The sequence below is a fragment of the Dermacentor albipictus genome, unplaced genomic scaffold (genome assembly GCF_038994185.2).
Source record: "Dermacentor albipictus isolate Rhodes 1998 colony unplaced genomic scaffold, USDA_Dalb.pri_finalv2 scaffold_13, whole genome shotgun sequence".
Classification (NCBI taxonomy): domain Eukaryota; kingdom Metazoa; phylum Arthropoda; class Arachnida; order Ixodida; family Ixodidae; genus Dermacentor; species Dermacentor albipictus.
The window spans coordinates 9875732-10019910 of NW_027225567.1; the positions used below are offsets into that span (position 1 = coordinate 9875732).

The 144179-nt window shown below is 47.4% G+C and overlaps 1 protein-coding gene and 2 long non-coding RNA genes across 7 annotated transcripts; 1 reads left to right on the forward strand and 2 right to left on the reverse strand.

Annotated features, from left to right (window-relative positions):
• Window positions 1-24530: 24530 nt before the first annotated feature.
• LOC135915700 (uncharacterized) lies at window positions 24531-27855 on the reverse strand. 3 transcript variants are annotated; one of them, XR_010568725.1, is made up of 3 exons: window positions 27524-27855; window positions 26315-26462; window positions 24531-26212 (listed from the first exon to the last, which is right to left on the reverse strand). It is a non-coding gene; the product is annotated as an uncharacterized lncRNA (long non-coding RNA). The 3 variants fall into 3 exon arrangements; XR_011509500.1 differs by having other exon boundaries at window positions 24531-25485; window positions 25997-26462; XR_011509499.1 differs by having other exon boundaries at window positions 24531-26462.
• Window positions 27856-31014: 3159 nt separating this feature from the next.
• LOC135915699 (uncharacterized) lies at window positions 31015-36887 on the forward strand. The gene is made up of 3 exons (XR_010568724.2): window positions 31015-31098; window positions 33244-33318; window positions 33383-36887. It is a non-coding gene; the product is annotated as an uncharacterized lncRNA (long non-coding RNA).
• A 146-nt stretch (window positions 36888-37033) lies between these two features.
• On the reverse strand, window positions 37034-93514 carry LOC135915698 (5-phosphohydroxy-L-lysine phospho-lyase). 3 transcript variants are annotated; one of them, XM_065448836.2, is made up of 12 exons: window positions 93255-93514; window positions 90268-90704; window positions 89010-89131; window positions 81494-81653; window positions 77524-77598; window positions 76050-76143; window positions 69886-70097; window positions 58161-58261; window positions 54645-54769; window positions 49305-49459; window positions 40122-40211; window positions 37034-39120 (listed from the first exon to the last, which is right to left on the reverse strand). In XM_065448836.2, the coding sequence occupies exons 2-12, from the start codon at window positions 90540-90542 to the stop codon at window positions 38844-38846; spliced, it is 1686 nt and encodes a 561-aa protein (XP_065304908.1). In that variant the 5' UTR covers window positions 90543-90704; window positions 93255-93514; the 3' UTR covers window positions 37034-38843. The 3 variants fall into 3 exon arrangements, with proteins under 3 accessions (XP_065304908.1, XP_065304909.1, XP_065304911.1); XM_065448837.2 differs by lacking the exon at window positions 90268-90704 and having other exon boundaries at window positions 93255-93513; XM_065448839.1 differs by lacking the exon at window positions 93255-93514 and having other exon boundaries at window positions 90183-90321.
• Between the last annotated feature and the right edge of the window lie 50665 nt (window positions 93515-144179).

Here is a 144179-nt window from a genome sequence, read left to right on the forward strand (position 1 = left end):
CTGATTGGCCCTTCGACTTCTTTCTGGCTGCAGCCATGTGGTGCAACAGGCATACTTGACTAAACAAATTCGGCCGAGCAGCCTACGTCAGTTCGCCAAACAGATTCGTCATGTATATTCCTCAAGCAACAAGCACCAGTAAATTTCTCAAGAGAGTTTGAACCTGTATCACGGAAAAGGAAATATATATTGGTACATTCTTATTTGTATTCTGTAAATAGCTGTAAGGCTTCACTGACTTTACTTCAAATTTCCGCCGCTTAAAATAAACACGTGAAGAACCGCCTAATGTTGACAAGCAGTTAAAGAAGCAAGTGGTGCTTGTAGAATCTAAACACCAGTATTAGTCAAGTCCCCGTGTTACTGCCGAGCGTTTCTGTGAAGAAATGCAGAAATTCGATATTATACCATGAACTACTGGTCGTGAGCAAACCTGTTTTAGCGGAATAAAATCAACCTAACTGTTATAGAAATCATATATAGCCAGCGTTTGTGACATTCTTGTTGCACCGCGGCAGGTATGGTATCATAACTGGATTCCTGTGTGCTATGCTTTGCGATTGTCCATCCGCGCATGAGAAACCCGCAATGGGCTGGTTTGCGCTCCTTCGGCTGGCACTGTAGCGTTGCCTTCGAGAGCTGCATTGTTGTCTAAGAAATTAGCTCTTTGAATAAATGTTCGCAAAGGAAGACGTCGTAAAATATATTTGAGACGACCACCATAAGTATACAAGCAGAGAGAACGAGGGCGAACAAACGAAAACACCGCAGAAAGCGCCCGGACAACGCCCGAACTGTAGCAGACGACAGGCGCGAGTCCGTGCCCTGACGTTACGCGAGCGTAGGGTGCCTCGATGCGCGCGCGCCCAGCGGAGCGCGCGCGCGCATCGAGGCACCCTACGCGAGTTCGTTCTCGGCCCCGAGAATTAGGAGTGGCGCCCTCTCGCGAGTGACGTCACGGCCAGGACGCCGCTCGCTCCGGCTCGCTCGGCTGCCGCACGCGCTCGTTCCCTTCGTGTATGCTTGGGGTATGGGTGGCTCGAGCTGTACGTATTGAAGAATACGTCGGCTTCTTTCAGCTGCCATACCTTAACCACAGTTTCTTCTTCAAAAGCGTGTGAGTCGAGAAACTTTGCGGCTTGGATATCGCAAGCTAAGTAGCGTTAAAGGGGTCTACTAGGTTTTGCAATGCACATATGCGCCGTGTCTATCGGTAAATTTTGACTAAAAAAAGAATATCTGCAAATTCAACGCGCGAAGTTGTGTATGATGCTTCGCTAAACATTTAACATTCCTTTAGTATTTAGCTATGAGAGGCATTGGATTTTACGTGGAAGAAAAATTTGGTAATTGGCGTCAACATGTTATCTGATTTTAGAAAGACACTGCCCAGCGAAGCTCTCATCATGATTCCTATTACTCTGGTGTGTTGTTCTATTCAAATACGGCCATTCATTAATGCGTAAAAAAATTGTTAGGCGCGCATTTCTTATGAAAAAGTTTGCTGCTACATTCATCCCCCTCTGAAACAGGCCTCCAAAAAACGAATTGCTCATGGCTGCTAACACAACGGCGCGTCATGTAGAGTATTTACATAGTTAATTCACAAACACCATAGTAGCGATCACCTGAGAGAAAAGTTTCGTTGTTAAGATCGAGAGCCACTCAATTGAAAGTGATGAAATGTTTCATAGTGGCCCTCAGTAGCCTTTATCGACAATATGGCACACCCCTGATCACGTAACGGTAGCAATCGACTGTCCGTATGGCGAGGCACGCTATGTTCGCGAAACCGATCAGTTCACTACAACTTCGAATTAAAACCATAAAGCATGTTTTTTACAGCGCCAACTTGAATGGCTAAAGTATTCTCGAGCTACTACACCGCAGCTTAGATTTCCTGTATACAAAAGGAAAATTCAAGCGCCTTCTGTCTCACCATGTCTCGATCCAGCGTTATTCAGTTATACAAACGGATAACTATTCGCTTCGCCGGTACATAAAAGGGAACCTTGCAGGCAAATTAAGTTTGCTCCAATCCAATCGCAAACATTCATAAAGAAAGCACCACAAGCCTCGCATATACTTTCACTTGATTTCTGACCCTCCACCGGGGGAATTTCGATATATTCAATATGTCCCGTACTACTAATCATTGACGCTTCGACTTCTTTCTGGCTGCAGCTATGCGGTCCAGCAGGCATACTTCACTAAAAAAATTGGGCCGATTAGCCTGTGTCCGTTCGCCAAACAGATTCGTCATGTATATTCCTCAAGCACCAAGCACCAGTAAATTTCTCAAGTGAGTTTGATTTGATTTATTAATTTCCATTTACACACACACATGTACAGAGGAGTAGTAAGTGGAGGTGGATGAGGGAAAAAAGTCGCACAGACGCGGCTTGAGGTAACCTCACCCCCTTAGATACAATATGGCTGCATGGTGTAACACATCAAGCGCCATATAAATTACATTTATATAGTGGCCATAAAACATTGCAGTTATACAATATATGAAAGAACAGTGAAATATTTCCACAATAACAATGCAGAACACACTGCGGCATTGAAATAAATAAATGATATACACTTGGTAATATAGACAAAAAAAGAGGAAGATAACTTACATTATCAATCATCAACAAACGCGCCCTAAAGAGGTGTGTTGAACGTGTAACACGGAAAAGGAAATATATATTGGTACATTCCTATTTGTACTCTGTAAATAGCTGTAAGCCTTCATTAACTTTACTTCAAATTTCCGCCGCTTAAAAAAAAATAAACACGTGAAGAACCGCCTAATGTTGACAGGCAGTTAAAGAAGGAAGTGAGGCGTGTAGAATCAAAGCTCCAGTATTAGTTAAGTCCCCGTGCTACTGACGAGCGTTTCTGTGAGGAAATGCAAAAATTCGATATTATACCATGAACTACTCGTCGTGAGCAAACCTATTTTAGCGGAATAAAATCAACGTAACTGCTGTAGAAGTCATATATAGCCAGCTTTGTGACATACTTGTTGCACCGCGGCAGGTATGGTATCATAACTGGATTCCTATAGGCTATGCTTTTGCGATTGTCTATCCGCGCATGAAAAACCCGCAATGGGCTGGTCTGCGTCGCTTCGGCTGGCACTGTAGCGTTGCCTTCGAGAGCTGCATTGTTGTCTAAGAAATTAGCTCTTTGAATAAATGTTCGCAAAGGAAGACGTCGTAAAAATATATTTGAGACGACCACCATAAGTATACAAGCAGAGAGAACGAGGGCGAACAAACGAAAACACCGCAGAAAGCGCCCGGACAACGCCCGAACTGTAGCAGACGACAGGCGCGAGTCCGTGCCCTGACGTCACGCGAGCGGCGCTCGCAGCGCCGCTCGCGTTCGTTCTCGGGGCTAATATTCACTACACGCTGCTATTCGCATCTCCGATGGCACCGCTCTCTCATGCTGACTACCCGTTGCGGGTCACACCTCCGCCGCACAACTATGCTACCGCTGTCGCACGGCCACCCCCACCATCATATTCCAAGCACCATCAACGCACCGGGTGCCCCCTGCTGCCGTCCCACGGCAGTCACCCCAGTTTTTTCGTCGAGCCGACACGTAGCGCACGCCAAACAGGCCTATTTGCTTCGCCTGTGGCATTGCTGGGCACATTGCGCGCTTTTGTAGTCGTAACATGTGCTTGCACAGTGACACATTCGACCAGTTTCCCTACGTGCCGCAACATCCAACCGAGATACGCTGTCAAGATGCCGCTGACTCGCCGCTGACTCATCGATCGCAACCGAGTCGCTGTTTTCCTTCTCCACGTCGACGGTCGCTGTCACCTATGCGTCGTCGGCCAGCTACTGCTGAGGGAAACCGACTAGCGCAGTTCCGCGGAGGCAAGAACTGCAAGCTCATCGAACTTCTAAGCTCATCGAAGCTCATCGAACTTTCTAAGGCCTCAATTTTCCCCACAGAATTTCATGGACGTCCATGTCGAGGGAGCATCCGCCCAAGCGCTTATTGATACCGGCGCCACCGTTTCCGTCATCCATAAAAATCTTTTTCGCAAGCTGAAAAAAGCCACGACCTCCCCATCTGGCATGGCACTCTGCATGGCTAGCGCGCAACGCATTCATCCTACAGCTGTATGCACCGCCCGTGTAGTCATCCAAGACGTTTTATACATAATCGAGCTGTTGTGTTGCCCTGCTGATCTCATTATCTCATCCCCGGGTGGGACTTCCTGTCACGTCATAGCAACGTTACTAGACTAGCTAGTCTAGTAACGTTGGCTGTGCCTCTTGGCGCAGCCCTGGGTTTGTCCAAAGGGCGTTTGCAGGATAAATTCTGCATCTTGTAGATTCGGAATCCGGGCTAGGTGTACGGGTACAACAGCCTCAGCGCAAAAAAAAGAAATAAATTGGGTGAATTTATTGCTTCTTGCCTCTGACCTGCACATGCCCCCGCGGCATTTTTGTTGGTGGAGTCTGCACAGGCGGGCATGCGTGGCGAGGTGTAGGAGTCATTCGAGAGAAATAGTATCATTTACATGGAGAAGTGGATGTTTTCATTGCCTGTCACTTTCCCTGAAATGTTGCCTTGGCAACTTGTGTGACACACCGACAGTTAAGGTGGCTGTCCGAGGTGTGCTGGCTGCATAAAGGTAAGAAAAAGAAAGAAATTGGATGAATGTCAATACAAATGCTATTGCTTCTTGCCTCTTACTTGCATGGGCCTCAATGGCATCTTGGCTTTCAGAGTCTGCATAAGGGAGCTGCTGTGGCTAGGCGTAGGCATTGTCTAAGTGAGAAGAAATTGGGAATTCAAATGGGGAATTATGGGAATAAATGCAGTCCTTATGTCTGCTTCTTCCACTGCTGCAGCCTAAAGGTTTTCAGATATAGGTGTCCAGAATGCACCAGCACTTTACCGATATTACTTTTTACCTGCAGGTGTTGCTGCGAGGTCCTCGGTATGGCTGTGTGCAGCATTGTTAACACTTGGTGGAGGCGTTTGAAGTGGTGTCCAAAAATATGAAGAATCATCCTTGTCTGCGTGGATGCTTCCAATTTAATTCAGTGGTAACTGACACTATTGTGCAAAACCCCCACATCTATGCGGCGAGTGCCATAACTCTAAATTGAATTTTTCTTTCATTGTTTCACAAGGTGCCCGATATGTACAGTCAACGACAAAAGATTGCGGGATGCGCGAGCGCGTGGCAAAGCGACCCTCCTCTCCTTCTAGCGGCGAACCCCTGGTGTCGATACCAACGCCTGCACGCATGCGCGTCCCTCCGAGACTGCAACCGTGCATGTTGCCGCGCTTCCAAGGGGCGTTTTGCGCTGGAGTTTGAGGTATAGTAGCGGCGCCTGGTGGCGGCGCGGGAAACGACATCTGGGTCGTACCAGCTTGGGTCGTATTGAGCCCTGGCTGTGGCGAAGCACGTTTCTAGGCCGACTTTTGCGTCGATTCGCACTTTTTTCTGCCCTGTTGCGAGTGCGAAAAGGCTCGTCACTTCTCACAGACCATGCCGACCACGCTGCGAGCTCGCCGCAGCTATAGTTTAACGAAAACGGGCTCTCCGTGTGCCGTGGGACGTAATGCTGGGAAGAGATCGGAATCGGTGACGCCGATCCCGAGAGACCTAGCCCAGCCTCGAGAAGGCATCACCGTCATTACTTCTGCGTCGTGGGCTGCCATGAACAAGAAGGCCTGAATCCTAACATCAGATTCTACCGTTTTCCTTCAAGGCCTCACGAAGTGGAGCGTCGGGCGCGCTGCATAGCTGCAGTTCGTCGCACTGAGTAAGCGGAACTTCGCGCCATATGCTGACTGCTTCGCCTGTCTTGAAGCTTGCTTGATTATCTGCGTTCTAAATTTCGGTCTTTTGCACCTACAGTCCCGACAGCACACCGACATAGCAGCAGGCATGGCTGATAATTCACGATTCGAGACCCGGCCACAGCGACAATGAACAATTCGACCGATGCGAAGTGGTTAAGTGACCAGGTGTGTGCAAATGACCACAAATGGCAGGGCTGATTCGGTGACAATTCACTACCCCACTACGAGCAGCACAGGTTAGAGAGTTATATGTGCTCATACTTGACCTCAAGTCAGCATGTTGAGGCAGCGCAGCAAGGTAGTATTGATTACAGCAGATCGATGTTCGAGCGCTGTCATTAAAAGCTACGTCAAGCGAGCAGCGCACGAGCTCGCGCTGCAGTGCGATTCGCACGTACGTGCGAGCTCATATACATTGCATCAGTTATTACCAGTTACTAAAAGGGACAGATGGCCGCTACGACAACGCAGGCATAACTGCTTGTTTAGAGGCATGCAGTCAACCAAGATTGCAGGAGGCCCGCCGTTTCGCGGCATGTCGGAAGACCGCTGCCTTCGCGGCGCGTACGATCGTGTGCTCGAGCAGTTCCGTACACATGATGTCTGCTTATCGCTGCTGTGGATTCATTTATAGCAAGCATTTCCTCGCGTTTGTGCGCCTGAATCTAGCAGCGTGCAAACCTAACCTGAAGTTCCACTTCGTACGCGACTCGCTTCACTTGCGATTGACACCGCGCTAAAACTTCGCCGCTTAATTCTTGAACGGCATATATGTATTCGGCAGGGGCGTAGCCAGGGGGGGGGGGGGCTTATGGGGCTTCAGCCCCCCCCCCCGAAATTTTTTCGTGCTGTCATGTGCCGCCGACCAAAACAACTCCCGGCGCCAGAAATCATGCTCGATTTTGTCTAGAATGTCCTTAATTCACGCTCGAAAAGACATTTTAGCGCGAACGTTGCTAAATCGGGCTGGATTTCGGGGCAACGCCCATGCATCGGGAGTCACATATCGTAATGCAAGGAGCCCCACCGGGCACAAAATTTCAAGGGCGTTTTGAAGGCGAGCGGGCTCGTCTCGGCATCTCGCGGAGGCCGCGGAATCTACGGAGCGCTTGGATTTCAATTCTGAAACGTTGTGGGTCTAAAGTTCTCATAACATTCTGATGCGAAAGGTCCATTGACAATTTCAAAGTCGTGCTTTAATTTCAATTCCGGAACTTTTTGGGTTTAATGCTGTTGTAAACATTTGACGCCAAATGTGCATCGACTTTTCTAAAGTCGTACATCGGGCCATACAACGAGACAAGCCAAATCAACATACTATCAGACAAGTTGACAAAGCACGCAGCGAGGTCCGATGAGACAAAGCGTTGTGGTGGTTCATTTGTTCCGTTAGGTCACAGAAAAGAATATAAACATTTTTTTTCACCTGCGCCAAAGCATCCATGTCAAGACACTAAAGCCACCATTGTAACTAAGTTCTTATTCATTTTTCTACCTAGGCTTTTATTCGCGAGGATATATTCAGCCTCTTTCTCATTTCTTTTTCTTTCTTTTTTTTTCTCGCAACCCGCGGGCTGCCGATCCAGCCGGAGCGAATGCGTTTTTCTCGTGCTGCATCGATAACCACGGGCCGCACTTGGATGCGCGTTTGTTTTTCTCTGGCCGACTGCATTTTCGCCTGGCAGAGTTTTGGGCGCTTTCTGGCTAGCAGACGAGAAAAAGAAACAATGCATAGTCGCTCGCCGCCAGCACTGCGGGGACTCGATGGATTGCAACGCGTTCGCTTGAGCGCAACCTCTCCGGAAAATTTTGTCTCGCCGGTGTAGGATACCGAGCAGTACGCGTATGGTTTTCTGTGGACCAAGCGTCACACGTTTTCTTCGATATTCCTTCGGTAGCCACACTAGGCGCCCAAAGTAGGCATTCGATTGTAGCCAACATGCTTTCCTTTGCGTTATTCTATTTCGCCGCCCCCCGCCCACAAAAAAAAAAGAAGACATTGTTGTGGCGCAGCGAATTTTCGCATGGTGAAAGTTCGATTTTGTTACTTCTTTTACGGAAAGTAATGGGCGACGGGACGCTTCAGTTGCCGGATACTATTTTATTATTGCGATAGCAGCTCTATGAAGAATCCAGGCGCATTTCTGTCGTTGCCCTCATGTTCCGTATAAATAACTGCCGAGGGCGATAACAGAGAGTTTTAGCCCAGCGGGTTTACGGCCAGCGGAGCGGAGCGGTCTCCAGCGTTGCACCAGCGGAGCGGCTCGCGAAAAAAGAATTTTAGCCCAGCGGATCACCCGCTCGAGCGGGGTAAAGAGCGGGGTAAAGCCCCTTAAACTTCGTAAAGTAGTGCCACGCTTTGAAGAATGCCGCCTCCTCCTCCAGCGCTCTGGCCGAAGCCGACACCGCGTCGCTATTGGCCTAATGGCATCACGTGGCCCCTTACGCCGGCTTTGTTTGTTTACAGTCGCGCTTCAGTGCCATCTTTGCTCGAAAGGCGGCGCTTCTTGGCGGCATTCCTTCCGTTCCTATTCTGTGTTGTTTTGATCTTGTGAACGCCTTGAAGGATGTTTTGTGGCAACTGCGACGTCGCTTCACGTCATTTTCTGTTACCATGACCTGCTGCGCGTTTGGATGCCAATATAGTTTTAGCAAAGGCAAGAATATGTTCGCGATACCGTCCGGTAAGCGCAACGGGTTAAGAAGAAAGACATGGCTTCACCGAATCGGGAGGGAGAACTTCCGACCAACTTCCTCCGCGCGACTATGTGATGTAAGTTGTGACTCTCTCAGAGTATTGTATGTGCCAGGCTTGCGTATTGTGCTGCGGGCAATAACGTAGTAGATATTGCACAGTTCACTGTGCATGTTGTCATTTGTACGCACGCTTTAACATGATTTTTACGCAACGTCTGCATTGCTTATATGCGCACTACGTGGTCGTGTTAGTCATATTTGGTGCGCTTAATCGTTTTGAACGCCAACCGGCCTGAGTTCGCGGGCACGCGAGGTTGCGTGCGATAACGTGATTACGAAATTTTTAAGATTCAGCGCAGTCCTCTTGATAAAATTTCAGTCTCGATCATGAAAGCGCCTCAGGAGAGCAACTCTCTGCCTTTTGTGGTTACTTACTATCCTTCTTTAGATAGACTAGCTCTGTTTGCCACATTTGTTCGTGTTCCTCGTTGGCGGTCGCCCGGTGAATTTGCGATACAGAGGCACCGATGAAAAGCATGCGTGCTCTCCCGAAACCGTGTTACGCGGTGCGTTCGTCGTCGAGCGACCGCATCATAGGTAATTGAGTCGTATGTGCTAATTCGCGTGAGCTTTAAAGTGTGCGAAGCTTAAGATGCGGCGGTGGAGCACTCGCAAAGAAAACGTGCGGTCGCCCGCCCGTTCCCTGGCTGGTTTAGTCGTCGTTCGTGCTTAGTCGTTTGCTCGCTCGTTAGTTCGCGCGCTCATATAGTCGTTCGCTTGCTCGTCTATGCTACTATTAGTTTCTACAGTCACTATGCCTTATTGAGACGCGCTTGCTGTAGGACTCTTAGGCTGGTGCGTTTATTTACGCAATGAGACAATAAATGGTGCACACGCACTTGTGACTGCAAAGGCAAATCTGTAATGCATCTATGTGAAAATAAACTGTTAACTTGCAACTCGAATGCCGTTTCATATCATTTTAACCTATGGATATAACCATTTCACTTGCCGCAATTTCGGCCGCGTCATGGCGGGGGATTCTTTGCGCGATCATGACTTCACTAATAAAGTCATATCTCACAAATGTTACTTCGAAGGGAGTGCAACCGTCCTCAGTGCATGCACCTCAGTGCAACTCGGTTCGCTACAAGTACGTCACTTAGTAAACGGACGAACCAACGCACGATAAGTGTTATTCGTGATAAGTCATTAACCTCAAAAAATTACTGAAGGCCACAGTAGTCTTGTTTGAGATTGGGTCAAGCATTGTTATCGCGCTCCCGCTTCGCGCACGAATGCTAAAAACTCATTTTATTTTCTTGTGTACGCACAGTCCCGACTCGATGATCGGCCGCGGTATTTCTGTCGGCGTTGAGACACGAGAAACATAATAGCACCAGCGCCCACCTCTGAGGCTTTGCGCGCGCTTAGATTGGCAAGCACGCACGTTGGCGGCACTGTAGCTTGTAATACACTTTCGAGCCTCCAGAGCAGTGATCTCCGTCAGCCTTTGTACGTCATAGCTGATACGCGCCGCGAATTCACATGGTAAGGGCGGCGCGGATTCTTTAGGCTGAGGGCTTGCTGGAAGCCAAGAGGTTGTCATTCGATGGTAAACGTGTTATTTACAACCATTCGCAACAATATCTTGCGACACGCCCTTGACAAATGTTGCGTACCTAACTGTAGGGCGCGCGATACATTCGCATTCGTCAACGCACAGCGTTAACACTCCGTCAGATACTTTTTTAAGAAATAGTTATCAAAAAATGAAACAAAAGCTGCCGTTACCGAATTTGTATAAGCATCCGACTAAAGATTCTATGCTGTACACGAAGTTACGCGGAGCTGGAAAGCCAACGTGAACGCCTAAAGAGCACTGCCTTGCTATGCGTGCATTCACTCTGCGAAAGGTCGTCTGGTGCGCTCGAGCAAGTAGGCGGTGCCATGGTCGAGGAGGGAGCGTGAAAGAGAGGAGAAACGAGGAGGAGTGAAGGCGGAGGAGGAGAGTGGCACTACTTTACGAAGTTTCAGGGGCTTTAGAGCACGAGACGGTCTTTAGAGCGGGGCGCTCTGCTGCCCCACCTAGTGGTTCGAATAGGAGTTACTGAGAAATGAAATTGAATTACGCTTGCTTTTATTATGCAAGAAATGTTGAATAAAGATATATTACATGTTCTCAGTGCATTATTTGTTAATAATGTACTGAGTACTAATGTACGGGTCAGTGCGGCAGTCGCCGTCTTCGATGCAGAACTGCCGGCGTTCATGTTCGCGGCTGCCGTCTTGCATTTCCCATACACGCCCGCGCGCCCTTACGCACGCTCGCGCGCTGCGTATACCCTCCGCTGGGGAGTGCTTTCCAGCGGGCGTAAACTACAGTGAACTAGAAGCAATTCAGTGCAACGAGCGGAGGGGGCTGCGCCTTGCGGCGTGTGTCACCCGCGGTGGCACCCGAAGCGGTGGCGCTGCCGTCGACCACTCTTGAAGGCGACAGGTCTGGGCACGCAATACCATTGCATTTCAGCGGTGTGTTTTGGTGGTGGCTTTTTGCTCTGTGCGGTTGTGCGTCGCAAGCGTTCTCTTGTGAATGCGGCCACTTGCATCAATGAGTGCAAAGCAACGTCTCAACCATTGCTACGCCCCAGGGTGTAGCACAGGATACGCCCGAACTAACAGTGCGAAGAAGCTATCGTTATTCAAGGCGCCTGCAGACCCGGAACGGAGGTGCACGTGGGAGAGAAACCTACATAGAGCCGACAAGCCGCTAACCACAGACTGCGCGGTATGTGAGCTGCATTTTGAGCAGCGCTTCATTGTTCGGGACTATGTGCACCGTATAAATGGGGAGGAAGTTCGCATCCCACGCGGTACGCCTACGCTTACTCCGGACGCAGTCCCCACAATTTTGCCAAATCTGCCAGCTTACCTGAGCAAGCAGCCTACTCCCAAGAGGAACGAAAGAAAAAGGAAAGGCGATGACGAAGTCCCACCACGAAAAAAGGCACGAGGGCAGCTTGCAGAGACGACAGAGGTTGACGAACCTACGGGTGCGACGGTTGACATTAACGAAGTCTGTGTGGCCGCGACTGTCGCTGCGGTGACGAAAATAAAAGTGCCTGGGAAGCGCTGGACGCTACATGAACTTCACGACGCAGACGGAGTATGTTTTACTTCATGTTCCCTCGACTCGCTCTCAGGTGAGGTGAATGTGGAAAAGGCCGTGTTCTTCACTGCAAACAGTGCCGGTGCTATGAACTCGAAGACGTTCGTGCTGGGTAAGCAGGTGGCTGGCGCGTCAGTGGCAACTGTTCAAGATGCTATAACCACTCTGCTGGAAGCGCATGATATGCACCTCTGCAAAGGCGCAGCGTCACGGAATGAAAGCTGCCTAACTACCAGCTTAACAATGAGATTGCAAGGCCAAATTAGGCGCGAGGCAAGAGCAGCTTATAGTACTAACTGCCTAGGCAAGACAACAAAAGAAGGAACAGCTTGCGTCGTTTGCAAGTATCTCAGAAAAGCCCTTGTTAGGCGGCAGTGGCGCCTCGAAAGGAGTCAAGGTCAGAACCAAAGTTGCAATAATGCTAGCTCGCGGTGGCACGGCAGTGTTTTGAAGAAGCTGCAGGCATGTACCCGTAAAAACAAGCGGCTTTTATCGAAGGTAGACAAGCTCGCCTTGGACCTCAAGAAAATCAAAAGCGAATGTGCTGCAACAGCTGAAGATGTACTTGCTGAAAAGTTAAGCTTTTTGTCACCAAAACAGCAGCTCGCTGTCAGGCAGTGCTTCGAGGCATCAAGAAGGAAGAGTCCGCGGGGCATGAAGTACGACAAAGAATGGATCCTCGAATGCATCTTGCTCAAAATGAGAAGCCCAAAGCTGTATCAATATATGCGGAGGCAGAACATTTTGGTGTTCCCAAGTGAAACAACCCTGCGTAAATACACTGCTCAGTACAGAAGCGGCTACGGGTTCAATGAGAAAATGCTGAGTGTGTTGGAAAAGAAGGTTGCCCACCTGGATGTGTTCCACCGACATGGTGGAATAGTCGTGGATGAAATGAAGCTAGCTGAACATTTGTCAGTGACCACAGGAGCGAAGATTGAAGGTTTTGTGGACCTGGGCCCGTACACACCCGAAAAAGAAAAAACATTGCCATGCAATCATGGCCTCGTAGTGATGTTTGTGCCAATGGTTGGCAGCTGGACTCAGGTTATTGGTGTTTTCGGAAGCAACGAGAATGTGAAAGGGGACCTGTTGGCCAAAATTGTGCTTGAGTCCACAATTTTAGCAGAAAGGGCTGGCCTGTTTGTGGACTTCGTAACTTGCGATGCAGCGGCCTGGAACAGGAAAATGTGGCGCATCTTTAACATTCGAGCATCTTTGAAGGAAGTTGTCTGCAAGAAGCCCCATCCTGTTGAGAGCAGTCGGTTCTTACATTTTCTCTCTGATTTTCCTCACCTAGTAAAAAACGTGCGAAACAGGCTTCTCACCACGACTTTTGACACCCCTGATGGTGCAGTTTCAATGCAGTTTCCAAGAGAAGCTCTCAAACTGGATAGCAATGCTGTCACTATGAAAGCAATGCCTGGAATAACCAGCGTCCACGTATTCCCCAACAATTTCGAAAAAAATGCGGGCAAGTTATGCATTCCAGTTGTTTGGGCATGGTCCTTTGAGGGCATTCTTTCTTTACCGTACTCAGTTGGAAAGGAGCTGTGGTAAAATTGAAGCGACAAAGAAGTTCTTCATGAGAATGAAGTCACTGATTGCTGTGATGACTGCAAGGTACACAGCCGAAGCTCTCCGACTCCATTCTGCAGGTGAAGAAACCATTAAGGAAATGCTATGTTTCCTGGACGTCTGGGAGCGCCATGCTGATAAGAAGAAATTTCTGAGCGAGTCCACTGCAGAAGGCTTAAGAGTTACTCTAACAAGTACTCTTGAGCTTCTTCGCTATTTGCATCACCAAGTTGGCTTTAGCTACTTGTTGACATCCCGGCTGAGCCAGGATAAAGTGGAAAACTTTTTTGGAATCGTTAGACTCTCATCTGGCTGCAACTCACACCCAACGCCACAGCAGTTTCTGCTAACTGTTAACTGTCTCTCTTTTTATAACTTGGCGCACAGTGTTGCAGGCGGGAATGCAGAGGGAGATGTCATCAGTTCTCTTCTTGATGTTGGGGACCGGGAAGAAACTTCAAAGCAACAGCTGATTGACCAGATGAAGCTTTGCACAGAAAAACAAGCAGTACCTTCAAGTTCACATGGCAGTGAAGCAGTGGAACACGAGTACAATGTCCAGAGGAGCGACTCAAGGCTTATATATTACATTTCCGGATACGTGGCCAAAAAGTGTGTGCTGCCCACCAAATGCTGTGCGTGTAATGACAGCCTCTTACTTCCAACAGAAGAAGGGCGCCGCTTGCATGCTGCAGAATTTGTGCGCCATAATGATGAAGGAGGTTTACTCTACCCCTCGGTGGAACTGTTCCGCTTTATAACAAGGCTTGAAGACATTTTCACTAATTGCTTTAGTGCACAAAAAGTTCATCGGGAAAGCGTAATGGACATCCTGCATATGATTCATTGCGCCGCTCCCTTGAAGGTGGGATGCAGAGATCATGCAGAAAGCCTGACTCCTCGCATAGTCAGCTTTTATGTCACCACACGGCTCCATTTTTTTATCAAAGGCTTGAATAAAGCACATATGCTGTCAAAAAGAAAGGCAGCACAGCACCTGAAGCTAAGCAGACTGACTTAGCCCAATTTCTAAGCTGCTTGTTAAGTACATAAAGCTCTCGGGATGATTCTTGCGCTATTACAGAGCGCCTGGAATAAAATCGTATGGGACAGAGAAATCAGTTTCGAAGTCGTTCTCCCTTTTTTTCTGCGCGTCAGATTTCGTCTTGTGCAGCACATACTTTAAAAATGAAGTGCTTTCTCGTGTAGCCTTAACTTGACGGATATCTGTGCATGTGCACCCTAGCAGACACTGTAAGGTGTCTTTTGCGATCGCGAACATCATGCGAATATTTGGTCCCGCAAATGACAATTGCTTCGCAAAATTTGGTACTCGCAAATTATTCCGGTAGTGCCATCTAGTCCGAGTTGACGACTAAGCGTGAAAAAAGAAATTGCAGCGCATCGACTGTCCTTCGTCTGCTACTGGCTTTGCTCAGTAAGACACGCCCAAAATCTTACGGCCACCTCAAACACCTCTACGCACATAAAGTACCCAAAAAATAATTGAAAACCCAAGCTGAATTGCGTTAAAACAGCGGCTGTGCATAACCAAACACGCTTTCTATTTTTGTGTGCCACGTACGCTTCAGAGGGGAACAGGACGAGCTTTCAAGAGCGGTCGATTGCAGCGCCGCCGCTGCAGGTGCCACCGCGCGCGTCAGCGGAGAGGCGCGGTCGTGCCACTGGAAAGTATTCTAGTACACTGTACGTAAACGCTGCTCCGTAAAACCGCTGGCCGCCTCAGCGTGGTGCGCATGCGCAGTCGCGTCTCCGCTCGCCCGCTCCGCTCCGCTGGCCGTAAACCCGCTGGGCTAAAACTCTCTAACATCATGACCGCGCGCCGCATGCTCTATGTGCGAGTGAAAACGTGCGGTGGGGAAGGGGAGGGGGTGAGCCGACGATGGTGGCCGAGTCTAGTGTGCGCAAGGGAGAAAAGCGGGGAGGAAGCGCGCCGCCTTCCGTCGCACGCGATACATTTTGGGAGTGGAGGGAGGAAGGGGGTGCTGTGATCTTTGAATCTGTGGTTGCGGAACCTGTTTATTTGCCTTGTTTGACGCATTATATATAGTGACTTTTTCTTAAAGGGACCCTGAAACGATTTTGGCGATTTTCTACAAACGTACCGAGTCGTTAGAGTAGGTTCTTCTGATCATTAATTGATGCATCTAAGTGCTCTGCGTAAAGCGTGTAATTTATTATAAGGTTTTAAAAATACCCATCGCTGCCGATCGCAGCGCACTGCTCGGCGGAATTTTAAGCCGCCCCTACCCATATGATGCAAATAACCCATATTACGTCACATGGGCGAGCTATCTGATTGGCTGAGCAGGGCGCGTGGTCGATAATTTTTCCAACTTTATGGTGAACAAATGATGCTCGTAATAGTTGGAATGTTAGTTACTTTGTTTTTGTAAAAAGAAAATAACCTAAAGAGAATACACAAGAATAGTTTTTTAGTACACTTCAGCACTTCCGGCACACAGCAAGTGTCGTCTGCTTGTGTTACAACGTACTCCATTTTGACGAGAGCTCCGCGGTCAGAGTCGGTCTCAGTCTTTTCGCGAGCACTATGATTCGACTTTGTTGCCTTGTGGACTGCAAACCTAGCGACCTGCAAACCGCGAGTCCAGTATTAGGGCAAACGCAAGCGCAAGGGGACAGGGTCTGGCCGCTTGACTGTGCCGGGATGAGCCACGAGATGAGCAGAAGGGCAAATGTGAACGGTCTGCACGGTGCAGCCACCTGGTGGCACAGAGCTCAACCATACACAGTAGCAGCAACGAAGTGTATTCTTTGCTGCTGGTGTGTATTTTTTGCAGGAGTGTAATCATCAACACGTTGATTTATAAATGTTTAAAATGCTTTACACTTGGTTAGAGCAATATTAGCGCTTTGTTTGACTGGTTAAGCGCTGCGCCAGCAAGTGTCTGGACCGTGCAGACCGATCAGGCTGCTCACGTACGTCTACGCTAAAGTTCCTTCATCAGCTTGAGTTTATGCCTCCAGTCATTTGCCGAAATGACCAGCTTGCCTGTTTTTAGCGGAGTACCGGACACGTTCGGCGCTACGACAGAATGCTCGCAACGCACGCTGCTTCGATAGCTCTCGGTCGACGGCCAAGCGGCTAGCGGAGAGGTCTCGCGCGGGAGGGGGCGTGCTCCTAAACAACCGGAAGTGAGCGATGTGACGTCGCATCGTGACGCTGAACCAGTGAAGGCGGAGCTTAGCGCCGCTCGCTCGGCGAGCGAGTTGAGGAGGAAAAGCATAGCTAGGGAGGAGGGTAACTTCTAATCGCTTGCAGCTCCATTAACCCATTAGGGACCGGTTTCTTTATTTTCTTGCTATCTTGAAATAAATGTCATATCTTAACTTACATTCATACTAATAATTCACATGCAAGAAATTATTACTCTTGCCTAATTAGTTTTTGAAATATAGCCCGTGACCATATGGTCACACTGGGCCCTTGCGTTACAGCAAAATACGCGAAGTTAAAAACATTTATTTCAAGCCATGAAACATCACAAAAAAACATAGATAGCGAATAGTCGAGCACTTATTTAGTGTGATATGATATAAATAATTGAATACACATGCGGACGTCATATTTGTGCACCGCGCGGTTGCAATTATCTCATGCACACCTCCACCTTTTGCCATTAGGTATTGGTGCACCAAAGTGGGCCACTTGGTCATACCGAGTACCAGTCAGGACATCACCAGTCTTTGGTATTCTGCGTTGACCAGGTCCTCTAGGCTTATTGTTTCATCGCATCAGGTAGCTTTGTGCGATTTGCCTGCGGAATTCCACCTGCGTGACGTTGAACCCTGTGCTACGAATTAGCGCCTAACCGTTGCTGATAGATACATCGCGAAGTGAAATGAAAATCGGCCACCACCACTTTTTGCCATGGATTGTAATCGTATAGGCACCTGCATTTGCATCCATCTGGTCCGTACCTCCTATAAATCTTGTACTTAGCAACAGTGTTCGGGTGGGCCACCTTGATTCCCTTCTACTCAACATACGAGTACTTGCCCTATCGAGTACGGCATTGTCAAAAAGGTCGAACAACTCAGCAAGTGAAAAGACCCTGTAAGCAGCAAAGTTTGGGTCGGGAAATATGCCAAGGCTTGTCTGGAGATCACCCTTCGTCCACTTAGAAGCAGTGGATAATTTTGCCGGAATTGCCGCATCAACTACAGAAGAAGAAACCTCTGATATTCTGTCACCTTGCTCGCCGGGGTCGTCATCGTCCGAGTCGCATCTACCAATGCGGCGTCCGTCAGAGAAAACAGTTTCAGCGCCGGCTAATAGCTACCACCTGCTTAGAATGTCAATGAGCCCACCTGAGCCTTCATCAACCGAGTTTTCATCCGAATAGGTGCTAGCCTCTGGCGGCTCGATATAAACCACTGACACATCGTCGTGTTCCTCAATGACTCCTTCGCTATTTCTTCCAACGTCAACCTATTCAGACAATAAAATAAGAAATAACCACTTTGGGAACGCGCCAGCAGCCGTGCACGAGATGAGAATGCAGTTAAAAAACATAAAAAGTTAGGTAGCCTAAAGGCCTAGCGTGACCATATGGCAACGCGCAAGATAACACGCGCGTTCATGGATAAATCAAACATTATTCTTTCACATATGCTCATCGAAGGTCACATATTCAAAGAGCAATACGGAGGTAAGGATTTCTGACTATTTATTAAACAAGTAGTAAAAAAAAAACACACTTACCCCTTGGAGCGATGCATGGCAACGCTACTCGCAGAGCAACACTTATTCCTGCATTTGCGAGGGGCTCCCACAAAAAGACTGACAGCTGCTGCCACTTGGTATTCATAAAGGGAACTCTAATCTGTCAAACAGCACGTTAAAGGCGATTTTGGTGCCGTTTTGTTAATCTTAATTAATTGAAATCCACTGTGCAGACTAACGTGACCATATGGTCACGCTGGTCCTTAATGGGTTAATACGTAACGCTTCACTTAAATTGTGGTGCGAATGTTCTACTTAAGCTGTACCCTACGCGCCTACAAAATTTGTCCGAGCCGTTTCAGGGGCCCTTTAAGTACGTAGATTTATTGGTGACTTATGCGTATATTTAAATATCTTGTTGCGAGGTTTTGTGCATATGGGCAGTGAACATTGTTTCCAGTGAAATTTTTTTGCCCTGTATCAAGCTGTATCTTCACATTTGTATGTTCCATTGTATCTTCGCATTTCTAATGTCCGAAGGCGAGTCAAATGAAAGTGAGACAACCCGCCCTGCGCAATAATGGTTCGGTTCATTATTTTCGAGGCATGTGCGTAGCACATACGCATCTCATTTACAAGTGACATGCAGAGGTGAGGTTAAATGTTCTTTAATGCGCTCATACACGGGGTTGAACATGGTTGCGTGACATAATGGACACTTCAAAAGTTGAACAGTTTGGTGTCGTGAGGTTTTTGACAAATGAAGATGTTTTCCAAAAAGAAATTATTCGCCGTATGGCTGCCGTATGCGTTGAACATTGCGTGTCATTGGCCACTGTGAAGCGTTGTAGCAAACTGTTCAAAGAAGCACATGAAAGTTACAAAGACGATCCGTGGCCGGGCCAAAGCCACCGTGCAATCACCCCCAACACAATTGAAAAGGCCGTGGTTGCTCAGTGGCTGTGGTGTTCGGCTGCTGAGCACGAGGTCGGGCGAATAGAATCCCGGTCACGGCGGCTGCATTTCGATGGAGGCGAAATGCGAAAACACCCGTGTACTTAGATTTAAGTGCACGTCAAAGAACCCCAGATGAGGGTGGCGACTTTTTGTCTGCAGTTGTGACCGGGGATGACTCATGGTGCCGCTACTACTAGCCTGAAACACTATACGGCAAAGGTTACAGTGGAAACATTTGAATTCACCACTCCCAAGGAAAACAAAGGCCGTCATTTATGCCAGAAAAGCGTTGACTTCTTTTTAGATCATTAGGGGCCACTATTGATCGAATTTTCTAAACCTGGAGAGTCTCTAAATCGTTTCAGATATTGTGAAAGATTGGATCGGTTGCTGTCGCAATTAAAGGGGTGGAGACATCAAAATTTTCCTTCATGCGTTTGTTGATTCAAACGTTGCGTCATGCTTCAGGGAGCACGATACACACAGCGGGATTCATATATATCCGATAAATAATTTAATAATAGCATTATTATACCGAGCGATTTCGGTTTCGGTTTCTGGGCTCCGGGGGATGCTATGACGTCACAGAGGACGAAACGCAACATCGCTTGGTCACGTGGGCCACAATAATAGTGACGTAAAACTATGCTGCGTCGTCTGCTCGCGCGTACGCGTGCTCTGCCAGCAGAGGTCAACTGGCGATTAGAAGTGCATGTCGCGATTATTATAAATATTGCGAAGAGCGACAACAACGGTAAGAAAATATTGCGGCTTGTGAGAGTCGGTGATTCATTCCGAAGCGCCGTAAGCTTTAGCTTCGAAGTGAACCGGAAAAGGCCTAGCCACGATATCGGCGGCGCCGAACGATCAGAGGCGGTGAAGCTGCCGTCGGTGCGCAGAGTGACCACTCCTCGGACGCTGATTGGCCGCTTCGCCGTACGGCTGCCGCACAAATGGGTCCCGGGCCCGTCTCTCTACGGCTAGGAAATCTCGCCGTTCGCGAGCAAAACCGCCGTCGCACGGGGGCCCGCGAACGGCAAACGGCGTGCGGCGAGTTTCCGTGCCGGTAACGTGCACGGGCCTTAACACTGAGAAAGGCCAAGCGAAGGAGAGACCGCTCCGAGCTGCCGAACTATGCGACTATGCGAGGAGAGAAGCGGACAACACGAACGCCGCATATCCTGGTCCCTTTCGGAGTCGGCCGGCTACTGTTTTACACTCAAACGTGCAAAGGCCCGTCGGCACGGCAACTCGCCGCACGCAGTTTGCCATTCGCGGGCCGCCGTGCGGCGTTCGTGTTGTCCACTTCTCTCCTCCTGTGTCCGTGTCTGCACGCCTTACCCCTTCTTGGCATTAAGAAAGGATTTCTATATACCTGTAGCTCGGTCATAGTGGAGGCTATGCTCGGTCGCTCTGTTCAGCAGGCTCCGTAATCGGCATTTCATTACTACTCATCATACGTCACGTTTTTGTGCTGGTGTGCTATGACGTCAATATTTTCGTTCCTCCTCTGTGACGTAGTAGCTGCCGCGCTAGCGATGGGTCTCGACTATGAGAAGGAGTTTTTAATGACTTTTTGGAGCTGAATTAAAATTATTTTGAAATGTTTGCAGCGTCCAATACCTCGTTCTGGGTGTCCTTGCATACGGAAGCAGCCTACAACATGCTTTTTATAGCCTGAAAATATGGTGTCCCAACCCCTTTAAGAGCAAACGACGTGGAAAATTGAGCATTGGGGACATCTTGCTTCACGAAATTGCCCGGTCCCGCGTCGCTGATGTGGTTAATACAAAACTGGTAAAGTTCAAGTGGGAAACGCTGCAACATCCCTCATGCAGCCCAGACATGTTGCCTTGCGTCTTCCGCATTTGGTAAAATTTGAAGAAACTGCTGAAGGGAAACAGATTCGTGTCGGAAGATGACGTGTAGTCATTTACCGATTTTCGAGGCAGCAACCCAAGGAGTTTTATGAGACGGGAATTACGCGACTCGTTAGTAGGACAAGTGTCTAAATGCTCATGGTGACTACTTTTAAATAAAGTATCCCGTTTGTCATATATTCGCATTGGCTCACTTTCATTTGACTCGCCCTCGTATATGTTGCAGAACTCTTGCTTTTTATATGTGCTCTCTGTTGCGACTATAATTTCGGAGCAATTACTCGCACTGCACAACCGGTGACAGCTGCTCCTGCGCAATACATTCTAACAAAGGAAAGCGTCATTGAGATTTTACCCTGGTCGTTGCATAGGTACAAAAATGTAAACAAGGTTGTTGAATGACATGTATATATATATATATATATATATATATATATATATATATACACACATATATATATATATATATATATATATATATATATATATATATATATATATACACACATATATATATATATATATATATATATATATATATATATATATATATATATATATATATATCCCTCGACTAATCTTATAAGGAGCAGGCCGAGCTGCAAAGTGAGCCCCCCCCCCGAACGAAATTTCTGGCTACGCCACTGGCCATTCTGGCTACGCCATTCGGCACTGCATAATTTCTTGCCTTTACGCAGCGTGCCACCCCTGAAGAAATCTTCGGCACCGGATATTCGCTGCAGGCCGTGATACAACACAACCGAAAGTGGCGGGTCCATATTGTAAACGTGCTTTCCGAAGCAGACGACCGAGCTTGGTACGACCCATTTTAGGACAGAGGGCGCTTTTTAGCACCTTTTTCCCATAACAGTCAAGGGGAAGAGAAATGCAGCCATAATAACGCACAGAGCGCTATGGGGATACAATAGGTACGAGGTCCTCCGAGGTATATGGAAAGGGGTAATGGTTCCAGGACTTACTTTTGGAAATGCGGTTGTTTGCTTAAAATCAGGGGTACAATCAGGACTCGACGGGAACCAAAGGTCAGTGGGTCGCCTCGCATTGGGCGCTCACGGGAAGACTACAAATGAAGCTGTGCAAGGGGATATGGGCTGGACTAGTTTTGAAGTGAGGGAAGCTCGCAGTAAAATTGAGTATGAAGAACGGCTGAGGAATATGGAGGAAAGTAAATGGGCTGGGAGAGTGTTCAGGTATCTGTACAGGCAAAACATTGATTCACAGTGGAGGAAAAGAACTAGGAAGCTTACCAGCAAGTATGCGGCCTGTGGGGTGGGCAACACAGCAACAAAGAAGGTCAAGCGGAAAGTCAGAGAGGCTGAATTAATCTCATGGGTGGCGGCAATGGAAAAGAAACCTGCCATGAGTAACTACTTAAGGGGAAAAAACGAAATTAGGAAAGAAACCATTTATGATAACTCAAAGGGAAGCTCATTACTCTTCGAAGCGAGATCGGGATGCCTTAGAACACGCACCTATAAAGCGAGATATAAGAAGGAAGAAGAAGCATGTGCTTGCTGCGGTAAAGCTAGGGAAACGATGGAGCATATTTTATTAGAATGTGAAGACGTCTATCCAGCGGTCGATTTAGGGACCACTGGCCTCCTTGAAGCCCTTGGGTTCAGCGGGAGCAGTGGTAAAGCAAACAGGTCCACGATAGACATCAGTAAGAGGCGATTGGAGGATTGGTGGAATAAAAGTAGGGAAACGACAAAGGACGGAGACGTACAAAAGCACAGTTCGCAATAGGGTATCAGAAAATTTGGACGTGGTAGTTCATAGTGTTTTTTTTTTCATTGGTTAACCTAGGTAGGATATTAGGCAACATAGTAGCAAGAGCTTGGTGGCGCAAGCCACCGCCCCGTTCCAAAGGGGACGCTCATAACATCCATCCATCCATCCATTCGCAGCGCCCCCTGGGCAATGCAAGAGCCCCTTAGCGCGCCCGGCAATATACGAATGTAGCCGCGAGGTAGCCCTCTTGCGATGTGCGCCGTGGCGGCTTCGACGGGCAGAACTTCGTTTATACAACGGAAATCAACTGTCCATTTTCGTCTTGCCGGTCTCCTTCTATTGGCAACTCAAATCAACATTAGGGGGCGCTGCGGAGCCTGACCCGGTCTGGCTACACTGTGCAGTATGGCGGCTTTACGGAGGTCCCCGCGTACGCTTTCCTTGGTGAAAACATTAAGTTTGTTGCACTGCGATGTTAATTCGCGCTGTTTTGTGGGGGGAGAACGGGTAGTGGACGTCGAGCACCTCATTTTAGTCGGCACCAGTGGTACAAAGAGTAATTAAGTAGAAGTGGTCGCGCGTGTGTGCAAACCTACGGCGTGACAGCGGACCCGCACGAGATTGTGGTGAGAATCGCCGACGCATTCCGGGACCCATCGATCGTGGAGGCAAAGTGTTCGTGCACTGCTGGATTGTCGCAAAAGTGCAAGCACATCTCGGCTGTTTCTCCTGGCACCTTATCCTGGAACATTTGGTGTAGTTGTCAGTCCCTTTAACGTTTCGTCTCTACATTGCGTTTCAATGCTGTTCATAGTGCAAAGATCGTAGTAAAGTGGAATGTTCATGTGCGTGCACCGTTGTAAGCAGAAGAGATCCTATTATGTGCCGAACTGCAACTTAGCTTCACCTTGTGCTGTGGCGCTTGGGGTTACCTATCACAATACATATCCTGCTTTTTTCTTTTTCTTTTTTTTTTGCCGACATGACTGTTCGTTTCCTATGGCTCATACGCTATTGTTTCACAATTTGTGCTCGAGCAACTGCGTGATATCAGTGGCGACTCAGGCAGAACTCATGAAACCAACTTTTGTTGTCTTTGTTAGTGCCCTTCTTAAAGGGGCCCTGAAACTGGCATGCCGCATGATATAGATACCACGACCACCACAAGCTCTGTTCGCAGGACGATCAGACAGCCGTGTGTATTTATTGGTCTCAGTAAGTGATGTAGCTCCAGGCGTCCATCTCGCGTTTAGAGAGTGCCACACATGCCTGAACCACAAGTAGCAATGTGTAAAAAAAAAAACTTGACCAGGACCTTGCTACCTTGCCATGCACCGTGTAGCTTCCAGCACACTAGCTGAGGCGAAAGGAGAAAGCAATGCATCAGTGCAATAACTACTAATTCCGCTTACAGTTCAATGATTCGAAAAATTTTTGCAGCAGGCGGTGTCCTTTTGTAGTGAGGTAACTATGATCAGTTGGAAGTGTTTCAGTGCCCCTTTAAGTGTTTGTTAAGTGCTTTAAGTGCATGTTAAACTTTTATGTCACTTACTTTCCATTTATTGATATGTTGATAGTAAGGACAGCTCTATATGCTCTCTGGAGGTCAATAATTATCATTCACTGATGTTAAGTCTGCACAAGTGTCTCCCCATGTTGTATTACCAGTGGTTTAGTTATGCTTCCCAGGACAGCCATTTGCACTGTATTCAACAAACTGGGAAGAAGCATAAATTATGGTACATATACCAGCTGGGGTCATTTGAATCAAACCATTCTTTCAGAGTACTCAACTCTGGTGGCCAAACTTGTTAAATACTCATCGTATGCAGGTTTGACACTGTTCCATGTTACTTCTCATGTTCTGTTTGGCCAGATATACCCTCATATGCTAAAAAGTGCAACAAAAATGGGCTTGAGTAAAACGTATGAGGCAAGTACAGTGAACAAAATATTGAGTGCATGTGGTTTATTTTGTGAAAAAATACAAGTAAGGAAAGGGACAACAAACCGCCATTGAAGAATAACCACAACTCTATGCACACAGATCATAAGTGAACTGCAAATATCTCGGAATACCATAAGATGAAAACTTGCATCAGAATGCGTAGTGTAAATCAGCACTTCAATGAAGAATACAAGTTGCAAAAGAATGTGCATTGCTAATTTACAAAAAGTGTGTTGAAGTTGAAGTCTGCAGGTTTGGCCAATGCAAACAAGTGCAGCATGTAGATCACATGGCAACGACCGTGTCTGAAAAGTATGAAGTGGCTGAGTGGCATAAAAAATGCTGGATTTCCAAACAGAAGACTGCACTTACTCTCAAGGCCGCCACGCTTTGATGGAGCCAAGGTCACACGCACAAATGCCTCTATGCAATACAGGCTACTTGCAATATCGCCAGCCATGGCACGACTTCAGGTGAATCACCTAATGCCGAATATGCAAACGCGCCACTGGAATTCATCTTTTGGTGGCACAGCCACAGTTACTTTTAAAATTTCACACATCAACTGAGCAGTCTCTGCAATTATGTTGCTACATGTAGTTAGAGAACAGTTAAAAAGGTGACTCAAGAATGCAGTGGAAATATGCTTCAATTTCACCAATGTCAATGCAATTGTTTTTACACATAACTGGTGCCGTCCTGAAAGTGGATGAATTTTTGTGTAGCACGTCACACGAACATTCAGAACATCGAATGATGGCAGGCCTGTGAATGTGTTTACGTCGCTACTATTTATCGTGTTCACAAACTTCTGTGGAAAAGTACCCGATGTCACTTGGGCAGCCTTGCTTTCTGTAAGCCTTGTCCGTGAAGCCATTTCTAGTAGGAAATTTGCCACGTCTTTTTCTTCTCTTGAGTACTCTGCCATTAATGTCTGGAGGCCAGGTTGGCAAGCACATTCCTGTCACAAAACAAAAGCAAGAGTTGTAATGTCTGACATATCTGACGCGAAATGCAGCTTCTTTTTGTCATTCCAATAATGCACGTCAGTGTATTAAATTCAATGTTGGAAGTAGGAAAGCCAAGCTTTTTGCATCAGTTAATTTGCACCCATCACACACCACAATCCTTTCACGAATTAATCCAGAAAACATGCTGCCGGCTAGGTAAAGACAGCTACCACATCACAAATATATAGAAAAAATAAATTGCCATATTTGCTATGTCCTTGTCCCTTATGGTGTTTGCAAGGCTTTGGTCAATGCTGTTAGGGGATGGGAAATCGTCCTGCAATGTCAGATAGAGTTCAGTTCAAGAAACCAGTGGTTAAGCAATGTGTGCACAAGTTGCAATTAATGTGCACCCATCACACACCACGTGCTACAATGCTTTTACGATGTAAATCCAGAAAGCATGCCACCGTCTAGGTAAAGACAGCTACCACAACACATACATATACAAAAAGAAATTACCATATTTCCTTTGTCACTTATTTGGTCCATGCTGTTGCGGTCAGGGGATGGGAGATCGTCCTGCAATGTCAGAGTTTAATCCCAAGGAATTAGTGGTGAAGCAATGTGTGCACAAGTTGCAGGCAGCCAATTTACCATGGTGGTCGTGCTGACAGGTGCATGGGGCAACACCTTTGCTTCTAATGGGGAGGCAACAGTTTCTTTGCTTGATTCATTCTGTAATGCATTAAAAGGTGTTGACATCTATTGCATGCTTGTAGACATGGTGTATGTACCATAAGCATATAAGTGCTGCACCATGTAGTCAAATTAACTTACTCTGGCTGACCGATACACACGTCGGCGAAGTCTTGCCAGTGAAAGCTCTTTCATATGAGCATCCTTGTTCTCATCATAACATGACGTCCTTGGCAGGTTTTCAGTTGGTATTGCATTTTTTTCAGCTGCTGTCTTTGACATGCTACATCTGAAAAAATAAATGAATTGTTTATGCTTTGTTGTGCCTCAATATGGGCTGCAGCCAGAATTTTTTTTCTTTTTACCTCAGAAACAAAGCTACAATATTTATAAAAAAGCATTTGCAAGGAAATGAAGCACGGTTTGAGTGTGCAAGGCTATGCAACGATGTACACCGAATGTAGCATCTGCAAAACGTAGTTGAAAGCTGCTCATAACACAAAGTACACAGGTGCAAACACCACCACATGACCGGAGTAGTTATGCCACTGAGTTGGGGATGATTTAATAACACAGATAAAGCTAGCTTAGGTACTAATACTGCACATACATATGCGACACGTCAGTAGACGGCGGACGCCGTAAATTTTCCTCGAAACTAGCAAACGCGTGTAAAATTGACATGTGGCTGCCGCGTAAGTGGCAAACTTCTGCAATGAACGCGATAGGCTCGCCGTCGGTGCGAAATACCAGTGTCATATGGCCACTCTTGAGCACGTCGGAGATTCTCAAGTGCAAGTGGCAAATTCGTAATCAGTCGCGCTGGGAAGTGCCCGCGTGCAGTGCGCCTGTGCTGCAAGTTCATCCGCACCACGCATGATATTTATTCCGCTTTAGCATGCCACATACGTGGCACGTTTACACTCAACACTTCCCGAACTTGCTAGTACATCATTCGTAAACATTTGAATCTCCGACGCCCGTATAAGTTGCGCGAGACGTGCTGGGCATCAAAAGCCTCCCGAGTTACAGCCGGGTGTAGCCAACGAGCGCAGAGGTGACGTTGCTCGCAGAAACCGCTGTGAAGCGTCGAACATGAGCTCTAATTACAGCCAATGTGGTTAACGAGTGTAGAAGAGACGTTCCTCGGAGAAACCGCTGTGACAGGTCTCGAACCTGTGCTCGAATTTCGCGTTGCGGCTAACATATGCAGCAAATAATGCATATCCCAATCGCCAGTGCCCGCAATGCGAAACGTGTTTACATAAGGTGACACAGTGACATGTATAATGGCCACGCACAATGGTCATGCATTAGGGTCGAGTTCACAAGTTCACAATAGTGTCTCACCTGGTAAGGAGAAATTATCCCGTGCAAAATGCCGTGAGCAAACAGTCACTGTAAGCGTCACAGCCTTGCCGATGCGGAGGTTAGCGATCCACCTGGTTCTGCGGCTTCAGCCTTTCCACTCGGAGGGAAGTGCGTGAACGGAAATATCGCGGTCCTTCCATCTCGCTGGCACGCACCGAGGAACACAGCAGAACTGCTTGGCCGTTCGCTTTTTCTTTGCTAGCAGCTTCATTCTTCCGTCCGCGACAGCAGCCTCCACGGCACACACGGCGACTGGACCTCTGTATTTCGTTTCTCCCTACTGCCGCTAGGTGTCGCATGAATTGCTGGAGTTGCGAATAGACGACCGCACGCCAAGTTTCATCCTAGACGCCAGCGCTCGTTTCTCCCCTGGCGGAGCGATTTCATCTCCAACGGGTGTAGGTTTCCGCCGTCGCCTCCCTTCGCGGTCGCGCCCGCGTTCAGCTCGCGCTGAGCGCGACACGTCTCTTGTTTGCGACGGCGCCTCTTCGGATGACCGGAAATTATTATTGTGTTGTTAACTGTCACGACAGCAATGTAAACATGAAAAGGTTGATGCCACCAGTGAAATTCTGCCGATTCACAAGAAAATGGTACGAAAGAAGCAGACGACAGACATGCGCCGCGCGAAGTAAACAACTGGCAAACGAAGCGAGCTCGTTCATTGATCACTCCTGAGTGTATGACGGTTTCTATATGTAACCCACGTGAAATTATTAATTACTCGGTACATAATCCTTTTCTTCATATAAAAACTTTAAGTTAAACGAGCGCTTGTCCTGTCTTCTTTCTCGTGTTTCGTTTGTGTGTGCGCTGTCTAAGAATGGAAACCACGTCTGTTGTATGCGCTAGCAGTGGCCGAAGTTCACGCGTGCCGAGAAATTGAATATGTGCATGATGCATTGAACATGACCGGAGTTCATTCCCGCTTCACCACCGCACCGATTGATCGGGTTACTGGACGATACACACCCGCGTCTTGGTCGCACCGGCATTGCTGAAGCAGGAATGATTAATAATACTTTCAACTTCCGTCTCTTGAGTACTGTTAAAAAATGACCAAGCTGTCTACATTGCTGCCTCTATTCCGTAATGTAGGGGACGTACTAGTTAAAGTTGTGTGCGCATGTCGTACTTGTGCTATGCAGCGATATATCTTGTTTATTTCCGCACAGTGTCGATAGAAGTCCGTTGTCGCCATCAGAGACAACACGGATTTGTAGCAAACATAATGTGAGAAACTGCAAAAATGAATTTAGCTCGTAGGTGCCGTATGTATGTGCCGCATCGTATGTGCTGACGATTTTTCCGGCGGCACATACGATATCGTTTCGTATTACCTGCTCAGCGTCCCTTACATGGTTAAGCAGACGCTGCCCTTTCGCCGCATTGCAGCCATAAAAATAATCGTCAAGCGTACCGAGCTTCTTAAAGGCAAATATAGCGTGTGCAGTTTGTTTCACACTAAGGGGAAAACTCGGAACGTATTGCGTCGCGATGCGGCAAGCAATGGAGTCGTGCGGCGGCAGCAGCTCGAGCAGGCGCACACGCTTGAGGGGCAGTGTCGTGATCTGCGTCGTCTGATACGGCGGCGCGCGCTGGCCGCATTTTCGGGAAGCGTGGTACTGTCAGGGGCAGTGCACCGATTTCATCGGTACTGCGGGAACTGAGCTGATATTCTTTACTAAACGTTGTGCGTCGCCAAACTCTGATCCTTCATTGGTGATAATGGAGTTCCACAAACCTCTTTTGACAGCATGGTTCATTTGTTCTTTCGAAAGGCCGGAGTACTGAGCGTGTGCACGTATATTTCTTCACTGTGTGTGCTACCGTAATGAGCAGCGACAAAACGCACCAAGATGTGCGCGCAACGTGCTCAGTCTTTGTTTGACTCGAAAGGAAAACAAAGCACTCAACAATGGGAGTCGAACATGGTGAAACAAACGGACACGATTAAATGAACGTTTTTGGTTCAGACAATGAGCTCGAAGTGATTTTTCTCGACAATCATTCGCTACACCAGACAGACCCTGCCCGCCGGTGGGGAATTGGACACGTCACGCTCGGAACTTCAGTTAGTATCTCGTCATGTCCCCAGCGGCAGCGATGACAGTGCTCATGCTGGAAGGCAGTGAAGTGTAGAATGACTTGATCAGGGATGTGTTCATTCGCTGCACGTCTCAGTCGCTGACGATGGTGGATCGAAGCCTATCCTCGAGCGACTGATAGAGGGGATGTTGCGCCAGCGATACTTTCAACGAGCCCCAGACATTTTAAATGATGTTGGCGCCCGGGGATTGAGGCGGCCGCTCCAAGAGAGTGACTGCGCGCTCTTCTAGCAGTTCTTGCACAGCACGAGCAGTGTGGATCGGCGTCCTATCACGTTAGAATATATAGTCGTCTTCCAGAAACGGGCCGTCAAGAATGTATATCAGTACGCCGTCTATGACTTCCATGCAGCGATGAACTTACATTCGAGGCGTATCAGTGGGCGTCGCGCAACGCTTAGCAAAGAATACCGGCTCATTTCACGCAGTAACGATGTGATCGGCGCCCTGCACCTGGCAGTAGAACGTTTCTCGACAATGCGGCCAGCGCGCGCCGCCGTAGCAGACGACGCCGTTCAAGATCCCGCCCCTCGAGCATCTGCGCGAGCTGCTGCCGCCGCCTGACTCAAGCGCTCACCGCATCGCGATGCAATGCGCTGGGAGTTTTCCCCTAAATGTGAAACAGACTGTACACCGCCCTTCGAAGGAAATGTCCACGCGCACACACCGCGCGCGGTACGAAACGTGCCCAAACACGCGCAGTGCAGGAGGCAATCAAGGCGGCGCGAACGAGAGATGGGAGAGGGTTACCACCTGCTAATAGAATTTTGCTTCGCATGCGGCGCTCTCAACGCCGGCGCAGCAGCGCCGCTCTCGGTGCCGTTCTTGTCTATAGAGCGCGTCTTGCCACGCTCTTCTGCGGTAGAACGCACCGTTCGTAAAAAGAAAGAAGCTACGAAGATTGGCCACGAAAAGGTGCAGCCCAGAAAAAAAAGAAAATGACTTGTTGCGTTCGCCACCGGGCCGGCCCTATGCGTCAGCGCTCGTGACTCGACAAAAAGCGGCCGCAGTGGCGCCCCCAACCATAGAGTTAGTAGAACAACTCTAGAGGAAAAGCTGGGCCGGAAAAGTGGGAACCTCTAGGGCGCCGCCCTGTTGCTACTGGTCAATGTGGCCAGCGCAATTACTATTGAAAGAGCTGAGAACAAGTGCAGGTCACCTTATGCTTTGTCATCTAAAAACGCATACCTGATGGCTTTATGGAGGTGGTACATTAATATTAAGTTTACAGAAAGCAATCACTAAGTCCGTGACCTATGTAAATCACGATGTACGCATTCATGCAATAAAGGATGACGCGAATTTCGGTTTCGAATATGTTTTTTGGATGCGTAGTAGTTTCGTTTAGGTTCGACATGCGATCGCGCGTCGACATCGGATGCTATGGCACACTCGTGCCTTATGTGCCACCGAAGCCCCGAAGTAGTCTGGCATATACCTTCACATGTAAGTAAACGAATGTATCCCCTTGTTGAGAATATCACGCGAGTAGGCAGCTCTTGTGGTGCATCACAATCGTTTGAGAAGCGTCACAGTAGAGCATTTTTCTGCATGCGGAGCGGTGTTTTTATTTGCAGGTTTCCCTTCAGTAGGAAATTGCTGGACAGGCGGTCCAGCGCACTGGAATTGTACTGGCGAAGCCACAAGCAACTCAAAGAATCTGTTTATTTTTTGCACTTTGAACAATCATGCTTGTACAAAGGCCACAGCAGAAAAACAGCCTGATGCCGAGTATTTCTGTGCCACGAAGTATTCAAGAGGCGAGTGCCTAATGCGGATGAAATCGAGTGCATCGAGACTTAGAATGACAGAAAGCTGAGCTAGTTGGTAAGGATTTATTATGCAAAACAGAGGTGAGGCGTGCAGACAGGACACAAGAGTAGAGAAGTGGACGGCGCTCGTGTTGCTTGCTTGCAAATACTCTACTCTTGTGTCCTGTCTGCACGCCTCACGTCCGTTTTGCATAACGAGTGCATCTACCCACATAATAATAGCGTAGGCGTTTTAGTAACTGTGCAATATTTTCAACACTTCCTTGCATGCCATTTCATGTGGAATATATTTTCTGATCACAAATTTGTGCAGCGAATCTATTTGCATGATCGACTCCGGGCCTGTGGGACCGTTCACTTGCACTTGATGCTGTCTTTTACATGTATCCATAAACTGCAGATATGCATATCAGATCCCTGCGAGCATTTTCAAAATTCAATTATTTTCGACAACAGGCACATATGCAATACTGACATAATCCCGAATACCACTAAGCAGCTGGGACACATTTTTGTTGACCATACTCGCAGGTAAAATAAGTACATCATGTGGACAGCTCCAGCTCATTTTCCTTAAGTCAGTGTGTACAAGGGTTATGCAAAAATACTTTTTTCTCGCGCACCGATTATTTTGCAGTATAAGCAAGAGAACCCACCACGTTAGTGTAACGTATCTTGTGCATCACACTAATATGTGCTTTCATTTACCAAGTGAGATGAGTTACTCTTATGGCTCATTCAGTCATATCACACTGCAAGCTGCATTCATCAATCTTCAATTGGATTTTGCAAATGTTTAATGAAACATGTTTCCCTTTTATGCAGATATGCAATGGCAACCTCTTCCATGTGTTCCAAAAGTAAAATTTAAGCTCTAAATTAAAGAAGATATTTCTAGTCAGAAACAAGCAAAAATGGTGACTGCAGAGTATCAGAAGCCCAAGGTACAGAAATTATGAGAAGTGCCGAATGATTTTAAGGAAAGAGTCGTATTTGAAAATGCAAGACTCTTTAGTGGAGGTCAAGCAAGTCAATATAGGTAGAATACTCTGCAAAATTATGCGAGTGAGGGGAAGTCAAACAATGGGTCAGGAAATGCATTGTTTTTCTGCAAAACAAAAGCTGATTGCCATTACATACCTAAGTCACTTTAGCATCATGATAAATTCAGAAATAAACCAAAAAACAAGACACGCAAAAATAAAAAAAAACATTTAATGATATTCCAGCAGAACTTTTTGTTGGGCTAGTTGGTGCATATTACTGAAGTACTATAGCGCCAAACAGACGACACAAGAAGAAGAGACACGGACATAAGCGCTCGTCCGTGTCTCTTCTTCTTGTGTCGTCTGTTTGGTGCTATAGTACTTCAGCCATTTAATGATGCTCTTTCCACACGGATAAATAAAAACAAACACATCACATTTAATGTGGACATATCAGATGCCTTGTGAAACACTAAAGGAACAATTCAGTTTCGAGCTATGGCACTTGCCGCATAGATGTGGGGGGGCCTTGCACCAATAGTGATAGTTACCACTGCATTTAGAAATTGAAAGCATTCGTGCAGACAAGGATGATTCTTTATGTTTTCGGCTACCACTTCAAATGCCTCCACCAAGTGTTACAATGCTGCACGCAGCCATACTAAGGATCTCGCAGCAACACCTGCAGGTAAAAAGCAGAAGCAGTCAAAGTGCTGGTGTGTTCTGGACACTATGTTTGGAAACTTTTAGGCAAGAAGAGTGCAAGAAGCAGACATAACAACTGCATTTATTTCCATAATTCCCCATTTAAATGGCCATTTCTTTTTGCTTAGACAATGCCTACGCCTAGCCACAGCAGCTCCCTCATACAGACTCCGCAAGCCAAGAGGCCGTGGAGGCAAATGCAGGTAAGAGGCAATAAGCAATAGCACTGGTATCGACATTCATCTAATTTCTTTTTATTTCGTTTAGGCAGCCAGCACACCTCGAACAGCCACCTTGACTGCGGGTGTGTCACCCTAGTCGCCAAGGAGACATTTGAGGGAAAGTGACAGGCAATGTGAACAGCCACTTTTCCATGTAAACAATACTCTTTCTCTTGGATGACTCCTACGCCTCGCCACGCCAGCACACTTGTGCACAAAGATGCCGCAGAGACACGTGCAGGTCAGAGGCAAGAAGCAGTGGCACTGGTGTCGACATTTACCCAATTTCTTTTTCTTACACTGAGGCAGTCAGCACACCTCGAACAGCCAGCTTAACTGCGGGTGTGTTAGTAGATTCCCGTTGTACATATGCTCATAATAAACTTCAGTAAACTTGAACTTCATAATAAACTTGAAGGCAAATGGGACATTGACGCATTGTATGTTTGAACATTTATTGTACACATACAATATATGTTATACTTTGCAGTGCTACAGAACGTATTTTGAAGCTTCCCCCGATATTTTGCACCTTTAATTACGTATGTGTTGTGTGGCCCTCAATGGAGTTCATGTTGTAGCAGCTGCTTTGTCTGTGTATCGCACATTGGCTTAAGCTCGTGATATCCACATACTTCTCTCACATATACAAAATAAAGTTCTATGTAGTCCTCAGTGTTACAACAAAAAATGAAAGTAAACAATCCGATCGTGGAATTGTGTTTATTACAGTGGTTCCTACGACAGTTACTGACAAGTTGACAACTTGAACTGGTCAATCGGTCTGTAGCCTCCTCTATTTTTCAAAAATAAAGGAGGCTATGATCTGTCATGGCAAGGAATTGTATGTATACATAAAAAAGGGGGTATGTGTGTGTGTTTGGAGTGGGGGTATAGGATTAGGGCGGTACGAAAAAATGTACCAACACCGTGCTCTAGACCCATTCCGTTAAGGTACCGTAACAAAGCGTATTATGCATAAAGTTCATACAACCAACTCTGATATTACAGACGCCAGGCGACGCGAGCTACATTTGTCATGATGCATTCGCGACTGCACCGGATGCCCTCCACATTATTCTCGTTAATCGTGCTCACTGCGCCGAGGCAAAAGAAAGATCATGGGCGCAGGTGCCTTTAAAGTATCTCGACCTTGCGAGGCACGGCTGCGCGTGCCAGGGGAGCTGTCCGTGCGAACACTCCCTGGCACACACCTGCCTCGGCGGCCCCAACCTACGTACCGTTCTGCTTCGAGCTTTGATCCCCCCCACTGTCCCTCGGGTGCCCTGGAGTTCCTGCGCCGCCTGCTCTACTATCATCTCAGGTGCTCTCCTGAGACTTCCGTTTGTCGGTTACATGTGCCCTACAGCTGGATCATTACTTATAATAATAAAAAAAAAACGATCTATCGTCACGACGATAGATCGCGAAAGCGGCTTTTGCAACATACCGCGCCCGTGCGAAGAGAATTACGGAACGCCAACGAGGAATCTGACCACAGCTTCGAGCTCGTAACCTCGTCGAGTGACACTCCTGCAACAGGCGTGACCGCTGAAAACCGCATACCGCCGGAAACTTGAACAGGATCATCCCTCGGTTGCATAACTGCCAGCTGTACGGCCAACATGGACCACACCCACACCATCCCGCAACATAGAATAAAGAACCGACTTATAAAGCCCAAACACTCGGCTGCACGCACACATCACAACACTACAAGCGAGACGCCATGCTGCTGCGCTGCTACTGTTGCCGGATTAAAACTGACTACTGTCACCAAGTCTAGCAAGCGTCTCAGGAGCTGGCAACCTCGGCGCGTAGCAACATGGCGGCGCTCTTGAGGTTCCCGATTTTAATGCATGGGCCCTATGGGTAGCTTGTCCTCTAGAGTCAGTATAGTAACTCTATGCCCCCAACTACACGCTTTTGAACACGTTTCACCCTGTTTCGCCCGTCGAAGCCGCCACAGCGCATATCGCAAGAGGGCTACCTTGCGGCTACATTCGGATATGGCCGGCGCGCAAGGAGGAAGCGCGGAATCATGCACGCTTGCAGTCTCGGAGGGACGCGCATGCGTGCAGGCGTCGGTATCGACACCATGGGTTCGCGGGTTCGCCGCTAGAAGGGGAGACGAGAGGGTAGCTTTGCCACGCGCTCGCGCATCCTGCAATCCTTTTGCTGTTGACTGTACACATTAGATGTGATCCATTTTTTTTATGGACCCCAGTGTGGAGAAAGCATCATTAAATTGCTTTTTTTTTTTTCGCGTGGCTTGTTTCCGGATTGATCAAGCAGCAGTATCATGATGCTAAGGAGACTCATGTAATGACAATCATCAGCGTTCCTTTTGCAGAAAAACCACATTTCCTGACCCATATTGTTTGCTATCCTATTACTCGCATAATTTCGCAGAGTAGTCTACGTGCACTGACTTGCTTGACCTCCACTAAAGAATCTTGCATTTTCAAATGCCATTCTTTCCTTGAAATCATTTGACACTTCCGAATTTCTGTACCGTGGGCTTCCGATACTATGCATTCACCATTCCTGCTTGTTTCCGACTAGAAATGTCTTCTTTAATTTAGAGCTTAAACTTTACCTTTGGAACACACATCTGGGCTTAAGCAAGCCATTGCATACCTGCATAGCAGGGAAACATGTTTCATGAAACGTTTGCAAAATCCAATAGAAGATTGACAAATGCCGCTTGCAGTGCGATTTGAATGAATGAGCCATAAAACAAACTCATCTCGCTTGGCAAAATAAAGCATATATTATTGTGATGTACAACATATGTTATACTAATGTAGGGGGTTCTCTTGCTTAAACAGCAAAATAATAGGTGCGCGAGAATAAATTTATTTTTTCATACCCCTTGTACACACTTTAAGGAAAATGAGCTGGAGCTGTCCACATGATTAGGAAAGACTATTGTACAAATGAGAACTAAAATCGTCAGACCACTGCCAAACTGTGAAGTTACATCATGCATGCAATGCAAATGAAGGCGGATGTGAAGTACTTTCTACTTTTTAGTGAAGGGGCTCATGCGGAAACAAAAACAGTCTTTTCCTATAACCACATCTTGTTTTCTTGTCATTCTATTTCGTTTTCTCGCAATCTAAAACTCTCCAAGAGAAATAAGGTTGATACTAATTCTCACAATATCAGTTTACCTCCCAACCAAATGAGATGTGAAAATGCCCATGTACTTAGATTTAGGTGCACGTTAAGAACCCCTGGTGGTCCAACTTTGCAGAGTCCCTCACTACAGTGTGCCTCATAATCAGATCATGGTTTTGGCACATAAAGTCCCATAATTTAAATACAATTAAACGAGACGCAATCCAAATTAGTGATGTCATGCAAAGGTCTGAACTGTTTTAAACGACCACATGCACCACATGGTGGCTCGTAGATTGTTTGCATCGACCTTGCACTGCAACGTTGAAGCTGCACTACGTTACGTTTTGCCTGGAAACATTGCAGTTATTTTCAGCTCATCTGCAACAGTGCCGTGGAACCTAACCTGTGAATGCAGCTCCATTGAGACAATTGCATTTTGAAATTTCTGTTAATGTCACCATGTTTGCCATTGGCTCTTGCAACATATAAACACACACAAGAAAAAAAAGAAAGAAATGGCCAAATAATTCCCAATGACACAATGTTCACATTGATGCATGTCATACAGCACTTGACAGAATTATAGGTTCTGTTTATTGCAGGAAGTCATTCTAACAGTATATATATATATGTATAAGGAATGGCATCAAGCCTGCCATTTAGTTTGCATACATTAAAACACATGCAGAAGACACTGTATAGTGGAGCAAAAAGAAACTATGGAAGACTGGAATTATCAGCAAGAAGACAATATACAGAAAGAACCCACCCTCCTTGCCTCACCCCATAGAGTGGGCCGAGAGCAGGCAGGCAGACCCCCACAGTGAGTGATGAGAAAGCTACAAGCATTGCCATCTGCCCTGCTCAAAATATATGGCAGTGACATATTATGAGGGGTGTGCGAATAAAAATTTGAGACTATCTAACAGTACCAGAAGCAAATTGAACAGTTTTCAAATAGCTTTCAAATAATTCATAGCTATTATCGCAATTAATAGAAAATGATGTTCCTATCCCAGTATTTTAGGTGCAGTTGACGTTCGGAAATATTCTAAAAGTATTCGAAAAATATCTGCATTTATGAATAGAGACTATTCAATTTGAAGATTGAATTGAATTGGTCCCTATTCGATTAATTCTTCGAAAGTTTGGAATATTCACACACCCCTACATGTTACAGAGTCGAAAGAAGTCTCGTGAAACCAACACAATGCCACTCGACAGCAGCCATGAGCTGGTGACATCAGGTGATGAGGACTGTGGAGAATGAAGCTTATCAGTTGCTGCCTCCAGCCTAGGACACTCGCATGTGGTAGGAGACAAAAGCTGAGCACAACATATGAACAGATCACAACACTGCAACATGCAATACTTAGGCTCCAATGAATAAGCACAGCTGAAAGAAAGGACAGGTGATGCCCCTCTTCAAGACAAGATTGATACATATGTGAAATGACAACTGGATACCAGTCAATAAAAATTGAACTCCAGAGGATGATGCACATTAAGCACTCTGAAGGAAAACAAATAAATTAGCAAGGCATTGCACCCGGTACACCAAAGAATAAAACAAAGCCTTGAGGCTAGTACGTCAAAGGTGACAGCTAAAATATGACTACTCAAGATCGAGCATCATATTTGCACAACCACTTCCAAATAGAGCATTTACTTGCACATAAACTAGAAAACTTGTTACTTTGGCAATATCAGTGTCCTTGTGACCCACCGAAAAAAAAAGGGGGGGGGGGGGTTCCTTTTTTTTCTTGCACAGTTAAACTATGGCAAGTGGAAGACAACAGGGGCACTTCAATGCAGACTGTTTCACTAGCTTGAAATATTAGCAAAAATGTTGACCAAGTGGCAATTCTTGTAAGCAACACCCCCTTAACTTCTATCTATGACGTACATGATTGCCACCCAGAGGGTGGCAGAGAAAGCTACATATTTGTACTGGCAAAAGCAAGGACATTGCCATGTTACTAACCATGTCAAAATACAAACAGCAATGCCTATATATGCATTCACAGTCTCTGCAATGGCAGTCTAGGGCAAAGAAATAAACTAAGGAAACTTGAGCAAAGTACACAGCAATGATGACAATTTTTTTTAGGAAGATACCACAGATAAATGAACTGCCAAGATATCAACAAAAATAGCATCTGGTTTAAGTAAACCCTGCTCTCATTTCTCAAGAAGCAATCTTTTTCTTGTGTGCTAGCTTAGAAACAAGGGTGCAAATCATAGCATCAAAATAATCAAATTTGCAAATACACACGTAGAACAGATTACAGACAAGGACACTCGATTGAAAAGCGGCTGTGCAGAAAAAAAAAAAGGAAGCTACTCGTTTCTCTGCTGTAAAGGTATTCCCAAGGCAGACCCTAAGAGGAGGACGACACATCTTCCTCGGAGCTCTCCTCAAGCGAGTCGATTGACGAGGCTGTAGAGAGCGACTCCGCACTGCTGGCAAGCGACCGTGCCACATTGGCAAAGTTGTAGCGCAAGTCCACACACTCATCTTCAATCTTCGTAAGCAGAATGTCAAGCTTCGATACAACAGTGTCCACATTGTCACGGTTGAACACCATGGGTGGCTTGAACTTGAGCACATTGCCGTACTTGCCTTCTGTGCTCAGCAGCACACCATCTTGCTTGAGCCTGCAACAAGCCAGGGAGATGAGAGGGGTGTGAAAAACATCTACGCCACAGGTGGAAGAATGATCTGCTTGTGTCACTCTTCACATTATGGGGCCAATACAGGAAGAAAAAAAAAACACGAGGCTTCTTACTTCTGAAGCTAACAATTGTTCGAAAATTGGCGACAGGGAATAGCACCAGTAGCATTTCTAACAATATAATAAGCACAAATTAATAGCTGGACACAAGAAAGTTAAGCTAAAATGTGTCTTGCCCAAATCATCAACGAAGATATGCTTTTACCAAATAATGGATACTATAATGGAGTTATTCTTGTGGCAGATGAGACCTCATTAAAATAAATTTGAATGTATTTGCGATTGGAACTGGTTGATTATAAGTGACTAAACTAACGTTAGGGGAAAATAAAAACAAAAACAAGCCAGAATTATACAAATGCACACTGCAGAGGACAAACGAAATCAGAGGGCATTTACAGAGGCAACATACAAGTTTCTCTTCCATTACACCAAAATTCTGCTTCATCGAACTTGTGCAATGCTGTTGTAGCAGCAGGGACACCTAGCAATTTACATTTCTTATAGTTCCCTGTTGCTGGCTTTTTTACCAGCTAGATTATAGCCCACCAATCAACTGATGATGCAAGGTGCAGTGGTGTAGGATGCACTAAATGTGCAACCACCCTAGTCTAATGCCTCTTTTTTTTTGTCTGTGCATGAGCCAGCATTAAAAAGTAGTAAATAATGAACTGAAGTGGTCCCCCAAATGACCTGCGAGAATGTCAAGGAGTTTGCAGCTGCCAAGGGCCACTGGATAAGCAAACAATTTCTAGCAGACGAAATTACTTGAACTTCATTCAAGAACAGGAAACTAAGATGCTGAAACTGGGGAGAGTCATTGATGTTTAAATGCCGAAGAAACCATATTCAACCAAGCACGCTTGCAGATAAAGAGAAAGAAAGGTGGAGAGGGGTGAGTAAGGCAATCTGGTGAATACACACCTGAGAGAGAGCACACTGGCTTGTTCTCCAGCAGGCTCCCTTGTCTCTCGATCAAGGACTAGTTCCACACCCACAAAAAGTCCACGACCCCTGCAGAGCAACATGGTACCCACCACTGTTGAACAATATCTGCATACTGACGTTCAGGTAAGCAGACGCAACGGACAGAGCATACAGGTGGTTCTTGCAGACTTAGTAATTAGCAGATCTTAGTAATTTGCTGTTCAACTGGCAATTTCATTAGGATGACTATGTCAGGACCTACAGCTCAGTTTTTATACAAAGGCCTGAAAAAAATGCATTATCAATATTTGCCTAATGCTGCAGGTGCTTTTTTTCCCTCCAACATTATTGTACTGTACTTCATAGTGATCTTCCATTTGTTTGGGAAGGTTTGATTTCCAATTTTCCTCCAGAAAAAAGGGCCTTCCTGTCTTTGTGACAGGCCAGTTCTCTGGGTTTTCGTTAACTCATTAAGGCCAATATGCATGATAGAGACAGGTAAAAGCATGGACATCGTATCACGTGACTCTACATCACTGCTTCCCACGTAGCACGCTTCAACCGTGGTAGGTGCCGATTACAAAAAGCAGCTGCTTTTTCACTCCATGATTCAATGCAACTTGCTTCTGGCCAAGGGTTCTGGAACAAGGAGGTCCTTGGCAAGTTCGCACGACACATGCCGCTCTGCCAGCCGTGCAAACAGGTGGTCCTTGCAACTATCCCACGACATTATTGCACCTGCTGTGAAAAGTAAACCTAGTCCTGCGACCACTGAGGCTACAAGAAGCGACCAATGTGCATTCACAGAGGGTGTCTGAAACAAGAAGCCACAACAAAATAATGACGGGAACCACAAGACACGTGAAGGTTGAATGCCAGTGGCAGTTAAACTATCCCTTTGAGCATTCAATGTAACTGGTAAATCTCAACAAGCGAGATCAGTTCTGTATTTGCAGAGGCACCAAACTTAAAATTTAACAATTATCTTTATGCGCAACGATAATTTTTCCCCTGCGATTGGGGAAATGCATGTAGGTTGCCGGCCACAAAGCAAAGTTGTGGAGCGAGAACTCCAGAGTTGTAGGCAGAAAACTCTGAACTGAATTGCAGTGTCGAGCAGTCAATGCTGCCGGCAACATATCTGCGCTTCATTGCGATGACACGATTAGTACTCGCATTCAGCCTGTATGACATGCAAATGCAAAACACCTCCACATTACTGACTATCACGAAACTTAAGTAGATGTTTCACTGAAGGACAATAAATAAATGTCTAGACAAAATCTTCGTGTTACTGGCACTGTAAAGAAACAACAAAATAGACTTTTCTCTGCAAATGCCTTGTGGCTCTTCCTTGTCTGAAGAACCGAGAATGGTGGCAGTGGCATTATATATGCAGTGACAAGTTTTTTTTTATGGCAACACAAATTGCAGCAAACAATAAACTTTGACTGGCAAAGCTTTGCTATTACACTAATACAAAAGGAATGCTTTTGTTCTCTAGATGTCTGATCGATGGCAATGATCAAAGCGCTGCTCCAACAGCTGGTGGAGAGCAGCTGTGGAATATGTGAGAAATTAATGTTTACCAGGACATGCTTAATTTAAGAAGCATTTTTTTCTAAGTTAGGTTAAGGAACCATTTTATTTTACGTTAGGTTAACGAATGAAAATGAGTCAGTTGCAGTCGCTGACAGATTTCTTGCACAACAAAAATAGAGACTTGCCGAATTACTCTAACATCACATAGGGGCTAGTGGCAACGCTACAACAATTTATAACGGAGACTGAAATACCGGACACCTTACAGCGTGCTGCTCAATATTTTGGACTACACCAGCATAGCGGTGTGAGAACTTGGGAGCAAGTATGGGCAGAAAGAGCAAACACTCAATTTTTTTTGCCAATGCCTCCTGGAAACCAAAAGGACTTTTCTGGCCTAGTCCATTGCCTATTAAATTGAGTACAGTTAAACCTCGATATAACGAAGTAGCTAAAATCGGGAATTTGCTTCATTATGTCTAAATTTCATATTGAAATTCAGCCTTTTATGCAAGCAAATAAAGTCGCCAATCAACTTTTCTTACACGAAAAGGGGCCGTAGAATTTTCCGAATTATCGGGCAATTGAAGAAAGCAAATTTGAATTAGAAAGCAATTCATTTTGATGGATTTGAGAGTCGGCAACGAACGATACGGTTTGATGCCACGTCGACGATCCCGGGGGCACGACACCGTTGAACGCAGGATGCTCATCGCTTTCCCAACCTTCCAGATGCTGTCGTACTGGTCTTGTGCTGATACATACCCTACCCCAGAACCCTTTTTGCAAACCGGATTGCCTTCCCTGAAACCGCCACAATCCTGGGCTACCGGTCCGCCTCTCGTGGCCGAAGCCATGAAGAAAAGTCCAGTTTTAGCGGCAGAAGCTTCGTTCACCTGGCAACACCCTACGAAAGCTACGTCGTCAGTCACAAGGTCAAGCCAGGCTGTATACACGTAGTGCGTGCCGATGGACGCGCCACTGGTGGCGGCCTTGCGCAGAACACACAGGAGAGGAGCCAGCCGCGCGCCGTAGTTTGTTGTGTCGCTGACAGTGCTTCTCTGTCTTATTCACGTTTTCAGAGCAAAATAGGCAACACCCTTCGCATGTGTGGGGTGGCCAAAGCTTCAAGGAATCTCGAAAAAGAATTGTTGCAGGGTGGGGGGCTCAAATACCGCCGAAAACAAAGCCGGCGATACGGTTCTAATCATTCCCCGCAAAGCCTCATCAGCGGGAGCAATGGTAGCAATGGATGGTCGCTTCGGCGGGAAATTTCCTGTTCTCATCCTTTCCTTTATCGCTTCGGTGTTTTTTTTCCACTCGATCGTAGTTAGACGCGTAAGCGACGAAGTTCATCTGCAGAGCAGTATGCGGTTTAAAGGCATTTTGCTAAAGTTCGAAATGCCGTTTGCCGCTTCTTTACCACGTTGCGCTAGCTAGGCAGCACACTGCATGAGTGCATTGTGTTGTATGTTAAAGCTACTGAAGTTTGCAAGAACTGAAATTGTTGGTTTTATGTGGCCGGGTAAATCCTCGCACCAGCTGTCGCACACTTCATGTTTTTACATCTATTTTATGCGTGGTTTCACACATGTTTAACTGTTGCTAGTTGCTCCATGCATAACTCTTGTTGATTCTTTTGAGCTGCGAGGTTTTCACCCTGCCTCGTTTGTAAAGAGTATAAATCACGCTGTGTCTAATCAGAATGACACCAAGCAAGTGCTTCTTTAACAGCGTTATTCTTTTCGCCTGAGGGCATCTTAGATATTGTGGTTTTTGGGGAAATGTGTTAAGGAAATGGGTAGTTCAGGGCAAGAATTGCTAATAGTTGCTGCATATGGTATTTTTGTTCCATTTTTCGCTGAAAAGTTTGCATCACGTTTGGGAAGTCATCACACCTCGATGCTGTCTGAGCAGACTTAACACGCTGAGTGACTTGTTTGTTTCACAACGTAGCTGCTTCTTGCATGTGAATTTTGTGCTCAACTGAATTCTTTCTTATTATGTTTACGCCGCAGAGGACTAAACCCGGCCTTGCCGCCAGCACTCATCTATTTTGACTGGCGCTGCTCTGCGTTTAAATATATCACGTGGCACCTCTCTCTAGTAACATTTTTTTTAAAAAGTACCCAAAAGGTATTCAGACTTCAGCTTTGTACGTTTCCAAGCCCTTGGGGAAATTAAAATTGCAAGAACTGCAGCGGGAACGGTAGTTCATCGGCGGTACAGCACTAACACGCACTTTAATTAACCCGTGCGTTTGGCGACTTCGTTGGCTAAGTGTACGCGTTTCCATCAATAAATTCGCAATTATTCTTCTTCAGCCGACTTTGACTACACTTATTTGGTGATGTCGCATGTATTCATCAGCAGAAAAATCACAACGGCATATGCAGACATCTCACCGTGGGATTTGTTTTATAAGTCTGCGCTAAAGAGGGGTGCTTATTATTGAGGTACAGAAGCAGCATTACGGCAAGGGTAGAATTAAAAAAAAAAAAAAAAACACTATCGCGACATCGCACAAGTCAACAAAATTTGACGGCTAGTTCACATGAGCTCCACTTCATGTAAATGGTGTTCATGACGTTTGTCTGCGGGACGCACCTGGCAAGTATGTGGCCCATATGTTGCCCCAAACACCGGTAACATCGTGTTCATACCCGCTCCCACAATGGTCAGCGTCTTCCCTATAGCTGTCACCACAGAAGAAGCAGTCTGGCGCCCGAACAAAGGAGAAATCGCAGCCGCGAATTTCAGCCACCCTTGCTGCAAAGGGTTGTCATCTGCTACTGCTCCCAGGCATACTGTTAGTAGCGCCCGCTAGGTGGCTATCAGTGGCGCCTCTATAGGCAGTGCACGAGGCGTATTTAATCGGCGCTGCAAAGCTGGTCAGCTGGGGCACGACACCGTTGAACACAGGATGCTCATCGCTTTCCCAACTTTCCAGGTTAGTTACTTACAAAATGCTAAGGAATTTCGTAGCGAAAATTGTCTCTTCGCAGTGTTGTGCCCATGCAATTTGAAATGGTGTAGAGTTGTGCATCTGTTCTATGAAGCTGTGGCTTTTGCACTTCTGTCCAATCTAATCCTCTTGCTCTCTGGAGACGTTGAACTTAACCCAGGCCCAGACTGAGACACCGTTTCTTCCCTTTCACAGACGATCAAAGAACTAAAGAAATAATTTCGGAAATACGTACCAATACAGGTGAGCTCAGAGAAGCCAACATTCTCAAAGACAACACAATAGCTGTGCTGACAAAACATATTACTGTGCCCGAAAACGACCACCAGGACGAAGCAATTGTGACTCGACAAAATGGTGCCATCAAAGAGATAGCGCTGCTAAAAGCTGAGAGCACTGACACAAACAACAGAATGCACCATAATAACTTGCTTTTCCTTGGACTGGAAGATAACGAAAAAAAAAAAACATGGAAAGAGTCCGAGGAAAAAATCGTCAATTTCTGCGCTTGCAAGCTGGAAATGCATCTAGAACCGAGCACTATTGAACGTGCTCATCGCATAGGCAAATACCGTCCCGAAAGAAAACGCCCAACAATTATCAAGTTGGCTCATTTCAATTAAAAGGAAAACATTCTGGCCTGTGGGTGGAAACTAAAGGCAACAAACTTCGCTATACGTGAAGATTTCGCTCCTGCTACTTGACCAATCCTTTGAAGCAGAGAACATGAAAAAAGCAACCGTTCGGAACTCGCATCGCACATTCTAAATTATTAAATTTCATATGACCACAAAAATGTGCGTTCAAACTACACGTAGACAAGTTGCTTGTCAACAATAAGCACTATCCCTACGACCCTACTTCTGACAGCGTGATTGAGGCTGCGAGGCCATTCATAAAGGTGCATGGAAACATCACATCGCAAATCGCAAGACACGAAAACGTGCAATGACGGACAACGAAGCCTATCACTTCAACTTTATCCTGCAATCGCGCCTCATCTTTACCTCTCCTTAACACAGCTTTCACTAACATGTGCAGTTTGCTACCCAAACGAGAACAACTTTGCAGCTTCACTCAGAACATCGATGCCAACATCATAGTATTAACTGAAACGTGGCTAAACGGAGACGTAAGGCATAGCAAAAATTTCCCTCCAAATTGCGGCTATGCTCTCTATCGCCATGATCGGAGCAGCTAAAGCGGAGGGGGCATTTTATTAGCTATCAGAAACACCTTCTCATCTTCCCTGATCAGTCGGGATCATAATCTTGAGCTATTGTGGACCTGTGCTTACAACGGTCCTGGAAAGACAATTTTTGGCGTGTGCAATCGGCCGCCGGACAGCCATCCATCATTCTGCGATTTACTCCGTAAAGCACTAACCGACATCACTGGCAAATTCTCTAACACACCTATTCCCCTCTTTGGCGACTTCAATTACCCTAACATTAACTGGCCTCTGCTTTCTGTAACCAACAGGTCACTGTTATCCGAAGCTAAACAATTTAGTAGAGTAGTTTGCTGGGCTAGTTGATGCATGGTGAACGTATAATGGTTTCCAGCAAGTACAGATGCGAGCACAAGTAAGTAGAAAGTCCAGCGTTGTCCTGTCGGTTTCTACTTACTTGTGCTCGCGTCCGTACTTGCTGGAAACCATTATACGCTCACTAAACAATTTATTGATCTTATTCTCGAGTTCAACCTGCATCAGGTGATATCATGCCCTACAAGTGGGGATAACACCTTGGACCTTATGCTCACATCTTGCCCTGATAGCTTAAAGAGCGTTACCACACTACCCGGTCTTAGCAATAATAACCTCATCCATATCTGCATGACAATAGCGCTTAAGAAAAAGTCACCCACAACAAAAAAAATCAAAGATTATAAAAAGGGCAGACTTTGACGCCATAAATAACGAACTGCAAAATTTTTAAAATGATTTTCAGCAGTCTTACTTATCAAGAACTGTCGATAGCAACTGGGAACTTCATAAGAATGTGGTGCTCAACTTGGAAGCTGGATACATACCAACAGTTCTCGTGAAATCCGACTAACAATGAAAGGTTTAAGAAATGGCTCAAAGCGCTCCTTACTAAAAAGAAATGACTTTACAGAAAAGCCAAACTTAGAAATAACTCAAAAACATGGGGAAAATACGAACTGTGCTCTAACCAATATATTCAGGAGCTGATGATAGCCAAAGATAGCTTCTTTAATCATGACCTTCTGACAATTCTATGATCAAACCCCAATAAATTCTGGCGCTTACTTTCAGTAAAGACACATACTAGACAGATTGAACTAACAGATCTGGATGGTAATCTAACTGAGAAATGTGCATCAGCTCTTAAAAACTACTTCACCTCAGTTTTTCTCCAACACTAATGACACTTCCATTGAACCAATACCACCACTTTCAGTAAAATTAATGCCAGACATCAAGATCAACCCTGATGCCATATGTAGCCTCATTCATTCACTAAAACTAACCACCTCAGCTGGGTGTGATGGAATTAACGCCAAAATACTTAACACCAGTAACGTTTCAAGCGAGGTACTACACCTAATATTTACACAATCCTTAAAGACTGAAAGCTTGCCCGACGACTGGAAAAAGGCCCATGTCATACCATTCTTTAAGACTGGCGACCACTCCCATGCTACAAATTATCGCCAAATTTCTCTGACCAGCATTCCTTCTAAACTTCTAGAACATATAATCTCATCCAACCTAATGGCTCACCTGGAATCTATCAGCTTCTTTTACCCTGACCAACATGGCTTCAGAAAACTATTTTCATGTGAGACCCAACTGGCCAAGTTCACCCATGACATTCTGCAATTCATGAACCTTCATTTGCAGATTGATGCCATTTTCTTGGATTACTCGAAAGCATTTGACCACGTTTCCCATAATCACCTACTTCAAAAACTCGCATCTATCGGAATCCCAAATAGCTTGCTTACCTGGCTTGAACACTTCTTAAAAGGGTGCACACAGTTTACCTCTGCAAATAACCATGACTCATCACTTAGCAGCGCAACATTGGGTGTGCCACAAGGCGCTGGTTTATCATCTCTACTTTTCCTCACCTACATCAATGACTTACTTGCTAACAATAAGAATAAATTACATCTTTTCATGGATGACTGTGTCCTATATTCCCCTATCAAAGGCTCGAACGACATGGCCGCACTACAACAGGATCTCGATTCCATCGCAGTATGGTGCAAGAAATGGTTCATGCCACTTAACATTGCTAAATCCAAAGCTCTGTCATTCACCCGCAACCACAGCTTAACCAGTCACACCTACACACTAAATTCAGCTCCTATCAATCATGCCCAGTCTTACAAATATCTCGGCATTCACATGACATCGACACTATCATGGGCAACTCGTATTGACACCATCTGTTCCAATGCTTCACGTACCCTTGGATATTTAAAACGTAACCTGAAAGCTGCATCGCCAGAAATAAAAAAAAGTTAGCATATCTAACATTCGTACGTCCACAGTTAGAATATGCGTCATCTATCTGACACCCTTCCCAATCATATCTTACCTATGACATAGAAGCAATACAAAATCGCGCTGCTCGGTTTATAACTTCTAATTACTCTCGTGAAACCAGCATAACCGCACTAAAACAAACACTTGAACTACCATCACTTGCTTCCCGCCGGATCATCTCTCGTCTCTGCTTGCTTCACACCTTTTATTACCATCCACACTCCAGGCATTCCCTATTAAATCCACCCTTACGTACATCCTCTCGCTTAAGCCAAGCCACAGACGTCCCATAGCAAACATTAACACCCGATCATCTGCCATGAACACTTCATTCTTCCCCGACGCGATAGCCCATTGGAACCATCTCCCATAAGATATTGTGTCATGCACCGACTGTAAAACGTTCTGCGAAATGTTAAATAACCACATTGCTTAATTACCAATCCCACCTACCTTTACTCTAACATGATGTTCCCCTTTTTTCACAATTGTTCCTGGCTTGTTTTAGTTTACTGTTTCTTTATGGTTCTATACATTTGTTCTAACATTGTCACAAGGATTAAAGCCCTCACTTATATAATGTCTCCGGGCCTTTAAGGTGAAAATAAATGAAATAAATTAAATAAATCATCAGGTAGGCGGCACAAATCAAGCACAACCAGCCGTGCTTTCCCGTGCAGTCCGCCCCCGCAACTGATAGCATTGCCCGCACTGAGACGACGCTACCATGAAAAGCGCCGGCAACGGGGTTCGAATGCTTCTGCCTCTCACTCCAACGGATCACTAAAACTCAAGATTACGCAAACTTCACTAGTAAACACGCAGCAAGACAGCTTACATAATGCCATGCCATCTCGGCATGCCCAGTCTTTGTACATGTGGCAGATTACTTCTAATGCAGGGTGCATGGCTGCGTATGTGCTCAGCCACGCTTCCAGCCATGCGCAGCCATGGCAGAGACGTGTGCGCCAACTGCGATTTCGATCCTATGATTTCCTGCTGAGCAGCCCAACACCATAGCCACTGAGCAACCACGGCAGGTGCAATGTGCAATGACATACGTTCAGCCAGTAATAGCAACTAGAGTGTCAGCAAAGTGAGAGATGCACATTATGGAGAGACTGAACTTTGGTCACTCGACATGGCCACTTACCGGACATCACCGATGAGGGGATGCCTCTGTTGAAGCTCTCGCAGCGAGGCCAGGAGGTAGGCACCCACTTCCTTGGCGTGTTGCTGCAGCTTCTCATTTTCAATGACGTCCAACACTGCAGAAGCCACTGCCACGGACACTGGATTACCACCATACTAGAGATGGGAAAAAAAAAGAATATGCACCATGTAGCCGAAACCATGTAGCGAAGCATGTAGCTGAAACTTTCTCAAGAGTCACCATGATCATTGCATGTTCACAGCTGCCATCTTTGCGAAATACCATATGGTGGCTCCTCGTTCTGAACACCGTTCATAGGCACACAATGGTCTTTTTTCGTAGCTTCGAGTGCCTCATCACAAAACTAGCTTTAGATTTACATAGTAGGCTCGAAAATATGAAGTAGTAGCATGCCGACACCCTGGCTACACATTTACACAGATGGCAGATGAACTTTGATGGAAAAAAAAAAAAAAAACGGAAGGGGGGGAGGGAAAATAATGCTTATAGATGACGATGGTACTTATCACCATTGTCATCAATCCCCATCCCAGCTATAGCTCCCTTGAATCTTACAGACTATGCTTTTGTGGAAAGCATGCACCAGAGAAGATTAAAGGAGCTGGAAGCACGTCACAGCTGGCAGCTTATGTTTATATTTGCAAATGACGTGGCCAACGTGGTGCAGCCGCGCATTCAACACGTCGAGCAACTTGTCAGCCACAGAGGTCGAGCAAGCGAGGTAAGCTGTGCCATCTTTTATTGTCTTTGTTGTCTCAGTGCCCCGTCGTGTGTGTTGTGCGACGTTTCTGTCACAGCAGCGCCCAGACCTACATCTAAGGCAGTGCTTTCAGCCAGTGAGCATTGCATATGCAGCGTCTCGGAAAGTCCAGGACTGTCAAGGACGGATAATCGAAGAGGCCCACTGTGCGCGGGCCACCATGTCTTTGTTGCATGGCATACCGGGGACTAGTGGACCTGAGGAGAATGATGGCGTTCCAGTTCAGGTTCAGACCTCGGACTTGTTAACAACACAAGAATGTACGGCCTGAGATGCCATTTATGCCTTGTGCAGGCACACTTGCGTCATCAGCGAGATTATTTGCCATGAACATAATCGAATGCACTCTGAGCATAGTGTGCATGCGGCACGTAATCTCACTGGTAAGGCCAATGAGCCAGTGGAAGGCGCGGTTGGTATTGTTGGGAATTAAGGTGTCGCAGCAGAGTGCCAGAACAAGATGACCAGCATAGTAGGCTTCCAGGACAGCAATGCATGCTCTGCTTGCACCTCAAGCATGCACCACCCAACATTTTTGTCATCTTTCCCAGTTGGCACCAAGGCGCTGACCTTAGCGTCCCCTTGTGGCAGCGTCGGCGGGCGCTACAGTGTCCCATGCGCTGTTGTTAGCAGATATGAGGTCTGTATATGAAGCATGGACTTTGTAGACTTCATAAGTGTCAACAGCAGTGCCATGGTCTGTAATGCCATCACAGATGATAAAATCATTGCCCAAGTAATCGGCAATGACGATGCAGTGGAAGATGACGATGACGTGGATGAAGAGGAAGCACCAGTGCCGTCTGTTACCACAGGTGATGGAAGGACTCAATCGTGCATGGCTGTTCTTCAGTGTTGAAGAGGATGAGCAAGATAAGCTTACACCAATCACTTTCAGCGGAAAAAAAAAAGCAGAAAATGATCATGGATTTCTTTTGTAAATAAATGGCGATGCTTTCAGAGGTGCTCCCATTCCTTTCATCATCAAATACCGTAAAAACCCACGTATAATACGAGGTTTTTTCCGTATTATTAGCGACCCAAATTTTTGCCGCGTACTGCATGCGGATCCAAACAAAGATTTCAGTCAGAAATTTGGTCTAGAAGTTTTGGTTTCATTATTGCTGTGTGGCTACAGCTTGGCTTCCTTATTGCTACGTGGGTACGGTTTGGTTTCGTTATTGCTGCATGACTACAGCATCATTTCTTTATTGTTGAGTGCGCACCTTGGCAGCACACGTGCAAACCACAATTTGCGAAGTGCACCTTTTTTTTTTTTATTCCGCATTGAAGGACCAAGATGTCCGGACCACGAAAACAGTACTCAGTTGCTTTAAAAAGAAAGGTTATTTTAGCCGCACAGGACATCGGCAAGAGTGCGGTCGGGAGGCAGTCTGGCGTCAATGAGGAAAGCATTCATGTGTGGAAAAAGGAAGCTCTTTTTGTGTGCAGCAGAACGCGAAGAAGCTTTCGCGACCCGAAAAGTGGGACATTTCCGAAAATCGAACTCGCCCCGACGGAGTTCGTACGCCAACAGTGAGCTGCGCATCTAGCTGCAAGCGTGGAGCTTATGCAGGCAAAAGCTAAGGAGCTTGCAAGAGAAAAAGGTCTACCGAGCTCCACCTTCAAAGCAAGCAAGCAAGCACTGGATTTATCACTACGCGTGCCGCGCTGGATTTTCCTTACTCCGCCGAACTTAGATTTCACAAAAGCTGCCCGAATCATTCGAAGAGCTGCTTGTGGCTTTCTAGCGCCACATTATTTCGCTGCGCAAGTCCAAGAACTTCCAGCTAGGGCAAATCGGCAATGCTGACCAAATGCCGGTTAATCTGGACATGCCATCGCCGCTCGCCATGCACGAAAAGGGCTCTAAGCAAGTTTATGCCTGATCCACTCGCAATGAGAAAATGCGAGTTACCATTATGTTGTCGTGCACGGCAGACGGACGCAAGCTCCCGCCTTATGTCGTCTTCAAGTGCAAGGCAGTGCCTAAAGGTGAGGAGCTGCCAAAAAATGTGGCCGTGAGATGCCATGAGAAAGGCTGGATGTGGATAAAGTCCATCTGGTGTAGACGGCCCGGCATACTGTTGTCGTTTCCGTCCATCCTCGTGCTGGATGCGCCATTTGGCCAACTCAGCGAAGAGGCTGTTGCGTGAATCCCGTACTGAACTCGTTGTTATCCAGGGTGGAATGACGTCTCAGCTGCAGCCTTTAGATTAAGTTTGCGTGAACAACTCGTTCCAGGGTGTCTATCAAGTTGACACTTCTAAATTTCCGGAGTTCTCCAGGTTTTCCCTGAGCACCTTTGCAAAATTCCCCTAACGAGCCAGAACTTTGTTTTATGTCAAGACGGGCTAACCCCATGTGGCCCGATGCGTAAGCATGTTGAAACAAAAAATGATTTAATCCAGTTTGAATAGTAAGGAGTAATATCTATTTTATTCAAAAAGAAAACAGAAGGAAGGTGTTACTAAAATGCACAAAGATTAAAATATATATGAAAAGAAGAAATGGTAATACCTATTCCAAATAGAGTCGAACATTTTCAATTATGAATGACAAGGAGATGCATACAGAAGTCAATATTATCGAATATGAGCTATTTCTGATAGCAAGCTCATCGGTACGAGGCCTGAACTTTGTCACAGCCACGATTCTCTTTCAAATGCTGGAAAGTCAACCTCAACTGTCCCGACATACTCTCAGCCCGTACACAACATCTGTGTTGGGTTTCGCTGCTTTAAAGAGTTTATTTTGGTTTGAATGAAGGACACCTGCATTTCGCCGTCAGCCAACATGTTTTCTTTAGCTCAAGCTCTTTCGAAGAGGCGGCGGTACGCTTTTTTTTCCGTTGATTCCTCAGTGTGTCGGTACTTTCTGTTCTCATCCTCCTTCCACCACGCGTTCGTCCCACATACCATTTGAAGCATCCTCTCGGTCAGTTGTACAGTCAACTTCCGATTTTTCGGACTCCCTAGGGACCCCTAGAGTGCCCGAAAAAAATGAATGCATGTCTTTAACTGCCCTTAAGGGCTCAAGTTGCCACAGGCACGTCCGATAAAGCTACCAAGGCCTGTCAGTACACTTATAGGCACATTGGTTCTCATACTGTGGCAGAAGACGGGGGTGCACACATGCCTAATTAAGGAATACATACAGTGTCCTATGACAATTGCCCCTTCTCAAACTTGTTATGCTTTACCGCATAACATTTCTGTATTGAGGCGAAGCTAACTTTCGGAGACGGGCATTGCGCAACGAGTTGTGCTTTGTGAGCTTCGAAGTCAATCGCAAGGACTACAAAGGCGGAATCGGTGCCATTGCTGACAGTGGCGAATTCCTTCAATGAAAAACACGGCACCACAAGGCAAGAACCTTAATAGCGAACGTAGAAGCAGCTAGGCCTAGCGTTGCCGCGGTGGTGGCTATGGGCAGCGGATCTGTGTGCGAGAGCGCCGGTTCGAGGCGGCGAGATAATAAAAAAATGGCGGCGGTGGTAGCTTTGATTAATGCCATTTCAGACCTGCAGTCAGGGCAACATACATTGACTATGGGGTAGGTGGTGGCAGCACCGCAAAGCTAGACATGTCCGAAAAATCGGGCGCCTGGAAAATCGGTCGTTAACTACTCTGTCAATACCTCGAGTCGACGATACGGCGTCAATGCCGATTCGTTGCGATTCCTGTTACTGGAGCCGGCATTAACGCGGCTGTCGTTCCCTTTCAATTAAATTACAGCTAATTTTCCCTGGCAGAAGCACAAGTTCCCCTAGTTTTCCCTGAGTATTTCCAGACTACTCAAATTCCCTCAGAATTCACGGTTTGCCCGGTTTTCCCAGTTGGTAGACACCCTGCATTCAAGGACGTGGTCAAGCAGTGCTACGCAGATTGCATGCGCTCAGGTGAGCCTGCAGCGACGCCGACCGGGCGGCTGAAGCCGGCTTCGCCAGCCCCACAATGCAAATGGATTGTGAACACATGGGCCAGCATACCAGAGAACCTTGTGTCACGCATTCAAGAAGCGCAGCATCCCAAACACGTTCGATGGCACAGAGGATGAGTACCACTGGAAAGATATGTCCGACAAGGAACTATCCGAAGAGAGCGCAGCTGAGGAAGACAGCGATTGAAGTGCAGAGTGCAATTTAAATAAATGTTTTCCTCGAGTTTTCCCAACTCCTATTATATGCGGATAAAACTTTTTTTCCATTTCGCATCCCAAAAATTTCACCTCGTACTATATGCGGATTCGTATTATACGCGGGTTTTCACGGTATGGCCTTCTGTTTATCATTTATGTTTGTCCAAATTTCATTTAATTTGAATTTGGCAGGTGTCCCCAGGAAACCTTAATAAACAAGTTTTTACTTTATCTAGCAAGAGCTTCAAGCAGTCAAAGAGCATGTTCAAGAAAACTGACAGAGGTACCTGGGGGTAACGTGTGTGCAGTAATCTAGACAGAGCCTTTATAAAGGCCCTACAACCGATGCCAAAGGAAAAAAGTATAAATGACAATGTCACACAAAAGCCACAGTACAGATAGGCCCCTGACAAACTTACTGTGTTGAAGTACTCGACACCTTGAGCTTCGAATCTGCTTGAGACTTCTTTCGTAGTCACCACCATGGCAATTGGATGGCCATTGCCAATTGGTTTGCCCAGGGTTACAATGTCAGGGCAGATGTCTGCAACAAACAAAAAAATTATTCAAGGGTCCGAGACTGCTCAGGCTTGGCATAATGCTGTAACATCTCATTCTGACCAGCCACAAAGGAAGCAGACAAAGTTCACGCAGATGCTACTTGATCAACTGATTGGAACAATACAGGGGTAGGACTGCCCAAAGTTATTCTGGAGTAATTTTTGTGGCAAGGAAAATTGCTTTTTGTAGCAGAAAAAAAATTGCATTCGGTAGCAGCTTGGAGCAGACTAAGTTTCATTTTGGAGCAATTTAGAGCACATAAAATTTCATTTTGAAGCAGTTTGGAGCAGGTCAATCGTGAATTTCGGAGGAATAATGCAATATGGAAGCGCACTTCGAAACCACAACGAAACAGAATTAACCAGCTGTACTGCAACTGTGTTAAGCAACGTCTTAAGCTAAATTTTTAAGCAGATAACCCTGATACTAAGACAGTCTAGTAAATGCAAATTATGGTAATAGTGTCTAGATTTTTAATTTGTGGTACAAATTACAAAAATATGCATTCTGCAATAGCGAGTCAGAAATTTCAAAAAGTAACCCGAGACATTTTTTATAATTACATTTTTCTTCAATACTTCGACAGTGCCTGGGAATGGCTTCGCCAATAGACTGTACAGAGAAGCCAGTGTTATGAACTACTATGGTTTGCTGAATGCCATTCCTACCACGCCTTCACATTACACGAGGACGTGGGAACGTTCCCCACCTGCGGCAAGTTGTTTTTTCATCAACTTTCATTGCCATTAATTTATCATTTGTTTAATTTAATTAGTAAGTACAAGTATTTTCCCCCATGTTGCCCTTGGCGTCTTTGTTGGCTTCCGATGATTTGATTACGTAATGAGAAGATGTACAGTCACAGACAAATAAAACTTGAATAAGAAATCACAAAGTAGAACACTTTTCTTAAGTAATAACTCACTAGCATGTACTTGCGCCGCTACTTATCGGGTTGACAAAGGTGCCATAGGGCTCGCGCTAAGCTTGAAGCCAAAATTATGCCGACATTACATATTGGCGAAAACAGACAGGAAAGAATGCTTTCTAGGTAGTCCCGACGTGTTTAACTACCATATAGCCAACACTTTATTATCTTTCTAGGTATGCGTTTATGAGGCAGTGTCACTCTACACAGGAAATAATCACATGAAGGCATTATCAGCATAAATTCAAAAGCAAACCATTCCGAGACTACTCCAATGCATTAATTATTTTGTTTCCATTTTAAGTGAAACTGAAAAAATTTGTAGCAGTAGCTTAATTCAGACTATGAAACGTACACATGGCACTACTCCATGCTTGGAAACTGGCTACCAGTTAAAGTCCAATTTTTTAGACTCCCTAGGAGCCATGAAAACATAAAAAAAAAATGAATGCATGCACTTTAGTGCCCCAAGAGCTCAAATCATCACAGACACATTAGACATAGCTCTAAAGGCCTGCCAGTACACTTATTAAGCGTATCGTCAGTCGTAATTAAGGAATACATATGTCCCGCGACAGTTGGCCCTATACATTCTCATTATGCTTCACAGCAATACTTCGCATTTGCTTCGCCGCATAACACTTCTGTATTGAGGCCATTTGGGAACTGGCATTATGCTACACATCATGCTTTCTGAGCTTCGAAGCCATTGGTAAGGATTACAAGGGTGAAGTCAGCACCACTGCTAACAGCGGTGAACTGCTTCAATGAAAAACACACCACCAAACAGGAAGAAGCCTGGTAGCGAACGTTGGAGTAGCTAGGCCTAGCATTGCCGCAGTGGTGGCTACAGCTGCCAGTGGATCTGCAGCGAGAGCACTGGTTTGGGATGGCAAGACAATCAAAATGGCAGTGGCTTCGATTAAAGTTGTTTCAGGCCTCCAGTCATGGCAAAAAATGTCGGGAAAGTCAGACAATGAAAAGTTATGCATCTGCAATTTCAGACGTTCTTATACATTGACTTTATGGGGTATGTGGCAGTTCTGCGAAGGCATCTGAATTACCGAGCATGCCAGAAAAAAATTGGTCATTGACAGTAATTACACATAAATGCCATTCGTTATGGCACGCTGTTCTATTTATGCCAACAGTACAAAAGCAAAACTGGAGACCACAGTGGCAACAAGATAATGAAGCACTGGATGCGAGGGAAAAACAGCTAAATAAGCTTCTAGTTCGCTCGCAGCACCCTCAGCCTACTTTTTGTTGTTTTCCACATCAGTTAGGAAGTGCCGTGCCGCTCGGCCCACTCAACCATATTCTAGCAGACTATAAATACAGCCGCCCTGGCCATTCCGACCGCAGCGGCAACAGTTGGTAGCGGCCACACATGCACCGCCCACTTGCCGGAAACGCCAATAAATCCAGTGTTATAAGCACAAAAATTACGAGAAACTGTGTGGGAGGAGCTGTCGGGCAGTATGCAGAATGTCAGTGGCTGCACTCTTTTTTTTTTGGAGAACGAGCCCGCTCACTGTTTGTGGCTACTGCCACAGCACACATGCTAAAGCAGTTCTGGCACAGTGTGGTGCAATTTCGGTCACTTTTCTGCGTTTGGTGCAGGAATTCGCGTTTATATCAAATTGGCCCAATTAGCGCAGGAGTCCCACCCCTGAGAATAGCGTAGTATGCACGTTGAGTCGATATTACCGTAGCTACAAATCACCTCAATTTGAAAAAGAAAAATGAAATCGGGGTCTATGAGGGATGCTGGATTAATTTTGACTGCCTGGGGTTTCATTTCCACTAAATTACAACCACACAAGCATTATTACAAAGGTGCAAACATGTTCTCTTTTGGAGAACTAAGGTACCTTGCAAGAGAAAAAAGGTACAAATGTACCAGCAAAATAGTGACCTTCCTCAAAAAAAAAAAAGAAAAAAGAAAAAAAAACATTTTGCAATGACAGTCGATTAGTACAGATAGCAGCAGTAAACTAAAGGGGATTTAGCAGTACTCCAGGAAGCTTTGAAATTATCAGGTTTCAACGAAATGTAGCACAGTCACCACAACAGCAGGGAAACGAGAGCTCAAGCTTATGCAATGAGCAGTTTTTTTATAAAAGGAAAAACTGGCCCAATACCTTGCCCCCAATGGAAGTTGCCACCAGAATAGTGACGTATCTGCCACAAAGATTTCTGGCTTTTTTGCTCACTGTTAGTGCATGCTCAAAAATAAGAGATCAAAAAGAAAAATGATAAAGCACAAGAATAACCAAAGGAAATTTCAAGGTTTCTGGCAGCATTCAAGCAAAGTGAAGAGTTAAGGCACAGCCATGCAGTGACAAATAACTACCATCAGGCAAATGTAGAAAAGAAAAAAAAAAGGACACTCCCGTTAGAGCTGCCGTGAAGCTGCAGCTGCATAGATGAAAGCAATGCTGACCTTCCCCCTGAAGCTGGAAGCCCCACATGTGCTCTCCAACACGCCCGAATCCAGTTTGGACTTCATCAGCGATGCAGACGCCACCAGCTTCTCGAACGTACCTAGAGGCAGGTAAAGGAAAAATAAGGTGATCCCATAGAAGACTATGTAGAAGAGCAGAATACATTCCACTCCAAGTTTCACACCGAACGTGAGCATTCTGTCACTCTATGGATTTACTGTGATAGCAATCATATGGACATGCCAGGCGAATTTTGGCCATGGTCGTCGCCATGATGTTTCATATAAATTCCAAGTGCGATAAGATTATGCCCTGCACGCCGTAGGTGCCAGGGGAAGCATGCGAAGGTGAGCCAAGAACTATGGCAGCTTGACGCATGCTCAGTGTTGGAGGTCACATAATCAAGCGCTCGTGTCCTCTAGCCTGGCCCATAGCTATGCAATGGCTGTCTGCAAAGCTGAGCACGTATGCAGTCTGCACGCCGTATCTAGGAGGTAATCTGTGGAGAGTGCAACGGCGAAGGGCGAGTAGAGATTGCCGGTGGCTTGATGTGCACCATCTTTCCGCATGCCTTGTGTCGGAAGTCGTGTAATCTCGCGTTTCAGAAGCACATTGAAGCACGAGGCAGCCCGAAGCATTCGCTTCCCACTGTCAGTGCTCTTCATCATACTATCAGCGTTGAGGCAGCAAGTGTTCGTGGTCATCGAATGACATCTGTACATGTTTGCTTGTTAATTATCAAGCGAATTTTTGGTGCCACTAATAACCAATATAACTAATATTCTTACTGCGTAATTGTCTAATACAGCAGAACCTCATTCATACGTTCTGGAAAAGGAAAACACAAGAAAAACATACTAACTCACTAAAGTACTAGGTCCCCAAATAAATCTGGCAGACTCAATTGTAGTTGACATCTATGTTTTAAAATGAAGGGTAGCAGAAATCATTGTAGCCCAAGAGAGAGAGAGAGAGAAGTTTAATGATACGAAATGCAGAGAGGCCGGCCTGAGGTATATTCCTCTAGCCAGCTATTCGGCGTTGGGGGAAGGGGAAGAGGGAAAGAAAGAGGGAAGAAAGACAAGATGCTGATGCGCACCGAGCTGGTGGGGCCCGAGAGGCCAGAGATGCACTGCTGTTTTCCTATTGCTTAACGTTTCAAACAGTGCCAGGAGACAAAATCGAGCTGGTGGGCATTGCCGGAATATAGTGCAGCCAGAGCAAAACATGACAACAGCAAGGAATGGCGACACATTTGGGTTATCGCCTAGATTCTTATCGCAGTAGGGTTGGTGGCAATAGCAGCGAATTTTAGGTGCAATCTGCCAGGAGATTTGCCGGTATTGGAAGAAGAAACAGTGCACGCCGGCACTTTCACAAGTGAGCAAGTACTGCAGGAAAGCTTCCCTGAGCTATGCCTACTGCTCTCATTCGAGCGTGCCTCGCATCTTTTCTTGTTCACATGGGATCTAGTGTTCAGATTTCAGACTAGAAAAAAAAAATGCGTGAATTAACCAAATGTTTTATTATTGAGGGTATCAAGAAGACCATAAGCAAATGTTTACTACATCAACACTCTTCTATTTACTGAATCAGCAAATCTATTTTGCACAAAAGCAGTACGGAAGCTGCAACTGTCATCTCACTACTGATTAATGCTATGTTCAGACTACGTTCGTAAGGCGCCGATTTTTCGTAACATGCGTAAGCGGAAGCGCAACAAGCGTATGCGTCTAGTTCAGACTGCGAACGTAAAGGTAAAAGCGTGCGCAATTCACGCAAAAATCGTGGGTGAGAGTATTAAAGGGTCGGCAACATTTACGACTGTGATATTACAACCGTTGCGACACAGCCAATGACCGATAAGCTTTCAGTTTTCAACAACCGGTGACGACACTTCCGTTCTCCCGTCTGCACACAGCTCCGGGCGCGGGAAGTGTCATTCCGCCATTCCGTGCGCATGATTAGGTTGGCTGTGTTCGTGAAAATTTGTGCAGTGCGCCTTGCGAGACCGTTTTCAGTTGATCTGGTTTATCCGCCGAGGAAATCGATGGCCGCAGATGCGTGCGCCCAACTTCGATGGGTGGTCTCACTAGGTTTTCAAGGAAGCGCAACTGCTGGGGCGACATGCGCATGAAGTTATGAAAACATCACAGCGTCACCAACTCGGAGCTTGGCGAAAAGGTTGCGAAAAATCGCCGTCCACGGCGCTGTCGAGAAATACTTGCCGCTCCCAAACCCTTCTGCGTCGCCTTCGTCGTCTTTGTGCGATTGAATACATGACTATAAGTTTGTTTTGAGCGTGAATATCTTCAATCTCGGCCAGCGCTTGCATGTTGACAGGAGCCATACTGGACCGCTGGTGACGTCGATACTGCAGCTCCAAATTTGATTGGCCTGTTGTAAAAGCCGTAATTTACGCAGCAGTAAATGTGAACAAAGGTGCCGGCTTAACTGCCGTAACTTTTTTTACAGCCGTTACGTTCGATACGCCGAAAGAGCTGTTACGCGCGTTACGACCGTAGTGTGAACATAGCTTAATACTCGCAGTGCTGCCACGGCTTCATCCCGAGACATACTTTTTACTATAGCGCTCATCCAGATTATTTTTTCATCCGCGAGCTGCTTGCCAACAGAACATCTGTCCATTGCGAAGCAGCCAGTACTCTTCATCCTCGAGAGCTTCCGCCGTGTTTATGACAATGCGCTAATTCTGAACAAAACTACTGTTTGCCCCAACCACTGCAGACGAAACTGTGGTCTCTATTGATGTCATCAAGGACAGCGACCGTGCAGTTATAAGGGCACACGGCCAACGCAGTATTATGCACAGCGGTAAACACAAGAATAAGAGCTACAGAGGCACAAATTCACATAAAGCAGTCCCACGTTCACGTACGATTTCTGCCACTGACGATGCATACTGTGATGCTTCATTTTAGTTGGAAGCCAGTGCCGCTCTTGCTCTGTTGTGTCGCTCATTTGCGGTGTTCCATGCTCACCGATCTCCGAGAGTTGTCCGAATTAACAAGTGTGTGGCCCAAGACGTCCAAATTAACGAGAGTTTGATTCCATTAAATAATGCATATGCTTGCTAGGACCAAAGGACGAGCCCGATTTTTGGAATTGACAAGGTTTTACTGTATTGGGCGATTTTTTTGGTTCTCCATTGCAAACGCTGTCGCCGGGAGACCACACAGAACAGTATTGTACCAACGAAGGTTCTAGCGTACGTTGCTATTGCTATTGATGCTCCGCCTGAAAGGTAAAGTGGAACCCTTTTCAGAGCACAGCTCTCAGGTGCCTGTTTCTGTGGCGAGAGTAGGCGTTGTCCCTCGAAACCGAGCAAACAAGCACAGTGAAGGATAAAAGGGAATGCGGAGCACAATGGGAGATGAAAGATGATAACGAAGTGAGTGCAAGGAGGAAAGCAGAGAAGGAGGGTACAGTGAAAGTATGAGAAGAAAAGCATAGTGTCACGCAAGACGGGCTTTGCGGAAACAATGGCTACGAGATGGTGCTAGATCAATGCGTGCTGTCTGTATGGAAACAGAGCTCCATGAGTGGAGTTCTGTCTGCGGTGGCTGCTGTGAATCACCCCCACGTGTCACCCACGCGCTGCCTCTCGTGATCTCCAGGTTAGAGAGGCAGTCACATTATACTTCGCTACATTTGCAACGTACCACACGAGCCGGATTGTCTGCCCTAGCCAATACATTATGAAAGGAAAACACGTATAAAGCTACAATCAAATTTTGCATTAGGGTGTATCGTGATCATTGGTGAATTTTTTTTATGTTTGTCTGTGGAAAGTCGGTATTTTCCCCTTTTGCAGTTTGTTTTTCTTACTTTGCCTTTTTCATGTGGAGACCATCTATAAAGGTTGGTCCTCAGGCATTATGCTTTTAACAACACAAGCGTTTGAATCTCTTTAAATTCTCCTTCAGCTTCATAGACTGTTAGATGCGTGCAGCTGTTTGGTCTACATAATTTGTACGTTTGTACAAGCTTTGAAAATTATTTTGGCTATACAGTAAAACCTTGTTATCATTCATTCGGAAAACTCGACTAGTCCTAAGTCCCAGCCAGCATATGCATTAATTAATGGAATCAAACTAATTCGGACATACTTGGCCACACATTGGTTAACTCGGACAACTCTAGGAGCGCGGCGAGCTCAAAGCGCCAGAAATGTGCAACCCAAAACAGCAAGAACGATGCTAGCGTCCAACCGAAATGAAGCAGCGGAGTAGGAACTGCCATAGTCATGAGCCAAAATCATACAAGGAATGCTTCGCTACTATTTGTACCGTTACAATCTTTAATCTTGCGTTTACCACTGCGTCAGCACATCAGTCATGTGCCTTACACCGCGTCAGCCATGTGCCTTCGTTATTGCTTAGTTGCCACCCATAATTGCGTCCTCAGCAACCACAGTTATTTCCGCAGTGGTTTTTGCAAACCATAATTTCGTTTTGATTAGGTGAATGCATCGGCCATGTGCTTTCAGAATTGCATGTTTGGGTCCATGATCTCGTCAAGAGTGACCATGGTTTGGTCCACAGCAGTTGCAGCAAGCAGTACAGTTGACCCTCAATACAACGAAGTTGTACTTGCAGCGCAAAACTTTGTTAAATTGCAAATTTCGTTAATTCGAGGTTTGAAAGTTTCAGCACTAAAAAGAACTTCACAAATTCCCAGAGCATTCCTGGTGGACAGTATCTTGCTAGTAAGCGATTGTAAACAAACTGCAAGAAGGTCAGGCTATAATAGCAAAGCTATGAGCACTAGCGCATACGGTGGAGATCGCGCCATGAGCAACGCATAGATGGGGCGCATGGTGTCCTAGATTTGCGTTGCACGGTGCCACAAATCTTGGATGCCATGGCTGACCGCTCTTAGTGCCCGAAGCCAGCGCCTGCAAATTAAAAACAAAGTGTAAAGCCATTTTTACTCGACCTTTGCACTTGCTGCCGAGAGAGAGTATGTGTAGAAGGAGGGGACGCGTGCATTCCTGCCCCTCCCCCCTCACCCCTTTGTGTGCTTGGTCACGTTACTGTGCGTTCACTCCCTCTATATCCCTCTTGAGCAGAAGACATTGCCAGGCCTCGCATTTCTCGAGCACTGCGAGCTGCTGCACGCCTCACTGCCTCTGCAAGTTGTGCACCAATGCAGCAAATGGTGCAGCGGTGGTCCCTGCCTACCAAGTACCGGCACCCACCCTTTGACGGTGGTTTTGCCGCTCAAACGTTTCATGCAGAAAGATCTTCGAAATAACGTTTGCCTCGGCCACGGAGTAAGACATATAGGAGGTGAAACTCTCGTCAGCGCGAGCGAGCGCGGGCGACCAGATAAAGTCACAATTGTTGCATGCGCCGACGCTACCCTATGCAGTGGCGGCACCATGCGGCGCGTCATAGAAGCAGCAGCGGAAAAAAAAAAGCAGCGCCCGGCGCTCACTCCGGCGGCACCCGCTCAAAGCAGACGACAAGCAGACGACACGGGTGTTTGCTTCAGCGGGTAACCGAACTGCGTAGGTGCGCGCACTCAAGAAAACTGTTTTGTTGTGTGCCCATCAAAAAAAGCAACACGTGTGGCAAACTTCCGCTAATCTTCCTCTTATCGCCAAGCAGCTAGGGCAACTAGTTTTCGCGAGTCTTATAAAAAAGAAAAGGAACGGAAACACATGCACGGCGGCATCCTTCCTAAGCGCACCCCTGTGAGCACTAGAGCGAGAAAGAAGCGGTCGCCCTTTGAGCGATTAGGAACGAGATAGCCATCAGTTTCGCAAGCGCAAAAAACCGAAAACCGCCCGCCACGGAGCAAGATAGCCCTGGCTACAACCAGAAGCTACGTATGATCTTATAGCTGTCATGGAAAACGCGTTTTATTTTTTACTGTGCTCAAATGGCTGAAGCGTAGCAGCAGTTGCTCTTCGGGCTACAAGCGGTAAAGAAGCGCGCGAGTGCCCTCAGTAGAAGTCAGGCGCGCGCGGCCGAACGGGAGCAACACTCGACCGGTTGCCCTGGCAACCGAAACAGCGGTAATTTCTTCCCATGCCGCCAGGTGCCGCCAGCATGAAAATATATCCGCGGGCTTGTGACCTTTTCTGGTCGCCGCAAACAGCGGAGTTTCCACTCCTATATTTCTTGCTCCGTGGCCTCGGCCAACATATTTAGTGTTTTGCTAGATGAACTAGCCACACCAGCTCCAAGTTCATGCTTGAGATGGCCAAAAAGTTCGTTAGATCGAAAGCATGTCACGAAATAACAGTAAAACCTCGTTATAATGAAAGCTGGATATAACAAACTAATGGATATAACGAAGCAATCATGATTTCCCTTGAAATTCCTATATATGCCCAAGCATTGAAAACCTCATTTTAACGAAGCCAAAATTTCCTCGCAATGGGTATAATGAACCTTTTTTTTTTTTAGAGCGTAGCCCTTTGGTGCCTGTTCCTGCGTTTCGCGGCGCCGTCGTGCCTTGCCATAACCAGCTTCGTAGCTGGGGCCAGCACGCTGCTCTAGCTGTGCACGCTCCTGGCGCCATCTCTCGCACACAGTGCAAGCCTTGCTCTCTTCGCTCCTCTTCCAATGCCACCCATGTACGGCGGCAATCAGAGCGCTGGCTCGGTGGCAGCTGATCTCGATGATGTGCTGCTGCCCAAGCCGAAATGCATAGCTGCCACCATTCGCCGCTGCATGTTCGCCACTGCGTGTACGCCACCGTGCGAGACCGTGCGGTGTTCTCTGCTTGCCGAAGTGCCAGCTCAGTATCTGCGGATCACGGTGCACGCTTCCCAAGCCAAAACACAAAACCATTTTCAGATGACTCGCTAGCAGCGTCAGCGGTGTCAGTCAGTCGCTGCCATCTCTTCGCCGCGCAACGTTCCTATGTGCCTACACGCTGCCTCCTGCAACCTCCCGATAAACGAGGCAGTTGCGCCAAGCTACGCTCCGTTTGCAGCGGTTGGTGCGAAATGTTCCACACCAAACAGATTGTCAGAGGCTCACAGACAGTTTATATTATAATACAATCCATCTGCCTATATAAATAGTTTATTCTCGGCCAGTTCTTTCCGAGCCATGAGTGAGGCAACCGGTAGAAGCCCTTTGTCTGCTGCTGCTAAACGAGCTGCCCGAGCAGAGGCCCAGCGCTGTAGCTGCCAGAATCCAGAGGTGTGCTATGCCAAACCAGGCATTGGTGCAGCAAGTATAGCATATATCCATCTATTTCTCCGACCACAAAGCTTCCTTCATGACAATCAAGAACTGGGAATGGAGCGTTTCTTGAAGAAGTGAAGAATAAAAAGTTGTAACTGTACATCCATATCTTGCTCGAATTATTCGCCTCAGTATACAGAAAAGCCGAAACAGGTGAAGAGCTGTGCTCAAATTTCACATTAGGAAGTAACGTAAAGCCATCGAGTCCAGCATGAAGAAAAGAGTGGTCGAAGATTTCGGCACAGCATTGAGCACGCTGTCGACAATTTTGAGCAGCAAAGAAGCTGTCACCAGTACTGTCCCACGCGACGTAAAAGGCGACAGAAAGGAGCTGCGAGCCCCTGTTATCGAAGCTGTAGAGAAGGCGGTCTTCAAGTGGCTTTTGGATGCAAGAGCAAGCAGCACTCCTGTGAGTGGGGTACTGTAGCAGTGCAAAGCGAAGGACTTCGCACGCACCATGGGGCACGACGATTTTGTGGCGAGCGTCTGCTTGCTGCAGCGTTTCAAGGAGTGCCACAACATCGCCGGCAGGACTGTCAGCGGGGAAGTGCAGTCAGTCGACCGCCAAGCTGCAGCGGCATGGGTGGAGACAAACATTTCACAGCTGCTAGAAAAATAAAGTGCCAAGGATTTATTCAACGTGGATGAGACAACCCTGTTCTACCAGATGCTGCCGCAAGAAACCTTGGCCCTCAATGGTGAACGCTGCCGGGGTGGTAAGGAGAGCAAGGTCCATGTAACCATGTCACTTTGTGCCAACATGGATGGATGGGAAAAGGTGCCAGCCCTCGTGGTCGGCAAAAGTGTGTCACCATGATGCTTTAAAGGCAAACGAAAGCTCCAAGTGAGTTATTGGTCCAACCGTAAGGCTTGGACAACGAGATAAATTTTCACACAATGGCTGTGGGAGTGGGACGAGCGGCTGGGCGAGCTGACCCAGAAGATATGCCTCATAAGGGACAACTGCGTGGCCCACCACAATGCCGCTGTACTCAAAAAGTTTGAGCTATGCTTCTTGCCGCCAAACTGTACTGCAGTTGTGCAGCCCCTTGACCAAGTAGTTATCATGAACTTTGAATCGGCTACCGCAAGTGTGTGATCGACCGGATTCTGTTCAATACGAGCATGAAGCGCGAGTCCACGAATGACTTGTACATGGCGATCGTGATGCTACAGGCTGCTTGGATGGTTGTACCAGCAAGCACGATCAACAATTGCTTCTGGCATGCCTCATTTGGCGCCAACAGCGAAGATCTCAGCGAAGATCTCGGTGAACGATGGGAGACCTTGTTGTCCAGCCCCGACCTGCCGACCCAGCTCACGCTGGCGGCTAGAGGCCAGGAACTGCTGGACGCATATGGGACCCGAGAAGAAGGTTCCACCCCATCTGGTGCCAGTGCACACCAACCGTCACTAAGGGCTCAATACAAAAGTCGATTCTCTCTCTCTCTCTGCCGCCAATCAAGGTGCCTCGGGCAACCAAGCCCTAGCGTCGTGGGACGCTCTCCTTGGCGCCAGCATTGTGCCCAACTGCAACACCTTCTGCACGTATGTCAGTGCTGATGCTGACACGGTGACAATGGAAGAGCTAACAGAGGCAGAAATTGTGCGCACGGTGGCGAAAGTGCCTAATGACGACAGTGACAAATGTATTGACGACAGCCCGGAGCCTAATATTGGTGAACCTGACATACCGACATAAGTGCTGGATGCGGCAGACCTGTTGCGCCGCTTCTTTGGTGCTCACGATGACAACGAGGACAGACTTGAAACAGCGGCTGTAGCTGAAAAAGCTATCATTTGCCTGAAGAAGATGCAGCAGAAATCTATCAAGGACTTTTTTTCTGGGAAGTGAACCGCCAGTTGGTATGCTGTTGATCGATCAGTGATGAGCCATTTGGCGGGAATAAAGTAGCCATTCCTTGCTGTTCTTTCTTTTTTCGCTTGTTTCTTTCCGTGCGACAGCCGTTTTCTTTTTCGTGTGGCAGGCTGCTGCAAGATTTGGTGGCGAGTACAACCTCTCTTGCTTTCCAATTGTGGATAGAACTGGATAGTGGCTATAACGAAGGAATGGTTATAACGAAGTAATTATGACCCCCTACAACTTCGTTATGACGAGGTTTTACTGTACTTTGTTAAATTGCAAAAGAAAATGCACTTTTCAATGCAACTAAAAATGGGAAATGAAAATAGTTTCTTGGATTGAGATTCGTTATATCGAGGTTCGACTGTAGTTCCGTTTTGACTCTGTGCAATGGTTGCAGATGTAATACAACAAACACAGCGGAAACTGTCAAGGATCAAGAGAACTGGCTACATCGCGATGGATGGGGAAAAAAAAAAAAAACACCAGCTTACTGGCAAAAAAATAACTACGATGTACACACAGCAGCAAAATGTGTGTCTCAGGTGAAAATGTGTGCCATGGCCACAGTGCAAAGGAAATCGCGAGGCCTTCACTGCTGCGAGCACTTTTCAGTCATGAGATCACGAGAATTGCAGCTTCCACACTGCTTTCATGCAAAATATAAATGGGGTTTGCCGATTAATTCACTAAATAAAGTAGTGCTGATGTAGTACGCACATATTTATTGTTGCTTGATGCCTGCAATAATTCAACATTCAGTTAATTTGGATACTGTTTGCGGTCCCGTGGAATCTGAAATAATTAGGCTTTACTGTAGTGACGTACCACTTATTGTGTGGATGTTAGCAACTCCGGCAACATACCGTATTTACTCGAACCTAGGCCAACCCCGATTCTAAGCCGACCCCCTAAAGTCCGAAGCTGACAACAACAACAAAAAAAATATATATATGTTATGTACCTCGAATGTAGGCCAAACAAACAAAAAAAGCGAGGACAGCGTTCACAAAAGACAAACAGCATTTATTGAATCTTAACGTGCAGAGCTCATTCAACGTCGTCGTTGTCGCTGTGTTCCTTGTCACTGTCACCTTCAAACAGTGCACTATCTTCGGTACCGTCAAGCGCATTAGATATGCTGCACTTTTTAAAGGCATGCGCGATCAAAGTACCTGGGATGTCATCCCACGCTGCAGCTACCCAGCCCGCCAGTTACGATAGCGATGCACGTTTGATGAGGCCCGTTGCCGCTAGCATGTGGTCTTCCTCAGTCAACCAGTATGTGTAATATTTCCACGGACGATCTTTGAAAGGTTTGTTGATGCAGACATCAAGTGGCTGCAACTGGCCTGTCATGCCGCCCGGTATGACAGTGAGGTCCGTGTTCGCTTGGGTGAGCGCAGCCTTCACATTGTCGGTCAAGTGCCCATGGTAAGAGTCGACAACAAGGAGAGAGTTCTTTGTCCAAAGGGCTCCTGGACACCGTCGCCACACAATCTTAACCCACTCTTCCACCATCGCACCCGTTCTCATTTGCCCGCACAATGACATTTCTTGGGAAAGTTTCTCGAGCAGTCAGTATCTTCCTTTTAAATATCACATAAGGAGGGAGTTTATGCCCATCAGCTCTGCAGCACAGCATCACAGTTGCGCGCTGCTTCTCGTAGCCCGCAGAGCGCACCTTTACCTCCTTGGCACCCCTTTCATCCATGGTGTATGCCATTGGCATATCAAAATACACAGCCGTCTGGTCGGCATTGCCGATTTGCCCAAGGTTGTAGCCTGCCACTTCTCGCTTTCGCAACACATAGTGCTGAAAAGCTATCAGCTTTTCTTCGAAATCGCTTGGCAGCTTCTGGGTGATTGAAGTGCGACGTCGGAGGCTGAAGCCGAAGCGCTTCATGAATTTCTGAAGCCAGCCCTGGCTGGCTCTGAAATCCTTTGGCGTTAGGCCTCGCTCCCTCGAATGTTCCATAGCTTTCGCTTGGAGCACTTCTGTTGTCACTGGAAGGGCAGCTGCTCTCTGCGTCTGAACAAAATCGGCCAAAACTGTCTCCACTTCGCGGTGACGGCCTTTCTTCGGTCCGCTAAATGGCATCCTCATTGAAGTGCACGCAAAGAGCTGCTGTCATTGTCCCCTCCAACGATGGACATTTTTCTCGTCGACACCGAAGTCCCGCCCGACTTGAAGGTTCGACGATGCCTCTGCGGCTATCAACTTTTTGCTTGAAAGCGGCACTGTAGTGGCATCTCCTGCTTAGTGCCATCGCGATAACACCACACCGTACACCGATATGGACGACACGACAGGTCAAAATGGTGACCTCGCTTGTGTACGGTTGGCTACTGGCACGGCTAGTAGCGGCTGCGATACTGACCTTTCTAGATGGCGCTAGCTATGCACCATATTTAGCAGTTGCAATGAAAAACTGGTGTGTTTTTTAAAATTCTCGAATCTAAGCCAACCCTAGAGTTTGCAATATGATTGTCTGAAAAAAACTATCGGCCTAGATTCAAATAAATACGGTATGCTATAAGTGGTCTACGCTGTACAATTCATACAATTCACTATGTGGACACTTGGACCTACTGCTTAGCAGGACCAACACAGTTGAAAAGCACAATACTCACTGGTAGACATTGCGCAGATAGTTCTTGGGCAAAGGAAACTGCCCACCACAGCTGACAAGCGACTCGTGGATGAAGGCAGCAATGCGGCGACCATCTGAGTGGGCCCGATCAATCAGGTTGAGAACTTCTTGGGCATACATCAGACCCAGGTCAGTGCCAGGTGGGTAGTCACAGTCACGGTACTTGCCCCGGTAAGTGCATGGCAGGGGAGCCTAGAGAAGACATGTCATTGATTAAAACATTCGCTTGGATGTTTACGGTTCATGTTCTCAACCAGGACACAAGACAAAGACAGTTGTCAAACTGGGTTCTGCGAGTGATCAAATCAAATTCAATGCCATTCCATTTTCCCCCCATAATTCCCACTATTTCTTGGTTTGGAGAAGAAATTTCGCACAGCATTTGGGATTTAACAAAGTCACACTACTTCTGCAGTGTTAGACCAGCGGTATCAACATACAGCAAGTGGCATGCTTAAAGTTTCATTCCAAGCTGCTACAGCACGCAACTTGAATATGGTCCACGGCAGAGTCTTGCATGCACCGATTTACCTTGCACCACAGTGGTTTGCACGCTACAGTCGAAGCCATTTATAATGAACTCAATTAACTCGGTGAAAAGTAGTCTATGTATCAGTAGTTCATTGCACGTGAACTCTCCTTTCAAAACTAAAAAAAATTAACGACACTGAAACTGGCATGGGCACTTACCATTTGTTATAACTCAACTGTTATGACTGCTACCGGGTGGGAATGGCATCCGGCCAGACGGCCAGGAGCATAATAACACCCACACAAGAACAGGAACACTGCGCCCGTTTATTCAGTGACAGCCCTTTGTTCAGACGTTCTCAAGCCGCTCCGGCAAGTGCGATGACGTCGGTCTCGCGCCACGGCGAACGCGGTTTTCTCCGTCTTCATTGTCGTTTTCACTTTGCAGCACTCTTCCCTCCTTAAGAAGTACCGCTGTACGGATTTTTGTATACGGGTCGATCTACGAAGCACGGCTGGTTGAGCTTCTTCTGGTAGCATCGGTACACCAGCTGGTTGATCTTGCGAAGGTTGTGCCTGCACAGGACTGTATCGAGGACGGACTTGATCCATGTGACGCTGAAGCTCACCTTCTGCCGTTTCAACGCTGACGATTCAGGATCCTCTCGTTTCTTTCACTGTGGCTGGCAGCCACCTTTCTCCTTCTCCGAAGTTGCGAGCCCAAACAGGAGTGCCCGGGCTCAGCTTGTTTTCTTGATCTGCCTGTGGACAGATAGGAAAGGTTACGCATCATGGAAGGCATGTGTCCAACTGAGAACGGCTCTGGTATCCCAGAAGTCGTTGAGACGGTGATTGTCCATCATCCAGGGGTGTTCTACGGTGGCTGAAGAGCAGTTTAGCCAATCGCTCAGACAAGTCACCTGACCTAACCTTCTTGAGGCCATCTTTCAGCGTCTGCACGGCGCGTTCAGCAAACCCGTTCGATTGGGGGTGATATGGTGCTGTACGAAAGTGCTTTATGTTATTTCCTGTCAGAAACTTCGTGAAAGTCTCTAACGTGAACCGAGTTCCATTGTCTGTCACAATGGTTCTTGGTATGCCCAGCCTGCTGAAGATTTCACGCAAGGATGTAATTGTCGATTGTGCTGTGGCATGACGCACTGGAATTGCTTCGATCCATTTTGAATGTGAATCTATGGCCACTAGGATCATGGTGTTATTCACTGGACCAGCATAATCCAAATGAACACGTGACCAATTCTCGTGCGTTAGTGGCCAGCTTAATGGTATTTTCGCCGGTGGCATTGCGCTTGCTTGTATGCATGTAGCACACTTCCTACTGATTTGTTCGATAGCTCCGTCGATGCCCGGCCACCACACGACAGTACGGGCCAACGCCTTTATTGCAGACATTCCTTGGTGCGTCTCGTGCAGGAATTGCAGCATGTCACCACGAGCAGCCTCGGGAATCACAACTCTGTGACCCCAGTAAATGAGACCTTTGTAAACGGTTAGCTCACTTTTTCATGCGAAGTACGAGTCCAACCGCGGATCAGGTGCTTTGCGTTCCTTTGGCCAACCATGAAGCACATAGGACTTGACATTTCCAAGTACTTGATCTTTCTCGGTCAACTGTCTCATTGCTTGCGACGAAAGGGGCATGTCATCCAGCTGCTGCAGCGAGTGCACGTACTCGTGTAGCTCCTCTGATGTGTCCTCGGTGGTTTCTAGAGGAAGCCGCCTGAATGCATCTGCATTCAGGTTGTCCGAGCCAGGTTTGTACTCTATCTTGTACTGGTATGCTCCCAGCAGCAAGGACCAACGCTGAATTCTTGCGGCAGCCATGATGGGCGTGGGACGATCTTCACGAAATAGACCCACCAGCGGCTTGTGATCTGTGATCACGGTGAATGTTTTTCTCAGTAGGTAGTCCCGAAACTTTGATACCCCGAACACTAGGGCCAATGCTTGACGCTCCAGTTGGGAATAATTCCTTTCCGCTTTGGTAAGTCTTCGAGAACGAAAACCTATAGGCTTGTCAACGTTGCCAATGCAATGGGACAGTACCGCTCCGATTCCGTTGGGCGACGCATCGCACTCCAACAAGCGCAGCGACAGTGAGGGATTGAAATGAGTGAGCATTTTGGCACTGCATAAAGCGTTTTTTTACTTCTGAAACGCTTCCCGTTGTTGACAGCCCCAATTCCAGCGACGTTCTTTGGTTACCCAATCGTACAGCGGGGATAGCAGACTGGCCATATTGGGAAGGAACTTGCTGTAATACGTGAGAAGACCCAAGTAGGAATGCAGTTCGCTCATGTTCTTGGGTGTTGGCGCCTTCACGATAGCATCCATGTTCTTCTCCAGAGGTTGCAGCCCTCCAATACTGATCTTGTGGCCAAGGTACGAAACCTCAGGCATCCTGAAGGTGCACTTGTCCTTCCTTAGCTTGACGCCATACTCTCGAAAGCACTGGAGAACTGCCTTGAGGTTCTTTCCACCGTCATTCCCCTTCTCGGCAACCAGAACGTCGTCCAAGTACACCTGGATTCCCGGCAAACCGTTCAGGACGCTGTCCATTATTCGGTGAAAGATAGCTGGGGCAGAAGACACACCAAATGGCAGGCGATTAAAGCAGAATAATCCCCCATGTGTGTTAATGACCGTGAGTTTCTTTGACTGCTCATCCAGGGTAACCTGGTTGTAGGCGTCTCGAAGGTCCAATGTGCTGTAAACGTCACCCTCATGCAGTGCAGCAAAAAGGTGATCGATTACCGGGAGTGGGTACTGCTCCGTCCCACAGCTGGCATTTACCGTTAGCTTGTAATCGCCACACAATCGAACTGTTCCGTCTTTCTTCATTACTGGAACTAGTATCAGCGTCGCCCACTCCGAGTGAGCCACCGGGGATAGGACTCCGGATTTAACAAGCCTGTCCAGCCCGTTAGAAACCTTTTCTCACATTGCATATGGAAGTGGCCTGGGTTTGAAGAACTTTGGAACCACATCCTCCTTCAAGTATAGATGAGCGGGCGGAACCTTGAACAGGCCCAGTTCAGGTGTAAACACGTCCTCGTACTCACACAGGATCGCTTGCAAGTTTAGCCCTTGCTCCTTAATGCTGGACACGCTCAAAACCGCAGCCCCTTCGTTGTTCAGTGCCTGGATGAGATCACGGCCACACAGGCTCGGTCCGGAGACACGAACAACGGTCAATGACGCCGTAACAGTCGTGCCGCAGTATGAAACTGGGAGCGTTAGCTTCCCAGCTATAGGCAACGGACCAAAGTAGCATGACAACTTCAAGCTGGATTTTTCAAGGCAGGGCCAGCTTGTGCGATGTTTGCAGTAGACGTCCCAGGACACCACGCACACAGGTGAGCCGGTGTCAATTTCCATCACGATGTCGGCTCCACCCCAGCAAAACTTGCGTCGTACCGGGCTGACGATTCCATTGTCTGTGGTTGGTTGCGGCTTTCGTGTATACAATTGTGCGGAGAGCTAGGCTTCGGCCTTTTCCATTGAGCTGCTGCTCAGCGCTAAGCTCTGGTGTGGTCGCTTTTCCTTAGATCGACACACGGCAGCTAGGTGCTTCTTTTTCCTACAGTTCAAACATTTGGCGTGTTTAAAGGCACAAGTTCGCCTCACTGTGCTCGCGGCTTCCACACCGATGACAACCTTTAGACGATCCACTCGCCTGACTGCAGGTTCTTCCTGCCTGTCGCTGCCGTCGATCGCCCGCTAGTCAGTGAAGCTCGGGCTCTTCTTTCGGTTCCATCTGCATCATAAGCTGAACACCCTGTCGTGCAGCCTCTGCTGCAAGCACGATGTTTTCTGCCTCTTGCAATGTCAGTTTCGGGTGAGAAAGCAGTGCCTTCTGCACCTCACTGCTACGAATTCCACACACAATCCTATCTCGCAGCAGGTGGTTCAACATGGTCCTGAAGTTGTATTTATCTGCCAGGCGTCGAAGCTCCACGATAAACTGTTGAGCCGATTCCTCTTCCCTTTGAATGTGGGTAAAGAACTTACAGCTTGCAGCTATCTCATTTGCCGGGGGTGCGTAAAATTCTTCGAGAATGGTAACCGCTTCCACGTAGGTTAACTCTCAATAGGCTTTGAGCCCAGTGCCGAGACGAGAAGCGCCCCCCTTTTTTTTTAGCGTCGTCGACGATGTCGTTACCCTAGAAGTACGACTTGACTCTGATGTAGTACGACAACCACTTGTCCTTGGCGTCGCCGAACTGTGGAACTTGATATGCCATGGCAGGAGTGTTCGCCGTCATCAAGGTGCTGGTTCGTTGCTCGTCGCCACTGTTATAAATCAACTGTTACGACTGCTACCGGGCGGGAACGGCATCCGGCCGGACAGCCAGGAGCATAATAACGCCCACACAAGAACATTGCGCCCGTTTATTCAGTGACAGCCCTTTGTTCAGACGTTCTCAAGCCGCTCTGGAACGTGCGATGACGTCAGTCTCGCGCCACGGCGAACGTGGTTTTCCCAGTCTTCGTTGTAGTTTTCACTTTGCAGCACCATTAAACAGCACTTTCAGCTGAAAATTTAATTTTCAGTATTTTCATTTGTCTTCCATGCACTTTCCTGCATCTAGCTGCAAGTTTCGATTAAACGCCATCTAAAGAACAAGATGTGGCGTCATACCTTCTTTAAAATAGCGCCCGGCCGTTTCGGATTGCCTGCCACTTCGAAATCACGAGAGCAGTCGCTGGCACTTTTTCTTCAAAAGCTTGACATACTTTACTACAAGCAGGACACAAGTGCATCTGCACACAGTAGTGAAGTACATTATCGTTGGCTGGAAGCGGAAACTACTGTGGCATGCTGGAATGTTGAAAGGTCTTGCCGTAGAATCAGAGCCAGCCACCTAATCGCCGAGAGCAGCGACATTACGTTTTCTGTCACTTCAGCTGAAAAATTAGTTTGAAAGGTGTAACGCCATCATGAACCATTATCAGCAACGATGTAAACGAAGCGTGGACGAACCATGATTTGTCGACAACAGCGCAGTAACTCCAGACTCCTTACAAGTATGGGTGGCAGCGGCATGCCCTGTCGCATTGATGCCAACTCTGGCCCCGCGAATATCAACAGCAATGGTAAGATACCAACGATTGAGCAGTCGTTGGTCCAAACAATCCGAATAGGCATAGTGCATGCAGTCCCACATGGAGAATTGCACAAAGTGAGAGTGCCACCACCTCCGAGTAAGACCTTTGCATGCACCAGTGCTATCTCAGAGGCCAGGGCCACTGTACTGCCTTCGCCATGAAGCATGCTGGAGAAATGCCTTGAAAGTATGGTTCAAGGGCAAGCAACTTTTCTCGCCATTTCCACAATCCGTGCATGGCGCTTGCCCACTTTGGTGGTCTTATATTCGACATGGTTGGACTGAAGCAGGAGGTGCACAGCGGTGAATCCACTTCAGTCGCGCTTCCGTGCTGCGAAGCTCTGTGGGCATCTTTCTTTTTCCGCGACCAGGTTTGAAGTGTTTGTTGTAACAGTATGGCACTTTTGAAAATGGGCATTATACGTGGAAGAAGTTTCAATAAAGGTAGGAAAATCTTAATTGCAGTGAAATGTGGTCGTTATAACTGATAAATCGTTCAACTGCACTTGGTAACTGCCATATGCTACTTTTCAAGATAACTCACCACATGTACAGATTTTTTCTTCTGCCAGCCAATGATGTGGTTGAATTTGTATGGACTGATGGCCGTGGTGGACTGCAGGTGGCCATGGTAAGCACTGAGTGAAAAATGGAACCAGAAATGTGTAAAGACTCGCACAGTGAACATGGCATCATCTCGGCTACACTGAGGTTCTTTCTACCAAGTATGTGCAAGTGGTTAAGCAACTGCTTTCATGGTATTTGACAAATTTGCACAACTCTAAAATTTCCCGTCCTTTCCCCACTGGAAACACTGAGCAAAGGTCATACTTGTACCCATTGCAGAAAAAATGCAACCCATTATTATTTCTTTCAAAATTGTAATTGATGGCAGTGGCCAACGACTGCCCTATACAAGCAATTGAGCAATTACCAAAAAGCAATAAGTTACTTTTTTGGTCACTTTCTATCCAACTTTCATTAACAGTCCATGGTATAATTTTCAACTGGTTACCTTGCACGGTCTGCAGGCCCCAAAATCACATAACCAATGCTTGTATAAAAGAGGGTGCATTACTTTCATTTAAATTTTAGTTCCAAGTGCGCATTTATGTGGTTTGATCCCTTTCATTGTCTTGCAATTTTTTTAGCCACTCACTATTAAGCATCGAAACCAACTCGGCCATTTCTTGATATTATTAGAGAATTAGCTTCTTTTGCAGCCTCTTCACGTTGGTGGCAGTTAGCAAGTCAATACCAGCCACATACGCAATCTGTAGCACCTAAGAGGCAATGCTAACTCTAAGGTTCACAACACAAAACCCTGAATTATGGAGGCACTGACTGGCACTTCTAAAAAACTATGCAACTATAGTATAGTAAAACCTCGTTAATTCAACCCTCATTAATTTGGACTTATCCCCTGGTCCTAGTAGGCATATGCATTATTTAATTCAATCAAGCTCTAGTTAACTCAGACACATTTTGCCGCAGATCAATCAATTCTGACAACTCTCATAGCGTAGCGAGCGCTGCAAATGTGCGACACAAAAGAGCAAAAACAGCGCCAACGTCCAACCAAAACGAAGCGATGGAGTCCACATTCGCACAATCATCAACGGAAATCATACGCAAATGACAGCAAAGTGGAAACACTTCATGCCTATTTGTGCCTCTAAAATCTTTATTCTTGCATTCACCGCCCCCCATAACGCAGTGTTAGCCGCATGCCTTCATAGCTGATGATTGTTGCCAAGGCCAAACACTGTACATGCAAGAATTGCAATAGTTTGTTTAGTACTTGCATATTTTTTCCATACTGAATACTTTATTTTTAAATTCTTCTTGAGCATTTAGATCAAGTCTAACCGCACCCAATTCAAATGTGCTGTTTAACAGTAGGTCTCAAAAATAGTGAAACCCGATAACAGCAATGTAACATGATATTTTTACAAACACTTACAATAAGTCCCCCCCCCCCCCCCCCCCCAAGAGCTACAAGACCGGATATTTCATACCTGTCAAGGCAAATGATGTCTTTGTTCTTTGTGTAACATTTTGCCAGCCTCATAGCAAGGTCATTTGCCTCGGACCTGTGGAGTAGAAGAGAAGCAAGGTGCAGACCAAACAGCAGCAGCCAATGCAGAGGTAGTCAAAAACAGACTGGAAGATGCAATAGGCATCTACCAAGAGCCAACATATTATGAAATTCTATTCCCATGCAAATTGGGTTTAAACTTTCAGAAAAAGAGCTGTTTGCTTCTCATAGCCTGTATTTTTTTTTAACGTTAAGCGGACACATAAGAGACACACAAGGACACATTCACGTTAAGTTTGATGGAGACTGTACATTTATGACAAATGCCATGACAGGCAACCCATCAACCTACTCTTGAGAACTCTCTCTCATCATTCACACATTTTTTTCCAGCTTTCATAGGCTGTGCCGTAACCTTGCATGCAGTCCCCTAACACAGCCTATTTGCATTCCTTCCCAAGTTTTCTGGCAACCAGCATGTGGCTGCAGAAGTACAACACAGAAAGAATGCCCCAATGTTCACTGAAGGGTGAAGAGCTTTCCCGATGTTCAGCTATTACCCTTTGCTTTGCGTTACAAACTACTGTGCAGACAGCACTAAGCAGGGAGTGCGTGGCTTAAAAAGAGTACCAACATGTTTTAAAGGAGCACTGACATATTTTTTATGTTACAGAAACTCTACCCCATGAATCCTGCATATATAAGGGTGGCACTTGGCAAGTATTACGGTGGAAAAACACTTACAGAATACTTTAAGGTGATAAAGTTGGTTTCTATATGCTAGACCTGGCATTACCAACATAATTGTGAGGAGACATGGCGCAAAATTTGCCGACATCATGTAGCAACAAGGCCAGCTTTGATCACATTGTGCATAAAGGCAAAGAAGCGTGCTGCAATTGTTTATTCTGGCTAGGCTCATATATGCATACCTGCCAACCTGAAGATTTCGAAATTCGAAAAACTATCACGGCAGGGGGTAGGGGAGGTGAGCAGCTGCACTTCTTATTTTTTTTTTAAGGGATTTACCTTTTGCGACAAGCTTACTCACGTTTTCACAAGTGAAATCCGTGTCTTGGGGAGTAAAGAGCGAAAACTCCACTGAGGCACAATTTATTTTTGCAACGATTTTGCTGTTGCCGACATTGCCTGCTTCAAAAACTTCTCCGTGTAGGTTTCCTCAAAGCAAATACCACTCTGGCACCCCTTGACCATCAGCAGACTTTCGAGTGTTTTCTCACACACAGATGAGTGAAACTCCATTCGAGTTTCGTGCACAGTGCTGAATATTCTCTCGCATTCAGCATTGCTGTGGAGAATGGAGAGACTACCCAGCATAACCATTGAAACTCTGTGGAACCTGAGCTTTCCGTCGACACTTCGAACGCTTCCTCACTGCGAACACTGTACGTCGCACCTTGGCTCATTCAATATCTCGGCTGGAACCCGATATGTTTGCAAGTTGGCAAGCTCGACTTCAAGTGCATCGATTGCTTGTTCTTTCGTAGGACAGCAGGGAACGCCATAATAAAACGACGTACTCTGTTGAATGAAGCAGTTTCCAGAGCTTGTACTTGAGAAACTTCAGCCATCTTGAGATTGACGTCTTCTAGCGAGAATTTGTGGCGAATGTAATCGCATACTGCTGTTAAGTACAGGTGTACAGCAGAGAAGAACTGCTCTCTCTCAATGCAGCTCAGTGTCTCAACCACTGAGTAGGTTGTGCTGCCAATGCCTTCATCACCTTTCTGGTTCTCTTCAGCTCAAAAGTCAACTTCCAGCAATGAATGACATGCCTTGACAACACCTGGGCGCACAAATCTAGACACGAGATCCTCGAAAAGGCGGTTCAAGAGGCCCCTCATTACATGAATCGGGAGGAGTCTGTGCCTGAAGGCACTTTGCCTTGTCAAAAAGCGGTATAACATTTTGGAGAAAAAGACAGCATGCCCTGTTTAGCTCCAATGACAAAAAATAAAACAGGTGCTCCTCACGAGTCACGTGGTTGGCTTCCCCAGAATCCTTGGTATGAAGTTTCAGTATTTTGCTTGAGGTCCAGAATGAGCTCCTTTCCTCTTTAGCGAGAGTTCATCGCCATCAGCAGTCTTGTGAAGATGTGTAGCAAAGTTTGGGGTCAGTGCAGAGTTCTTGGGGGTTTGTGGGGAAGTCTTCGGAATTTTGTATTACTCCAAAAACAAGCTCTGCTTGTTGCACTGCTTTAATTAAGATAAAAAAAAAAAAAAGCCGAGTAGTGGTTTCCACTGGTCGAGCAGCCTCTTCAAACACTTTCCCAACGACAGCCTACGTGTCGGCGAATGCTTCAACACATTTCTGACCGCAGCGTCACGCATGTTTTGGAAATGTTTAAGTTGATCTTTCCGTTTCTAGCTTTCTCTAGGTAAAAAAAAAGATGTCAACCAATGCCTCATCAATCTTTACAGGAAGACATGAAGCTCCCTTTTGGGCGGCCTAGTTGATGAGATGACACGGGCAACCAACCCCTATCAAACCTGGTTGATAGCCTCTCTCAATACAGCAGAAACACCGTTTTTCTTGTCAATCATAACATTGGCATTGTCCAAACACATAGCCAACAGGTTTCCTTAGGCAAATTCCGAGACTTCCTCTCGTCCAGAACCAGATTTGCAATCTTGTGACCCGTCGCTTCCCCTTGGTTTGTTCCGAGGCAAAGAAGGCGGCTTTCGACTCTGCTCGTTCCTCTAACGAAATATATCGCAACAATAGGGTAAAGCTGCGTATCCCTATTGTTACTGCCATCCACAGCGATTGAATATACTTGCTGTTTTAGGGCCTCCAGCAAAGGAGTCTCCGCGTTGGCAGCCATTTCCCGAACAATTGATGTCGTCTTTGTTCGCTCACAGGCGTACTGTTTCGCTTCTTTGCACAAGGGGAACATATTCCGAAAAAGTGGTTCGGCATGATCGCTGACACTCAGCGGGACCTTGTGTTCAACTAAAAACGCTGTAAAGAGGCATTAAGGATGAATCACATCGAGGTCATTGTCGCTGTGTACAAAACTTGCTAGACTTCGCTGGCTGGCCACAGTTCACAGGTATCCCTGATGCTTTTTCGAAGCAATGTTGGACTTTGATGTCAGACTTGATGCCATGCGAAGTGTTCACATCAGGCACGTGGTGCAGAATCCGAACCTCTACCCTTTATTCAACGGCATGAAGCATGGAAATTCTGCCGTGTACGATTTCAAAAACACTTGAAACTACTGTCAGGGGTTCCAGCCTACTATTGCACTGCGAAGCCGCTACAGGCCGGAGTTGCACTGCGTCCGACATGGCAGCTAGTCACACAAAAGGCGAGTCCAACATTGGAGTGACTGAAGCCGACTGAAGTCCAAACCAGCGTGCCCGTGCGAACAAAGGCAACAGCATGGCAACAGGTTTGTGGAGGCGCTAGAGGTGCTATCAGCACTATCGAGCTTTGGATATGGACCTCCCTAGTAGACGACAGAAGCCACTGCAACCTTGCAGCTGCTGACACCATGCACACGTATTGCCCTCTCGTGGCGGTGCAAGGTACCGGGGTGTAGTTTTACTACATTTTCACTTTTTTTTTTCGCGAATAAAATGTTTTCTGTAAAATTTCAAGCAAGATTCGTAAAATCGTAAGACTGCTCGAAATTCGCACATTTTACGGAAAATTCGGAAGAGTTGGCAGGTATGCACATGGCATCCACAGCAATTTCAGAAATAAATCAAGCCAGCATGCACTTTCCGGGCACTGAGGAACTGGTTGCATAGGAACAAGTTATATAGTGCATTATTTAGGGTGCTCTAATGCTTGCTACTATTGTTTCTCGTGTTTAGAGGGTTTTGTCCTTCATTTAACACATGCACACAAAAAGGAAATGTCAATAATGTCATGTCAGTACCTTTCTATTACCATGAAAGAGTAGCACAAGACTGCATACTGACCCTGAATTAACAAAATAGCAGACGGAGAGCTTGTTTGGGAAGTAGTTTGTGAGCCGCTGAGCGTAGAGCACCAGGTGGTCATGCAGGTAGCGGCTGTTGGTGCTAAGCAATGCCATCTGCTCGGCGCCAGCCTTGACCACATGCGGGTGGCAGTGGCCCACTGCAACAGGAAGAGACAGAAAGAGGCTCACTTCTATGTGCCTAGATCCACATTTTGTATAACTTTGGCTTCGAGGGATAGTGCAAAGTGTAAGGTCACAATGTCACAGAATCGTATGTTACTGTTGCCTCTAGTGAGAGTCATATTGCATCAATATCTATGGTTATTGCTGTAGCAATAGACAGAGGGTGAACAGCTTCCATTTCAGAGCTGCTCTAATGGGAGTGCACAACTTCCAGAGGTTTTTAAAATGTCCACCGGGCACTTGTCAACAATGAAACGCGACTGAAATCACATGGCTTTTGCCACGTCATTTCAACATGTACTCTGCAGGTGTGTTGCTCAGTTCATTAGCGCAAGTAAATTCCTCAGGACGAATACCATTGAACAATAATGTTCTCTTCTTTAGTGCCTGCTCTCAAAACAGCTGGTTTATTCCAACAGCAGAGCGAGAAAACCAGTTTGCACTATGGTGTGCACATTAGGAGACTTGGATGGGCTAGTTAGCTGCTGGCTTGATAGAACATGCTTATAACAAAGCATGTGAGGATGGGACACAGAACAGCGATCGTCTTCTGTGCATTATTTCCGTGACCCGTCCTCAAACACGCCGTTAGAACTATAGCATGCGCAGTTTACTCCTTGCCTATCTGTCCTCCTGTGCACCCACTAGCAATCTCCAATTGTTGTGTGACTGCAGCTCATTTTAATGTGAATCATCTATATGACTGCTCCCTGGGTTTTGTTACATCGTAGCCCATCAGGGTAGTCTCCACGTTCTACAACATCACGTTTGCTTGTCATCGCTCCTCTGTACTGATATGCGTTGTACTCCAAATGGGGTTAGAAATTCTACACAAAGTGCCTTCAGAGGGTATGCATCAGTCTGCTTCTGGTGGTCACTAAGCAAGACCAAGCAGTGGAAAAAGTTGAATTGCGTGAACATTGTCATGCCACTGCTCATCATCATCATCATCAGCCTGGTTACGCCCACTGCAGGGCAAAGGCCTCTCCCATATTTCTCCAACAACCCCGGTCATGTACTAATTGTGGCCATGCCGTCCCTGCAAACTTCTTAATCTCATCCGCCCACCTAACTTTCTGCCGTCCCCTGCTACGCTTCCCTTCCCTTGGAATCCAGTCCGTAACCCTTAAAGGGAAGCTGAAACACTTTTCGAAAAAAATGAGTTCTCTGCAGCATTCTACAGTTTTGAGTCCCCTGAACACGAATATCTCGTTCAAAAAGGGCGGAAACAAGCGCAAGCGGCTGTTTTTTCATGAAAACGCGCACCAGCGCCTCAGGGTATCGCGCGAACACCGCTGCTGCCCGTGATTGGTCGGAGCCGCTGTGACGTCAGTGGCGGCAGTCGCCGGTCGGCGCCGCCGTTTGAGAGCGTAGCACGCTGTTCTGTTCTGACTGCATAGCTGAGTTGTAAGCTATATGGAACGTTCTCGCTGTCTCGGACAGCTTGTATTTTCGCCGTACATGTTCGAACCGACAGCCGATACGGAAAACGATGGCGGCAACGGCGGCAACGACAATGTTTAGTGTGCCAAAAGCGAGAGCGATGTGTACACCTTCTCGCGCGCTGGAAATCTTAGCTGTTACGTATGCTTTTTTTTTCATGTAGCTGCACGTTCCAATGACGGGAGAAAAAATGCGCTAAAGTGTCACTGGGAACTTGTAGCTGGAAGAATGCCGAAGCACTAACTTCTCATTAGATTGTAAACACTGGTACAATTCCGCGATGTCAAGCACCTTGCCGCTGCTTGTCTGAAGTCCCGTGGTTTTCTGAGCGTAGATACACGATCGCGAACATGAGTGCCGCGTTTCAAAGCGCGCACATGCAGTGCTGCGAGGTACAGTCATGGAAGTTGCTTATCATACCCATCCAGATCGAGATGGTCAGGGGGATTATATGTGCAATATTCAGAATATGGTTCGACGACTTTGCGATTGTGGCTCGATCAAGAATCGGTATGCGCGCTCCATGCTAGTGTTGACATAAAGATATTAGGCAGTTTTAGCACCGCCGTGTGGTAAACATGATAACTGCAACAGTACGTCGAATGTCACTAGGCAAGCCTATACTCCAATTTATACCTCAGGTGCAACGCTGTGGAAGCTACGCACGAAGTCCGGTTACCAAAATTTATTACTGCGCGCGTTTCCGTCTATGGTTCGCAGCGTGCCAGCGGCATTTGCTCGCGCGAGCATGCACGTGAAGCTGCCGCGATGGGCTGCAATTAAAGAATGCCGAAAAGAAAATTGATTTAAAAGAACGTGTTAGCAGCCGTATAAGTACACGGATTGTTTCTATAGGTAAATTCTTTTTTTTTTTCATTCAGAACTGAGCCTATATATGAAAAGTTTTCTCAAAAATCGGGTCAAGAAACACCGAACTTTTTCTAAGTGCGAATGCAGCCACTGCAAGAAGTATCTCAAGCCTCCACAGCGTTGCACCTGATGTATGAAACGGAGTATAGAAACACTAGCAACAACGCGTTTCCGCATTTGTCGTAAGGCTATCCGGCTATCGCGGAAATGGTCCGAGCACAGCACAGTTGATTTCGTCGGCACGAACTTATCTCTCCTCACCGCACTGCGCTGCAAGCTTCTTGTGCTTCGGGAACCTGTGAAACACCACATCGTCTCGCCCGCGTGTGTTCGCGCAGCCGAATGTTGCACAGAACGAGGGCATGTTGGGCGCCCTTGGCTGTAGGCACTCACGCAGCACAGAAGGAAAGAACAGTTTACGAAAATCGCAAAACAAACGTGAGCGGCGGCGGCGGCAAATCTCTCGTAGCGTCGTTCAGTAAAGTGCAGGACGGAAAGAGGCATGCCAGCGCATGCCAGCACGCCGGTCCGGCAGCTCGGTCCCCGCCAGTGACGTCACTCTCGCCGGTTCTCTCCTCTGGTAACCTCCTCACCCGGCGCTCCGGGAAGCGATGGGGGCGTGTCCGCGGGGGTGATTTAGAAAGCGATTTCCGCCCCTTATATTAACAAAACGAAGAAAAAAATTTCGGAACCGTAAATTATTAGGTCTGTTCTTCCCAATCCCAGCAATTCATGGAAATTGAAAACCGCTTCAGCTTCCCTTTAATGACCATCGGTTATCTTCCCTCCTCATTACATGTCCTGCCCATGCCCATTTCTTTTTCTTGATGTCAACTAAGATGTCATTAACTCGTGTTTGTTCCCTCACCCAATCTGCTGTTTTCTTATTCCTTAACGTTACACCTATCATTCTTCTTTCCATAGCTCGTTGCGTCGTCCTCAGTTTGAGTAGAACCCTTTTCGTAAGCCTCCAGGTTTCTGCCCCGTAGGTGAGTACTGGTAAGACACAGCTGTTATACACTCTTCTCTTGAGGGATAATGGCAACCTGCTGTTCATGATCTGAGAATGCCTGCCAAACGCACCCCAGCCCATTCTTATTCTTCTGATTATTTCTGTCTCGTGATCCGGATCCGCAGTCACTACCTGCCCTAAGTAGATGTATTCCCTTACGACTTCCAGTGCCTCGCTGCCTATTGTAAATTGCTGTTCTCTTCCGAGACTGTTAAACATTACTTTAGTTTTCTGGAGATTAATTTTTAGACCCACTCTTCTGCTTTGCCTCTCCAAGTCAGTGAGCATGCATTGCAGTTGGTCCCCTGAGTTACTAAGCAAGGCAATATCATCAGCGAATCGCAAGTTACTAAGGTATTCTCCATTAATTTTTATCCCCATTTCTTCCCAATCCAGGTCTCTGAATACCTCCTGTAAACACGCTGTGAATAGCATTGGAGAGATCGTATCTCCCTGCCTGACGCCTTTCTTTATTGGGATTTTGTTGCTTTCTTTATGGAGGACTATGGTGGCTGTGGAGCCGCTATAGATATTTTTCAGTATTTTTACATATGGCTCGTCTACACCCTGATTCCGTAATGCCTCCATGACTGCTGAGGTTTCGACAGAATCAAATGCTTTCTCGTAATCAATGAAAGCTATATATAAGGGTTGGTTATATTCCGCACATTTCTCTATCACCTGATTGATAGTGTAAATATGATCTATTGTTGAGTAGCCTTTACGGAATCCTGCCTGGTCCTTTGCTTGGCAGAAGTCTAAGGTGTTCCTGATTCTATTTGCGATTACCTTAGTAAATAGTTTGTAGGCAATGGACAGTAAGCTGATTGGTCTATAATTTTTCAAGTCTTTGGCGTCCCCTTTCTTATGGATTAGGATTATGTTAGCATTTTTCCAAGATTCCGGAACGCTCGACGTTATGAGGCATTGCGTATACAGGGTGGCCAGTTTCTCTAGAACAATCTGCCCACCATCCTTCAACAAATCTGCTGTTACCTGATCCTCCCCAGCTGCCTTCCCCCTTTGCATATCTCCCAAGGCTTTCTTTACTTCTTCCGGCGTTACCTGTGGGATTTCGAATTCCTCTAGACTATTTTCTCTTCCATTATCGTCGTGGGTGGCACTGGTACTGTACAAATCTCTATAGAACTCCTCAGCCACTTGTACTATCTCATCCATATTAGTAATGATATTGCCGGCTTTGTCTCTTAAAGCATACATCTGATTCTTGCCAATTCCTAGTTTCTTCTTCACTGTTTTTAGGCTTCCTCCGTTCCTGAGAGCCTGTTCAATTCTATCCATATTATACTTCCTTATGTCAGCTGTCTTACGCTTGTTGATTAACTTCGAAAGTTCTGCCAGTTCTATTCTAGCTGTAGGGTTAGAGGTTTTCATACATTGGCGTTTCTTGATCAGATCTTTCGTCTCTTGCGATAGTTTACTGGTATCCTGCCTAACGGAGTTACCACCGACTTCCATTGCAGACTCCTTAATGATGTCCACAAGATTGTCGTTCATTGCTTCAACACTAAGGTCCTCTTCCCGAGTTAAAGCCGAATACCTGTTCTGTAGCTTGATCTGGAATTGCTCTATTTTCCCTCCTACCGTTAACTCATTGATCGGCTTCTTATGTACCAGTTTCTTCCGTTCCCTTCTCAGGTCTAGGCTAATTCGAGTTCTTACCATCCTGTGGTCACTGCAGCGCACCTTGCCGAGCACGTCCACATCTTTTATGATGCCAGGGTTAGCGCAGAGTATGAAGCCTATTTCATTTCTAGTCTCGCCGTTCGGGCCCCTCCACGTCCACTTTCGGCTATCCCGTTTGCGGAAGAAGGTATTCATTATCCTCATATTATTCTGTTCCGCAAACTCTACCAATAACTCCCCCCTGATATTCCTAGTGCCTATGCCATATTCCCCCACTACCTTGTCTCCAGCCTGCTTTTTGCCTACCTTGGCATTAAAGTCACCCATTAGTATAGTGTATTTAGTTTTCACTCTACCCATCGCCGATTCCACGTCTTCATAGAAGCTTTCGACTTCCTGGTCATCATGACTGGATGTAGGGGCGTAGACCTGTACAATCTTCATTTTGTACCTCTTATTAAGTTTCACAACAAGACCTGCCACCCTCTCGTTAATGCTATAGAATTCCTGTATGTTACCAGCTATACTCTTATTAATCAGGAATCCGACGCCTAGTTCCCTTCTCTCTGCTAAGCCCCGGTAGCACAGGACATGCCCGCTTTTTAGCACTGTATATGCTTCTTTTGGCCTCCTAACTTCGCTGAGCCCTATTATATCCCATTTACTGCCTTCTAATTCCTCCAATAGCACTGCTAGACTCGCCTCACTAGATAACGTTCTAGCGTTAAACGTTGCCAGGTTCATATTCCAATGGCGGCCTGTCCGGAGCCAGTGCTTCTTAGCACCCTCTGCAGCGTCGCAGGTCTGACCGCTGCCGTGGTCAGTTGCTTCGCAGCTGCTGGGGACTGAGGGCCGGGGTTTGATTGTGTTGTTCATATAGGAGGTTGCATTTAGGTGCATGTTCAGCCACTGCTGAACATGCACCTAAATTTGAACAAGAGTTAAAGGTAAGAAGAGAACAGGAGCATGCTCTTGCCACAACCCAAGGAACGAGAATGTTGGTTACAAGTGGAGAAAAAAATGCAATGCAACGCCACCAAAAAAGATTGTAGCAAACATGTCCTTCAATATGTGTCCACTGAATCAGCAGTTGGCATTTTTAAATTTCAAGCTTTGCTTAAAACATGTGTCGGGGATTTTAACAATCTCAAAGTGTCAAAAAAGCCATAAACATCGACACTAACATCCAGATGGGCAATACGCAAGTGAAGTACACAGAAAGCAAAAATGTTAAAACATTTATTTATTTATTTACCCTCAGGGCCTTTCAGCATTAGAGAGAGGAGTAGGTTATACAACAAACAAGGAAATAAATGACGAGCTTATACACAATATTTGCTAATTATACAATGTTAGCTGAAAGAATGATAAATACAGTAATAGAACAAGACATATAAAAGTAACATTAAACAAGAAAAAAAAACACCAACAGCAGTTCGTACAAATGTTTGCTATTATACAGTGGTAGCTAGTGCTTTTCAAAAATTATCATTGTTATTAATGGAAATGATGTCAGAAGGAAGTTCATTCCAATCTTTTGACGTACGTGGCAAAAATGAGTAAAAAATATGCAGTTTTACATGCACCAATTTTAAATTTATGCTGATGATCAGTACGGCGAGATAAGTAATATGGTCGCGACATGAATTTTGGATGAAGTGTAGGGTGGCGATACAGCTTATGAAAAAATGAAAGGCAGGAAATTCTTCAACGTGTTGCTAGCAGGCTGAAGAGCTAGATTCGATTTCATTGAAGATACGCTCGCACCACGGTTGTAGTTCCAAAGAATAAAACGAGTGGCATTGTTTTGGATTAGTTCACGGGAATGTATTAGGTTATCGTGGAAAGGATCCCATATAGCTGCAGTGTATTCCAATTTTGGCTGTAACAGGGTTTCATAAAGTAATTTTAAAGGAGAGGGAGCACGAGAAAAGTTATGGTGCAAGTATCCCAGCAAGTGGTTGGCTTGGTTAATTATATATCTGACGTGATGATTCCACATTAATTTAGATGTTATATGCAGGCTTAAGTACTTATATGTACTTGTAGATTCTAAAGCAACGTTATTCAAGTGTTACACAGGCACGTTACAGTTAGATAGGGATATTCGCAGAAATTTGCACTTGTTGATGTTGAGCTCCAGTTGCCACAATCGGCACCATTTGCCGACATTAAGATCGGCCTGAAGCAGGGTGATGTGTTTGTTAGCAGGGTGATGTGTTGGCGGTTGCACAATGAAATGCATTGTGCAACAGAATGCTTCGCATTGTCATTCCCACACAGTTTAGGATCTACGTAGTTTTCCTCTCTCCCTTACTCCCATGAAACCAGCAAAAGGGAACGGAGCTGGTGCACTCACCGTGGGCAACGTTGTTGATGCAGTCAAGGTACGCATTGCCAGACTCATCGTACATGTACTGGCCCTGGCCACGCACTATCTTCAGGGGCCCGTTGCTCTTGAAGAAGACAGTGCACGACTTCCTGCAGCACACACAGGCAGCAGAGAGAGGAGAGGGAGTACTGTTAGTTGCATCACCATGGAACGAGGCGCACAAATGCATCTGCAGCACTCAACGCAAATCTCTTGGGCTACAGGGCTGGCCAAACAAGACAATGCCAAAAGGCTTCATCGATCCCAATTCATTTCATAATGTCCGTTCAGAAAAAGGCAGTCTCAAAGTTGCATACCCAGAAGTGAAAGTCCCTTGAGCTCCAACTAAGAGCACTCACATTACAGCAAACAAGAACTACTTGTCCCATTGCTGTGCTATGCCATAGTATGTATACCCCAGTTCTCTCCAGAGCCACAAAATTACTGCCTAACGCCAATAGGAATTAGAATCATCACAGAGAAATACGCTCTTCCTAGACTAAGCTCATGAATGAGGACACACAAATCTAAAAAAAGCAGTGTATTGGCGCTGCTCCCTTTTTATATTTTCTTTTTAAGAAGGGAAAGGAAACGGCCAGTCATGCAACCTAACAGACAACGTCGAGAGTTGCTTTTTTGTTATTACGGCAGTATGAGAGGGGAAGGGTAGTGCCGCGAGCTGATAACAAATTTAGCACAATTTCTGTGTAGTGCCGTTGGCTACAACAAGCAATCTGTGCACAACACAGCACACCGGCTGAGGAACTGTCAGTCATACATTGCCACTCCAGCACAGACAAAAATGACAAGGCAGGGCAGCAAAAAAATAGGAGGGAAGAAAAAAATGTGTCGCAGACCTCGTCGGCAGGCAAAACAGTCTCGCCGACCTGGTTGCAACAGCAGGGAGGAATCCGGGCAGTTGGGAAGGGTAAAGAGGATGTGCAAATTGGAGAGGATGCAACTTTCATCCACAAGCATGCAAACACACAACCCATACACGCAAGTGGCAAGCACTTCTGGAGCACCCAAGGAAAAATCCATTCACACAGTCTTTCTCAACACTTTCTCTCTCAACCAGCCCACCAGTCCTTGCCTTAAGGGGCAAGTGCAACCTCAGGTGGGTGAATCAAAACGAAGCAAAGGAAGATCAAAGATCATTACCTTCCCCTCTTTTCTGCCGTGTCAATACGCATTTACCATCTGGAAGCACAGGCCACACCCGCTGCACAACAAGCGGGGTGCCCACCTTTTTTTCTCAGGGTGAATCTCTAGCCATTGCAAGAGATCTGAGCACAAGGAAGCTGGGGCTAGACCTATCTCCAAGTTCATTGCACACGAGAGTTCCCCCGTGTAGTCCGAGCTGGTCTCCTCTGGCCACGGGGCATGGCTGGTTGACAGAGCACTGCGCCTGCCTTGGGCTGTTTCAGTCAGCCTAGAGTGCATGCACTCTGCATCAGTCCTTTGTCCACCTGTCCACCATGTGCTAGTGCTACAAAGAGTGCCTCTAGCTCTCGCTCCCATGTTAGGGACACTGCAAGCAGCTGAGCGGGATATCTGTCCGTGAAACACCTGCGGCGATGGTAAGGGCTGCCGTCGAATCGGTGCTGGAAGCTGCTGGCAGCAGCAGCAGCAGCAGCAGTTGAGGTCTTTGTGGTGGTTAGGGCTTGGGCGCCTAAAAGGAAACTAAAAGAGGTGAGGCAGATTAGTATGTGTAGCCGGAATGGACCAGGGGCTCGTCTTTTTTTTTCTTTTGCACAGACACACACACACACACAGGAGCACGCATGAAGACAGATGAAAGCGCTAGGGCAGTGGTTAGCCCGGCCTAGAAATCCAAGCCATCTAAGAAGTTTATGAAGTGGGAACAGGTGGAAATTACTGCATAAGGGGAGACGGGTATCAAGGTTGTTTACCATCTGGCCTTGCTTAGTCTTGCTGTAACCTGAAGTTGCGATGTTTCCCACAGTCAAAAGTGCTTAGATAAGCACCTTCGACACACCTCCAAGGAAGGCAAGCAACAAGAAATGACAGCTGGACTTCCTGCTTACCCCCACTTTCGACTGTTCTCAATATGCGCAACTCTGACACAATAAATCTTGACATTTTAAGTTCTGAAGATGCAAATGCTACCTTCAGCAAGCAAGTTGCTGCTACCTTCTGATGCAAGTACAAGAGAGAAGTAGCAACTGTGTTGGGATTAATAAAGAAAACAGTGGAACACTCTTCAAACTTGACAAGCAAACTTGAAACAATTCAAGGAAAACTACATCAGTATTTGTTTCGGAGCTCTATGTTTAGAGCCAACTAATTCAAACTCTTAACCAATGCAGCAGCTAGTAAGCATGCAAGAACAGTTCAGTTCTGTTGAGACAGTGACAGAAAACATCTACCGTATCAAACACCTTGGCCTCGGGACCTCAGATGGCTCGGCACTGAAGTGCTAAGGATGCCTTTCTTCTTATGCATGCAAAATCCCAATGTCACTGTCACAATTAAGAAAAGAGAGTTACAAGCTCCAAGTTGAGTTATAAAATGGGATGAAGTAGTGGGCTTGAGCTATTCCTGCTTATTTGAATTTGGCTTTGTGCAGAATGTGTCCAGGTAAAAGATGCACGATATTGTGCAATTAGATGCTAATTCAGCAAGAAACAAGATGACATGGCTAAGGTTGAATAAAACATGATATTGCACAATATGGACAAAGATGTTTCAATGCCAGTCACTGCTGCTTCCAAAAGGGGACATGTTCTCCCCTTGATGCATCAATACATACAAGTTCCTTTACTTGTACGACGACTCTCCTTTCGATGATGCGGCAAGGATAACATCCATATAATCAGATGTCACGCAACTGGTGAAGCAAGTCTCCCACATCCAATCTTTGAGAAATATGAAATATCATGCACGACTGATAAATGAATGACAAACAACCTTTGATTCAGTTCTCTTTTCGTGTCTAGGTAAATTCCTACATACAAAATCGCGTAATGCCCCCACGTAGTACTTCTTCCCGATGCCCAGGACTTTAGACGGGAACCACAGCACCTGCCGCTTCCTTAGCACTCAAATGTAACACGCTTCATAAGCCTCAATACTCATAAATTTTGACAGAGGTCAGCTCTAAACTTAGTTGACAACAAAAGTGCTTGCCCGTATTTAGCTTTCCGAGAGTTTCAGGAAAAGCTTATAAAGCCTTACACTTTGAGTGCAGAATTAGCAAAAGGAAATGTTGCTTGAAACAAGGACTGAGGGGTGATGCCGTAGATGTCGGTTAATTGGCTGCGCACACTAGTTTCAACTTCACCTAAAATGTGCGAACATTTTGTGATGTGTTCAGTGACAAATGCAGACAACTGCGATCACAGCATAACCTATGAAGGATCTGACCGCACGAGCGATTTAATCATTCATGGCAGTGGCGCTAACCACGCCAGGCCAGTTCGCATGCTATGAGCAACAAACACGTCACGCTGCACAGTTCAAAACAAAATGTGGCACGAAATCTATCAGATTCGAAGCGATGGACGCTCGAGCGGGGTCCAACACAGCTACATCCCCCCGTTCGCTTGTTCTGTGGCGAAACCTCATTGCAACCAATTTTGCCCGGTCTGATCACCGTGCGACGGCTCTGAAACTGCTGGAGTTTTTACGGGAGTCATGCCACCTTGTTATCAGGTCATGCATAAATACGCCTGTCACGCTTAGCAACTACAACGCCGGCCGAATGCGTGCTTGCGCTGGCAGCCAAATAGCACATATACCGGCAGCGCAACAAAACAGTGCACAAGAATCTCTCTATGTCAGGCACCGCAACAGCGCGCAAATGCTGGCTCTATGCCACACTAAAGCAGAACGTGTGCCGAAAATAACTAACCGCGAGATCGACGTAACTTGCGCACGCGCTTCAAAATGCGATCCGCGAATGAACGGAGGAAGTCCTAGCAGCCGTATACATAGACTCTTGCGCACCATGAATTAATTGGAGACGAACGCGACCCTACGTAGTCAACAAGATGGTAACCATCCGACACGAGTTACGGTACGCTACCGTTAGCGGGAAAGTCAAGGTCACTGAGACAGCGCCGTGAGGGTCAATGAACACAAATTTTGTGCCGGCATCCGCGCAGTCCCTGCGTCAAGCTCAAATCACCCATAGTGCCTTGAAAGTCAATCGCTAGACAGCAGAAAAGGCACAGCTAACGCGCGGCCAGTGCACATGCAATGCAGACTCACCCTATGTATATGTCCCGCAGCCGAATGGTTTCCTCTTTGCTAATTTTCTCGAGCGAGGACGGTGCAGTCTCCATTGCGGCCTGGTTGTAAGTGCGGGCGATGCGTGAGAGCGAGACTGATTAGGTTAAAACTGACGGTACGCAAGTAATGCTCAGGCTGCACTACCAGTTCAGCGACAGCACTGGCAAGGTGTCTCCCAGCTACATGCGCCCGGAGCAGCACGGCTACGACCTCGCCGGGCAAAATCGCAGTGTCCGCTTATAATGGCACCCTGCCTATCTTGTGTCAGCCATCTCATTGGTCGACCCGGAGAGTCGTTTGGTAAACTAGCCAATCGTGTCGTCCTAACATCGTGACGTCGTTGTACCTCTATTTAGAGAGAGAGAGGACAGCTCGACTGCAAGGGTTGCTAAGAGCGAGAGACGCTGCCTGACGCTGTCTCTTTCTCGCCGGTACCCCTACTGACTTCTGTTCGCCGGTAGCGGGTGAGGGACGCGGCCGCAGCCGATGCGGCAATCACTTCGCGCACCGACACTGGCCTGTGCGCTTGAACGGGAGGGCGAATAGAAGGAGAAAATAGAGACAGCGAAGACAAAATGAAAAGCGCGTGCCGAACGCAAATTTTCTGGATGCCGACGGCGCCTAGACTACGCAAGTGTATACACACGGCGCCCGCAGCCGCATGAGCCTCCATTTACAGGCGGCGGGTGAATCCAGTCAAAACCGCTTCGGCGACGCCGGGTCAGCGCGCCACGCTGGCTTCGCTGCAATTTTCTCTATTCATTTCATTTTGTTTTGTTTTAGTGTGCGTTGGCACAGGTCCCGAGGGAGGAAACATTGCGGCTGCGACGACGAGCTAGGGGCGCGGCTCCCATGTGCTGTGCACGTGGCGATAGCGTGTCGGAGGGCGTGTTACTCTCGCAGGGGGTGTGTGCGACACCGGGGGACACCGCGAAGGACATACTTGTGCCGTCGCAATCGCCCGCGCGCCGTAGCTGGTTTCTCGCGTCTTATCGCGCTCGCGCGCAACTCAGCTGATTGCTGTTGGGGATGCCATGAACGGCGGGCCCCTTTGGCAAATGGCTTTTGAGCCAGCTGTCATGAAGTCTCCGTCGTCGTAAGACATTTGTGGCTTATCAGTGCTCCTGGTGGTGATGTCTATCTCTCGGGTGCATGCGCCCTTATTTCGTTCGAGTGCCGGCTCTTGCCGCGCAGATATATTTCGAGCACCCGTCATCGTGATTATGCTGCTGCTGGACAGCAATCTGCTACGCTTCGCCATTCAAGCGCGTTCTGTTTCCATTCGTTGAAAGGTATGATCGATATGATGAGCGCGAGAACCAAGCTCCTGTGGGACTGCTGCCTGGCAGCACGGCGTGTTGCGAAGCCCGGAAGAACATTTGGTGTAGAAAGACAAACAGGTCAAAATATGGCGTTCCCCGACGACTTTCTTCAGCACGTGATGTCTTTGCGTGCATGTTCTGATACGAATAGCCGACTGGTGACTCATAACGTAAAGACATAAACGTCGACGGAAGCTGAGATTCGCGTTGAGAGCGACTGTGAATCGGTATGGGGGGATTTAATACATGTGTCCTTGGTGCTGTTAACAAGAGTACTATATTCCGCTGCATCTATTATTCACCTAGCTCGTCTCCTTTGCAAGTTTATTCTGGCCTTAACTCATTGCTTAACCCAATTAACAAGCGAAGAAAAATGTAGAAGTCGCTGGAGATATAATCAATAATTTACTTGACGACGCATGCAAGATTCCTAAAAAGTGCATTGACATTTCTCATGGTTACGGCCTTGATTAGTCACCCGATGTTCCCGCTCGTTGCCCTATCGCTGGATCAGGTACTATTATTGTTCATGCCCTAACATGTTGGCGCCCTCCGCACCACCGAAGCCCATATCATACGAGCCAGCATTACTAGCCGTCATCTAATGATGCTTTGCTTCCGGCAGCACAAAAAGTCTTCTTTTGATCAAATAAAGTTTGTTGAACTGGTCAGCAACGTCGACTGATCTCGTGCCACTTCACTGTATGACGTACAGTCGTCTTACACCATCAACTGCTGTATCCAGCCGTAGAAGTTCCTCTTCACCTCGAAACACCTGGTTAATCCCTGTATTGCTACCAGTTATCCGCAAGAAAGTATTTATCTAAAAACCAAAAAGTCAGCCTTTTATGTATTTGCCTGACAGTTATAAATACTGTAACACTTCGAATTATTTGCTAAACATAGCTAGGAAGACTCAGCATCACAATCGAATACAAGCAATGGGCAACAACTAAGGTACACAACGGCGTACAATTAACAACTTTTTTTTAACAAAAGCTCAGTGTCATTATCAAAGCCATATAAGAAATCCAGTTCAACGGAGACAGAGTGGCATGGTTTGTGGAATATCACCAGGGCGTTCAGTGATCGCCTTGTTTCTATATGCGATACCCGCCGTGGTTGCTTAGTGGCTATGGCGTGCGCTGCTAAGCACGAGGGCACATGATCTTATCCTGGCTGCGACGGCCGCATTTTAATGGTGGCGAAGTGCAGAAACGCCCGTGTACACTGCTTTGGGTGCATGTTAAAGAACCCCAGGTGGTGAAAATTAATCCGGAGTCCCCTACTACAGCGCGCCTCATGATCATATTGTGGCTTTGGCACGTCAAACGCCAGAATGTATTTTTTTTTTTGTTTCTCCGCAACATCCACATCAACTGGGTTCCAGGCTATCACGGCATGAGAAAAAATGAGGCGGCGCACGCCGCAATCATCGAGCATACCAGGCTGGATTTCCTGCCATCCCACACCAGGCAGGCCACCAACGTTGATGACATCGCCCTAAAGTACTCCGAGCTTCTGCAACACCACCGACTCAACAGAAGAACGTACCCTTCACCACACAAGAATGTGAGCAAAGAGGAAGAAGTCATCCTCCGTCGACTACAGACAAACCCCTACGTACACGGAATAATCATGCATAGACTATATCCTACGCAGTACTCGTACACATGCACCCATTGCGACGCCCCAGGCACCTTTATTTGGTGCAGAATTGCCCACTGTGTGACACATCCGCAGACTCCCCCTCACAAGCTCCACAAGACGACTCCAGAGTCACCAACGAGCACCTTCGACAGCTACCCCCCGGGCGTTGACGGCTCTCCTTCGGTACTATAATGACTGTTAGATTAAGGACAATCTACCAACAGCCTGGAAACATTCGGAGGTAACCATGGTACCCAAGCCAAACAAACCTATCTTCATCGCAAATATTTGCCCCATCTCCCTTAAGTCCTGCGCCGGGAAACTGTTTGATCACATGGTCAACGAGCGGCCCACCACACATCTCGAGAAAAACGATCGCTATCCGCACACCATGTTCGGCTTCCGCCAGATGCTCTCCACGCAGGACGTCCTCTTCCAGCTAAAGGAAGATATTCTTGACTATTTGAGCAAACAAAGCAAGTCTTCCATTCTAGCTCTAGACGTAAAGGGCACCTTTGATAACGTGAGCCATGAAGCCATTCTCCGTAACTTAGAAGATATCGGCTGCAATGCCAAAACATACGCCTACATGCGCGCTTTCCTCACCAACCGTACAGCCACGGTAGGGATTGCCAACCTCCAGAGCAAGACATTCCACCTACCTAACAGGGGTATGCCACAAGGTTCGGTAGTCTCGCCACTCCACTTCAACGGGGCCCTCCTCCAACTTCCCCGCCTCCTAGACGCCGTCCCAGGGATATTCCATGCTCTATATGCAGATGACATCACACTGTGGACGAGAGGCGCGAGCGCGGGCGAACAGGAGGCCCGTCTTCAGGAGGCGGTCAACATCATCGAACGGTACCTCAACACCTGCGGCCTCCACTGTGCCCCAGATAAATCCGAGCTGTTAGTACTCGGGGCACGCACCCGGTGCCGGCCCCCAAGCCACGACGCACCGGACCCACAAATCCTTCTTCAGGGAGTCCCGATACCGAAGGTCGACTCACTTCGAATCCTCGGAGTCCATATACAGAAGGGCGGGTCCGGCTCCACCACACTCCCCAGGCTACACAACACCGTGGCACAGCTTACTCATCTGATACGACGGGTGGCCAATCGCCGCAATGGCCTCAAAGAGCACAACACTTTGCAAACTGTACAAGCCCTCCTTTACCGCCGCATTACATACGCAACTCTTTACCTCAATCTGAGGACAATCGAGAAACAAAAGCTAAAAATTCTAATACGAAAGGCCACAAAGCTCGCCCTAGGACTACCGACAAACGCCTCTACTGACCGATTGCTTCGCATGGGAGTTCACAACTCCTGGGAAGAACTCGCGGAAGCGCACCTCATCAACCAGATCGAGAGACTCAAGCTCACAACTACAGGTCGAGCAGTCCTCCGACGCGCAGTATACGTAACCAACCTAGAACTCGAGGGCGAACGTAAGGAAAAGATCGCATCGAAGCTCCGAGAATTTCTACAAGTTCTTCAGATCCTTCGGAACATTCATCCAAAACACCATCGAGGCAGACGGCTCGCCAGGGTAAACGCCATCAGACGCAAGCACCATAACAACCCGCAGGCGCGCTACGTGGACGCAGCCAAGTATCCGGGCCGAAACGCCTTCGCCATCAGCGTCACAGACTACAGGGGTACGACACTGGCGTTGGCGACAATTCTCGCCGAACGCGCGGACACAGCTGAGGAGGCCGCTATAGCACTCGCCACCCATACAAGCGAGAATGCCATAGTGGTCTTCACCGACTCTCAAACAGCGGCACGCAACTACATGAAGGGCAGGATCTCCATCAAAGCGAACAACATACTGAAACGAGGCGACACTCCTCCCCCCTACACCTGCATCATGTGGGTTCCGGGACACGAGGGACTCGAGGGGAATGAAGCGCCACACACCACGGCCCGCGCAAGCGTCAACCGGTCCTCCCCGCACGACATTCTAGACATGTACCATCCACCCAAATCAGCGGAGGAAACGGAAACAATACCGCTAACTTACCAAGCACTACTGCAGCACTATGGACGCAGGGTGTATACCCTCTACAACATCCAAAACTAATGAGAAACGAAGGCACCGACAATAGGTGACTCAAGAGCAATACATTTACCCACAGAAGCTTACTGCATCATTTCCACCCGACGCTATACAGGTACAGCTGTCCTCACGGCAACGTGTCCTCACTGCAACCTCCTACTGCAATGCAAGAACACCGGGGCAAGCATCACAGCGACACAACTAGTAGCAGCAGACGCCGACCCAAACCTCCTCGCTGAAACGTGGGAGGCTGCAATCTCCAAGCCGGACCTGGCCGACCAGCGCGAACTCGTCGCCCGGGCCCGGAGGGCGATCCAAGCCAGAGGGTTCCTGGAATAAGGGACCCTCCCACCTCGACTGACAAGTCACTGCTTCAAATAAAGGTTCATTCATTCATTCATTCATTCATTCATTCATTCATTCATTCATTCATTCATTCATTCATTCATTCAACGAGCATCACGAGTAGACACGGTCGTCACTATAGCTTTGCATGCTTTCGCACTAAGACAATTAGCGACCTCTGTCGGAATCAGCCATGGTATTCAGATTAGCGCGCGCGCGAGTGGCTGAACATGTTTCAGTGATCTTGAACTTCACAAGAATCGTAACACGATTCTATAATATACTTCCTTAAAACATTTTTCAGTAAGTTTTTCAGCTTCTCAGTTTGTTGGCAGTCAGTGGCATGTTAGGGGCGGCTCGAATCAAGTGCACCATATGCCGGCGGCTCATTTGAACGCTCCTATTGATCGTACGGTTGGTTCTAGCCATAGAGCAGAAAACAGTATTCTTCTAGTAGAGAACAGGAAAACGCGGAGTAGTCACTTTGCTTCGAAGATCTTTGCGTCAATTCTCAGTTATATATAGGTAGAATTAACGACGTGTGTTCATCTGCGCGGACAGATATTCCAAAAGGACTTCTTCTTGGGCAAGTTGGTGCTTAGATAGCCTAGGTATATTTGATTGCGGCGCGAAATACCTTTTTGAAAAGGGGCAAAAAGAAAAGAAGAAAGTGAAGCGCCAATTACCGTCTTCTTTTTTCTGTCCCTTTTCAGGAAATGTTTTCGCGCCACAATCAAGTTTATCTGGTAAATCATTTGCATACAGATGGTACACGACTCAAGGCACCTGGACAGTGACTATACAATTTGAGTCAGCTAGCAACTTCTTTATGCGGTCCTTATCAGCGTATAACATATAAGAGATGTAGTGGTAACTTATATGTCACAGCTCTGTCAGTTCCACCGATAGGTCTCTTCCACAAACTTTTTTTTGTTCGGCATCCAGACAGATTTCCTGTCGGTGCACCTCAAGTAGCTCGGCAAGGCCATTCTAAGTAATCACACTACGAGATCAAATTACGCAAAAGGTAATTAAATAAACATTTATTTCTAACGCGCACTGAACACCAACACCGTGATACATGAGTGAAATAACTCCTAACTAGTAGTGCCGATTAGATTAGCTTACATCCTATAGCTTCAACCACATGAAGCTTTATCAAATTAATGCCCTATATACACGAAATGTCAGGCGACCACATCAATAGAGAGAGAGAGAGAGAAAGAAGTTTAATGATACGAAATGCCGAGAGGTCGGCCTGAGGTATATTCCTCTATTCCACTATTCCTCTAGGGAATATTCCTTCCCCCAATGCCGAGTAGCCAGCTACTCGGCATGGGGGGAAGGGGAATAGGGAAAGAAAGAGGTGCATGATGGGTGACGATGACGGTACAAGGAAGATATAGAACATATGGTATGCAATTTGCAATGCTCAAAGTCTGCAGTCCAAGCCGGTAATATTTAAAAAGTTCAGTAATGCCTTGATGGCCTATGAAACTCGACTGAGCATCTGGCCAAGGGCCTAAAATAACGTCCTCCGACAACGGTGCGCTGTCAAGACGCGTAAGGTCCTTGACCAACCTATCACGCTCTTCCACGTCCTTAGGGCAGTCACAAAGCACATGACCTATAGTCTCAGTCACATTGCACACCTCACAGTGTGGAGACTCGGTGCGTCGCATGAGGTGCACGTATCCGCGCGTAAACGCTACCCCCAGCCTTAGTCTGTGCAGAAGACTGGCACAGCTTCGTTGAATTTTCGGTGGTAGCCTAAAATTCATGGTAGGGTCCAATCTCTGGAGTCGTCTGTGGCGATTATCCGGATTGTCCCAGTGCTTTGCTGTCAATTTTCGGATGACACTTGTGGGGGTTTCTGGCTCTCGCGGTGGTTCTGTGGAACCATTGCGTTGTGTTGCCGGGGGCTCCGTGTCCCTCTCCTCCTTGCCTGGACGGGGTGGCAGCGGGTCATAAAACACTGTCGCTCTGCTGTCACCCCGCCCACGCGAAGGTCAACAGGCTTCCCCCATTGGCCGACATTTTGGCGGGATTCGGGCCCTGGTTGCGTGCTCTCCGGGGTAAGCGCGCGCAAGACGGGGCCCGGGGGAGACCACATCGGGGCGTCGGAAGGTGCGTACGTGTTCCTCTCTGCCGGCGGCGGCCCCCTTTGTCCGCCGCCGGCCGATGGTTACTTCGGCTCGTCGGGGTCCCGGCCTTGGCGGGCGGGCGCGCACTCTTCCGTCGTCTCGATGTCCTGAGGCAGCGTCTGACGATCGTGCCCCCGTCTGTTCGTCTGTCGTTTCTTTCTATTTCCCTTTTCTCTGCTGTGGGGCGCGCGATGGCAGGCGCTGACCGAAGGATAGGCGACTTCTTACTGCTCGGGTTGTTTGTTCTTTGTTCCTCGTTTCTTTGTTCTCTCTCTGTCGCGGTGCGCCATTCTAGCGGCCACCGGCGACCATTCGGCCATGTTTTGTCTAATCAGATTCATATTCGGACGTGACGTTAAAACGTGTGTTTGTATTGACTCCCAGTTTAATAAATGTACTTTCTGGCTTCTCGAGAGCTTTGCCTAGGGTCTCCCTTGCTGCGCGCGCGGTCTCACCTTCCCCTAAGCTGGGGCCGGCGGGGCGCGTACGCGCGCAGCTGCGCGTCGGCACACGGAGCTGGCCGGAGCAGGCGCGGACGCGCGGTGCCCTGCGCGCGCGGCGGCTCGGAGTGCTCGAACCCGCGGTGGTCGTCCGGCGCGCGCGGAATCGGAGCGTGCGCGCCGTGAGCGTCGCGCGAGAAGACCACAAATTGGCGCCCAACGTGGGGCGCCAAAATGTGGGCTCACTGTACGTCTCCGCGCACGGCGTCGCCAAGTGGCCTCCGAGAAGGGGAGCCTCACGACGCGGCACGACGGCGCAGGGCGATAGACCCACCGCAGGTTCGAGCACAGAGCCGGCCAGGTCTTTCGGCTCGGTGCTCGAACCTGTGGTGGGTCTATCGCCGTGCGCCGTCGTGCCGCGTCGTGAGGCTCCACTTCTCGGAGGCCACTTGGCGACGCCGTGCGCGGAGACGTACAGTGAGCCCACACACTGGAGAGGAGACAGTTGGCGTCCGCTCTTGAAAAAGGAATTGAAAGCAGTGACTCTCGTTCTTCGAGTGCTTTCTTCGCTTCGGCATCGGCCAGTTCGTTGCCCTGTATACCACAGTGACTGGGAATCCACTGAAATGTGATGTGGTGGCCGTTTTCTGGCGCTAAAGTGTATAGCTCGGCAGTTTGAAGAGCCAACACTCTGTAAGCGCTTTCTTTCAACACCACTCTAAGTAGTTGAAGAGCCGATTTTGCGTCACTGAAAACTGTCCATATTTGAGGAGGCTGTCGCGCAATATATTGAATGGCCTCTCTTATTGCCACTAATTCCGTAGATGTTGTAGTCGACTTGTTATGCAGACGAAACCGTCGAATGACTTGATGCGCAGGCACTACGAAAGCCGCACCAGACGCATACGACGAGACCGAGCCGTCTGTATACACGCTCACCGAGGAGTCATATTCTTTCGAAATATATTCAAGTGTTAAATGTCTGAGGCCGACGGTAGGTATTCGCGATTTTTTAGAAATTCCGGGAATAGATAGAGGTACCGGTATTTTGGACATTACCCATGGGGGCATATATGTGGAAGGTCAGCCGGGGCAAAGTATGCTGGTATGGCACGTTGTTGGCATTTAACGGCTCTTGAAAAAGTGGAGTCCGGCCGTATATCGGGTAGTGTCGATAAGGGATGGCGTCCATGACGGCAAAGCAGTCGCAGGAATACTCGAAGAGGTTCGCATCGTAGATAAACAGGTGAAGGGGTGACGTGAGCCTCCTCAATTGTTCCGTAGGTTGAGGTGCAACGTGGAACACCGAGACATGTTTTCAGCATCTGCGCCTGGGCACTTTCCAGCGTACGCAAACAAGACGGGCTCATACTTGATAAAACTGGCAGGCTATACCGAATGTATCCGACGTATAGAGAGCCTGGTACAGCCGGAGTAGCGAATGCTCAGATGGACCCCATTTCATACCGGCCAGAAAGCGAAAAACTTGAGCAAGCCCAGTTAATTTTTTCTTTAACATCGCCACATGTTTCGACCATGAGACACTGCGGTCAATGACAACGCCTAGGTATTTGTGGTGGGTGACATATGGGATGGCATTTCCATTGATCATAATTGGATACCAACACATAAGCTTCCGTGTGAACGCTATCGCAGCGCACTTGTCTGGGGCCAGTTGCAGTCCTTGGCACTGCAGGTACTGAGACGTTAGAGAAACCGCTCGCTGCAATCTGGCACGAATTCGTTGTCGCGTGACTGCGGATGCCCATATGCATAAGTCGTCTGCGTAGGTACTGATGCGTACTGTATCAGGAATTATTTCCGCAAGGCCAATAAGGGCAACATCAATAAACACGTATAGTTAATCGCTACGAGCTCCCGGCCTAGCTCTGACGCGAAGTATCCCCGGCAGTGCGAAGTGCCAGCTCTCGAATAAAAGTGTCCGCGCAGACAGACCACTTGGCGTTTTCGCTGTAGCACGCTTGTACGCCAGCACTTCGTAACAAGATATCTGAATCAATCATTCACAAGCACTGGCTTTCGCTAAATTGTGAGCGCATCTACTGCAGTACTCGTTTAGATTTCTGCGCTCAAAAGCATATGCATGCAGGTCACGCCACGGTGAGCTGTATCAATTGGTCACCTATATACTGCACCCCGCAAAGTGACTAAATAAAATGTTTCTTAACCTGTAGCAGTATGTCAGCGTACAAGAGACACGCTTGAGCTTCTCCAATGTTCCCGCTGCATACAGGAACGTTCAGCACCACTGACGCTGACGTCAGTGAAAACACCACGGAAGCGCACGGAGGCTGTTTGCGGATTCGCTTGCGGCAGCGTAGGTATACTTTTGCAAGCGTATAGGCCCGCCGACTTACACTGCGTCATCTTTTTTTTCTTTCGTTTAAGCCAACAATCACAAAGTACTTAGCCAACAAAAGAAGTTGGCCTTCGACGAAACTCCGCGATTGATTGAATGTCACAATCGAGAAAATATGTGACAGAGCTGAAGCTGAGCATCGACGGATTCCTGGATCCAGCAGCCACCTTTGCTCGACTGCGGCGCCCCCTAGAGATTGCGAAAATCGCGATTACAATTGCCATTAAGAAAAGCCAACCTGTTAACAAATAGACTTTCTGGTTTTCGTCATGGATATTCAACTAACACCTCCATGATTGCTCTTACTGATAGTATTGAGCCTGATAATGAAGCTAGGAAATTAGTCGATCAGTTTTTCTAGTGATTTCATTAATTTCTTTCAGTCAGTTAACCATGGCATTATCATGTATAAGCCGAAGTTAATTCTTAGGGAATTACAGGTCCTGTATAGGAATTAATACTCGGCTACGTTCCGAACAGGAAACAAACGTTATTATTTTTTGTGATTATTGTTTATCAGTTCCCGTTTTTTTTTTCAACTTATTGCTCACTTATTACACCTGTATGCGTTACTGAACCCCCCCATGTAATACCCTTCTGCGAGAGGGCTTTTAGGGGTATTCTGAATAAATAAATATAAATGAAACCTCGCGGAAACAAAGTACATGGTGTTTTCTTTGAACAACAAGAATATGGCTAACACTCTCCCAATATATTGGCTGTCTCAGCTAACGTTACCCAAGCTTTAAAAGAAAGTCACAATATACAGTTACGAGACCTATGCGGCGTTCGATCATCGGTCCTCTTCCGCCACAAACATAATTTTATTGTACTAATCACCTTGCTAATTAGAAAAGAATATTTAAACAAATTAAACAAACAACAACTTGGTTAGCGTTAGATGGGACACCCTATATATTAACTCAATTCATATTATGCCTACGGATTAGTGCATGTTTCTTAGCGTCATGTTAGACAGTAGTCTAAATTTGTCGTAAAGAAGAAGACCGCTTATGGTAGTACGATACTGAAGGCTCGCTATTATTTCTGCCTTCCCACCATGCGTGGCTACGCTTCACTGTGCCCTTCTCATTCAGACACAATAATTACTGCATTTCGTCATGGGTTCTTACTTATTCTCGTGATTTAGCACCTCCTTAGCGCGTACAAAATCAGGTATTTTGTATAATTACATTTTCTTGTCACAATGCACACATGAGTCCCATTTTTCAAGAACTGGATACATTACCCGATTACGATCTCATTATTTATAATTTGACCACTACAATCTTTTGCATGATCTCTAACCCTAATCTATGATTTATCATTGGTTACCATCACCTAGTCAACCCAAATAACACAAAATTTCCTTTAAGTTACAATGTATTATTTCTTATTAGTTATAGCAACTAAGGGCAACAAACTGTTGAGCGTGCTAAATTAAAACTGTTGGACTGGTTCCCTGTTGGTATTAAACGTGTGTCGTATATCTTGAAAGATACACATATAAAATATAGCCTTTCTGCCTTTCTGCCTTTCTGTCATACAGCCTTTCTGTGAATTTCTTCTTTCTCTCCACTTAATATTTTACTTTATTTCGCTATAGATAATATTGTTATTGCAACTGCTTGTATGCTCTTAATATTCATATGTTTCATATATTTAACAAGAAGTCCCATTTCAGCGTTATTTTTTGGGACCTCTTTCTGTAGACTACTCTACAAATGCAAATATGCGTAAAAGACAAACATAACACTGCTAATTACTACTCGTACAGTACACCTCCTCACGAGGCCGTTGCGCTGCTGAGCTTCGGAGGTCGCGGGTGCGATTCTGGCCGGCATTTTCATGAGGGTACGAAGTGCGAAATACGCTCGTGTACTTCGATTGAGGTGCACGTTAAAGATCCCCAGGTTTTTTTTCTCCCACAACTGCCGAGAATCAAAGTCGTACGCCTGTAACAATGTACACTTGGTAGCCGGACGCGCTAACCACTGATATGTTGCGCAATGTTTCTTTTACTGCACATAAGTATAGTGTCTGTGACGTGGGGTGAACATTATTTACATGCACACACAAAGAGAAACGCAAGCTATATGCTTAAGGTCCAATAAAAACAGCATACTGAGCTATAGATATTGCGCAAAAACTCCCACTTGTCTACATTTGTGGGGTGTCGTGCATCCCGCGCGTCCTGGGAGTGGGGCGTTTTGCGCCTGTGCGCATTTCGCGGGCCAGAACGACGCTGTTGCGCACCGCGCGAAGGAATTTGTGGTAACATGGCGTTGTCCGCGCGGTGAGGTCATGCTATATACTGTAGAAATGCGCTCAGAGCTTCAAAAAAAAAAATCGCCGAAGTTGGCTGGTATTTCCGCAAGTACCCTCACCACACAGGCTCACGTTTTTTTTTTTAAATTTTTTTCCCCAATGGTTTAACCAACGCAACTGGTTCCATATGGCTGTGCCTTCGGGAAAGGTAAAAACAACGCTATAATGGCACCACGCACACTCAAACATATCCACACAATAGCAATATTAAAAAAAAAAGGTGAGGACCAAACGCAGAAGGCTGCATTGTTAAATAGTTGCGCTAGTTTTTCGAAGACCATTTTTTACTTAATTACGGAAAGCCCAACGGATCAGATTTGGTATGTAGACCGCCCGAGTCCTCAGAAAGGCTACTTTAAGCGCGTGAAAGTTAACGCAAAAGCCATAGTATAGCGTTTCTGACCCGCTGGGACGAAGCTTCAGTTGTGGATAGATCAGCAACGCATTAGTAATTAATTACTATAAAGTATAACTTAAACAAAATTTCACTTCTATGGCCTTAAATAATGTGACCAAGTTGTTCTAAGCTTCAATCGACGTGGAATGTGGTTTGGGCTTTCTAGTTAAGGCTAATACTGTTCCTCTAACGCAGCTCTTTCAAAGCTTCGCTAGCAAACGCCGCATATCCGCCGCACAGCAAGCTAATTGCACTGCGCACAGGACCGGGCACAGTGTAATCAGAAACTTGAAAAGAAACGACGATGCAGTGTCATTCACATAAAAGCAGCTGTTTCGCCCAACGCGACAGGAATGCCACATCTGGCAGGGCAGCTGCTGTACGCGTCGCCTGTACTCCGTCGAGGGGACGCGTATATGTGTGCGTTTTATGCGACTGCAACAGGCGAAAAAATCGCCTGTTGCAGATAAACACAATTCTACTCCTTGAACTGGATTGTTCAGAGAGGCGGACATTACTTGCCCGAGAAATCGAAACGAGTATTCAAATAATTAACGATAATTCACTAATGAACTTCCTAATTGATCACGGCACGTATGGCAATTTACGAATTGTTGCCGGTGAGGTTGCAAGGCCTATATCCACTTTGAATGAATTTCGAGAATGACATCAGCTTGGAGATATGCGCCATTAAACTACCTGTAAAACTGTACTGATGTTCCACTTCGTTTTTTCTTTTCTTTTTTAACACAACGCACTTTTATGTCCAAAAGTAACTGGGATGCCCATATGTACTCCATCCAGGCACGTACCCAGGGGGGGGGGGGGGGCCCGGGGGGCCCGGGGCCCCCCCGAAATCAAGTGGCATACCCCCCCCCCCTCCCCACCCACGCCACCACTCCTCACACATTCCTAAAGCGCCGCCAGATTAATGTTGAGACTTGGCAGCTGTTCATCGGTCAGCCTTATGCTGCCTTTTTCACTCCTTTTAGATGGCGGTAGTTATCGGCATTTCTTGTAATATGAAGGACAGTTTTCTCATAGATTCCGCACCCGTGCGATTAACTCGAGATGCGCTCAGTTGTCACCATCTATTCAACCGTCACGCGCATAGCTGTTGCTTTTGTTAGTTCAACCTTCTCTGTTTAGGCTGATTCTGGGACCAGGAGAGGGATGCGGCTGTTACTCAGCTGGTCTGTACTCTCATGGAACGAGTTGCGGCCGGAGAAAACACCAATGGCGTTTAACTTTTTCCTTTGCTTCATTATTTCCTTGAGTTACGGCTCGCCGCGACGCTCACAGATGCCCGGAACCATATACACGTGATATGGGTTAGATAAGGTGGGAAATAAAATGATGTGAAAGAGCGTCCATCATGAAACCCTGCAATAACCCTTAAACCCATAAGCAAGATGACTGTCGCCAGTTACCTCGTCTGTTTTTCCTTAATTGTATAGCACTTTTCGTGCAAAATTGGAAACCGGAAACAAAACTCGCAAGGAGTTGAGAAATTAAGCGATCTACTAAGGGAGAGAGCCAACGCAACAACCAAACTGCAAGCAAAAGCGAATAATAAAAATGTTAACCGTTGTTTATGAGAATATTTATGGATCAACATCTTTTTATTTAAGAAGGAAGCAGAGAAAACGCCGCCGGAAGTGGAGAATAATTACTTGCTTTGAATGACGCTTCTACAGTTATCGGTCGAACCACCTCACGTTGCCACTTCTCTGCTGTGCTTATGTGAACCTTTCTCTGTGAGCGCAGTACGTCTAAAATCGCAGAGTCCTGCGCTCTACGTGGTTGTATGGGACTGGCGGCCGCACAGCGTTACGCAATTCGCGGAACTGTCAAAACTGATCCACAAGGCGAAAATAACTGATATTCGAAACTATAACATGGGAAAGACTGAAGAAGCCGTAAAAAAATGAACGCAGCCTGAAATCAGTAAAAAAGAAACCTGGCATAGGACAAACCATGATGTATGCACTAGAAGATAAGAGGGATAATATCATAAGCAATCTCGAAGATACAGTAAAAGCAGTGGAAAAATTCTAAGCTGACCTGTATACAGTACCCAGAGGAGTCACGATACCTCACTTAGATACAGTAATGAACAGGATACAGAAACTCTTCTATAACTAGCGATGAGGTCAGAAGGGCGCTGCAAGACATGAAACGATGAAGAGCGGGAGGAGAAGGTGGAATAACAGTCCATTTAATCAAAGATGGAGGAGAAATAATGCTTAGAAAACTTGCGGCTCTTTATACGAAGCGTATATCGACTGCAAGGGTCCCAGAAAACTGGAAGAATGCAGACATTATACTAATCCACAAAAAAAGGAGACGTTAAAGCATTGAAAAATTATAGGACAATTAGCTTGCTCCCAGTATTATATAAGATATTTACCAAAATAATCTCCAATAGAATAAGGGCAACACTGGATTTTGTCAACCAAGGGAAATGGCTGGCTTCAGGAAGAGATACCTTACAATGGATCACATCCATGTCATCGATCAGGTTATCGAGAAATCTGCAGAGTACAATAAGCCTCTCTATGTGGCTTATATAGATTACGAAAATGCATTTGATTCAGTAGAGATACTAGCAGTCTAGAGGCACTACGTAATCAAGGAGTACAGAACGCTTACGTAAAAAGCTTGAAAAATATTTCTACATGCGTGTGGTATTTGTTTGTTTGAACGAGGTGCGTGGGCGCCATCACTCCAGAAAAGAGGAGGACGAACGAACTGGGCTCGCGCTGTGAATCTAACCGGTCAGCTCTGCAACCGTTGTTGTAAATATAATCTGTAAATAGTTTCTCGTCTTACTGGCTCGTCCTTCGCGTAAGAATATGTAAAGAGGTTCTACAGCTACCTTAATTCTACACAAGAAAAGCAGGGAGATACCTATAGGGAAATGGGTCAGACAGGGAGACACAATTTCTCCAAAGCTATTCACTGCGTGCTTAGAAGAAGTCAAGCTATTAAACTGGGAAGGCTTAGGAGTAAAGATCGACGGCAAATATCTCAGCAACCTTCGGTTTGCCGATGACATTGTTCTATTCAACAACAATGCAGACGAGTTACAACAAATGATTGGAGACCTTAACAGAGAGAGTGTAAGAGTGGGGTTGAATATTATTATGCAGAAGATGACGATAATGATAAATAGCCGGGCAAAGGAACAAGAGATCAGGATCGCCAGTCGGCTACTAGAGACTGTGAAGGAGTGCGTGTACCTAGGTCAATTAATAATAGGGAACTTTGATCATGAGAAGGAAATTCACAGAAGAATAAAAATAGGTTGGATCGCATACGGCAGACATTACCAGCTCCTGACTGGAAGCTTACCATTATTATTGAAAAGTAAGGTGTGCAATCAGTGCATTTTGCCAGTGCTGACATATGGGGCAGAGACTTGAGAATGAGTTAAGGACCGCGCCAAGAACGATCGAACGAAGATTGCTAGGCATAACGTTAAGAGAGAGAAAGAGAGCGGTTTGGATCAGAGAGCGAACGGGTATAGACGATATTCTAATTGACATCGAGAGGACAAACTGTGGCTGGGCAGGTCATGTAATGCGCCGATTAGATAACCGTTGGACCATTAGGGTTACAGAATGGGTACCAAGAGAAGGAAAACGCAATCGAGGACGACAAAACACTAAGTGGAGCGATGAAATTAGGAAATTCGCGGGCGCGAGTTGGAATCGGTTGGCGCAGGCCAGGGGTAAATGGAGATCGCAGGGAGAGGCCTTCGTCCTGCAGTGGACATAAAACAGGATGATGATGATGATGATGATGATGATGATGATGGAGGTGGTGGGCCCCCCCCGAAAAAAAATCCTGGGTACGTGCCTGACTCCATCCCATACTTCGGGAAATAATATCTCGAAACTGGCGTCATCCTGGAGATTCAAGTGGATTTAAGTCTTGCAAGCTCACCGGCTTACAAATCGTAAATTGCAATATGTGTCGAAAGTAATTAATTAAGAAGTTAGAGAATATGTGGTAATTAGTCGAATATGTGTTTCTATTTCTCATGCTAGGTCGGTCCGCTTATTCGAATAATGCAGGTCAAGGACAGGAATTATGTTATCTGCCCCAGGCAATCAACTTTTTAAAAACATTCCGGAAAACTGAAAAATGATGACCCCGTATATACGTGTACATATGAGCAACACGGCGGTCGAAGCACGTGCCAAAACTGCCGTCGAAAAACGGCTGTCACCGGTGCGGCGCTTCAACGGTTTTATGGTAAACGCGAGCGCTGGGACGTGCGTCACGGTAGCCGGCCGTTGAATCTCATCGAATCATAAAAATATGGCGGGGGGAACTGTGTTTATCTCGGTGCGTTCAGCGTAAGGGTGCATCCTGTTTTTACATATCAAATAACAAGTGGTAGGAGGATTGAGGCACGCAAGAAAATTACAACAAAAAACGCAGATCGACAGTATAAGGGCGCCGTGTACAATACGTGCGTGTGTGCGTACGTGTGTGCGTAAGTGTGTGAGTGCCTATACCACATGTACAACGTCGCCTTGATGCATGGCAAGATGATGCCACTCTCAAAGTAAGAGTATATATATATATATATATATATATATATATATATATATATATATATATATATATATATATATATATATTTAGAAACGAAGGTGCACACTTACGAAAATTGCATCTTTAATGTTTTTAACGTTTCGGCCGTGCCAGGGCCTTCGTCAGAATATTGTCTTTTATTCTGACGAAGGCCGTGGCACAGTCGAAACGTTAAAAACATTAAAGATGCAATTTTCGTAAGTGTGCACCTTCGTTTCTAAATCTACCTATGCACCGGACCTACAGAACTTCTCATAGAAGTGTATATATATATATATATATATATATATATATATATATATATATATATATATATATATATATATATATATATATATATATATATATATATATATATATATATATATATATATATATATATATATATATATATTCAGGGCTTGAAATGTAGTGCGATAGCCCTATCCCGAGTCTCACACTGCCGCAGTGGTATGAATTTAAAGCTCAGTGGCGGCAGTATAGAGGTCATAAAGTTTTGTTTCTATTCGCCATACGGTGAGGGTACGACTCAGAACGAGGAAGTGGCGGCCTTACGAAGGCACAACGGCAAGAACTGACCGACGGGCACAGCAAACCCAATTTCGGGCATTTTAAGTGCTTCTTTAAGTGAATTTAAATGTTAAAGATCGGCTAAATGTAAATGTACCCACCGTGGTGGTATAGTGGCTTTGGCGTTGCGTTTCTGCGCCCAAGGGTACGTGCGGGATTGAATCCCGACCACGGCGGCCGCCTATCGACGGGAACAAAAAATGCAAAAAAAAAAATCGCCCGTGCGTACGGTGCGTTGAGGTGCACGTTAACGAACGTCAGATGGAAAAAAAAATAATCCGGAGCTCCCCGCTACGCAGTGCCTCATATATATCATACCGTGGTTTTAGCCCGCAGGACCTCAGAATATCATTTTCCTTAAATTTAAATGGCAATGTAAGAGTATTGAGGTATGCACCGCGACCGAAAAAATGATTACGAGAGAGGGAGAGGAGGAATGAGAGGGAAGTTAACCAGGTTGTCCTTGGCCTGCTAACCTTTACATTAGGGAAGGAGAAAGTGGCAAGAAAAGTGACGAAAAAAAAAACAGTTTGGCGGGCGCGCGCGCACAGAACAAGCGTTCACTGCGAATTAATGGTCGCATGAGCCCGCGGTCGTCTTTAATAAAAAAAAAGGACGCAGCAGTTACACGTTTCCCGCATTTGGCTGAAATTGGCGGCTCGCTTTTTTACTTCTTATTTACCTGCCTTCACGATTGGCTTACGTTTTCACTGGTAATAAACGTCACTGACGATAATTACCGCACCCGGTTTCTCGGCAACAGTGCCAAACACGTGCAAGGTGGGAAAATAATAATAAGGTGGTCCACCTCGTGTATGCCCTGCAGTGGGCGTGTACGTGGCGCTCTGTAGGAGTGTTCGCCATTACGAGGGACTCGAAGCACTTAGCAGTGCGTCTCTTTTATTATTATTATTATCGTCTTCTGTACACGGGCGATCGCTTGCGCCAGCGCAATAAAAAGATGGAGCCGCCGCACCTAGCAGCAGGACTGCGTCACGTACACTGACTTTTTTCGCGAAAACAGCGTTGCGCGGTGACACGGAGTACCAAGGCTACGCTCAACGTCCTTGCGCTTCGAGTTGTCACTTAAATTCGCCCTCGCGCTGCCATGTGCTAGCTTCCTGCAGTGTCCGCTCACATGGTCGAGCGACCGCCCCGTAAAGGCGTTGGTCTCGGGCTTCGGATCCCGAAACAGGACGAATATTGCTTCAACGGCGGAGTTTCGTCTATTTATTTTTTTTGTGTGTGAAACCCGCGTGGGTTTAATGTGTAGCTTCCAGCTGCATACGGATGGATGTCAGTTTTTCATTTCACGTGTAAGGTCGCGTGCAGGAGAGTACGACCCGACAATAACGATGAGCATGATCCTGATCTTTGATTTGCTCATCCTGGCTTTCTTCTTGCGAGGGGACGAGCGCATGTGCCTCTCCGAGGATTGCCTTTTGGTCTCCAGGTCATATTCAAATACCCAACTCTCGTTACCTGTAATGGCGTTGTCCAAAAATTTTCGATCACGTTTTCACATGTCGAGGTTTTCTTGCCACGTTTCAACGCGGCTTGACTTTTGATCGTCAGTGAACACTTTTGGAACCTTTTCTGCGCACACCTTCCGCATGCCGACATCGTTCGTAACGATTTCATGAACTTGAGTTTTCGCAATGTTTAACATGTCGGCCATTAAACGAATACTTAATCGTGGGTCTGAGTTCAACAGTTCCCTCACTCGCGTCACGTTGTCAGCCGTTGTGGTTGTGGATGGCCGTCCGGCGCGGTCCTCGTCGTCGACCTCTTCCCGGCCTTCCAAAAAGGCCTTGTGCCACCGAAACACTTGCCGATCTGACAGGGCATGTTCTTTGTAAGCAGTCTTGAACATAGTAACAGTTTCCGCAGCCGTCTTGCCAAGTTTAACTCAATACTTTATCGCAAATTTTTGTTCTAACGAGCGGTGCATTTTCACTTGCACAAGAATAAAAAACAACTCTCACGGGCAGGCCCGTCCGACACTCTCCGATGCTCGGAGCACACTGAGCGACGGAGCGCTGCTTAGCTGGGTTCAGCCCACTACCAGTTTCAGCTGGTTAGACCGCGCTCCGACGTACTGTCGCCTCACAATAAATTCACTGACATTACTTTCAGGACAGACCCTGTATTTTGCCCACGCACTCCTTAAAGGGACACTAAAGCAAAACAATAAATCAGTTTCGACTTATAAACTATTCTTTGAAAACTCTGTTAATTACATGATAATAAGTCGATTATTACAACAGGAAATGAAGCTCAAAGTTTCTTTTTTTTTTCAATTTTGCGCCGACACCCCAACGCCCGACGTTAGTGTGACGTCACAGTTGTCATAGTACTTTTTTTTTTCGTATTTGGGCCGCGTTGGCTCAGTAGAAGTTCGCGAAACTTGTCAGATTCAGTAGTCAATCTTTACAGCCAAGGAATTAAGTGAGCCCTAGCAGACAGTGCCAAAATTCACGACGTCACGGTGAGCTCGTGCGGGAACTTAACAGAGACGTCGCCATGCGTCTTCCAAGTTCTTTTTTTTTTACTTTTCCTGGTTTGCCAAGCGAAACCGTTAACGGCTGAAAAGTTGACGGCTGAAAAGCGCTTGGAGTATCCATATAATTGCTCGCGTCATAAACACTTTACGTAAAGAAATCACACCGAGCGCTTCACGCGAATCGTCAGGTTCCGCATTGCAAATTGCTCGTAATCCCCCACAAGTTATGCAACCCGAAGGTAATCAGCCGCGAGCTTATCTCCAGCTCCCGCTTCCGGCGAAGCTCGGTGTGTTTTGGATGGTCCAAGGGCCGGACAGGAAAGTTCTGCGATGGCACTGCTCCTGGAACATGGCACCGTGCTTTCCAGCCTGGCGCGAATGAACGCACAGTCCCAGGAACCGAAGATTTTAGCTCCAACGTCGTACACAAAATCTTCGCAGAAGTGCTTGCTACACACGCGATTATGAATATTGGGCTGCTTCCCCATTCTCAGCTTTATCAACCATGCATCCTGGTGCTGCTTGGTTTTGGGGTACGCAAGAAAACTCGCACTGGGCTCCGTCTAATACGTTCGGCACAGCGGCACCGAGCAGTAAACCATGCTGAAATGATAAACCAAATTACTGCCTTCGGGATGAAAGGCAGCGAGCAGCGCCGGCGTGGCTGGCAGCTGCAAAGGCGAGTCACTTGATGTCGCTTACTACGTCACAGCGATAGCAGCGCTAGGGGAGCGCGCGCTTTCCTTCTTACGGCCTTCGCATTCGCCGCGGAAGCAGATGGGAGTTTTTCTCCAAGAGTTACGCCTATCGCCGCCGCCAGGGGCGCGACGACCCTACCGCTCTCTGCCCGCCTGCTTCTGCGGCGGCGGGCGGTGATCGCCTGGTTTCGTGCTGTTGGTTTCGTGCTTCTTGTTCAACGATTCACCGAAACGAAAGAAAACAAAAAGCAAATGATTTATCTACATGTCAGCCAATAAGTTGACACGTGAACGGAGTTTTCATAGAAAAATTCGAACCATAGAAACATCAAAGGTCCAATCACTCTCGTTCCTGAAAGGTATGACAGGGAAATGACAGATGTTGCGGTCTGAAATGCCGAAGGTCGTATTTCGGTCAATTTCTTGCATGTCTCATAGTCCATGCCTAAGTTAAGTGCTGGTAGAGAATTTAGTTAATGCGAATGTTAACGGAATGGTTTATGGGGATTTAACGTCCCAAAGCGACTCGAGCTATGAGGGACGCCAATGTGAAGGGCTCTGGAAATTTCGACCACCTGGCGTTCTTCAACGTGCACAGACACTGCGCAGTACATGGGCCTCTAGAATTTCGCCTTCATAGAAATGGCTTAGTAGCTTAGCACTCCAACCACTGAGCTATTGCGGCAGATTCATATAAGTTTCAATGCCACCATATTCATTGCTTTCTTTTTCTCGCCACATTGTCAGGAATAGGGGGTATCGTCTCCTGACTCGGCTACCTGACGACGCCATTGTCGCCGCTGCTACCCCGAACGGCATTCCTCGCAGCTGCGTGTCGAATTATGTCTCGAATTCCGACTCATCCGCCTTTACGTTGGTTTTCTAAGAATCCTCCCAAGGTCCGAATTCGCCGATCTTAACAATGTGCAGAAAAGCCTGCCAACTTGACTTCCCTCTTGTGTGCGAAGCGCAAACGTCACTGTTGGTCTGCGCTTGCTTTTTTTTTCCGAGCCTCGCACGGGGAGTGCTCTCATCGTACTGTGTGCCGGCAGGCAGCGTGGCCTTTAGTGTTGTGAGCGCTGGTGCACGTTTCTACCCGTTTCTTCCACGGATTGAGTTATTTGCTGCCCGACGGTGTTTATTGCCCGCCGTTGATCATCCAAAGCGAAAGTCACCGACAGGTGATCAAAAAAGTCACCGACAGGAACGAGAAGCCAGCTAATTACGTGCATAAACCATCCAGAAAGCTTTTCAGACTGTGAACTTTTCTTCTTGTTGTTTGGCGCTCTTCTCACTTCCACAGCGTTGTTCATGTCATTTTCTTTGATGGGAAGTTGTTGATCACTCATGTACTAAACCGACTGAATCTGCAATAGATGTGCGTCAGTCGCGATGCTATAGATATGTAGAGTGTTTCAGCCAACTGATATGTTCTGAACGTAAAACATATTGAAGTTATGGATCTGAGCGCACCGCATTGGACACCTTGAATTTAGCTGTGAATAAATTTGTTTTCGTTTCTCTGAATCCGTCCAGCGTCATGAATTCACGCTAAATCCGATTTCGTGCAAAACAAAAACTGCAGCGCTTGAGATTTCAGGAGCTATATTTTATACGCTTCGGAATTCTTAGCAATCTGTCATATAAACGCTCCAGGTCGCTTATAATTCTACACACTGGTTAAAACCCGTCAGCAGGCAAACTGAAGAGGCTGATAGATTTGTTTCTCTCCAAATTTAACGCGTAGAAAGTGTTGACGTGAGTGTACCAAAGCCTCATGCGACCATGCAGTCATACTGAAGAAGAGCACGCGATGGCGCGCGGTAGTTATACTGTTGTTTATAACTCTTAGCTGTCAAATCGAAGAGGCTGATTGCGCGGTCTTTGCATAATGCATAGGGGTGAAATATCAGGACCTGACGGTTACCACTCACGCGGGACGGACTTGGAGCGGGCGCGCGTTCTCTTCTCAGGTCAAGCGCGTCGGCTTTTATAGATCAGTCGTCGAATGTTCCAGATTAACCGATGGGACCCGCGTGTCACGACCACTTGACAATATGCTGTAAGTATTAGTTTTATACATACGGAACTGACCTGTCCGTGACTGCATACGAAAGAGGTGTTTCTTAAAAGACGTTCTTGGTATTTACACAAAAATGTTTTTTGTACAGATGTTTTGTTATCCTGAATTTCAGGGGGAAAATACAATTATTAGGAAGCTGTGATTAAAAATGTGGAAGCACTTCCCTATAGACTCGTGTAAGGGCCGCACTTTTTTCACAACTGTCACGAGGTGCGGCGCTTACACGGGACCGAACCTTTTGGCCAAAATGGTACTGGCGCAGCGGTTACTACTGCACACCCAGGATCCTCGGATGTACCATTGCATCAGAGATCAACGCACAGCTCTTGCCATCTAGTAGCGGCACGCAGGATTACACAGCACGCGAAAATTTGCGCATATCGCGCGGCATCGGGCCACCGAACGCAATTGCTTCTCCAATGCGATTTTTTCCCGCAACATTTTGGGGCTGCCAAGTAGGTGGTGCGGCCCTTACAAGAGTCTATACGGTATATGCCCCAATACGCAAACATTCGTCGTCGTCGTCGGCGGCGCGACCGAGCGACGGTACGAAAAGAATGACCGTTGTTACACTTCAGGGGCGATCCCACCGCTAGCAACCAGTTTGTTGCGTTTGTAGGCGATCCCACCGTTAGCAACCAGTTTGTTGCGTCTGGAGGGCGATCCCACCGCTAGCAACCAGTTTCTTGCGTACTCCAGGGTAGCGTACCGTACTGCTGCCGAGAAGTAGCGGCGCCTGCCTATCGAAGCTCGACCGACATTACTTACTGGGTAGCGTAGCGTTGTCGGCGAGCTGCAGGCATTCGGTAGACCATGGCGACCGAGCAAGGGCGAGACGAATTGCTAGTGCGAAACTTGCACTGTTTATTCAAAGGTAGCTGAAAGAAAATAAGAAGAGCATGAAGTAAGAAGTATGAAGTATATTTCGGAGCCCCTTAAATAGGCTCTCTACAAGTGTGGGCGGGATCTTGCTTCCGTCGATGACACGTGACAGGCACAGAGAGAGGGCCCCTCCTCCTGCATTACCGAGCACGGGAAGGAGAAGTCGATCCTCTTTTCGACGAATCCTGGGAGAAGGTCGGGTGAATGACCTCTTCGGCGCCGTGGGGTACGGCCAAGTAGAAGGTAGGGGGATGACGTATCGCCCGTGGTGTCCGACCAAGTGGAAGGTAGGGGGATGACGTATCGCCCATGGCGTCCGACCAAGTGGAAGGTAGGGGGATGACGTATCGCCCATGGCGTCCGACCAAGTAGAAGGTAGGGGGATGACGTATCGCCCTTGGCGTCTGGCCATACCTAACAGCATCTCCGGCGGGGGAGGAAGATCCCGACGTGTCGGGGCCAGCAGCCGCTGTACGAGGGATCGGCGTTTCGGTATCAGGATTCCCCGTAGAGGTCACGAACCCTTCGTTCGTAGCAGGTAGATTCCGGGGAGTGGTCATCCGTCCTCGTGGCGCTCCCCTTTTCTCCCTGGTCCGGGCCGGTGAAGTTGGTCTTGCAAGCAGGTCTCGCCACTTTTCGTCTCCTGCGTGGGTAAGCAATCACCCCAGAACAGTGCCGGACCCACAACCACAAAGCAGCGAGCACAAGGCCACCCTCTCCCGAGACACACCCGGCTTTTTTTAAAATAAAGAGAACCCGCTACACCTTTCCCATTCCCTACGCGCGTCCTCCCCCCCTTCAACACTAAAAACAGCCATTTCTTGAAATGTTAGGACGTGGTTATTAAAATCAGCTAACAATCGGCTTCACTTCGGAAAAACATATGAATGCACGAAAAAATGCCACGGAAACCCGGATGAGCATGAGGCTTTCGATACTCTAGGGGCAACGACTTTAACCATCGGCATTACCGTTAAGCTGACTCTTCTTGTAGCGATACAGCAAGCTAGCTTCTGCACCGCCCAACTACACGAACCGCATGTTTCCAACCTATCGCAGTGGCGCACTTATCGCACGTATTGGTGCCACTGAACAGTCTGGCCATCTTCACAAGTACGTAATCACAAGCGCGCTAGCCTTGTGGTCACTATTCAGAACGCGTACTTGCGTCGTAGGCGAACTTTTCATTACGCCTACTCACGTTTCTTCCTTTAGTCCCTACAGGACACGTAGCTTAAACGAGCAACTAAAATTGCGTAACTTACGCACTCCACAGAAACCTTAACAAATTGCGTCTGCTAATAACTCGTTCTACGCACGCTCACTAGAGAGTCAGAATACGGCTGCCCTCAACATACACGAGCAACCCAGTCAAAATTCTGCTTCGATCCGTCCACACAGGACAGACGCTAAAGGAACTAAAAACGCTTCTCGGTGCAAATCATGCACCCTTGAAAACTTACGCGCTTAACCTTAGAAATAAAAAACGCATAAAGAGAAGAAGGTTAACTAAAACACATACGCGTTACCGTAGGCCTCTCAACGATAACCTTGACACTCAGGTTACTTACACACAAAATTTGAAAGCCTATCTACTTATTAATGAGCACCTCGCGATACTACGTGTTTACAAAAAACCGCGTCTTTCAAATCTCGAGCCTCTCTAACAAAACATAAGCAGAGCTCATACCTTACATATTGAAAGAAACTCTAGTCTCAAATCGCGAAATTTGCCAAATGTTCAAAAATAAAACAAAACACTTCCTTTCTACGGAAGCTTCCTTGGTCTCCCGTTTCAAACGTTTTCAACTGACTCATACTTTTGAGGCGGACTCGAGGGGGTCGCGGACCGAAAGCTATTCTGGCTGCGGAGGAACAACAAAATGGCTGTGGCTTAGGTAAGGTTAAGCCCAGGATGCGAAGCATACTAGCCTTTAGTTTAGTTGTTGAACCACTGTTTAGCCTGGTGAACTGCATGCTGTTGCTTGGCTATATTTGGTTCGGCTAGCGGTGAGCGTCGAGCAACGCAGCGTTCGGCGCGGCAACGAAATGTGCGCTTGAGCAAGCGACGCACGCCTGAGCCTTAGCAACAGCTCGTTTCTAAGGCAACACCGCATTCACTAGAGGCGCGTTTGTAACGCTTTGAAGCCTCGTACTCGTGGCTCAGTGGTAGCGTCTCCGTCTCACACTCCGGAGACCCTGGTTCGATTCCCACCCAGCCCATCTTGCAAGAGTTGAGCCAAAGCCACTTCTCCTCTGTCGTGACGTCACGGTGTCACGTGGTATTCAAGGCGACACCGCCGCGCCTGAGGAGCTGGGTTGATCTCTCGTAATATGCTTCGCATAAAAGGGCTGACTCACTATCAGCTCCCCCAAGACGTTAGAGTCAGTGGCGTAGCCAGAAATTTTGTTCGGGGGGGGCTACGCCACTGGCCCAATATATATATATATATATATATATATATATATATATATATATATATATATATACATATGTATATATACATATGAAGCTAAGCTTTAGCTCGGGTGCTCCTATTTAAGTACATGTAGAAGGGGAATTCGTTTTTCCCTGCAACCACTTCACCAAATTTGAGGAGGTTTATTGCATTTAAAAGAAAAATTTTAATTCTAGTGACTACTGGCTTCGAATTTTTCATTTAGGTGGTCAATTCTTTATTAAAAATTGGCCAAAACTGAAAATTTTCAGAAAACGACATTATCAAGTTTAGAACTCCGTGACTCAACAATGAAAAATGATATCACAATTCTGTGAATTGCATCTAATAGTACATCTACAGCGGACAAAATAGATATGTTACACATGAATCTCAAAAAAATTTAGTATTGTGAAAATACGGCTTTTGCAGAACCCTTGTACACAGCGTGACCAATCCACGTAAGATACAAATTGACATAGCAAACTTGTCCGCTTTGACTGTTATAATAAATGCCGTTTACAGAACCATAATATCTGTTCTTCATGCATAGCTATTAGTTTGTAAACGTCGTGCTTCTATTTCTTCAAACTTTCGAATTTTCCAAAATATTTTAAACAAAAGTCAGGCCCTAAATCGAAGTTCTGTTTCCAACAGACACTAGGATTTAACTTTCTCTCTCAAATGCAACCAATTTCAATGAAAGAGATTAGCAGGATTATCTCAGAAAAGCGTTTCTGCGTTTTACAAGTATTTGAATAGGCCGCGTCGGATTCGGCCCGAGCAAAAGCTTCCTCTTAAACAATTTATCGAGGGATCAAATACATGAATAATAACTGCATTGTCATTACCAAAGATGCTGCAAACGAATTCTTGAAAGCTACGCACTGTAAATACAAGTAAAATATGTATTTTTTCATAAAATATTATACTCGTATGTGCCAAAATTGTGCCCAACATAACTGACGTCAATGCTTCCATGTTTTTTTGTCTATTTATTAAGTAAAGAAAATATCACACGAACTTTAGAACTATATCAGTTCGAAACCAGGAAAGCAGTGCATGCCGCTGATATGAAAAATTAAAAGGCAATGAACTGAGCAAGTTGAGGACAAATATGTTAATGAAACTTTGTCATCCAAGAACCGTGCTTACATTCTTGTATATATGCAATGGCCAGTGAAAAATCTCAATGACGCTGTCGTTTGTTCCAATGTATTACGCAGGAGTAGCTGTCCCTTGTCGTGTATCGTGAGTAATTGCACCGAAGTTATAGTCGCGACAGAGAGCACGTATAAAAAGCAAGAGTTCTGCAAGATATATAAGGGCAAGTCAAATGAATGAGCCAACAACGGAATACTTTATTTAAAAGTAGTCTTCATGAGTATTTAGACATTTGTCCTATTGACTAACGAGTTGCGTGATTCCCGTCTTATAAAACTCCTTGGGTTACTGCTTCAAAAAGTCTGTATCTGGTTCCCTTGAGCTGTTTTTTCGGTTGCCCCAAAATGTATAAGTCGCAAGGTGACAGGTCTGAGCTGTTTGGCGGATGTTGCAGCGTTTCCCACTTGAACTTTGCCAGTTTTGTATTAACCACATAAGCGACGTGGGGACATCGATTGTCGTGGAACAAAGTGACCCCATTCGTCAATTTTCCACGTTGTTCGTTCTTGATTGCGACACGCTGCCGTTCTGGCGTTTCACAATATCGGAAACAATTGATAGCCTCTCAAGATTTAACAAATTCTATCAGTAATGGACCCTGTCGATCGAAAAAAAAAAGTCAACAACACCTTTTCAACGGAAATGATGGCCTTTACGTTCTTTGGGCGTGGTAAATTCGAATGTTTCCACTGTAAGCTTTGCCGTCGTGTTTCAGGCTCGTAGTAGTGGCACCAAGGTTCGTCCCCGATCACAGTTGCAAACAACAAGTCGTCATGCTCATTGTGATACCCGATCAGATGAGTCAAGGCAGCGCAAAACTTCTCCGTCTTCTCGCGATGGATAAAAATCTTGGGGATGCATTGCGCACCAAAGAGCCGATAACCGAGAAGCTCATGAATTATGGCGTGAACCGAACCGTGACTGATGTTCAGACGGTCTGCCAGTTTATCGATGCTTATCCTCCATTCTTGTTTCAGCAGCTCATGAACCTTTAAAATTGTGTTGGGGGGTGATTGCACGATGGTTTTGGCCCTGTCTTGGAATGTCTTTGCAACGTCCTTTGAACCGTTTGCTCCAACGCTTCACAGTGGTCAATGAAATGCAGTGTTCAACGTACACGGCAGCCATACGGCGATTGATTTCTGTTTTGGAAACACCTTCAGCTGTCAAAAACTTCGCGACACCGAGGTGTTCAACTTTTGAAGTGTCCATTATATGACGCAACCATATTCAACCCAGTGTATGAGAGCATTAAAGAACATTTATCTTCACACCTGCGTGTCGCTTTTGTAAATGAGGCATGTCGTTCTCCTACGCGCATGCCTCGCAGATAATGAACCGAACCATTATTGCGCGGTTAGGGTAGGCTCACTTCCATTTGACTCGCCCTCGTACATTAGAAATGCAAAGATACAATGGGATATGCAAATGCGAAAATACCGCTTGATAAAGGACAAAAAAGTGTCACTGGAAACAAAGTTCACTGCATGTATAAACAAAACCTCGCAACAAGATATTTAAGTATACGTATAAGTCTCCAATGAGTCTATGTATGTAAGAAGAAGTAACTGTATATAATGCGTCAAACAAGGCAAATAAACATGTTGCAGAATCATAGATTCACAGAATCCTACCTTCCGCCCCCATTCCATCCACTCCCCCCGATGTATTGCGCGCGACGGAAGGCGGCGCGCTTGCTCCCCGCTTTTCTCCTTTGCGCACACAAGACTGAGCCACCATCGTCGGCTCACCCATTCCACCTCCCCTCCTACGCTTTCACTCGCACATACAGCATGCAGCACGTGGTCACGATGTTATCACCCTTGGACTTTATACGAAACATGAGGGCGATGGCAGGAATGTACCTGGAGTGTCCATATAATTGCTTTCGCAATAATATAATAAACGCATCCGGCAACTGAACCGTCCCGTCGCCAATTTCTTTCCGCAAAAGTAGTATCAAAATTGAACTTTCACCATGCGACAATTCGCTGCGCCGCAACAATGTATTTTTTTCCTGTGAGGCGGAGGCACCGAAATGAAAAAAAAAAACGCATAGGAAATATGTTGGCCAGAATCTAATGCCTACTTCGGGCACCTAATGGGGCTACGGAAGGAATACTGAAGAAAACATGTGATGCTTCGTCCACTGAGAACCATACGCATACTGCTCAGTTTCCTACAGCGGCGAAACAAGACTTTCCGGAAAGGTTCCGCTCAAGGAATGCGGTGCAATCCTTCGAGTCCCCACAGTGATGGCGGCGAGCGACCATTGTTTTTTTTTTATCGTCTGCTGGCCAGAAAGCGTCCAAAACTCTGTCCGGTGAAAATCCACTCGGCCAGAGCAAACCGAACGCGCACCGAAGTGCACCGCACGGTGGTCGGGGCCATACAAGAGAAAAACGTATGTGCTCTGGCTGGCTCTGGCAGCCCCGCGGGTAGGGTAGCGAGAACAAAAAAAAAAAAAAAAATTGAAGAGGCTCAATGTGTCCTCGCGAATAAAAGTCAAAGTAGAAAAAATGAATAAGAACGTAGTTACTTTGGCTGGCTTTAGTGTCTTCAATGGATGCTTTGGCGTAGATTTAAAAAAATTTGATATTTTTTTATGTGACATGACGGCACAAATGAACCACCCCAACGCTTCGTCTCATTGGACCTCGCTGCCTGCTTTGTCAACTTGTCTGCTAGTGTGTTGACTTGGCTTGTCTCGTTGTATGTTCCGATGTAAGACTTTAGAAAAGTCAATAGACCTTTGGCGTCAAATGTTTATAACAACATTAAACCCACAAAGTTCGGCAATTGAAAATCTAAAGCACAACTTTGGAAATGTCAATGCACCTTTCACATCAAGAGCTTATGAGATATATACCCATAAAGTTTCGCAATTGATATCCATGCGCTCCATAGATTCCGTGGCCTCAGTGAGATGCCGCGGCGAGCCCACTCACCATCAAAGCGCCCTTGAAACTTTGTGCTCGGATGGGACTGCTTGGCGTTATGTGACTCCCGGTGTATGGGCGTTGCCACGAAATCCAGCCCGAGTTTGCAATCTTCGCGGTTAAATGTCTTTTCGAGCGTCAAAAAGACATTGTAGACAAAATCCAGAGTGATTTCCGGCGCCGGGGGCCGCTTTGGTCGACGGTGCATGGACAGCACGAAAAATCTTCGGGGGGGGCTGAAGCCCCATAAGCCCCCCCCCTGGCTACGCCCCTGGTTAGAGTCCCCTGCCAATTTGCGTCCTGGCGCCCCGCTTTCATCATGACCTTGTTTTACCGCGTCGCTACTCCCCACCTGGTCTCGTCTTGCCACCTTGCGCTTCTCCGTACTGCACGCTGAGCTTTGAAAAGTACGACGGAACGACGAGGAATTTAACTGCCCCGTGCCCTTTTTCCGCGTCCGTGCAGAACATGCTCCTCGGTCCCCTTTTGACCGGTGGCTCGAACGTGTTTGATGCGTCAACATCGTCCGTGACGACCGCACCTTTCTTTTCACCGCGCTTTGCCTTTTCGCGCCTGTTGCCGTCTTTGGCTTTGCTACTTTAGCCATCGCATTCCGATCCTTACGGCGCTTCTTTCTGCGGCGCTTTCTCTTTGAATGCTCCTTCATGTCACCTTCTGGCTTCGCTACTTTAGCCACCGCATTCCGATCCTTACGGCGCTTTCTCTTTGACTGCTCCTTCATGTTGCCTTCTGGCTTCTCGTGCTGGCCGTTACACATCTCATCGGCCCGGATCGGTCTCTTGTCCGCACAGTCTGAGTGTATATCATTTAAATCGACTCTATCTTTGCCTCGACTGGCGGACAGCTCAACCGACTCTGGCACAATGCAGCAGGCTTTACTCGAGCTATGCAACTCGCACTCTTGCGAACTGCCTTCTACTGCATTGCCCAGCTCACGCTGTGCATCGACACACAGCCCATTGGTCTCGAGCGCTGTCTCACACGCACAGTCCGAATGAAGCGGGGGGAACGATTCCATCGAGGCCTGTTTCCGGCTGACGAATTATTTATTTATTGAAGGGGATTAGGCGCTCCGAGGAACGCGTGGGCTATGAATAGCATAGCGGAGGGCTCTGGCAATGTTTTGACCACCTGGGGCTCATAAGCATGCACCCGAAGTTCGGCTCGTGACCCTTTTTTCTTTTTTGTTTCTACATAACCGCCCTCTTTCGAATGCATACAGTATATCCTACTTCGGCGACCGGGGAACCAACCCTTCACCTCGCGCTAAGTAGTATTTAGCTACACCCTCTTCAAGTGACGGCTGAGAACGTGTCGTGCTATGCCTACAGCTGTATAGGAAACAGGCAAAGCGACTTTCACTTTCAGGCCTAAGTTCGCGCATGCACACGCGTGCACGTTGCCGCATTCATGCACGTGCCTATTTCCGTTTCCCTCACGTTAAATTAGAGTGTGCACGCGTCTACACGCATGTATCCTTCGAAAAGGGGGGAGAGAGAGAAGTGACATGTTAAATTATCTCTCTCCCTTAATTACTTGCCCTTCACTCCACCCATATCGCTTCCCTTACCGCCCCAATGGATGGCTGAAACGCGTGTCTCGTTATGCTGCGTCGAGAAAGTGCAAGCTATAGGTGAAGACGAAAGCCAGCGGCGAAAGAAAAGAAAAGAAAGGAAACTAAAAGTAGCGAGTACATCATTCGTGGTGGTATGTTTGCTTCATTCGGCGTCACGGGACGGAGAGTAGCAGCGGCGTGCATTTCCGCACCACCGCAAATACCACCGGCCCCCTCGTGCCAAGGTGACGAAAGACACGCCGCGTTCGCTATCCCCGGTGCTTTGTGCGGAGGTCATCGGGGGGCAATTGCTATTTTTTGCAGCCCCCCCCCCCCTCCCACCCGCCTGGTTGTGCGTATAATGGCGCTCGCGTTGAGCTTCTTTCCGTGACGAGATAGGCAGACATGTCAAGCGCGATGAGGACGAGCCGGTGTTACGTGGGAAGGCACTATGGCGCTGATACGCGTGGTCGACATAACAAAAAAGAAAAGGAAAGAAAGCGTGGGCCGGCATTGTCAATATCTCGGGAGTATATACTATGGGCATTGGGGGGGTGGGGGTGCGCGGCTTCAGGTTCCATCACCGAAGCCCACAGTTGCGGCGGGGCATTTAACATCGCTCAACGTGCCCGCAGTGTGACACTCATGGCGTTTTTGACCGGTCGATCTGGAGCGGCCGGCAATAATCCTCGAGCGAGCGCTCGGGTTTCACAAATCCGAATCGGCCAGCCGAGCGCAAAAACGCTCCGCGGGGGATCACACAGGAAATCTGCGTACACATGACACAAACCGGTTCCGGAAACTGTGCCCGACTTTCGCTCTGTACGTTTCCACGGCAACCAAAGTCGCCGTCCCCCGTGCGTAATTTGACCGCGGTAGTCGAAGAGTCCGTCATTTACATGTCGCGCCCGCAAGTATTGTGCATGGACAACGTGCACAGAAGACTTCGTGCAGCACCTGCGTCACCTCGTAATCGCTGTCGTGCGAGCTCTCATCGCTAAACGCGAGCTCTGCAGCAGCACCAAACGCAGCCATTTTGCGAAGCAACACAATGGGCCCCTTCGATTTTCGGGGTTCTGGCAGACCGCTGGCAGCCAGATGGCAGCCAGTTAGTTACCGGCTCTGACAGGAAGTCACGTGAGCTGGGATCCCAAGACAACCCGAACCTGCCTGAAGTTTGCAAAATCGAACGCCGGTCAGCTGGCCGAATGTAAACATACTACCAGCATGGCAGCGCCCGGCGAGGCCGGCGCGCGCTCAGCGTAGTCGGCCTATTTATGCGTTCTCAGCTTGAAAATATATAGTTGCATTTAGGAATACGATCACTTTCGCGCGATTTCGCGCGACTCAGCGCAGGACGCGTACAGGGCCAACCTCGCCTTGCGCAGCGCAACAGATGGCCTCCGACGCGGCGGATGACAAGACGCGAAATCGTGTAGTATACTCCAAAGCGATATCTGGAGGATCCCTGCTCGCAGCGATCACGTCGCCCACCGGCTACATTGATGAGTTGGCGCTGTGTCATCACAAGACATGAAAAAGCAGGTTATCGGGTACGTCTCATACGCATAAAATTTCGCGCCGACCTGTTTGGGTTCGATTGCAGAAAGTTTGTTGTGGCTGATCGTGCTTCTCATTTTGACCCTAAGGAGCTGGAGACGCGGCTGGCGCATGAAAATGCACGTCGCCTGTGACCAGCGAAACGTTTCAAACGAAAAATAACATTGGTCGCAATCATGAGAGCAATAAGCCAATGTATGTGTGTCTAATGTACCGAGCGCAACCAGTGTATTCTTAGATCAGCGGCCTGCAGTTCGAACACATATCGGTTTCGAGCTGCCACCTAAGCATACGACGGAGAGACGGAGCGAACACGGGCTAGCTGCAAAGCCTTCGCTAACTGCAGAAGAAGGAGATATATACATACGCGAGATGTGTGAAAAGGAACGCCACCAGAGATATACGAACCCAAAATGTACCGCAATGTGTGAATGAGCGTCTACAACTTGCGTGGAACACGATGCAGATAACATGCACGCATGAGAGCGCGGCGCGCAGTTCACCGCCGCGAATAAGCAATCAGGGGACACACACATATACACACACACGAAAGCTTCAAACGGTTCACCACGGCTCGTGTATCACACCGCTTCGCCATGCGGAACGGAGCGTTAGCCCCTAAGAAGATAACGCTAGAAGTAAGGAAACCGAAGATGACCGTAGACAGTTGGCTGAGCGAGGTAAATGTAAGTCCTCAAGCGCCCGCGTTGCAATCCGTGAAGTCCTCGCAAAGATGGCGGCGAGCGCCCATCGCCTCTTTTAGTCGTCTGCTAGCCAGACAACTTCCAGAGAGCAGCCAGACCAAAATCGTCCTGGCAGGTACTGGCAGCCCGCGGGTAGCCAGAACCGTCCAGCCCGAGCAAAACGAACGCCCGGCGGAAGTGCGTCGCGCGGTGGGCGGAGCAACCCGAGAAAAACGAAGACGCTCTGGCTGGCTCTGGCAGCCCGCGGGTAGCCAGAAGTGGAAAATCGAAGCCTAATGTTGTGCCACGGCCGCTCGATGCAAAAGCACAGAGCTTGCTTTGCATCGAGCGGTCGTGGTTGTGCGTACCAACCGGGTACCGATTTCGCTCGAAGACGGAAGTGACGCGAGCTATTTCCGCCCGAATCCGCGCCTCGGCGGCGGAGCAAGTGAGAGCGATCCGGCGCGGAGCGAGTTGATACGAAACGACCAGTGAAATTCGGATTCATTGCCGCGGAGCAAGAGAGAGAGAGAGAGAATAAACATTTTTATTGGGTGAAGGCATCTTTGGAGAGGCGTCCTCATTCCAGAATGCCTTGAGCTCGGGCCGCGTCCTGGGCCCTCGCAATCAGCCGTTCCTGATCCTCGAGGTCGGAGCTGGCCAACGCTCTCTCCCAAAGCTCGTTAGTTGGGTAAGGGTTCGGAGGGTTTAACGGTGCCGCTCTGCAACCCCCTACTATGTGCCTGAGGGACCCGGGCTCTGCGCAGAAGCAGCATTGCGGAGAGAATTGTGTAGGGTCTATGAGGTGATTTCTGGTTGGGTGGGGGAATGTATTAACCTGTAGAGCTCGGAGGAATCGCTCCTGCTCTCTAGGTAGTGTCAGGATTGGGGGCTCAATCCCATCGTCCGTGGTCCTTTGCCAAGATTGGAGTACGGCATGAATTCGGAGGTAGCTGGCCCATGCCGTCGTCCAACTTATTTACGCTGAGATCGTTGATGAAGTGAAGAACTGTTTCTCATCGAGAACGAGGAAAAGGGGTTTATTTACAGAAATTAACTCAGTCTAACATGACTGCTTGAGAAGAAGAGTAATAGTCCAACAGGACTGCATGAGAGAAGTGACTCAGCATTCGCACAACCACAGTTTTTATACACTCGATCCGCCGGTCCTACGACGCGGCGACTGTTCGTTTACTCATCACCAACTCGCCGCTGCTCTGCAGACCAGTTTACGTACACAAAGGCAACCGCGCTCTGTACACAGAGGCAACCGCGCGGGGTGCCGTTCCGGGAAACTATCGGCGCCGATCGAGGGTCGCTCGTTGTTCCGTGCTAGGCCGAAGCGCGAGACGCTCCAAAATACGTCGTCCCCACGGCAGCTTGTCCATGCGTGTCAAATCAGCTCCGCGTTGGGGAACTCCGGAATCATTGTTCACACACCGAACTAGTTCCGTCACAATGTCGAAGGGGCTGGAGTAAGGCGGCGGATTCCAGCGCAAAGGCCGCTTCTTTGAACGCCTCCCAGCTGCAGCGACGGAGAGGGAGAGGTGCGCGTCGTGTCGCCCTGTCGTAACTGTGTGGCAATCTTCTTTCACAGCTCGCCATTCTTGACAGCGCCTCCATGGCCCGGAAAGTCTCGACTGTCTAGCGCTGACAACCGCTAGGCAGGAAGAGAACGGCTGCTGGTCAGGGGGGGATTGATGTCTTGGCTCGCAGCGACCACTTGTGCATTGATGTCACCGCCCCAAAACATCCAACAAGGACAGGCAACTGCAAAATGAATCCCACAACACGGCTCTGCGCCGAGATGACGCGCATTGGCTCTCACTTTAGACTCGCTAGGCTTCAAAAAAAACAACAACAACATAAGTGCAGAAACAAAAAAAAATGCTACATTTCACTATGCCAATTTCTGAAGCAAATTCCTGCTGACAAATTCAGCAATTAATGGAGGGAATTCTGCTGAATGAGAGGGGATTTTCTTCGCCTAAAGAAAAGCTAACACTAGTAACCCCAAAATTTAGGCGGGACCCTCAAACGCAGAATTCAAATTAGCCTGCTCAAACCATCCGCATTGCTATGCAACTTTCCCTTCTTATATCTAACGGAGAAGTTGTACTCTTGGAGAGTGAGGCTCCATCGGAGCAAGCGGCCGTTTTTGTGTGACATTTGATTGAGCCACGTCAGAGGACAGTGGTCGGTCTCGAAGATGAACTTCGCTCCGTACAAGTAACACGACAACTTCTGGGCGGCCCAAACCAAACAAGCGCATTCCTTCTCTGAAGCGCTGTAGGCTTCCTCTCTTACATTTAGTTTACGGCTGGCGTAGAGGATAGGATGCTCCTCGTTATCGTCGCCGACTTGACTAAGTACTACGCCCATACCTCTGTCGCTTGCGTCGCATTGAACTATGAATTCCTTTGTGTAGTCTGGCGCGCGAAGCACAGGGCGAGAAACCAATAGCGTTTTCAAACTTTGGAAAGCGTTCTCTTTGTCCTTATCCCAGTGTACGTTACTCGGTGCTCCCTTTCGGAGGGCGTCTGTTAATGGACTTGCCAATTGCGAGTAATTCGGAATGTACCGTTGATAGTACCCCACAAGTCCCAAAAATGAACGAAGGTCCGTTTTCGGGCGCGGCTGAGAAAATTCTCCAATCGTAGCTATTTTCAGCTCAGCCGGCCGTCTCATGTCCTGACCGACAACATTGCCCAGATAAGTAACCTGCGAACAACCAAACCTACACTTTTCCGCTTTCATCGTTAAGCCGGCTTCAAACGTACGAAGCCTCGCATTCTTGTCGTAATAGACTTTGGCGTTCTTTTGAGCTATTGCCATGATCTTTCCGACTAGTTCTTGGTTTGCGCTTAGCCGTTCCAGTAAATTTAGCACGTATTCAACCACTGTCGGAATCTCCCCTCTTTCTTCCCACATCTCTCTTAACATTCTCAGTGGAGAACGGAGTGTCCTCTCATACACTAGTTCTGCTGGTGAGAACCCTGTCGCCTCATGTGGAACCGTTCGCAAAGCAAACAAAGTTGCCGGCAGACAGTTTTCCCAGTCCTCCTTGTGCTCGTAACAGAGCGCACGCAAAACTCGCTTAAGCACCGAATGCCACCTCTCTACACTGCTTGACTGAGGGTGATAGACAGAACTGTGTATTAACTTTACCCCGCACTTTTGCAAGAATGTGGAAGTCAGTGCGCTCGTGAATACTGACCCTTGATCTGCCTGAATTTCGGCTGGAAACCCAACTCGTGCAAACACTGTCAAAAGCGCGTCTACTACTTCGGTGGAGCTGAGCTCTTTCAAAGGGATTGCTTCTGGAAACTTGGTAGCCGGACACAGCATGGTAAACAAGTACCTGTAGCCTGATTTTGTTTTTGGAAGAGGCCCCACCGTGTCTATTACAAGTCGTCTGAAAGGCTCTGTTATTAAGGGCACTACCTTCAGTGGAGCTTTCCAAGTCTCTCCTGGTTTACCAGAACGCTGGCAGGCGTCGCATGATCTTACAAATTTTTCTACATCTTTGAAACAGCCAGGCCAGTAGTATTCCATAAGCAATCTTTCCTTTGATTTGTTTATGCCTAGGTGGCCGGACCACCCATTTCCATGACAGACTCAAAAGGTCCTCCCGATACTTAGTAGGTATGACTAACTGATCTAAAATCCTACCCTTTCGATCTCTGTAATGCCGATACAACAATCCTCCTCTCTCATGTATCGTTACGTTGCGCCTAGCAATGCCTTCTTTGGCTGTGTCATGTAATTTTGCTAAGCTCTCATCATTCTTTTGCTCAGCTGCCAGTGACTCTCTATCCACGCGTAAGAGCTGATCAAAGTTCTTTGAGGCCGGTGATAATAACGACCCTGTCTCGCTTGTGAGCGCGTCTGCTTGCTCTTCCTGCAGGCTAGAACTCTGACACTCTAGTGCTACGCTCTCATTGAGCTGGTCAACTGGCAGGCTCTCCTCAACTGTTCTTTTGTCCCTCGGGCCTAGCTCGGATTCGGGTATTGAAGCTATCCCCTTTTCTGCTTCAGCTGGAGGAGCTTGAGCATTTTCAGCCGAAAGCGCCGCGATCTTACGAGCTTGGCCTCGGGTCAATGCCTGTACTATGCGCTCTCCCAGTTTGAGCCCTCTGTCACGCAGTAACTGATTCGAACGATTCGAAAAGATGTAGGGATACTGCAGTGACAAAAATTTGGAAACTGCAGCCTCAGTCTCTAGCTCCCCGAATGGTCCACTGATTTTGACTTTGGCCATGGGCAGACACACGCTGTGTTCTTCTACAACCTGTTTTATCCATGCTACTTCTCCGGTGAAGTCATCTACCATCACGTAAGACGGATGGACAATGTCCAGCGTGGCGGCACTGTCTCTTAGCACTCGGCATGGTTTTCCATTAACTTGCAGGTCGTGGAGATATGGACTTAAAAGTTCCATATTCTCATCTTTTTCCTCCACGTAGGAAAAAACTACGCTAGACTTCTCGCAGTTTACAGCTATATGTCCCAGTTTGTGGCATTTGTAACAGCGAATTGGTCTAACAGATTCGAATTTTCTTTTCTGTTCCTTTTGTGCGGTTTCTCCGTTAAGTTTCTCCTCGCTCTTTTCTGTGGGCTTTTCCGCCATGTCTACAGGCTCGGATCGTCTAGTTTGCGCACCCTTTTTGAACGGAAATGGTTTCCGCGGTCCATTTCGACCGTCCCAGTTTCCCTCCTCGGCGTTCAACTTTCTACGGGTTGCGTACTCTTCGGCTAATTCAGCCGCCCTTTCCACAGTGTTTACATTACCTCTGTCTTGCACCCACAGTTTCACAGCTTGGGGGATGGTTTTGTAAAACTGCTCTAGACACATGCATTCAATGATCATGTCTCTGCTGTCGTACGCTTCCGCGCTTTTAAGCCACTCGACTAGGTTGGCCTTTAAGCTATATGCAAACTCCGGATAGCCCTCGCTATCTTTCTTGCCTGTGCTCCTAAACCTTTGCCGAAAAGCTTCGGCTGAAAGGCGGTATTTCTTCAGGAGACTAGCCTTAACTTTTGCATAATCATATGCATCCTGCACACTCAATCTGGCGATTACTTCCGCCGCCTCACACGGCAACATAGACAGCAACCGCTGTGGCCATGTACTCGGACCGAAGTTCATCTTTTCGCAAGTCCTTTCAAAATTGCTTAGGAACAAGCCTATGTCGGTCCCGACCTCAAATGGCTTTAATAGCCTGTCCATGCGGTACGATTCTGCCTCACTTGATCGACCCAGAGCGCCTTCACTTCCTTGAGGCAACTCCAAACGTTTGCTTTCAAGTTCAAGTTGCATTTTCCTTAACTGAAACTCGCGATCTTTATCGCGTTCCTCTCTCTCTCGTTTTTCTCTGTCCCGTTCTTCTCTTTCTCTTTCCCGTTTCTCTCTCTTGTTGAGAAGTCCCAATCCCATTTCAATATCTTGCTCACTGGCCTGATTGGAAATTAGCTCCAATAATTCCGATTTGAGCATTTCCTTGCGTACATCTAGGCCCAGTTCCTCACCAACAATCAACAACTCGTCTCTCAGCAGTGTCCTTAACTCCATGACTGCTGTTTTACTGCCTTGATTCTGCTCTCTAAATCAAGCTAGGTAAACACAACCTAGCTAACACACAACAATCTAGCTTCCCTACTGTTCTAAACAGAACAACCACAAAATGAAGCCTAGAGAGTCAAAGCAAAAACCAAGCACTCACCGCAGATACAGCACCATGTCGCAAAGTCCATCTCACCGCTGTCAGCCAGTTGTCAGGATTGGGGGCTCAATCCCATCGTCCGTGGTCCTTTGCCAAGATTGGAGTACGGCATGAATTCGGAGGTAGCTGGCCCATGCCGTCGTCCAACTTATTTACGCTGAGATCGTTGATGAAGTGAAGAACTGTTTCTCATCGAGAACGAGGAAAAGGGGTTTATTTACAGAAATTAACTCAGTCTAACATGACTGAGTGAGAAGAAGAGTAATAGTCCAACAGGACTGCATGAGAGAAGTGACTCAGCATTCGCACAGCCACAGTTTTTATACACTCGATCCGCCGGTCCTACGACGCGGCGACTGTTCGTTTACTCATCACCAACTCGCCGCTGCTCTGCAGACCAGTTTACGTACACAAAGGCAACCGCGCTCTGTACACAGAGGCAACCGCGCGGGGTGCCGTTCCGGGAAACTATCGGCGCCGATCGAGGGTCGCTCGTTGTTCCGTGCTAGGCCGAAGCGTGAGAAGCACAAAAATACGTCGTCCCCACGGCAGCTTGTCCATGCGTGTCAAATCAGCTCCGCGTTGGGGAACTCCGGAATCATTGTTCACACACCGAACTAGTTCCGTCACAATGTCGAAGGGGCTGGAGTAAGGCGGCGGATTCCAGCGCAAAGGCCGCTTCTTTGAACGCCTCCCAGCTGCAGCGACGGAGAGGGAGAGGTGCGCGTCGTGTCGCCCTGTCGTAACTGTGTGGCAATCTTCTTTCACAGCTCGCCATTCTTGACAGTAGTGACTTGTGTGGGGGTGCATATGTTCTGCGGGTTAGCTTGTAGTGTTGTGTGATGTCTTGGTACGAGACTAGAGGGTGCATGCGCTCGGGTTCAGATTCCTCAGCGTAGGCTCGGTGGGTCAGATCTCGAGCCACGTGGCTGGCGACCTCGTTGCCAGGAATGCCTGGATGAGCTGGCGCCCAGATGATCATGATTGATCTCGTTGGCGGCTTTTGAGTGATGATCCGGAGCGCAGTGGTATGAATTCTGCCGCTAGCAAAGTTGCGGCACGCCTGTCGGGAGTCGGTCACTATGACTTCAACCTCTGTTTGGGAGAGCGCGAGGGCTATGGCCGCTTCCTCGGCTTGGAGGGGATTGTTTCGTGGGAGCGAAATGCTGCTCCGATGTTCTTTGTTGGCGACTACGGTGGCTGCTGTGGCTGCGCGTCTGGGGTAAGAAGCCGCGTCTGTGTAGGCTGTAGAGGGTGAAGTCCCGTATCGCTTGTGTATGGCCAGGGCGCGGGCCTCCCTTCGCTCTGCGTGGTGCACTGGGTGCATATTGCGAGGTAGAGGATGTGCGGTGATGTTGCTCCGGATGGCATGGGGTAAGCTCACAGTCTGAGGGGGCGGATGGCTCAGAGGGGCAGAGAGCCCCAGGCGTAAGAGAATGGACCTCCCTGCTTCCCTAACCGCCAGCCTTGTTCGCTGAGTGGATAAATGTGTGTAGGAAAGCTCCTAGAGCACATCGTTCTCAACCGGCTACACCCATTCCTGGAGGACTCGGGGAAACTTCCAACAACGATAATAGGATTCTGTCCACACCTCTCAACTCAAGACATCCTACTTCAGCTGAAAGAGGAGGTGACTGTACCAGCGACACGCAACTCCCCCACGGCTATCCTCGCCTTAGATCTTAAAGGGGCGTTCGACAGCGTCGAGCATACAGCAATCTTACAGAGGCTAAACGCGCTGGGCTGTGGGGCCAGGACGTACTCCTATATCAGAGATTTCCTCTCCGATAGAAAAGCCATCCTAAAGGTCGGGGACAAAGCCACAAACCCCTTCCTACTGGGCGGGCGCGGCACACCACAGGGCGCAGTGTTATCCCCTCTCCTTTTTAATATCGCCCTAATAGGCCTACCGCCACTCCTCGATAACATCCCAGGGATCCGGCATGGCCTATATGCCGACGACATTACCATCTGGTCGTCCACAGGGTCCATCGGGGAAATGGAGAACCGCTTGCAGGAATCTGCAGACGGGGTGAGCGACTACGCTAAGTCATGCGGGCTCAGCTGTGCCCCCCAAAAGTCGGAGCTACTCCTGGTCTCACCGCGAAAGAAGCACACATCCGACTCGCCCACTATAAACATACAACTGGAGGGACACACCATCGTTCCGTCTCAGAGCGTAAATATATTGGGAATGGTTTTCCAGTCGGATCGCACCAATACTATAATAATTCAAAACCTTAAGAATACAACAGCCCAAGTTACGCACATGATTTATTTATTTATTTATTTATACAAGTACCTGCAGCGCCACAAGGGCATTATTGCAGGGGGGGACAAATTGAAGAAAAGTGAACATGTGACAAAAACTTGATACAGCAGAGCACAGGTGGTAAAAGTAACAAAATACGTAACATAGATGAGTCATCTCGACGGCAAAACGGTCTTGTGAAATGCGGTGCAAATTTGCAAGACAGAAATGGAAAGGGTACACTATCGCATGAAGTGCAATGCCAGCCAAATGATATAAAGAAAACGGGATAATATACTACGACAGACTGCGTGACAATGAAGACAGAAACTCTGAACACGTTTTACATTCACCAATGCTCCTGGGAAGCCTATTCCAGTGTGCGGAAACATGCGGAAAAAATGAATTACGGTAGACATCAGTACGACAGCGCATTTCAAGGACTTTCAGCTCGTGATCACATCACTTTCGCGTGATCACATGATTCGGCGAATAACAACCAAGACAAGAGGCATGGGGGAGGCGGACACGCTTCGGCTTGTCCAAGCCTTCATCGTGTCTCGAATAACTTACGCCATTCCATACGCACTACTCCACACGACGAAACTCAAGAAAATCAGAAAGGCATATAAGCAGGCGATGGGCCTGCCAATCAGTACGACCACAGAACGGCTACTACGACTAGGTGTGCATAACACGGCCGAGGAGCTGAACGAGGCGCGGAGCAAGAAATCTTGCTCTGAATCGACCAGTGACAAACGTCACTACTGTGGAAAAGATGAACAGCGTAGGAGCCGACAGTATTTCTCTGGGTTGAACCGCTTTAGTAGATTGAGCACTTGAGCACCTCATAGTTCACTGGGTGGCTAATTGCACGATCTAACATTACAGCTATTCTCGTTCTCCTTTGCCTATACCTTTATACCTTGAGGATCTTTATTTATTATTATTGTTTCGCTGCGCCTAATGAAAATCTTTTTCACATCGATGGAAGCAATTGAGTAGCCATATATATGCACGTGTCTTCACGCAGGCGCGCAGCCAACATTGTTTTCGGGCGGGGGGAGGAGGGGGGGATAAGGTTGCCCCCGGCTACACCACTGTTTTCACGTGCCTGTGCTCTATCTGACAGTGAAGAGCGGACACGTAAACGACATTGCAGAAGCCCTGATAGCCGTAACGCTTTTCTGTTTTTGCCTGCTCTGCGGTCTGTTTCCTGTGATCCGAGATTAGTATGCTCACTTGTGCCATTTCTGGCATGACGCGCAATTGACGTTTGCTTGCGGTTACCGGGCCGTGAATCTGGTGAGGCTTCATGCTCTAGCGTGACAGCGGCAAGGAGATCGCGCGCGTCTCCATCGTTCGTTCCGTTCGCGCCGCGTTGCTACGAGTGTCGCGAAAACTGCTGTCATAGCCAGAACACGCGCATGCATCCGCGAGGATTTCCTGCCGCGGCTCAGGTTGTGTGTACTGTGCACAAGGGCATAACTATCGACGCAACGCGAGCGCCGAAATCTGACAGGCAACCCCGCCGTCCGCGCGACAACCGCCACGCGACGCCGGGAAGCTCGCGCGCGAGCGCCGGCCATGCAGGAAGTCGCAGGTAGAATGGGCAGGCGTGTGCACGTGCAAAACCGGTGCTGTTCGCAAAACAACGGGGAGGGAAGGTCGCATCGCATAGAGGAAGCCGACGTGTACGCAGGTTCGGACGGTCTCCCATTTTCTTTTTTCTATTGTCAGCTCCGTATGCCAAGCCAAGACGAGCACGCCCGCGTGCAGCCTCGTTCGCCACTGCATCCGATTACAATGGCTGGCTTATGCTGCGGTGGTTGTTACGGTTGTTTACTTTTCTCCTGCGCGTCGCCAAAGCCACGTGCGCAACTTGTGCGCCGTCACGGCAGCCGGCTCCGGAAGCAGATGCTGTCTCCTGTTTTCACCGACGAGGAATGTTGGATGAGGGGGTAGGGGAGTTAGTGGCAGACGACGCGGCTACCTTCCGTCGACCTCTCTCTCTTCTCCTTCGGGAGAAAACTGCGGCGGTTTCCAGGAGGCGCGGCACGCGCTCAGCCGCTCACCATAGAGAAAGGAATTTAACTATGCGCTCACCTTATCAAGTCTGCGGCCGACGAGAGTTCAGCGCACGCACTCCGGCTCGGTGTGGTGACGCCGCCGTCGCCGGCTTATCGGGGATTCTGCAGGCGCCGAAAATGGAAGAAAGCCCGTCATCAATTTGAAAGCGCTTGCGGCGGCAGCCCGAGAAAAGAAAAATAGACAGGATTTTTTTGAAAACAGAAAGCCCACAAGAAGTAAGAATTGAGAACTGCGTGTCAGTACTTCGCACAGTTTGGTCGTTCAGTTGTGTGCGGAGAAACAAGTGATTGAGCGCTCACCCTGAATGGAAAAAAAAAAAAGCTAGCCTGTTGCGAATTTAGAGCCTTTTGTTAGCGGGGGGGGGGGGGGGGGGGGGGATGGTTCATTTTTGCTGTCGGTGTACCTGAGCTCTGCCTTATACAGAATGAGCTTCCCTTACTGATAAAGGGTGCGTTGGGGTGCTGTTTGTTTCGAGAGCATAGCAAAGGAACGCGGTCAGCACAGGTGGGGGGGGGTAGCGGGGAGGGGGGCGCAGGGAGTGGCTTTGGGTCATTTAACGCTCTCTGTCCCGTGAGACCCAACTTATCTCTGGTGTACAGCGACTCGGAAGTTATCCTTACCGCTGGAGGTGCGTGAAGGAATAAGGAGCCTCTGTGTTCTGCGAACTTGAGTGTAAACAAACTCGCCCAGCCGAGAGGTCGGGAGAGGTGCCACGGACCCCCCGCAAGACGAAGAAACGCGTCCTTTGCCGTCTTGTTTGTTTAGTTCTTATCAGTGGCACGGGTGAGGCCAGCCGCGTCAAACCTTGTTAAAAGCCGTCTGGCAGCCCTCCGAAGATTGCTTTCTCTTGGTGCCGCCCCCCACCCGTGTCACACCCACTCATCTGCCTCTTTGGAGAAAAACAGTGCTGCTTCAAACATTAGGGACGAGAGAAAAAATAATTAGGCAGTTTCGCCAGAAGGACTGAACGCGATAGAAAAGTTTAGTGTTGCGCTTAAGCTGCTCAGAAACGTTATAGGAATACGTGGGAGCGACCTGTTGAAAAGGGTGTGTGTGGTTGGGGGGGGGGGAGGGGGGGTCACAACACTATCCTGGCTTCCCTGCAGAGCCTATTTTGCGCAGCCTGAAAGTTCTTGGCTTCGTATTCTTTGCAGACAAACGGCCTGCGTGTCCCCCGCGTCTCTGGATACCTTCTTACTCTCCGTACGCTTTCACCGTCGATAGCCGGACAGCATGGCTATGGCAGCAGCCGCGCCGATCGCGCCTCCAGTGTCCATAGAGTTGTTATTGCAATAATAACAACATTTTCGGATAGGTATTTGGAATGTTAGCTCTTTAAATACGGCTTTTGTTGCGATTCTACGAGCACTCGAAGCACCGTCGCCGTTGTGCTGTCCTGGTGTCGATCGCGCAAGTGTGGCCCGTGCGGGGAGGGTTACAAGCCTTCCAGAGACGCGCAGCGTGTTGGGCTGCTAAACAAGAAAAACAGCAATAAAGAAGTGAAGTGCACGCACCGTCACGCTCTGCCATTTGGCTCTGCAGTGTAGCCAAGGCTGCGATCTGGTTTCTGCTGCTGGCACGAGTGCTGCGCACGCACACGTTAGTGCCTCGATGTCCTCGCCTTCCGCTCCGTACAGAGTGGAGACAAGCACGTCGTCAACTACGGCGTTGGGCACGGGAGTGGCGGACGTCGTAGTAGACGCCGTACAGACGCGTTGCCGGCGCTCGTGTGTTTCCTGCGCTCGAGCGTCTACGGGGAAGTAAACACTGCGCTTGTCTCCACCCTGCACGGAGCGGTTCGCGAGGGGCACATCGAGGCACCCACATAAGCGTCCCTGCGGAGGAGCTGCATGTATACAACACACCGAGGCGTGCATACAATGGTTCGGGCGGAACGGACAGAAAACGCCGACGGTTTTCCTGCGGTCTCATCTCGCGCGCCGTCCAGGTGCCACTGCCGCCACTGCCGGCGTTCCTCATCGCGCCAACGTTGTTTGACACACGACTGGCATCTTCTGAGCACGCTGTTCCTGCTGCGCTGCACCAGTTATCTCGATTGCCTCTTCACGCCTTAATTGTGGCCTCTGCGTATTGTTAGAATATCGTGTGGGGAGCTCGAGCGTAATGACAGACCTTGCAGTCACTTTCAATGCTTCGCCTTCGGGTAAAAGTGTGTATTTTTGTCCGCATACGAATACTCAGACAAAAGCCGGCTTCGAGTGTCGAATACAATATCGAATATCATCTAACTAAAAAAATTAAGAGAAAAGTTGGATGGAGCTTGTATGATAAGGAAAGAAAACTTATTTAAATCTTTGGATGCTTGTAATGCCACTCGCAAATGAAAGCCTGGGCAACTGCACTGTGGGACTGAAATAAATAAATAAATAAATAAATAAATAAATAAATAAATAAATGTGCATTTGTTTCATTAGTTTAAACGAAGTTGCCTTTGCTTTATATGATAAAAAAAGAATAGATCTTCTGTCCCCCAGAGCTGCTACACACTGCATTTTCTCTGCAGTCGCAGCTACAGTGCAGTGAAGATGCAATGAAAAGCAATGCTGGGGACGAAGCGCGGCGTAAGCTAAGCGTGTGCTTGGGATTGTTGGTTCAAGCTTCGAAAGCTATTCCGAAGATGCATGTTTGGCTACGAGTTAACCTTGCAGTCACTTCCACAGTGCAGCGGCAAACGCACCTAAAAGAAAAGTTGTAATCGTGGTGCTAGCACATTATTTTTCATCCATATTTCGTGTCCCTGCCTAAGCGTAGTGTAAGTTTGCGTTCACTCGCCGCCACACCGGTTTGTCGCCCTTCCTTCTATGCATTTGTGAAGCATATGCTATCGGGGTGTAGCCAAGGGGGAAAGGGGGGGGGTGCGGCACATTGGGAACGTGCCCAAATCCCGAAATGTTTGTGTACCAGGGGCTCCGATAACTTAAAACTCTTGCATTCTGTTTTCATTCCAATCTCCTGACATTATATTTGCGTAACCGCCGACGAAAGCATAGGGCGGCGACCGCAGCGTTGCTTGAACAGCGCATTTCAACGCTATTTTGTTTATAGGAGTTCACTTTTGTTTGCTTTCAAAACGAATAACGTTGCGTACCTTGACATTTCTTTGCCTGACAATAGGCGAGGTGCGCGTAGGAATGGGGAGGGTTTTGGTGGGGTCGAGCTAGCGCAGTGAAAGTAGACAACAGTGTGAGGAGAGTGGTACCGGCGTTTGCGATTGGTCCGTTTCCCCTTGCTTGGTCGAAAGTCACCGCGGTGGAAAACTAGGAGCTAAAAATGTCGCTAAGATGGATCCTCAGCAAAGAAGAGTTGGCGGAGCGATGTGGTAAACGTGCTGAAAGGGTTCGACAACGTTTTACTGCCACGCATTTTTTTATTATAGGCAAATAAATTTCATTCTCACTGTCAGCTCCGAGTACCCGGGGCTAAAGCAACCGGCCGGTAGCCATATTTTATTCCTTTTGGAGCGGTGCAGTCTCTGGCTGTTCAAACGCAACTTCTTAGCCAAAAGAGAGAGAGAGTAGAATTCAGGAAGCCAGGGAGGTTAACCAGTGAATAGTCTGGTTGGCTACCCTACACTGGGGGAAGGGAGAAGGGGAAGAGAAAGAAGGGAGAGAGAAGGTGTAGACACGTGTATGGTCAGCACTTCAGTTAAAGTCGCTCGAGCAAACCAGAAGTTCTGAGAAAACAAAAAAGTGCCTTCACTGCCTTCTGAGCCGATGATCGGTTGGGACGGTGCTCTAATATGGCCTGTTTATTCAGAGGACGATCATCTAGTTTCCTCAATGTGTTGGACAAAGACTGTCTTTGTGCTTGAAATTGAGGACAATGGCACAATAAGTGGTCAATGTTCTCCTCGCATCCGCAAACATCACATGCAGGAGTATCAGCCATTCCAATTAGTGCTGAGTAGGCATTCGTGAAGGCAACTCCAAGCCATAACCGACACAGAAGAGACGCTTCACGTCGGTGTAGACCCGCTGGAGGTTTGAGTTGAAGTGACGGGTTTAGTCTGTGCAGTCTTGTGCGGCTTGTATGTGCGGTGTTCCACTCTGCCAAGGAGATCGTGCGTGCTAGAATGCCAAGTTGCCTCGCGGCGTCAGTCCTTGAGAGAGGAATGGGGACGCAGTGGTTTTCTTGGTTTGACGTCCGAGCTGCCTTATCGGCGTCATCATTTCCAATGATACCGCAATGACCTGGTATCCACTGAAAAGAGATATCATGGCCTTTTTCTATTAAGTGATGGACAAGTTCCGCGATTTCGCACGTGAGCTGATCGTGAGTCCCATGTCGGAGAAACGACTGCACACATTGCAAGGCCGGCCTTGAATCGCAGAAGACTGCCCATTTTCTAGGACTGTCAGCATTTATCACTTGAAGCGCATCGCGGAGAGCCGCAAGCTCTGGAGCTGTAGACATAGTGACATGGGAAGTCTTGAACCGCTTGGTTATTCTCATTGCTGGTATAACTAGAGCGCCGCCGGAACTGGTTTATGTATACAGTTGATCCATCAGTGTAGACGTGCGTGTAGTCGCTGTATTTCTCGTGCAAGAGAAGTAGAGTTAGTTGCTTGAGCGCTGATGATGGCAAGTCCGACTTTTTCTGAAGTCCTGGGATTGTAGGGTTCACTTGAGTACGGCGCATACACCAAGGAGGAATGGAAGGCCTTGACGCAGGTGTGTAACCTGACCTGAAAGAGGCACGGTGCGCGAAGACAGTCGCACTGAACGTCGTGTGGGGCCTATCTACTGGGATACTTGCTAGGTGGTGGGTAGGGGTCCGGGCGAAGTGTCGCATGTGCACACGCATTGTTTCAATGATAATGTGCGTTTTAATAGTGAAATCTTGAGCGACTGCAATAACCTCAGTCGTTGACGCACTCCGCGGGAGACCGAGACATATCTTGAGGGCTTGGGCTTGGATGCTTTGAATTATATTCAGGTTAGTTCTGCAGGTGTTGGACATGACCGGTAGGCTGTACCGTAGGAATCCAATAAAGAGGACCCTGTATACAGTTGCAGCATAGAGTGTATTGGTACTCCCGAGGTCTTTCCTGCAAGGAACTTAAACATATGGCAAATTCCTGTCAGGCGTTTTTTCACATGATTCACATGAGGGGTCCAGGAGAGATTTTTATCAAGGACCACCCCCAAAAATCTGTGACTCGTGCTGTACGAGATCATGTGTCTGTCGACGGATATCACGTATGGAGACATTGATTTCCTGGTAAATGCCACCGCTGCCCACTTTTCGTATGATATACGAAGTCCTTGATCTTTAAGGTAGGATGATGTTAAAGTGGCTGACTTTTAAAGCCGCGCGCGAAGCTGCAGTCGCGTCACAGCCGATGTCCAAATGCAAATGTCGTCGGCATAGATGGAGAGCCTAACCGTGTCTGACAGGATGTCGGTGAGTCCAATTAGTGTTAGACTGAAGAGCGTTGGGCTGAGTACTCCGCCCTGAGGCACCCCACGGTTACTGTAATGCTGCGAGGTCGGGCCATCCTCGGTAAGTGCGAAATAGGATCTCTTATGTAGATAGCTACTTATCCAGAAATAAACTTTGCCGCCAAGTCCTACTGCCTCTAGCGCGTTGAAAATCGCTTCGTGCGTTACGTTATCGTACGCTCCTTTAACATCCAGAAACAGGGCAGCAGATAATCTTTTGCAGGACTTCTGGTGCTCGACGTACGTCACCAAGTCGATAACGTTGTCTATGGAAGAACGGCCGCGCCTGAAGCCGGCCACTGCATCTGGATATACCTGGTAATGTTCGAGGTACCATTCTACCCGTGCTAGAACCATCCTCTCCATTAGTTTTCCGATGCAACTGGCAAGCGCAGTTGGTCGGTATGATGCAATGTCTACAGGCGACTTGCCAGGCTTGAGCAGTGGAATTAGGCGACTGGTCTTCCATTCCTGAGGAACCGTACCTGTCTGCCAGGAGCTGTTGAACAAGAGCAGGAGCACTTTTCGAGCCTCTTCGCCAAGATTACATAGGGCACGGTAGGTTATACCGTCAGGTCCTGGTGAAGATGAACACTTGCACAGGGCC

What these genes read in the sequence shown, in the direction of transcription:
- LOC135915698 (XM_065448836.2), bottom strand. Translation starts at nt 90,542, where the DNA reads ATGGGAGCGAGAGCTAGAGGCACTCTTTGTAGCACTAGCACATGGTGG. An exon ending in TGCTATTTTGTTAATTCAGG is followed by an intron (nt 77,599 to 81,493) that starts GTCAGTATGCAG and finishes TCTACTCCACAG; the next exon opens with GTCCGAGGCAAATGACCTTG. An exon ending in GCCAGTGTGCTCTCTCTCAG is followed by an intron (nt 39,121 to 40,121) that starts GTGTGTATTCAC and finishes GGCTTGTTGCAG; the next exon opens with GCTCAAGCAAGATGGTGTGC.